Source organism: Bos indicus, chromosome 3 (assembly GCF_029378745.1).
Source record: "Bos indicus isolate NIAB-ARS_2022 breed Sahiwal x Tharparkar chromosome 3, NIAB-ARS_B.indTharparkar_mat_pri_1.0, whole genome shotgun sequence".
NCBI lineage: Eukaryota > Metazoa > Chordata > Mammalia > Artiodactyla > Bovidae > Bos > Bos indicus.
The window spans coordinates 32,220,978-32,364,034 of record NC_091762.1 but is presented as its reverse complement, the minus strand read 5'-3'; the positions used below and the strand labels follow the sequence as shown (position 1 = coordinate 32,364,034).

At 42.4% G+C, this 143,057-nt stretch overlaps 5 protein-coding genes and 1 pseudogene across 10 annotated transcripts; 3 read left to right on the top strand and 3 right to left on the bottom strand.

Annotated features, from left to right (window-relative positions):
• Window positions 1-14,979: 14,979 nt before the first annotated feature.
• LOC109555939 (ciliary microtubule-associated protein 3) lies at window positions 14,980-20,651 on the top strand. 2 transcript variants are annotated; one of them, XM_019956846.2, is made up of 6 exons: window positions 14,980-15,034; window positions 15,267-15,409; window positions 16,035-16,133; window positions 16,878-17,008; window positions 18,924-19,041; window positions 20,419-20,651. In XM_019956846.2, exons 1-6 carry the CDS (start codon window positions 15,016-15,018, stop codon window positions 20,485-20,487), a joined length of 579 nt encoding a protein of 192 aa, XP_019812405.2. In that variant the 5' UTR covers window positions 14,980-15,015; the 3' UTR covers window positions 20,488-20,651. The 2 variants fall into 2 exon arrangements, with proteins under 2 accessions (XP_019812405.2, XP_019812408.2); XM_019956849.2 differs by lacking the exon at window positions 16,035-16,133.
• Window positions 20,652-49,014: 28,363 nt separating this feature from the next.
• Window positions 49,015-59,654, bottom strand: LOC109556780 (pepsin B-like; annotated as a pseudogene).
• An 11,293-nt stretch (window positions 59,655-70,947) lies between these two features.
• On the bottom strand, window positions 70,948-83,961 carry LOC109555935 (oviduct-specific glycoprotein). The gene is made up of 11 exons (XM_019956843.2): window positions 83,871-83,961; window positions 83,121-83,150; window positions 82,536-82,740; window positions 81,334-81,390; window positions 80,357-80,522; window positions 79,779-79,903; window positions 77,889-77,997; window positions 77,604-77,789; window positions 75,943-76,059; window positions 72,781-72,916; window positions 70,948-71,802 (listed from the first exon to the last, which is right to left on the bottom strand). The coding sequence occupies exons 1-11, from the start codon at window positions 83,893-83,895 to the stop codon at window positions 71,336-71,338; spliced, it is 1,623 nt and encodes a 540-aa protein (XP_019812402.2). The 5' UTR covers window positions 83,896-83,961; the 3' UTR covers window positions 70,948-71,335.
• On the bottom strand, window positions 82,535-109,509 carry WDR77 (WD repeat domain 77). Of its 2 annotated transcripts, none has more exons than XM_019956844.2 (13): window positions 109,198-109,509; window positions 108,762-108,947; window positions 106,565-106,706; window positions 105,998-106,047; window positions 103,723-103,793; window positions 103,540-103,594; window positions 103,011-103,082; window positions 102,330-102,438; window positions 101,718-101,786; window positions 96,547-101,166; window positions 92,909-93,032; window positions 83,121-83,150; window positions 82,535-82,740 (listed from the first exon to the last, which is right to left on the bottom strand). In XM_019956844.2, exons 1-10 carry the CDS (start codon window positions 109,310-109,312, stop codon window positions 101,007-101,009), a joined length of 1,029 nt encoding a protein of 342 aa, XP_019812403.1. In that variant the 5' UTR covers window positions 109,313-109,509; the 3' UTR covers window positions 82,535-82,740; window positions 83,121-83,150; window positions 92,909-93,032; window positions 96,547-101,006. The 2 variants fall into 2 exon arrangements, with proteins under 2 accessions (XP_019812403.1, XP_070642032.1); XM_070785931.1 differs by having other exon boundaries at window positions 100,988-101,166.
• Window positions 109,510-109,548: 39 nt separating this feature from the next.
• On the top strand, window positions 109,549-126,525 carry ATP5PB (ATP synthase peripheral stalk-membrane subunit b). The gene is made up of 7 exons (XM_019956845.2): window positions 109,549-109,703; window positions 109,883-109,919; window positions 116,477-116,622; window positions 119,457-119,620; window positions 119,965-120,090; window positions 123,493-123,672; window positions 126,103-126,525. The coding sequence occupies exons 1-7, from the start codon at window positions 109,664-109,666 to the stop codon at window positions 126,178-126,180; spliced, it is 771 nt and encodes a 256-aa protein (XP_019812404.2). The 5' UTR covers window positions 109,549-109,663; the 3' UTR covers window positions 126,181-126,525.
• Window positions 126,526-126,667: 142 nt separating this feature from the next.
• Window positions 126,668-139,782, top strand: C3H1orf162 (chromosome 3 C1orf162 homolog). Of its 4 annotated transcripts, none has more exons than XM_070785935.1 (6): window positions 126,668-134,308; window positions 136,399-136,446; window positions 137,538-137,607; window positions 138,062-138,156; window positions 138,392-138,488; window positions 138,684-139,782. In XM_070785935.1, the coding sequence occupies exons 2-6, from the start codon at window positions 136,410-136,412 to the stop codon at window positions 138,721-138,723; spliced, it is 339 nt and encodes a 112-aa protein (XP_070642036.1). In that variant the 5' UTR covers window positions 126,668-134,308; window positions 136,399-136,409; the 3' UTR covers window positions 138,724-139,782. The 4 variants fall into 4 exon arrangements, with proteins under 4 accessions (XP_070642036.1, XP_019812400.2, XP_070642034.1 ...); XM_019956841.2 differs by having other exon boundaries at window positions 133,685-134,308; window positions 138,436-138,488; XM_070785933.1 differs by lacking the exon at window positions 126,668-134,308 and adding an exon at window positions 134,339-134,504 and having other exon boundaries at window positions 138,436-138,488.
• Window positions 139,783-143,057: the final 3,275 nt, after the last annotated feature.

The following is a 143,057-nucleotide window of genomic DNA, read 5'->3' as shown; positions in this document are numbered from 1 at the left end:
TAGTGGTTAGGAAAATTGTGTAATGTAAAGCTAAAAATTCCCAACTATGGACTCAGGAAGGGCAAAGTTTGAATCCCAGTGTCAAAAATTAGTTTTAGCATCTGGAGCCAGTTACTTAGCTCTTTGAGCTTTAGTTTCTACACTTGTAAAATGGAGATAACACTTGAACTTACCTCATAGCATTTTATACTGATTAAAGACATAGCATGTGAAAAACTTAGTTCAGTGCTTTGAACTGTGGTGCTGGAGAAGACTCTTGAGAGTCCCTTGGGCTGCAAGGAGACCAAACCAGTCAATCCTAAAGGAAATCAACCCTGAATATTCACTGGAAGGACTGATGCTGAAGCTGAAGCTCCAATACTTTTGCCACCTGATGCAAAGATCCTACTCATTGGAAAAGACCCTAATGCTGGGAAAGTTGAGGGCAGGAGGAGAAGAGGGTGAAAGAAGATGAGATGGTTGGATGGTATCACCTACTCAATGGACATAAGTTTGAGCAAACTCCGGGACATAGTGAAGGACAGGGAAGCTTGGTGTCCTGCAGTCCATGGGGTCACAAAGAGTCAGACACAACAGAGCAACTGAACAACAACAAGGGCTCAGTGAAAGATAGCAGTTATTAGAGAAGAGACAAGAGTTTGCCCCCAGATCAGGGTTCTCAAACTCAAGTGCTGACAGGCAGGTAATGTAAATTGGTGAAGTGGACACAATAGAATAGCTCACACTCCAATTGATTAGAAGAATAACAGTGCTCCTACTGTATAGCACAGGGAACTCTGCTCAATGTTTTGTGACAGCCTAGACAGGAAGGGCATTTAGGGGACAGTGGATACATGATATGTATGGCTGAGTCCCTTTACTATGCACCTGAAACTATCACAACATTGTTAATCAGCTATACTCCAGTATAAAATGAAAAGTTTACAAAAAAGAATAACAATGCAAGCCCAGTGATACACTTCAGGTAACATGAAGTCTCTCAGCTGGGAGACATCAAAGATCAGTATTAACAGGGACAGCACTCTGAGTGCCAAACATTAGTGCCACTAATGTTTGCCTTGCAGTGAAATAGAACCAATACTTTGGAGGATTCTTCAGTTTCTCAAGAGAAGACAAAAATCTGAATTTTTGAATGAGTCAATAATGTTTGAGCCAATATATGAGCCAATGGTGACACTGTCATGAGAGGTATCATAAACCTAAGAAATATAATGAATGCAGTTCTGGACACCTAATTGTCAATTTTTTTAAAACACAATAATAATATGAAGGATAAATAAAATAAGTATATAAGCAAATGTTTGCATGATCCACCAGTTTTCTTTTCTGCTACCAAGGTTCTCAAACCTTGAGTAGGTCCCATATTTCAGAGTGTGACCCTCCATCATAGGGACAGAAATTTTGTTATCAGTGTATCCAATACACCTGTCTTCTTAGAGATTCAGACTGCTCACTTAATCCACACACAATGGAGGGACTAATCAGATGTCAATAAAATAAATGCCACTGGGAAATAACAATGACTAGTGGTTTAATCTGCTTCATTTCTAGTATGAACACCAGGAAAGTGTAACTTGTATCAGTAAGTTGTTTGGTATCATGGAACAAAAACAATAAGTGGTATAGAATGTTTAGAGTAAAAATATTTCACTGAAACCTGGGAAAGCCTGAGGGAATACTCTACCCAGCAGAGGCTGTGTCTCCATTTGTTCATCCCTCTTTGTCTTCCTTTTTGTATTCAATGAATATTTCATTGAGCATAGGCCAGGCCCTGACGGGCTTCCCACAGAGTGCAAGTCATAAAGAATCCATCTGCCAATTCAGGAGATGAAAGAGATGAGGGTTTGATCCCTGGATCAGGAAGATCCCCTGGAGAAAGAAATGGCAACCCACTCCAGTATTTCTTGCCTGGAGAATCCCATGGGCAGAGGAACCTGGAGGGCTACAGTCCATGGGTCACAAAGAGTCAGACATGACTAAGCACATGCAAACAGGCCCTGATAGACACCAGTTTCTGCTCAAGGAACCTCTAGTATAGTGAACACATGGATCACATCTCCCAGAGTTAAAGCATGTCTCTATCTTAGTCTCTTGGATTAAGTGCAGTGGGAGATACATGAGTTTTGTTTCCAAAAAACCTTGAGATCCAATACCTGCTCTGTAGTATCATTAGGTCCAACTGCATGCTCAATGCCACCTTCCATACCTTGGGTTAATGTGAACCTGAATCAAGAGATTCCTGAATGCAACACTGGATCATGTTTGGCAACAACTCACACCATTGGTTAGATCACCCCTAGTGTGGTTTCTAACTCTAATGACCAATCTCTTATTTGCTTCCCAGTTCCTAGCCCTTGTGCCCTAAGTCTTGTTTCTAGGTCTCTGCTTTGATTTCTCTTCCTGGTTTATAAACTGTAGGTACCACACTTGGTTTCTGGGGCCTGGATCCTGACTCATTCTTGCCAAGCTCCTGGGGCGTAACTGCCTGCCTTTTAAGACCTCCCTGATGTGAGTGCTTGCCTCTCTCTGCTTCTGAGCCTTCTCTCACCCCACCTCCTGCCACCCAGACTCTGCATCACTGAGATTTCCCACAAGGTTTGTTCTCTTCCACCCAAGGTTTGTTCTCTTCTCCTGCCAAGGGGGCTGGTTGTTAATGCTGTGCCCATCACAGAGACAAATCTGTTGGCCAGCTGAACCTCCTTCATCTGTACCTGGGTCAGTGCTCTGGACTCCTATCCCAGACCTGCCTGTCCCATACCTTCAAAAGTGACTGATGATACTGAGAAGAATGGCAAGATATAACAATGGATGACCAGGAGTGACCCTTGCTTCATTCAGGGGTGACTGTGCCAAAGAGTGGGCAACTAAAGCTCTGTGTGTAGCAGATGATGAACAGCGAAACACTGGGCTATGTTGAAAACCAGTGTGCCATGTCGCTCCGGTCACTCCCAATCCTCCTCCTTGAGTTCTTGCTGTCAAAAGACAACCACTGCTTTGTATTTTTACACACCCATCAGATACTTAGAAAACACTCCTTCCTAATGCTTAGCCTGTTCTCATAAAATGAGAAAAGACACGTACAAATGTCTTTTAGTTGACCTGCTGAAGAAATTCCACAGCAAACAGCCCCTCCCATATTCTATAGCACTCCACTAAATGAGGGCAAGATCACAGAGGCAAAAGGCTTTGCGTTTAACAAAGCATTTGACCAAATTTTTCACGATTCTCATGTGGAAGAAATGGAGAAGTTTGATTTGAACAAAAGCAACTGGTTGACTAACATAAGAACACAAAAAGAATTGACTACAGATCAGTATAAACTTGGAGAGGTTTACCATGTCTCTAAAATGAAGGAGATAGACTAGAGTGTTGTTTCCCAGTATTTAATATAAAAGATGATTTTTGGCTGTGTATTATGATTTTTTATTTTCACATTTATGCATTTATTTTAATGTGTATTAAAAAATGTATACTACCCCCAAATCCCATGATTTCATATATTAAAGTGTAAAAATTGAGGCAACTCAAAAAGAAATATTTTAATAAAGTAGTAAAGGTGAAAATTATTCAATCTCCTCAGAAGTCATTTTGAGAACACCACAATCCTATTACCCAGCAACTTCCCCTTAAGAAATTTGCCATGCAGAGATATCTGCCCAATTATACAAAGAAAGTATGTTCACTGCAGGTTTATTTGCAACAACAATAGCAACAAAAAACAACAGGCAAATCTCAGCTAACTAAATGACCATTATTGAGAGATATATAAACATGTTATTACACATTGTTATCCATTGAATGGCCTCTTTCTTTACCTTTTAAGCAAGCGACTCTCAACTGGGCAATACTCTGCCCCCCATCGGACATATGGCAATGTCTGGAGACATTTTTCATTGTCACAGTGGAGGCAGGGGTGGTACTAGTACAAGACGGATAAAAGCCAGGGATGCTGCTAAACATCCTACATTGCACAAGACAGCCCCTCATAACAAAGAATTACCCAGTATTGATAATGAATAATCAAAAAGGTGAAATATCTTGGTTAAACTTGAGTTGTTTTCATTGTTGTTCTTTTAATTCTATCACAAACCTGAGATCGTATATATACTTACCTCTTATTACCTTAGATTTTTAATTAAACAACTGTTTCTTTTTTAATTTATTTTAATTGGATGCTAATTACTTTACAATATTGTAGTGCTTTTTGCCATACACTGACATGAATCGGCCATGGGTGTACATGTGTTCCCCATCCTGAGCCCCCCCTCCCACCTCCCTCCCTATCCCATCCCTCTGGATCATCCCAGTGCACCAGCCTTGAGCACCCTGTCTCATGCATCGAACCTGGACTGGCGATATGTTTCACATATGAGAATATACATGTTTCAGTGCTCAGATCATCCCACCCTTGCCTTCTCCCACAGAGTCCAAAAGACTGTTCTATATCTGTGTGTGTGTGTGTGTATGTGTGTGTTTGGTGCTCATTTCTTTTTTATTATTATTATTTTTTAAATTTATTTATTTATTTATTTTACTTTACAATATTGTATTGGTTTGTGATACATTGACTTGAATCTGCCATGGGTGTACATGTGTTCCCCATCCTGAACCCCCTCCCACCTCCCTCCCCATCCCATCCCTCTGGGTCATCCCAGTGCACCAGCCCCGAGCACCTTGTATCATGCATTGAACCTGGACTGGCGATTCATTTCACATATGATAATTTACATGTTTCAATGCCATTCTCCCATATCATCATGCCCTTGCCCTCTCCCACAGAGTTCAAAAGACTGTTCAATACATCTGTGTTTCTTTTGCTGTCTTGGTAACAGGGTTATTGTTACCATCTTTCTAAATTCCATATATATGCATTAGTATACTGTATTGGTGTTTTTCTTTCTGGCTTACTTCACTCATATAATAGGCTCCAGTTTCATCCACCTCATTCCAACCGATTCAAATATATTCTTTTTAATGTCAAATAGGTTCCAAATAGGAAAGGGGGTATATCAAGGCTGTATATTGTCACCCTGTTTATTTAACTTCTATGCAGAGTGCATCATGAGACACGCTGGGCTGAAAGAAGCACAAGCTGGCATCAAGACTGCTGGGAGAAATATCAATAACCTCAGATATGCAGATGACACAACCCTTATGGCAGAAAGTGAAGAGGAACTAAAGAGCCTCTTGATGAAAGTGAAAGAGGAGAGTGAAAAAGTTGGCTTAAAGCTCAACATTCAGAAAATGAAGATCATGGCATCTGGTCCCATCACTTCATGGGAAATAGATGGGGAAACAGTGGAAACAGTGTCAGACTTTATTTTTGGGGGTTCCAAAATCACTGCATATGGTGACTGCAGCCATGAAATTAAAAGATGCTTACTCCTTGGAAGGAAAGTTATGACCAACCTAGATAGCATATTGAAAAGCAGAGATATTACCTTGCCAACAAAGGTCCATCTAGTCAAGGCTATGGTTCTTCCAGTGGTCATGTATGGATGTGAGAGTTGGACTGTGAAGAAAGCTGAGCGCCGAAGAATTGATGCTTTTGAATTGTGGTGTTGGAGAAGACTCTTGAGAGTCCCTTGGACTGCAAGGAGATCCAACCAGTCCATCCTAAAGGAGATCAGTCCTGGGTGTTCATTGGAAGGACTGATGCTGAAGCTGAAATTCCAATACTTTGGCCACCTCATGCGAAGAGCTGACTCATTGGAAAAGACCCTGATGCTGGGAGGGATTGGGGGCAGGAGGAATAGGGGACGACAGGGGATGAGATGGCTGGATGGCATCACCGCCTTGATGGACATGAGTTTGAGTGAACTCCGGGAGTTGGTGCTGGACAGGGAGGCCTGGCATGCTGCAATTCATGGGGTCGCAAAGAGTCGGACACAACTGAACAACTGAACTGAACTGAACTGAATATTCCCATCATTATGTTTCATATATTCACATATACATCATTCTGTATATGTACCACAGCTTTCCTATCCATTCGTCTGCTGATGGACATCTAGATTGCTTCCTTGTTCTGGCTATTATAAACAGTGCTGCAATGAACACTGGGGTACACGTGTCTCTTTCAATTCTGGTTTCCTTGGTGTGTATGCCCAGCAGTGGGATTGCTGGGTCATATGGCAGGTCTGTTTCCAGTTTTTTAAGGAATCTCCACACTGTTCTCCATAGTGGCTGTACTAGTTTGCATTCCCACCAACAGTGTAAGAGGGTTCCCTTTTCTCCACACCCTCTCCAGCATTTATTGCTTGTAGACTTTTGGATAGCAGCTATTCTGACCAGCATAAGATGATACCTCATTGTGGTTTTGATTTGCATTTCACTGGCGTGCTGTGATTCATGGGGTCACAAGGAGTCGGATACGACTGAGCGACTGAACTGAACTGATAATGAGTGGTGTTCAGCATCTTTTCATGTGTTTGTTAACCATCTGTATGTCTTCTTTGGGGAAGTTCTTTGGCCCATTTTTTGATTGGGTCGTTTATTTTCCTGGAATTGAGCTGCAGGAGTTGCTTGTAAATTTTGGAGATTAATTCTTTGCCAGTTGCTTCATTTGCTATTATTTTCTCCCATTCTGAAGGCTGTCTTTTCACCTTGCTTATAGTTTCCTTCGTTGTGCAAAAGCTTTTAAGTTTAATTAAGTTCCATTTGTTTATTTTTTGCTTTTATTTCCATTACTCTGGGAGGTGGGTCATAGAGGATCCTGCTGTGATTTATGTTGGAGAGTGTTTTGCCTATATTTTCCTCTAGGAGTTTTATAGTTTCTGGTCTTACATTTAGATCTTTAATCCATTTTGAGTTTATTTTTGTGTATGGTGTTAGAAAGTGTTCTAGTTTCATTCTTTTTTTTAATTTTATTTTTAAACTTTACAATATTGTATTAGTTTTGCCAAATATTGAAATGAATCCGCCACAGGTATACCCGCGTTCCCCATCCTGAACCCTCCACCCTCCTCCCTCCCCTCCCCTCCTTCTGGGTCGTCCCAGTGCACCAGCCCCAAGCATCCAGTACCGTGCATCAAACCTGGACTGGCGACTCGTTTCATACATGATATTATACATGTTTCAATATTATTCTCCCAAATCTCCCCACCCTCTCTCTCTCCCACAGAGTCCATAAGACTGATCTATACATCGGTGTCTCTTTTGCTGTCTCGTACACAGGGTTATTGTTACCATCTTTCTAAATTCCATATATATGCATTAGTATACTGTTCTTTTACAAGTGGTTGACCAGTGTTCCCAGCACCACTTGTTAAAGAGACTGTCTTCTCCATTGTATATTCTTGCCTCCTTTGTCAAAGATAAGGTGTCCATAGGTTTGTGAATTTATCTCTGGGCTTTCTATTTTATTCCATTGATCTATATCTCTGTCTTTGTGCTAGTACCATACTGTCTTGTTGACCAGTTGCTTTGTAGTATAGCCTGAAGTCAGGCAGTTCCTCCTGTTCCTCCAGTTCCATTCTTCTTTCTCAAGATTGCTTTGGATATTCTAGGTTTTTTTGTATTTCCATACAAATTGTGAAATTATTTGTTCTAGTTCTGTGAAAAATACCATTGGTAGTTGATAGGGATTGCATTGAATCTATAGATTGCTTTGGGTAGTATACTCATATTCACTATATTGATTCTTCTGATGCATGAACATGATATATTTCTCCATCTATTTGTGTCCTCTTTGATTTCTTTCATGAGTGTTTTATAGTTTTCTATATATAGGTCTTTGGTTTCTTTAGGTAGATTTATTCCTAAGTATTTTATTCTTTTCGTTGTAATGGTGGATGGAATTGTTTCCTTAATTTCTCTTTCTGTTTTCTCATTGTTAGTGTACAGGAATGCAAGGTATTTCTGTGTTAATTTTATATCCTGCAACTTTACTATATTCATTGATAAGCTCTAGTAATTTTCTGGTGGAGTCTTTAGGATTTTCTATGTAGAGGATCGTGTCATCTGCAAACAGGGAGAGTTTTACTTCTTCATTTCCAGTCTGGATTCCTTCTATTTCTTTTTCTGCTCTGATTTCTGTGGCCAAAACTTCCAAAACTATGTTGAATAGTAGTAGTGAGAGTGGGCACCCTTGCCTTGCTCCTGACTTTAGGGGAAATGCTTTCAATTTTTCACCATTGAGGATAATGTTTGCTGTGGGTTTGTCATATATCGCTTTTATTATGTTGAGGTATGTTCCTTCTATCCCTGCTTTCTGGAGGGTTTTTATCATAAATGATGTTGAATTTTGTCTAAGGCTTTCTCTGCATCTATTGAGATAATCAAATGATTTTTATATTTCAATAATAATGTTAATGTTTTAATGTTTTATGTGGTGTTTAATGTTTAATGTTAATGTGGTGTATTACATGATTCATTTGTGGATATTGAAGAATCCTTGCATCCCTGGGATAAAGCCCACTTGATCATGATCTTTTTAATATGTTGTTGGATTCTGTTTGCTAGAATTTTGTTAAGGATTTTTGCATCTATGTTCATCAGTGATATTGCCTTGTAGTTTTCCTTTTTTGTGGCATCTTTGTCTGGTTTTGGTATTAGGATAATGGTGGCCTCATAGAATGAGTTTGGAAGTTTACCTTCCTCTGCAATTTTCTGGAAGAGTTTGAGCAGGATAGGTGTTAGCTCTTCTCTAAATTTTTGGTAGAACTCAGCTGTGAAGCCGTCGGGTTCTGGACTTTTGTTTGCTGGAAGATTTCTGCTTGTGATGGGTCTGTTAAGATTTTCTATTTCTTCCTGGTTCAGTTTTGGAAAGTTATACTTTTCTAAGAATTTGTCCATTTCTTCCAAGTTGTCCATTTTATTGGCATATAGTTGCTGGTAGTAGTCTCTTATGATCCTTTGTATTTCTGTGTTGTCTGTTGTGATTTCTCCATTTTCATTTCAAATTTTGTTGGTTTGATTCTTCTCCCTTTGTTTCTTGATGAGTCTGGCTAATGGTTTGTCAATTTTATTTATCTTCTCAAAGAACCAGCTTTTAGCTTTGTTGATTTTTACTATGGTCTCTTTTGTTTCTCTGCATTTATTTCTGGCCTAATTTTTATGATTTCTTTCCTTCTACTACCCCTGGGGGTACTTCATTTCTTCCTTTTCTAGTTGATTTAGGTGTAGAGTTAGGTTATTTATTTGACTTTTTTATTGTTTCTTGAGGTAAGCCTGTATTGCTATGAACGTTCCCCTTAGCACTGCTTTTACTGAATCTAATAGGTTTTGGGTTGCTGTGTTTTCATTTTCATTCATTTCTATGCATATTTTTATTTCTTTTTTGATTTATTCTGTGATTTGTTGCTTATTCAGAAGCATGTTGTTCAGCCTCCATATGTTGGAATTTTTTATAGTTTTTCTCCTGTAATTGAGATCTAATCTTACTGCATTGTGGTCAGAAAAGATGCTTGGAATGATGTCAGTTTTTTTTAATTTACCAAGGCTAAATTTATGGCCCAGGATGTGATCTATCCTGGAGAAGGTTCCATGTGCGCTTGAGAAAAAGGTGGAATTCATTGTTTTGAGATGAAATGTCCTATAGATATCAATTAGGTTTAACTGGTCCATTGTATCATTTAAAGTTTGTGTTTCCTTGTTAATTTTCTGTTTAGTTGATCTATCCATAGATGTGAGTATTAAAGTCTATTGTGTTATTGTTAATTTCCCCTATCATACTTGTTAGCATTTGCCTTACATACTGTGGTGCTCCCATGTTGGGTGCATATATATTTATAATTGTTATATCTTCTTCTTGGCTTGATCCTTTGATCATTATGTAGTGTCCTTCTTGGTCTCTTTTCACAGCCTTTATTTTAAAGTCTATTTTATCTGATATGAGTATTGCTACACCTGCTTTCTATTGCTCTCTTTGTGTGGAATATTTTTTTTCCAGCCCTTCGTTTTCAGTCTGTATGTGTCCCTTGTTTTGAGGTGGGTCTCTTGTAGACAACATACATAGGGGTCTTATTTTTGTATCCATTCAGCCAGTCTTTGTCTTTTGGTTGGGGCATTCAACCCATTTACATTGAAGGTGATTATTGATAGAAAGCACCACTATGAACAAAGTTAGTGGAGGTGATGGAATTCCAGTGGAGCTATTTCAAATCCTGAAAGATGATGCTGTGAAAGTGCTGCACTCAATATGCCAGCAAATTTGGAAAACTCAGCAGTGGCCACAGGACTGGAAAAGGTCAGTTTTCATTCCAATCCCAAAGAAAGGCGATGCCAAAGAATGCTCAAACTACTGCACAATTTCACTCATCTCAGACGCTAGTAAAGTAATGCTCAAAATTCTCCAAGCCAGGCTTCAGCAATACGTGAACTGTGAACTTCCAGATGTTCAAGCTGGTTTTAGAAAAGGCAGAGGAACCAGAGACCAAATTGCCAACATCCACTGGATCATCGAAAAAGCAAGAGAGTTCCAGAAAAGCATCTATTTCTGCTTTATTGACTATGCCAAAGCCTTTGACTGTGTGGATCACAATCAACTGTGGAAAATTCTGAAAGAGATGGGAATACCAGACCACCTGACCTGCCTCTTGAGAAACGTGTATGCAGGTCAGGAAGCAACAGTTAGAACTGGACATGGAACAACAGACTGGTTCCAAATAGGAAAAGGAGTACGTCAAGGCTGTATATTGTCACCCTGCTTATTTAACTTCTATGCAGATTACATCATGAGAAACACTGGGCTGGAAGAAGCACAAGCTGGTATCAAGATTTCCAGGAGAAATATCAATAACCTCAGATATGAAGATGACACCACCCTTATGGCAGAAAGTGAAAAGGAACTAAAAGCCTCTTGATGAAAGTGAAAGAGGAGAGTGAAAGAGTGGGCTTAAAGCTCAACATTCAGAAAACGAAGATCATGGCATCCAGTCCCACCACTTCATGGCAAATAGATGGAGAAACAGTGGAAACAGTGTCAGACTTTATCTTTTGGGGCTTCAAAATCACTGCAGATAGTGATTGCAGCCATGAAATTAAAAGACGCTTACTCCTTGGAAGGAATGTTATGACCAACCTAGATAGCATATTCAAAAGCAGAGACTTTACTTTGCCAACAAAGGTTCGTCTAGTCAAGTCTATGGTTTTTCCTGTGGTCATGTATGGATGTGAAAGTTGGACTGCGAAGAAGGCTGAGCGCCGAAAAATTGATGCTTTTGAACTGTGGTGTTGGAGAAGACTCTTGAGAGTCCCTTGGACTGCAAGGAGATCCAACCAGTCCATCTAAAGGAGATCAGCCCTAAGATTTCTTTGGAAGGAATGATGCTAAAGCTGAAACTCCAGTACTTTGGCCACCTCACGCGAAGAGTTGACTCATTGGAAAAGACTCTGATGCTGGGAGGGATTGGGGGCAAGAGGAGAAGGGGACGACAGAGGATGAGATGGTTGGATGGCATCACTGACTCAATGGACTTGAGTCTCAGTGAACTCCAGGAGTTGGTGATGGACAGGGAGGCCTGGCGTGCTGCAGTTCATGGGGTCATGAAGAGTCGGACACGACTGAGCGACTGATCTGATCTGATCTGATCTCTTTCTCTCTAAACTAAGCTGCTGGAGACTGGGCTGACCACATCTGTCTTGCTCACTACCACACATCACAATCCTCAAAAGCTCCTGACACATCAGAGTGGCTCACTTGTGAATGGCTGGACACTTCCCTGCCTGCTTCCTGAGCCAGTTAGAATTCTCAAAGGATAATCAAAGTCAGTGCTTCTCAACTTTCAACAGGCACTAGTCACCGGGAAAGTATAAATTATGATTTAAGAGATCTGAACATTCTGCCCTTCTCACAAGTTCCAGGTGATACCAGTGCTGCTGGTCCCACACTTTGAGGAGCAAACCCTAACCTTATAAAATCAAATGACAATCCAGTCACATAGGACAAACACAGTGTGATTCTACTCATATGAGGTACCTAGAACAGTCAAACCCACAAACCTGAAAGTACAAGGTTGGTTGCCAAGATCTTGGAGGAAAGAGTTGTTGTTTAATGATTACAGAGTTCCAATTTGGGATGATGGATGGTGCTGATGTTGTACAATAATGTTAAAGTACTTAATGCCACCTAATCGCCAACTTAAAAATGATTAAAATGGTAATTTGTATATTACATCTTACTATAATTTATAAAAATAACTACACAAATGAAACCCAAATTGGTCTTGCTATGAGGAATCTACTGGGCCCAGGGATGGTGCTGGGCAGAGTCTGCATCTCAGGTGCCAAGGTCAAAGGTAGAATTAATGCTAACTCTGCCAGGCAAGTTGACATTGAATAATGGTCACAGGCCTGTACATCAGGCAGTTTCTGACCTAATCAGAGGGCTTTTTGTGAGACACAAATTGCTTGTTAAAGATTGGGCTCTGTGGGAGAGGGAGGGGGGGGATGATTTGGGAGCATGGCATTGAAACATGTATAATATCATATAAGAAATGAATCGCCAGTCCAGGTTTGATGCAGGATACAGGAAGCTTGGGGCTGGTGCACTGGGATGACCCAGAGGGATGGTATGCGGAGGGAGGTGGGAGGGGAGTTCAGGATTGGGAACACCTGTACACCCGTGGCGGATTCATGTTGACGTATGGCAAAACCAATACAATATTGTAAAGTAATTAGCCTCTAATTAAAATAAATAAAATTAAATTTAAAAAATTTTTAATAAAAATTAAAAAAAAAAAATCTGGCAGAACCTGAAGCTGATTTGCTTGTACATGTAAAGCACATTTTCTGATCTAAACAAGTTTCATTTTTTCAGCCAAGATCCCAGATAAAAGTTACTATTGGAGTGGAAAATTTTATCTTGAAACTGAAGTTCCTAATGCATATAACATGGTGCCTCCCAAAGTAAAATGCTTTACTAGAATCTGACCCTCAACATTATGGTGATATTGAAATATGACTCTATTTACTGAAGGAACTTGCAACAAGTGGCACTGGCTGGGCTCCCACCAGAAAGTTAAAAGGTTGGTGTAAACTCTATCTACTCTTCCTTTCATTTATTCTTTATTGGAGTATAGTTGCTTTACCATGTTGTGTTAGTTTCTGCTGTACAACAAAGTGATCAGCTATGTGTTGTGTTGTACTAAGTCGCTTCAGTCATGTCTGACTCTGCATGACCCTATGGACTGTAGCCTGCCAGGCTCCTCTGTATATCCCCTCCCTCTTGGACTTTTCTTCCACCCCTCCCATGCCACCCATCTAGGTCATCACAGAGCACCAAGCTGAGCTCCCTCTACTATATAGCAGATTCCCACTAGCTATCTATTTTACACATGGTAGAGTATATATGTCAATCCCAATCTCCCATTAAAAAGAATGAAATTGCATCACTTGTAGATACGTGAATGGGCCTAGAAACTGTCACTCTTTTACTGTTAGAATGAAGTAAGTTAGAAACAGAAAAAAACAAATATTGTATATTAACACATATTTGCAGAGCAGGAATAGAGATCAGATGATCTTTTGGATTTTGATGATATATTATATATTGAAACTATGGCATATCACATACAAGATGAGGAAATTTTCCACAATAAGTTGAGGAGGGTATTAAACCTTACACAAGATGACAAAAGATTTTAGGATCATGGATTATGTGTCATATGCCTCTGTAACTTAAAATAAGTTAAATTTCTCTCCCCATCTCTGTGCCTGCTTGAGTCTTTCTGGATTGAACGAGTCTTGTGACCATATAATGAAGATGAAAAATTCCATAGATGCCCATTTTTGATGGAGAACACAACAAAACAATGTGTTTTGGGTCCAAGACTGTTCTGCTTATTTTGTTTTCCCAAAATTGGTCTATATAGGTTGCTGATGCTCTAGGGAAACTTTAACTCAAAATTGAGACTAGAGCTTGCTTACCCTTTATCCAAACAAAACCAGTTTCTGCACAAGTGGCTCTAATAATGTTCAGTGTGACCCAGAGACTAACCCTAAGAAACTCCCTGCAAAGGGTGATTGGATATAAATTCACTCAGCTTCTTCCATGTTTGTTGGCTCTCCTTAGATGCTCTAAAGCTTCCTCAGAATGCATAGAAGCACTAAGTGTGTGACTTACTGAAAGAAAGGTTTATGTAAATATAACAATTTTGAACAAACCTCATACTTGCAAAACTTGCTGACGAGTGGTATGTTCTCATCCAGCTCCCACAATTCAACAGCACCTGTTGGTGGTAGGGAGGAGGCTGAGTGAAACAAGCTTGGTTTATACCAAGACAGCAATTCACTTCTAGGATCCAAGTAGTCTATTGTCACTAAACTAACAAAATTATTTCTGTAAAAGGAAAGTCCACATCTTTAGAGGGTTTAACTAACAGGCCATTTAGCTTTATTCTGGCATTATTGTTGTCCTACTAACAGTCCAGAAAACTAGGTGGGGAAAGCTTCCAGAAAAAGACAGGGGGAGTTGGGCTGGCTGGTAAAATCCATCATTCTGCTTCCAGTGAGAAAACATTGGAAATTAAGTTCTTAGGAGACAAAGATGAATCTCCAAAACGATCTAAGTAGCACATGGTCCAGTATGGTTAAATTTTTACCATTATTTGGACACTAATAAATATTTGTTGAATAACTTGAATAAATGTCTTACACAGTCATAAAAAAATACGTTGAATAATAATTCAGTGTCTTTTCAGTGACTGGCTAAGTAGGAAAAAAACCTCTAAATAACTTTCCCAACAACGTATCTTTCTTATCTCATTCAAGATCCAATCTAGGAACATATGTCACATTAGATTTTCATGCTTCATCAATATGCCTAAATGTGAAGTAACTCCTCAGCCTTCTTATGTCCCTCATTTCTTTGGTACACATACACTTATTTTGTTTTTGTTAGTTCACACCCTCCTGGGCTCCTGGCCCTAGCGATGCAGGTTCCCACCCAACGTGGCCCGAAGTGGCTCCATGGCAGGCCCCCTTGCCACGCAGGCGCACCAGAGCTGGGGTTATCTGCCAGCCTGTTCCCTAGGCAACGCGGTTCAAAACGCTCGCCCTAGAGGCACTGGCGCGATGTGCTTCAGCCAAGCAGGTGAGGAGGGCTGAGGTGATAGAGGCAGAAGGAAGATGGGGAGACTGGGAAAGACCAAGGGGGAAAGGAGGGAAATGTGGCTTGCCTGTCTCCTTGGATTGGTCACGGTTTCGTTAAGAGTGCAGTCTGCTCAGGTCTCGGCCACCCTTCCCCACACCGCCCCTGCCCCCACCCTCATTTGGACCACAGGGACTTCCTTCATGTGGAGTTTCTCCTCTTTCTCGTTCTCCAGAGACGCTGGTTAACTACTCCTTTGGAACATGTCAACATAGGAAGATCTTTCCCCACTTCTTTCCCTCAGACTTGCTGGGGAACAAGTTTCTCCCTATTAGGGGAGTGCCCCACAGAGGGCCTGGATGTTATATAGCAGAAGAAGTGAGTATTCACTTTACCTCAGGTGGGTGTCAGTTCCCAGACTATCCAAGGATACCTAAGTTTCCTGGAAGAAAAGCCCTGGGCGATTTGTGACCTTCCGGGTCCCAGCATGAGAAAGTGCTCTCTGGTCCTCCGTCTGCAACCAGCTGTCAGGGCCAATATCAGAAAGTAAAGGGCCATTACTCACCTTTGCCATCCCCACTAAATGCAAGTCTTGGCCTCATGCGATCCCCAGTAAGTGTTCCCTCATCATTCATACCTACAAAGGCTGGTGACTAAATATTTCCTCTTAGTCCAAACCTACTGTGTCTGTGCTGGTAGGTAGTTTATGAAATCATAATCAGATTCAGTTGAAACCATATAAAGCTGATTCAGCTCTGTGGGGCTCAGAATAGTGGATTCACTGGATTCGAATGTCATTCACTCTACCTATCCAGCCACATTTCTTTGTAGAGAAGCCTATGTTACATATGTAACTGTTTGGTCTTGATTCAGAGGAATCAAGAAAGAAAGGGCAACTTGAGCAGAGAAGATTCAGGGATACTCTGAGACCACTCTGTTTTAATAACTATAATGTTCTCTATGCATGTTTTGTCTTTGTTTGTTTTCTACATAACACATGAAGAGTAAAGACTTGGCATACAGCCTCGCTAAGATCCCAACCAGTATAAAAGGATATGGTTTTGGAGCCAGAACAGCTGTGAGGTTTAAGCCAAAGAACAAGGTTAGAAATGGCTGAACGTGCTTAGATTTCAGTGTGATCCATGTTGCTGCATGTATTTTCATTGAGGAGCACAGTTGGAGGTTACCTAAAGTATGTCCTGAAATTCAAGATGAAAGTCATCTGGACAAAAGCTACTAAGGAGTCTACATGAAAACTTGGGTGTTAATGTGGGAAATGTGTGTGTGAGTGTCCTGGGAGAATGGAAAATAATTCTCAGAAGAAATGGTACCAAGGCAGAGCTTCAGTCCTGAGACACCTGCTGATAAAATACTGGAAGCTTTGTTTATATGCATCATATAATTATATGTAATATATAGTATAATATCAGTTAAAAAAATCAGTTCTAACTTCTTAACCTTTTTGTGTGATTGGATTTCAAGTCTTCAGTATAGGTTCCTAATCTCTTGTTGGACATTTTCTTGATACTTAAGCTCAGGGAGAGGGATACTGGCTCCAAAAGAAAATCTGAGTGGGATGGTGGGATGGTGGGATGGTGGGGATAGTAGCTACAATAGGTTACCTTGACTCTCTGCCCCCATAGGTTTATTTCTATAGCCAAAACATTAGGTACCTTTAGGTAGCTGAACAATACTCTTATCTTGGTTTTCAACCTACTGTGGGCCTAATTCTATAAACCATAGCTGACACATGAAGAGGGGGAGGATGACTTTGTTTTTTCTACTTAGAAATCTTTACATATATATACATCACCCTCTGACATATTGATCTTTCTCTTGGAAACAGGATGTGACACCTTACCCAGGCATGTACCAGACAGTCAATCTTCAGGAGCAAACACACAAACCAAATTTTGCTCCATTTAATACCTTGTCACCTCGCTTTCGGACATACTCAAAGGACCCTTGTTATCCTGGGTATGTGCCCCTTCTTCTGGTGCACTTCAACAAAGAGCAATAGGAAAGGAAGTACAAAAAGGGGTTACATCCCAACCACGCCCTCTAAATAAGAAACCATCTATCTTTAAAGATTCAACCTCTTGCCTTCCAGGTCTCTAGAATTATAAAATTGTAGACTGTGGTGATTCATTCAATAAATATTTATAAAAAGCCAAGAAGTTGTGTAGGTTCCAAAGATTTTGCATTACACCCATCATCATTTCTTGGAGCTTACATTCTAGAGTCCAGACAGATGAGAAGCAAATAAACAAGAAAATAATCAGTGGTAATAATGACCATATAATTTATTAGTCAGCATGTGACACTTCTTAGACTTTAAAGGGGGTCTCATTAATAATTATACCAAGACAGTAGCCATGAGCTGGAGCTACCACAGGCACACCAGGAAGTATGGGGACCTGGTGGAGTGCTGAATAACACCAAACAAGATGATATAATAGACGGGGGGCTTCCCTGGTGACTTAGTGGTAAAGAATCTGCCTGGAAATGCAGGAGAAACGGGTTGGATCCCTGATCTGGAAAGATCTGGCATGCCTTGGAGCAACTAAGCCCATGCACCACAACTACTGAGCCTGTGCTCTAGAGCCTGGGAGCCACAACTAGTGAAGCCGGCACTCCCTAGAGCCCATGCTTCACAGCAAGAGGTGCTGCCGCTATGAGAAGCCCACATACTGCAACTGGAGAGTAGCCCCTGCTCATTGCATCTAGAGAGAGAGCTTGTGAACCAACAAAGACCCAGTACAGCCTAAAATAAATAAGTAAATAAAAATAGTAATATTTTTTACAAAGATGATGTGGTATGGAGTGATGGCTGGAATCTACTTTGGCAAGGATTGGTCTTTCTGGGAAATGAAAGCACAGTGACTTCATCTGAAAGCACAATGACAAGATTGAACTGACCCTGTGAAGATCTAGGCCGAGAGCTTCCCAGGCAGAAGGAACTGCAAGTACAAAGGCTGTAGTTGGGAGGTGTGTGGAAAAAAGAAAGAAGGCTAGTGTGGCTACAGTGTAGTGGGCAAGGAGAAAATGAGAACAGAGGAGGAATAAGGGCTAGAGTCCATAAACCTCATAGACCAAGGGAGGTGGTCTCAGTGCTTTAGGAAGCCATTGAAAATTATAGGGCATGGTCAAGGTGTTTCTTTTACTAGTGAGAATTCCAAGGATGAGAGAGGAAATGTAACTTTCTTAAGGTTCTAGTAAAGAAGTGGAGGTGATGAAGCTTGTTTCCCATGTCCACTCTACATCTTATTTCCACAGTTAAGTGTCTACACCAAAAGACAAAATGATATGAACAAAGGCAAGACAAAATACCCTATTGTTGAGAAATTTCACATCATGTGTACTAATTAGCATCACTGTGGCAAATCTCTATTATCATCCACCACTTCTGGGATCTCTTGGTTTCTCGGTTAAGAAGAGTGAGGTTACAGAAATAGCTTAAACTAGAGCTGATTTTTACCTTCACTGAAATGTCAGGACTACAAATCTTGAACACTAACACCTATTTAGAAACACATTAGCAGGCAAAGGAACCCTATGCTTACCTGACATTAAGATCTAATCAGTCTGTTGCCTTTTCCAAAAGAGTTAGGACTAGTTCAGGTACACAGGTAGTACTGATGAAGTTTATGGTCACTACAACCCACTCCAGTATTCCTGCCTGGAGAATCCCATGGACAGAAGAATCTGACAGGCTGCAGTCCATGAGGTCACAGAGAGTCAGACACTAATGAAGTGGTTAAAACTTTCACATCCAACTCTTTGCGACCCCATGGACTGTAGCCTGCCAGGCTCCTCTGTCTGTGGGATTTCTCCAAACTAGAATTGTGGTGGTCACTAACTCTTCAACATAAGGTTTTATATTTTTTTCTAGCCCTGGCACATATAAACTAGAGAAAAAGGAACCTCAGAAAGTCACCTGGCCAATGAAATTTGGATCTCCAGACTGGTCTCAGGTTCCATGTCTACAGAAAAGAACCCTGAAAACTGAGGTAATATGATTGGACTTCTGTGGAGCCTTTACCTAATACTTCCACATGTATCAGTGATTCTTAACCAGGGGTCTGGGAATAAACTTCAAGAAATCCTTGATCCCCTGAAAGTACTTGCACAATTTTGTGTAATATATACTTATGGGAAATTTTGAAGAGTTACACAATTTCACTAGATTTCTAGAGATGTATGTGACTGACAAAAGTCACAATTTCTTATTTAGTCCTCAAATAACCTTTGTGGTAGTCTTAGATAATTATCCTCTATGATTGAGAAGGAAACTGAGGATTGTGCTGTGCTGTGCTTAGTCACTCAATTGCATCCAACTCTTTTGGAGAAGGGAATGGCAACCCACTCCAGTATTCTCACCTGGAGAATCCCATGGACAGAGGAACCTGGCAGGCTACAGACCATGGGGTCGCAAAGAGACACGACTGAAGTGACTAACACTTTCACATCTGACTCTGCAACCCCATGGACTGCAGCCTGCCAGGTTCCTCTGTCTGTGGGAATTCTCCAGACTAGAATATTGGAGTGGGTTGCCATGCACTCCTCCAGGGGCTCTTCTCAACCCAAGGATCGAACCCAGGTCTCCCACATTGCAGGCGGATTCTTGACCAGCTGTGCTACCAGGGAAGTCCAAACTGAGGCTTCGATTAAATGGCTTGTTGAAGTTGCTCAGCTAGAATATAGATTGTGTGACTTCTAAGCCAGTGCTCTTCCCATCACATCACCTAGTATTAGATCATCAAGGTGCAGTGGATCATTCTGGCAAGAACATGGATTTTAGGAAGAGACTGCCTGGGTTCAAACACTAGTTCCATATTTGTTTGCTATGTATCCTCTAACTTTTCTAAGCCTCAATTTGCTTATCTTTAAAATAGATATAAACTAGACTTGATCTGATGAAGTTGTAAAGATTGAGATATTATAACACCAGACCTGTAGCATAATAAATGGTCAGCCCGTGTCACTTGTAATAATTCCAGAGGTGTCCTTTTCCCCCCTGGTGGAACTTTGGATTAATTCTGCAAGTGTTTATTAAATGCCAAATGTACTAACATCATTGTGCTAGGGCCTACAGGTAACATTCAAGAATTAAACATATAATCTTTGTTTTCAAGACATTTACCAGCTATACTTGATGATTTGCCAAGTAGAAAATAATTCCTAGCATGATATATTCCAGAAAAAGATGACAAAGAGTAGATATACAGAGCAATGTTGAGAGATTCACTAGGTTAGGTTACTGTATGGTTGGGGCTCAGGTAGGCTAAAACAGCTCCAACAATACGGGTCTATTTCACACATCCAGGAAGACCAGAGGCAGGGAGTTCTCATGTGAATATTGACTTTGACAGTATTTTTCTTTGCAGCTGTCCACAGACAAGGACTTTAGAAAGCATCGGAACCGTTTGGCCTACCTAAGCTTGTACTACAACTGAAAAGCTGTGACTACCTTCACATGCTCCTCCTGACCACAGACTCTTCAGGACTGAGGACAGAGCTGCTCTTGTCCTTCTGCATTGTCTGACCCTCCTGTCTGCCATCATGGGGCGCAGGGAGGGGCAAAGGGCTCATAATTACTATATGACTGCATAAAGACTCAGTGTACAGAAGGTGCTCTCTCCTCGTGCTGGTTTGTTCTGTAAAAATGTAGAAGGGTCCGAGGGTTTCCTAACTGAGTGCTCAGTAGAGTGGCTTCACTTTACTGAAATATTATACTTGTGCATCCCCGCCCTCTAGCTATAAGTCCCAGGAATGAGTTTTATGTTTTCCACTGCCAGTCCTGGTGATAGGATATTGTTGGTCTATACATATCAAGGATTTGGATGGCTTGCTTGACTTTGTATTTGGGATTGCTAGATGTAGAGGATACTTAAGGCAGAGTAAATGTTTTAGGGGCTCTTACAATTCCTAGACAAGGTGGCAGAGTAGAAAAAACTTCGTGAGCTCACCTCTTCTCACAAGCACACCAAAATCACAACTCACTGCTAAACAACTATTTGTTAAAAAAGATTGGAACCTGCCAAAAAATATCCTGCATCCAAAGACATAAAGAAGTAACCACAATGAGACACTAGGAGGGGTGCACTTGTGATATGATCAGATCTCACAAACTGAAGAATAATACGACAGAAGTTCTTCCACAGGTGTGAAAGTTCTGAGCTCCATGTCAGCCTCATATTTGACATCGAGAAGAACAGTCTCCAGAGCCTTTGACTTTGAAGGCCAGTGGGGCTTAATGGCAGGAGCTTCACAGAACTTGGGGAAATAGAGACTCCACTCTTAAAAGCTACACACAAAATTTCATGCACACCAACACTCAGGGCAAAAGCAGTAACTTCATAGAAGCCTGAGAAAGGCCTATCTGTTGGGGTTTTGACGGTCTCCTCGGAAGGTGAGGAGAGTGGTGGCTCATCCTGGGGACAAAGATATTGGTGGTAAAAATATTGGGGGGAGGGTCATCTGCATGAACTCTGACTGGAGGTAGACATCTTGCTTGGGTCATTAGCAGCAAGACCTGGCCCCATCCAACAGACTCTAGGCTCCAGAGCTGGGGTATCTCAGGCCAAACAACAAACTGAGTGGGGATGCAGCCCCATCCATCACCAGACAGCCTGTTAAAAGAGTTCCTGAGCCCACAGCCACCTTTAAACATGTCCCTTGACATGGCCCTGCCTGCTGGAGGACCAAGACCTCCAGCTCCACTCACCACTGGGCAAACACTGGCCTCTCCAGGGGCCAGACAAACCAAGAAGCCTGACAAATCTCTAGTCTAGCCTCACCCACCAGAGGGCAAGCATCATAAGGCAGAAAACTATAATCCTACAGCCTGAGGAACTGAGTCTGTAAACAGGTAAGAACTTACCCTGAGACCACTCGTCCCTAGTCCTTGGGAGATGAATGGGGAGTGTACTCCTAGGTTACATAAAACATACCCTACAGAGAGCCACTTCTCCAAGGCTGAGAAATATAACTAATAACTAACATTCCACCTACATAAAAATACAAATAGTTTAGACAAAATGAGATGGCAGAGAAATATGCTTCTCTTGAAATAAGATAAAACCCCAGAACAACTAAACGAAGTAGAAAGAGCCAGTGTACCTGAGAAAGAGTTCAAAGTGATGATTATAAAAAAGATCCAAGAACTTGGGAAAAGAATGGATGCACAGAATGAGAAGTAACAAGAAGTTTTTTAACAAAGAGAAAATATAGAGAACAGAGTTGAAGAATACAATACCTGAAAAGGAGCTCTTCCAAGCGTCCGAGTTCCTTGGTGTGGAGTGGGAATGTCCCAATTTGATAGCCTGTCCTAGATTCATGTAAAAACGAGTCAACCCCCCCCCCTCCCATTACATCATCTATTTAGTCTGTCAGTCATCATCATGCTGAGTTCCTACCATGCAAATCATGCAGAGTGGCAAGCACTGGGGTCACAAAAGGAATTAAACTCATCTACTGACTCCTTGGGCCTGGACTGAAGTACGAGAAGCACTCCCCAGGGAAGTTAATGGATTGGCTACCCTCCTCCCCCCATTTTAGTGATGTCCTGGAGTCTCACTAGTTACTCTAGATGTGCCAAGGTCAGACCTCATAGAAGCTGCATTCAAAGTACTTATCTAGACACTGCCTGGTGTGTACCCCACTCTGTGAATATTTAAAACTTTCAAACCATAGATCTTGGTGAAATGGGCTCCTGATAAGCTTAGGATTCAAAGCTAGAATTGTATTTTTTTTACATTGTTCATAACACATCTACAGCTTTTAATATTGTCACAACCAAACCACTCAGTGTTTTTATAAGCATATAGGACTTTTTGGTCTTCAATTGTGGCTTTACTTAGGAATGTACAGCTCTATGGAGGAATGAGGAAGGCAACACTGAACATGTCAGATTATGTCATGTGTTGGAGGAGAAAGGACTTTAACTGGAAGAAAAATAGTAAGAAATGGGAAGGGGATGGAAAAGGGGACATTGTGAAATATCTACATTAATTTCACATATGTATCTCAAAAGTGATTTTGTTTCATAAAATGAACACAAATCTTTATGAAAACAGGCAGCAAGCGAGTGAAATTTTAATTCTGTTCATAGGAGAGATTGAGAAATGGTAAGCATGACCATATGTGCTGAGATCATTCTTCCACAAACACTTGAGTAACGAACACTGCTAATCATTCTGTGTATTTTCAGCATAAATTTTGAGTAAATTCATTCAATTCAGGTTGGTGGAGAAATCAAAGTATTTGCCCTCTCCAGGCTAGTCTGTTGAAATCCTTCTCCACCTATTTACATGGATGTAACGACTGAAGTGACTTAGCAGCAGCAGCAGCAGCAAAGAAATTCAGTATAGCTTTGGGCTGTGGGAAAGATGGTACCATACACTTCAAAACCCCAAAAGACAATTCAGATAGTTTTTTTAAGTGAAAAGTATTCCACAGCCATCAACCTTCCTTTCCACAGACCTGTGAAAGCCAGGGTATAAAATCTCAAGAATATAAGAATAGCAAGATGACTTGGAGGGCTGAATTTTCCCCAGGGCATTTTAGCCTGAATTAGCCATGGTGGTTACCTCATAGTAAGCCCAGAAGCCAGCATCACGTGTGTAAGGACCAGATGACCCTGTTCCAGAGACTGGGGCACAGACTGAGGTGTCAGAAGTGCTGAGCCGGAAGGTCCTCCCATAGGTGGGGAACCCCATGATGAGTTTCTCTGAAGGGATGCCGTTGTCTCTCCAGTACTTCACAGCATATCCCTGCAGAAGCAACACAGACCTTATTCTTCACCATTGTTTGTCCCACATTATTAACAAAGTCTAGCTAATTGTCCCCCAAAGAGAAAGCCTGTTTTCCCACAACCAAGGCTCCAAATCCCTTCCCCATCTTCCTTCTGCATATTTGAGTCTTCTCTTTCTTACACAGTTGGAATAACCCATGTCACATCAATCCTTGGTTCCTACATACAGGAGACTATTGTGCCTGTACATGTGTCCCAGCTACCATGGAAGTCATAGGTCATTGTGCTTATGAAATCAAGGAGCCTGGAATAAGAGATTTGAGCCATCAAGATCCTGGGAGCTTTTTCTTGTAGACAATTTAAGAGCAAGAAAATATAGCAGTGAAAATTCATGATGTCAGGTAGATATCCATATGGGCCCACTAACGTGGCTTCCTGAGTGCCTTCCTGTTATCTTCTGTGACTCCCATGGGCCTAGACAGAAAGTCTCCTTTACTTCCTTAAAAGATTAAAGGCAAACCCAAAAAGAAGTCAAGCAAATATTGTTAAAAGGGTATGTGTTTCAGAAACACTCACCTCCAGGATCATGGGAATCATAAGTGAGTAGCTTTGTCAATAATAGTTTTCCATATTTCACACCTTTTCCAAAACAAACTTCTAATAAGGATTTCTATTATATATATATATATATATCAATTTGGCAAGGTCTTGAACCTTATTCCTCTTTTCCCCAAGATCCATCATAGTGACAATTTAAACAAGTCAGCACTTTATTCCAGAGCCACTCATTACCCAAATACCTTTGGCAATGAAGGTATCAACTTTTTAAACATTACATAACTACTTGGGGTTCTCACCACCAAAAAGTTTAGGAATCTCTGCTCTAGGATTTGGGGGGCCTGGGAGGCTCATCACACTCACTTCCCAGTCACTGCAATTTATATCCTGTGTCAGTGGTCCCTTGCCAGAAGAATAAGCTGCTGTGATCAGCAGCCTGGGATATCCTGTTTCTTTACCTTCTTCTTTCAAGTGAAAGTGAAAGTCACTCAGTTGTGTCTGACTCTTTGCGACCCCATGGACTATACAGTCCATGGAATTCTCCAGGCCAGAATACTGGAATGGGTAGCCTATCCCTTCTCAATACCCAGGTATCAAACCAGGGTGTCCTGCATTGCTTGGGGCTACTTTCCAACTTATAGCAATTCCCTTATTTCTGGAAATAGCTCCTGAAATACAGGGATAGGTCCTGGTAAGGTGTAACCTTGACCAAAGAGATACAGGACAATAATATTCCTTGAATCTAAGTCATATTTAATGACAGTTCTGAAGAAAAAGCCCAGGAACTCCTGGTAGAGGGTCTGGGAGCTTACTGTGACTTCACTCTCCCTTTTAAAGCTCTCAGCTCAGTTCAGTTCAGTTGCTCAGTCGTGTCCGACTCTTTGCAACCCCATGAATCGCAGCACGCCAGGCCTTCCTGTCCATCACCAACTCCCAGAGTTCACTCAGACTCACGTCCATCGAGTCAGTGATGCCATCCAGCCATCTCATCCTCTGTCGTCCCCTTCTCCTGCCCTCAATCCCTCCCAGCATCAGAGTCTTTTCCAATGAGTCAACTCTTCACATGAGGTGGCCAAAGTACTGGAGTTTCAGCTTTAGCATCATTCCTTCCAAAGAAATCTCAGGGCTGATCTCCTTCAGAATGGACTGGTTGGATCTCCTTGCACTCCAAGGGACTCTCAAGAGTCTTCTCCAACACCAAAGTTCAAAAGCATCAATTCTTCGGTGCCAACTCTCACATTCATACATGACCACAGGGAAAACCATAGCCTTGACTAGACGAACCTTTGTGGGCAAAGTAATGTCTCTGCTTTTGAATATGCTATCTAGGTTGGTCATAACTTTCCTTCCAAGGAGTAAGCATCTTTTAATTTCATGGCTGCAGTCACCATCTGCAGTGATTTTGGAGCCCAGAAAAATAAAGTCAGCCACTATTTCCACTGTTTCCCCATCTATCTCCCATGAAGTGATGGGACCAGACGCCATGATCTTCGTTTTCTGAATGTTGAGCTTTAAGCCAACTTTTTCACTCTCCACTTTCACTTTCATCAGAGGCTTTTGAGTTCCTCTTCACTTTCTGCCATAAGGGTGGTGTCATCTGCATATCTGAGGTTATTGATATTTCTCCTGGCAATCTTGATTCCAGCTTGTGCTTCTTCCAGCCCAGCATTTCTCATGATGTACTCTGCATGTAAGTTAAATAAGCAGGGTGACAACATACAGCCTTGATGTACTCCTTTTCCTATTTGGAACCAGTCTGTTGTTCCATGTCCAGTTCTAACTGTTGCTTCCTGACCTGCATACACGTTTCTCAAGAGGCAGGTCAGGTGGTCTGGTACTCCCATGTCTTTCAGAATTTTCCACAGTTTATTGTGATCCACACAGTCAAAGGCTTTGGCATAGTCAGTAAAGCAGAAATAGACGTTTTTCTGGAACTCTCTTGCTTTTTCCATGATCCAGTGGATGTTGGCAATTTGATCTCTGGTTCCTCTGCCTTTTCTAAATCCAGCTTGAACATCAGGAAGTTCATGGTTCACATATTGCTGAAGCCTGGCTTGGAGAATTTTGAGCATTACTTTACTAGCATATGAGATGAGTGCAATTGTGCAGTAGTTTGAGCAGTCTTTGGCATTGCCTTTCTTTGGGACTGGAATGAAAACTGACCTTTTCCAGTCCTGTGGCCACTGCTGAGTTTTCCAAATTTGCTGGCATATTGAGTGCAGCACTTTCACAGCATCATCTTTCAGGATTTGAAATAGCTTAACTGGAATTCCATCACCTCTACTAGCTTTGTTCGTAGTGATGCTTTCTAAGGCCCACTTGACTTCACATTCCAGGATGTCTGGCTCTAGATGAGTGATCACACCATCGTGATTATCTGGGTCGTGAAAATCTTTTTTGTACAGTTCTTCTGTGTATTCTTGCCACCTCTTCTTAATATCTTCTGCTTCTGTTAGGTCCATACCATTTCTGTCCTTTATCGATTTTTTATTTAAAGCTCTAATGTCTCATTTTATAAAAACAGCTACACTAAACTACTCCAGTCAATAAACTCTGCTTTATTGACTATGCCAAAGCCTTTGACTGTGTGGATCACAATAAACTGTGGAAAATTCTGAAAGAGATGGCAATACCTGACCACCTGACCTGCCTCTTGAGAAATCTGTATGCAGGTCAGGAAGCAACAGTTAGAACTGGACATGGAACAACAGACCGCTTTCAGATAGGAAAAGAAGTACATCAGGGCTGTATATTGTCACACTGCTTATTAAACTTATATACAGAGTACATCATGAGAAATGCTGGGCTGGAGGAAGCACAAGCTGGAATCAATATTGCTGGGAGAAATATCAATAACCTCAGATATGCAGATGACACCATGCTTATGGCAGAAAGTGAAGAAGAACTAAAGAGCCCCTTGATGAAAGTGAAAGAGGAGAATGAAAAAGTTGGCTTAAAGCTCTACATTCAGAAAACTAAGATCATGGCATCCAGTTCCCATCACTTCATGGCAAATAGTTGGGGAAACAGTGGAAACAGTGGCTGACTTTATTTTGGGGGGCTCCAAAATCACTGTAGATGGTGATTGCCACCATGAAATTAAAAGATGCTTACTCCTTGGAAGGAAAGTTATGACCAACCTAGACAGCATATTAAAAAGCAGAGACATTACTTTGCTAACAAAGGTCTGTCTAGTCAAGGCTATGGTTTTTCCAGTGGTCATGTATGGATGTGAGAGCTGGACTATAAAGAAAGCTGAGCACCAAAGAATTGATGCTTTTAAACTTTGGTGTTGGAGAAGACTCTTGAGAGTCCCTTGGACTGCAAGGAGATCCAACAGTCCATCCTAAGGGAGATCAGTCCTGGGAGTTCATTGGAAGGACTGATGTTAAAGCTGAAACTCCAACACTTTGGCCACCTGATGTGAAGAGCTGACCCATTTGAAAAGACCCTAATGCTGGGAAAGATTGAGGGAGGGAGGAAAAGGGGATGACAGAGGATGAGATAGTTGGATGGCATCACTGACTAAATGGAGATGAGTTTGAGTAGACTCCAGGAGTTGGTGATGGACAGGGAGGCCTGGTGTGCTGTGGTCCATCGGGTTGCCAAGAGTTGGACACAACTGAGCAACTGAACTGAACTAAACTGAAACTCTTCTTGGTAAAGAATCTGCCTGCAATGCAGGAGCTGCTGCTGCTGCTGCTAAGTCGCCTCAGTCGTGTCTGACTCTGTGCGACCCCAGAGATGGCCACCCACCAGGCTCCCCCGTCCCTGGGATTCTCCAGGCAAGAACACTGGAGTGGGTTGCCATTTCCTTCTCCAATGCATGAAAGTGAAAAGTGAAAGTGAAGTTGCTCAGTCGTGTCCGACTCCTAGTGACCCCATGGTCTGCAGCCCACCAGGCTCCTCTGTCCATGGGATTTTCCAGGCAAGAGTACTGGAGTGGGGTGCCATTGCCTTCACCTGGGTTCAATTCCTGCATCAGGAAGATGCCCTGATGAAGGGAATGGCAACCCACTAGAGTATTCTTGCCTGGAGAATGCCATGGACAGAGGAGCCTGGTGGGCTGCAGTCCACGGGGTCTCAAAGAGTCAGACGTGACTGAGTGACTTTCACTTTCACTTTCAAACTCTTTCTTGCCTTCAATCCTTTGCTAATGCTGTTACCACTTCTTTAGAAAATCATTCTTCCTAACTTTTGCTTGCCTGGCTCCTTTCAACTCTTCATTGTTGTTGTTATTGCTCAGTTACTAAGTCCTGTCCAACTCTTTGTGACCCCATGGACTGCAGCATGCCAGGTTTCCCTGTCCTTCACTTACTTCCAGGGTTTGCTCAGATTCATGTCCATTGAGTCAGTGATGCTATCCAACCATGTCATCCTCTGTTGCCCCCTTCTCCTTCTTCCCTCAATCTTTCTGTGCATCAGGGTCTTTTCCATTAAGTCGGCTCTTCACATCAGGTGGTCAAAGTACTGAAGCTTCAACATCAGTCTTTCCAATGAATATTCAGGGTTGATTTCCTTTAGGATTGACTTGTTTGATCTCCTTGCAGTCCAAGGAACTCTCCAGAATCTTCTCCAGCACCACAGTTCAAAAGCATCAATTCTTTGGGGCTCAGCCTTCTTCATGGTCCAACTCTCACATCCATACATGACTACTGGAAAAACCATAGCTTTGACCATATGGACATTATTTTAAAAGTGATGTCTTTGCTTTTTAATATACTGACTAGGTTGGTCATGGGCTTCCCTTGTGGCTCAGATGGTAAAAGAATCTGCCTGCAATGCAGGAGAACTGGGTTCAATCCCTGGGTCAGGAAGATTCCATGGAGGAGGGCATGGAAACCCACTCCAGTATTCTTGGAGAATCCCCATGGATAGAGGAGCCTGGCAGGCTGCAGTCTATGGGGTCACAAAGAGTTGGACATGACTAAGCGACTAAGCACAGGTTTGTCATAGCTTTCCTTCCAAAAAGCAAGTGTCTTTTAATTTCTTGGCTGCAGTGACTGCCTGCAGTGATTTTGGAGCCCAAGAAAATAACATGTCACTGCTTCCACTTTTTCCCCATCTATCTGCCATGAAGTCATAGGACCAGATGCCATGATCTTAGTGTTTTGAATGCTGAGTTTTAAGCCACATTCTCTTTTACCTTCATCAAGATGCTCTTTAATTCCTCTTCATTTTTTGCCATTAGAATGATATCATTTGCATATCTGAGGTTGTTAACATTTCTCCTGGCAATCTTGATTCCAGCTTGGGATTCATTCAGCCTGCCATTTTGCATTATGTACTCTGCATATAAGTTAAATAAGCAGGTGACAATATACAGCCTTGATGTACTCCTTTCCCAATTTTGAGTCAGTCCATTGTTTCATGTCTGGTTCTAACTGTTGCTTCTTGACCTGTATACAGGTTTCTCAGAAGGCAGGTAAGGTGGTCTGGTATTCCCATCTCTTGAAGAATTTTCCACAGTTGGTTGTGATCCACACAGTCAAAGGCTTTAGTGCAGTCAATGAAGCAGAAGTAGATGTTGTTCTGGAATTCCTTGCTTTCTCTCTGATCCAATGGACATTGGCAATTTGCTCTCCGGTTCCTCTGCTTTTTCTAAATCCAGTTTGTACATCTGGAAGTTCTCCGGTTCCTCTGCTTTTTCTAAATCCAGTTTGTACATCTGGAAGTTCTTGGTTCACATACTTCAGAATCCTAGCTTGAAGGATTCTGAACCTTACCTTGCTAGCATGTGAGATGAGTGCAATTGTGTGGTAGTTTGAACATTCTTTGGCATTGCCTTTCTTTGGGATTGGAATGAAAACTGACCTTTTCCAATCCTGTGGCCACTGCTGAGTTTTCCAAATTTGCTAACATACTGAATGAAACACTTTAACAGCATCATCTTTTAGGATTTAAAATAGCTTAGCTGAAATTCCATCACTTCCTCTGGTTTTGTTTGTAGTAATGCTTCCTAAGGCCCACTTGACTTCACACTCCAGGATGTCTGGCTCTAGGTGAGTGACCACACCATAGTGCTTATCTGGGTCATTAAGACCTCTTTTGTATGGTTCTTTTGTGTATTCTTGCCACCTCTTTTTAATCTCTTCTGCTTTTGTTAGGTCCTTACTGTTTCTATCCTATATTGTGCCTGTTCTTACATGAAATATTCCCATGACATCTCCAATTTTCTTGAAGAGATCGCTGCTAAGTCGCTTCAGTCGTGTCTGACTCTGTGCAACCCCATAGATGGCAGCCCACCAGGCTCTGCCATCCCTGGGATTCTCCAGGCAAGAACACTGAAGTGTGTTGCCATTTCCTTCTCCAGAAGAGATCTCTAGTCTTCCCCATTCTATTGCTTTGTTCTATTTCTTTGCATTGTTCATTTAAGAAGAAATTCTTATCTCTCCTTGCTCTTCTCTGGAACTCTGCAATCAGTTGGGTATATCTTTCCCTTTCTCCCTTGCTTTTTGCATCTCTTCTCTCCTCAGCTAAGTTAAAAGTCTCCTCAGACAACCACTTTGTCTTCTTGCATATCTTTTTCTTTGGGATGATTTTGGTCATTGACTCCTGTACAATGTCACAAACCTCTTTCCATAGTTCTTCAGACACTCTGTCTACAAGATCTAATCGCTTGAATCTATTTGTTACCTCCACTGTATAATCATAGGGAATTTGATTTAGGTCATACGTGAATGGTCTCGTGGTTTTCTCTACTTTCTTCAATTTAAGCCTGAATTTTGCAATATGGAGCTGATGATATGAGCCACAGTCAGCTCCAGGTCTAGTTTTGGCCCACTGTATAGAGCTTCTCCATCTTTGACTGCAAAGAATATAATCAATTTGATTCTGGTATTGACTATCTGGTGACGTCCATGTGTGGAATTGTTTCTTGTGTTCTTGGAAATATGTGTTTGCTATAACCAATGTGTTCTCTTGGCAAAACTCTGTTAGCCTTTGCCCTCCTTCATTTTGTACTCTAAGGCCAAATTTGCCTGTTACTCCAGGTATCTCTTGACTTTCTACTTTTGCATTCCAGTCCCCTGTGATGAAAAGAACATCATTTTTTTGGTGTTAGTTCTAGAAGGTTTGTAGGTCTTCAATTTCATAGAACCATTCAACTTCAGCTTCTTTGGCATCAGTGGTTGGGGCATAGAGTTGGATTACTGTGATGTTGAATGGTTTACCGTGGAAATGAAATGAGACCATCATGTCATTTTTGAGACTGCATCCAAGTACTGTGTTTCAGACTCTTCTGTTGACTATAAGGGCTTCATTTCTTCTAAGTGATTCCTGCCCTCAGTAGTAGATATAATTCAAATATAATTCAACTGAATTAAATTTGCCCATTCTTGTTCATTTTAGTTCACTGATTCCTAAAATGTTGATGTGCCAGGAGCCATCTCCTGGCATATTGCATATTGAGTGCAGCACTTTCACAGCATAATCTTTCAGGATCTGGAATAGCTCAACTGGAAGTCTATCACTGCCAGGAGCCAGCATGAGGAACTCCGCCTGTGGCAAAGGTCATGAGGAAGGAGGGTCGGCATACGCAAAGGCAGGATCGAGCCTCAGGAGTCCCCCTGGAAATTCTCGAGCATCTACCCCCAAAACCAGAGTCTGCCTACTTTCTGCTTTGTGCTCTCACCTACACCTCTGACTTTACGGGGCGGGGCGGGGCGGGGGGGCTGTCCCCCACTACCTCTCTCTGAAAAAAGAGTTAACTTATAGCTCCAGTTAATAAAGTTCCTGGGTGTGACAGTGTTTCAACCTACAAACTCCTTTGGAAATCTTCTAGCCTGCCTGAATAGGTTTTTCCGGCCACATGTGATTGTTCAGAGCCTCCCAACTGTGAGAGGCAGGAGATGTTCTAAACTGTCTAAACACAGATTCCTTTGAGTAGTTAAAAGATTGATTAGAAATTGTATTGGTGAAGGGTTTTTCACTTGTTGGGCCAATGTTTGCTGCTAAGTCTCCATATCCCTTACCTACTGTGTCCTTGGCAGTGTATTGATTGATATAATGGGTGTATAGAAATGTAAGTAGTAGCCTCAATGTTTGTAACCTTGGACCCTTGAGTTAATTCTTTTCTTGATTGAGCCCACCTCACCTTTGCCCTATAGGAATGCAGCTTTGTCCAATGCTTTTTTGGAGGCTGGCGCCTGACTTTGGAATAATCACCTTTAGAGAAAAATAAGTTTCTTAAAATGTTAACAGGCCTCCTGGCCAGAAGATGATGTAAATCACCTAAACTTTTGCATATGATAAGTTTGCAGGAAGAAAGCCTAGCTCACTGCATGACTCTACCCCTTCCCCCATTATCCCCTATGCATAATTTAAGGTATAAAAACTACTTTGGAAAATAAAGTGCGGGCCTTGTTCACCAAAACTTGGTCTCCCCAAGTCATTCTTTCTCTCACCTTCTGGCTGAATTATTCAGCCTCTTTTCTCCACTGAATTTCCTCACTGAGCTATCCTTATTCTATTACTCTTTATATCCTTAATTAACGTTTAATTAAGCAGTTGTTTCCTGATCCTTGCTGACGCTGTCCCCACTTTGAATTCCCTGGATCCACCGGGGCTGGACCCTGGCATTGATGTTCACTCTTGCCGTCTCCTGCTTGACCATGTCTAATTTATTTTGATTCATGGACGTAACATTCCAGGTTCCTATGCAATACTGTTTTTTATAGCATCGAGCTTTACTTTCACCACCAGACACATTCAGACACATTCACAACTGAGCTTCATTTCTGCTTTGGCGCAGCTGCTTCATTCTTTCTGGAGCTGTTAGTAATTGCCCCCACTCTTCCCTGGTAGTATATTGGATGCCTTCCAACCTGGGGGCCTCATCTTCTGGTGTCATATCTTTTTGACTTTTCATACTGTGTCTGATGTTCTCCTGACTCAAGTGGTTTGCCATTCCCTCCTCCAGTGAATTGCATTTTTTCAGAACTCTCCACAATGACGCATCCATCATGGGTGGCCCTGCACAGCATGGCTCATAGCTTCATTGAGTTTTGCAAGCCCCTTTGCCATGACAGGGCTGTGATCTATGAAGGCATGTGATCCATGTCCTTTGTGTTTTTGCTTCCTGTTGTTGTTTAGCAACTAAATCATGTTCAACTCTTTTGTGACCCCGTGGACTGTAGTCCACCAGGATCCTCTGTCCATGGGATTTCCCAGGCAAGAATACTAGAGTAGGTTGCCATTTCCTTCTGCAAGCGATCTTCCCCACCCAGAGATTGAACCCAAGTCTCCTGCTTTGGCAGGTGAACTCTTTCCCACTGAGCCACCAGGGAGTTTGCTTCCTACACTTGGGCTATGAGCTCCATGAGAGCAGAAACTGCCTTACCTAATTATATTGCTAGTGTCCAGCACACTGCCTGACATATACCAGTGCCCTGTAAGTTGTCTTAGACATAGTTATTAAACAGAAGTAGCTTGAGTATTACATTGAGCTTACAAAAGAGTTGCTATTTCCATGAAAGCTGTTTTATTCTAAAAATAAAGAAGCAGCGATTTAAAAACTTTGTGTTTTTACTTGGATTTAAACTCTTACTATTAAAAGGGCTTCCTTGGTGGCTCAGATGATAAAGCATCTGTTTGCAGTGTGAGAGACTCAGGTTCGATCCCTGGGTTGGGAAGATCCCCTGGAGAAGGAAATGGCAGCCCACTCCAGTACGCTTGCCTGAAAAATCCCATGGACGAAGGAGTCTGGTAGTCTACAGTCCACGGGGTCACAAAGAGTCGGACATGACTGAGTGACTTCACTTCACTTCACTTCACCTCTCATATAAGTCAAACTATGTTATACATATTAGAGCAAGACTTCTTCAATTCCCAAGATGATTTATCCCTTCCTGGGGAATGTTTCTATCTCCACTTGGCGAGATAGAGGGAAACATGGGCAATGACACAAGAGTTATCTTATAACTAAAAAGAACCCAAAGATTATCTAACCCCATTCCCCAACTGACCAGAATTTCCACTGCAGCCTCTCCTGAAGGGAGTTACCTCATGGTAGACCTGAAGTCAGCCTCCTGGTTGTGGGTCCAAATAGACCCTGTTCTAAGGTGGGTGCTGCCACAGACACATCTGAAGAAGTGAGGTGCTTGGTCTGTCCATATGTGGGGAACCCCATGATGAGCTTCTCATCAGGAACCCCATCATCTCACTGATATTTTTATGGCAAGTTCCTGGAGAAACATTCAACTTAAGGCTCAAAGCCAGTTTCTCTCCACTTTCCTCCCCATTTCTGCTTCCCAGGCCTAACCAATGGTTCCTACCTCACAGTGTTGAAGTAAACAAACTCTCCATGATCAGTGGGACCCTGGTGCAGGTGGCTGTTGTGTCCTTTACTGGTGTGCCAACCTCTAAGTATATTGTAGGTCAGCACATGATGAAGCCCAGGAGCCTAGGAGGGAAGAGGCACAGGATGGGCAAACAGCAGCTGAAGCTGTCATCGCCATAATGGGGAGACTGAGGCCATGGCCATGGCTATGCTGCAACTGAGACATTTCTTAGGGACCCAAGGAATTATCTGGCACTGAGTTTTTTCTTTTGTTTTTCAGTGATGATCCACCGAATCCTAGAAATCTGGATATAGATAGATGAAATAGAACTTTCTCTAACTTTCATTTTCTGTTCACTAGTGGCATGCCTTCAGTGGGGTGACAAGCCTTCCTCTCCCTGGATTGATATAGTAGGTGGGTCAAGTGCATTTTTGCAAGCCCACTGGAGAACCTCACGCCACTTAGAATAGGTGGAACACTCTCTAGGCCCTAAGGAGGAGGCAAAAGTGTTTAGCATACAGTAGTAGCTTCCAGGCAAGAGCCTTGAGGAAGAGAAAGTGGAGGGGAACTCCAAAAACTCCATGAAGATGTACTATGTTGAGTTTATGTTAAGACTTTGTTAATTAGTTTGACTATAGCTCCATGGGTCTCTTAGGTTTAAGTTTCGCCTTGGAATGAGACATGCTATTCAGGCCTTTGGGTATTGCTGCCTGACTCACACTCCAGTTCTGGCCATTTCATAATCCAAAACAACAGTTCCTTTGCCTGCAGACATGGGTCCCAAGATCGGTAGACAGGGATGGCCTGTGGCTTGGGACTCAGCTTAAAAATCTGCTAATATTTTTTGTTGGAAAAGATAGGATAGTATTGGTGATTATGGTAATTTAGGGAAAATACATGACTCATATGTGATCCAGATTTTAAGTATATGAAAATTTATATTTATGGAAAAGGTCAGTTTTCATTCCAATCTCAAAGAAAGGCAATGCCAAAGAATGCTCAAACTACCGCACAATTGCACTCATCTCACACGCTAGTAAAGTAATGCTCAAAATTCTCCAAGCCAGGCTTCAGCAATATGTGAACCGTGAACTTCCTGATGTTCAAGTTGGATTTAGAAAAGGCAGAGGCACCAGAGATCAAATTGCCAACATCTACTGGATCATGGAAAAAGCAAGAGAGTTCCAGAAAAACATCTACTTATGCTTTATTGACTGTGCCAAAGCCTTTGACTGTGCAGATCACAATAAACTGTGGAAAATTCTGAAAGAGATGGGAATACCAGACCACCTGATCTGCTTCTTGAGAAATTTGTATGCAGGTCAGGAAGCAACAGTTAGAACTGGACATGGAGCAACAGACTGGTTCCAATTAGGAAAAGGAGTACTCCAAGGCTGTATATTGTCACCCTGTTTACTTAACCTATATGCAGAGTACATCATGAGAAATGCTGGACTGGAAGAAACACAAGCTGGAATCAAGATTGCTGGGAGAAATATCAATAACCTCAGATATGCAGATGCCACCCTTATGGCAGAAAGTAAAAAGGAACTAAAAAGCCTCTTAATGAAAGTGAAAGAGGAGAGTGAAAAAGTTGGCTTAAAGCTCAACATTCAGAAAACGAAGATCATGGCATCCGGTCCCATCACTGCATGGGAAATAGATGGGGAAACAGTGGAAACAGTGTCAGACTTTATTTTTCTGGGCTCCAAAATCACTGCAGATGGTGACTTCAGCCATGAAATTAAAAGACGCTTACTCCTTGGAAGGAAAGTTATGATCAACCTAGATAGCATATTCAAAAGCAGAGACATTACTTTGCCCACAAAGGTTCGTCTAGTCAAGGCTATGGTTTTTCCTGTGGTCATGTATGGATGTGAGAGTTGGACTGTGAAGAAGGCTGAGCGCCAAAGAATTGATGCTTTTGAACTGTGGTGTTGGAGAAGACTCTTGAGAGTCCCTTGGACTGCAAGGAGATCCAATCAGTCCATTCTGAAGGAGATCAGCCCTGGGATTTCTTTGGAAGGGATGATGCTAAAGCTGAAACTCCAGTACTTTGGCCACCTCATGCGAAGAGTTGACTCATTGGAAAAGTTGACTCTGATGCTGGGAGGGATTGGGGGCAAGAGGAGAAGGGGACGACAGAGGATGAGATGGCTGGATGGCATCACTGACTCGATGGACGTGAGTCTGGGTGAACTCCGGGAGTTGGTGATGGACAGGGAGGCCTGGCGTGCTGCGATTCATGGGGTCACAAAAAGTCGGACACGACTGAATGACTGATCTGATATGATCTGATATATAAATTTATATAAATAAAAATAACTAAATATAAATATATAAATGTTTATGTAAAATAAAATTATGTTTATATAAAAATATAGCCATATTTTGTGGGAAGAAAATATCCTGTGTAGACTGAAATGTATGTGTTTACCAGGTGTGTGTGTGTGTGTGTACATGTATGTGTGGATGTAAGTGAGCTAAGGCTTGACACCAAAGTGTCTGGAATATTTTCCCCTGCCCTAGGGCCCCAGGTACTCAAAGTCAAGGTCAATGCCATCAAACATACAGCCAGATATATGTGATCAGTCGGTCAGTGAATACCATGCAATTGCCAGCCTTGGTTACCATGGAGGTAAACTTGGAAAAGGCATGATCCTGAGTGACACTGGCCCAAGCTCCAAGAAATATCAGAGGAAGCAGCACCAGCCCATGTAACCCTGTCCTTAGTAATCCACCTCCATCTCCAGCATTGGCTCCTGGTGGTCTGATATCATAAAAATCCTCCCATAGAGACTTTAAGGCAGTCAATATAGCTAGACCAGCCTTTTGGTGTTGGCAGATGAACAAGCCCTTAGTTATTTCAGGGTCTTCTTGAAGCCACTTACCAGTCACACTCCATGTCTTCTCATTAATTCTGCGATCCCTTCAGGAAGGGCATCATAATATAGAAACAGGGAAAGAAAATGACATAAGTCATCACAAACATTTATCTTCATTCACCACCCTCCGCCCTTTCTCTTTTCCTCTCTTTAGGATGTGGTTTTATAGCTACTTGACTATTCAGAGTTCACTCAAACACTCCTTTATACTCTCACACTTCCATGCCTTTGCTCATGGAGTTCCCTTCTCTTATAATACAGGGCCTTTCCCATTCTCGGACTCTGACAAACTTCTACTTATCATTCGCTGCCCTTGTCAAATGTTACCTACCCTTAAGTCCTTCACCCAAGCAGAATTTACCATCGCTTTATCATCACTTTTTATGATATTGTGCATATTCCATCATGGTGCAGTTTTCATATTTCATCATTGCAGTTTTCAGGTGGATATGTACTTGTTTGTTTCTCCATTAGACGAAAAGCTTCTTAAGACTCTTTCTTTCATCTTTTCTCTCCTACAGTGCCTTGAAAGGCTCCAGCTCTATGCTAATTAAAAAATATCTAGTATCCTTGGGGCTTCCCTGGTGGCTCAGATGATAAAGAATCTGCCTGCCACCCAGGTTCAATCCCTGTGTTGGGAAGATTCCCTGGAGAAGGGAATAGCAACTCACTCCAGTATTCTTGCCTGGGGAATTCCATGAACAGAGGAGCCTGGTGGGCTACAGTCTGTGGGGTCTCAAAGAGTCAGACATGACAGCAAATCTCTGTCTGTCTGTCTGGGGTATCCCAACAATGTTGAATATCCTTCATGAATTCCCCAGATTGGCAATATTTATTTTCTTTGTTCTAGTTGAGATGGTAGGAGACATTGTGTTAAGATCTCTTGTCTTATAGTGTAACCAATCAGGACCCTGTGGCTTCTCCTGTCAAGTTTATGATTAACCTCATCTGAATCTTTTTTTTTTTATTTAAATTTATTTATTTTAATTGGGGGCTAATTACTTTACAATATTGTATTGGTTTTGCCATACATCATCAGGAATCCGCCACGGGTGTACACGTGTTCCCCATCCTGAACCCCCCTCCCACCTCCCCCCCACCACACCCGGTACTGAATCTTTATTCCTTTTCTTGTTCAAAACTTGTTCTCCTCAAGATTGAGGATTATCAAAGAAAACGGAATTGTAACTGATCAGAACTCTATGGGGCCTTCCTGGGACAGGCCCTCCTCCCTATCCTCTGCTTTAGCTCCTCTCTGAAGTACCTAGATAACAGTATCTGATGCACATTTCCTGAGTCGTTTTGCAAATGTAAAAAACCCCAGTGAAAGTGAAAGTCACTCCGTCCTGTCCAACTCTTTGTGACCCCATGGACCATATAGTCCACGGAATTCTCCAGGCCAAAATACTGGAGTGGGTAGCCTTTCCCTTCTCTAGGGGATCTTCCCAACCCAGGGATCTAACCCAGGTGTCCTGCAGGCAATTCTTTACCAGCTGAGCCACAAGGGAAGCCCATTAAAAAAAAAAAAGAAAAAAAAAACTCTCCAACAAAAGGAAGATGTTAACTACTTGTGACCATAAGCCTGTAGCCTCAGGCCTCCTGGAGCCTAAGGACCGATAATGTTAACCTTTGTAACACCACCCTGCTACCTCACCATCAGCCAAACAGAGAATTGTGCACAAGCTGATCACATACACTGGGACCCCACCTCCCTCACCTGGCTTTGCCTGAACCCTCAGAGAGCTAGGGGCCTTTTTGGGTTTGAGCCACCCTGTTCTTGCATGCTTATTGCATGCCTCCTGCAATAAATGTTCCTCTGCTCCAAACTCTGAAGTTTCAGTTTGTTTGGCCTCACTGTGCATGAGGCACACAAACTTGTATTAACAACAGTCCCTTCTTCCTTGACTATCTAGCATCTTATCCTTAGTACCTACCATGATGATTTAGCACATAATTGCCAACAAAGGTCCATCTAGTCAAGGCTATGGTTTTTCCAGCGGTCATGTATGGATGTGAGAGTTGGACTGTGAAGAAAGCTGAGCGCCGAAGAATTGATGCTTTTGAACTGTGGTGTTGGAGAAGACTCTTGAGAGTCCCTTGGACTGCAAGGAGATCCAACCAGTCCATTCTGAAGGAGATCAGTCCTGGGTGTTCTTTGGAAGGAATGATGCTAAAGCTGAAACTCCAGTACTTTGGCCACCTCATGCAAAGAGTGGACTCATTGGAAAAGACTCTGATGCTGGGAGGGATTGGGGGCAGGAGGAGAAGGGGATGACAGAGGATGAGATGGCTGGCTGGCATCACCGACTCGATGGACATGAGTAAACTCTGGGAGTTGGTGATGGACAGGGAGGCCTGGCGTGCTGCAATTCATGGGGTCGCAAAGAGTCAGACACGACTGAGCAACTGAACTGACTGAACTGACTGACAGACTCAATAAATACTTCTTGAAATAAATAGAAAGTGAAAGAAAGTGTTAGTCACTCAGTTGTGTCTGACTCTTTGCGACCCCATGGATTGTAGCCCACCAGGCTTCTCTGTCCATGAAATTCTCCAGTTAAGAATACTCGAGTGGGTTGCCATTCCCTTCTCCAGAGGATCTTCCCAACCTAGGGACTGAAACCAGGTCTCTTGCATTGCAGGCAGATTCTTTAACATCTGAGCCACCAGGGAAGCCAAGGAAATAAACGGAAGCACAACAAATAAACTTTAGCATATACTATATGTAGGTCATATGCTACATGTGACCAGAGTGGGTTGCCATTCCCTTCTCCAGGGGATCTTCCTGACCCAAGGATCAAACCTGGGTCTTCTGCATTGGTAGGCAGATTCTTTACCGTAACTGGCAAAAGCCAAAGAAAATCCAGCAAACAAGGGAAAGGAACATTATTTTATAGAGTAAAAAGGAGGAAGTTGGGAGGGGTTGTTTTTGAATGAAAGGAGGAAAGCGAGAATTTGGGGTGATGATGGTTTGTCATAGGCCTAGTAGCTTAGGGAGTTGGTTTCCTGTAGGAGATACAAGTATATCTTTCATGGTGAACCCTGTAATTGACTATTGTTTCCTGATGATGATCCTTCCTGTCGGGGTCTGTAATGGACTGTCCTTCCTGTTACTGACCTTGATGATGCTATGTGAGAGCTTCCCCTTCTAGCATCTCAATTCCATTTTAAATGAGATTTCCCTGTATTAATTTTCACAGAAATAAAGGTAAGGAAAGGGAAAAAAAAGATTAGAGCAATGAAGATAGTCACTGTGACAAGTAAACTCACTGCTGAGGAAAGAGAAGTCATTTTGATTTGTGTCAGGGTGCCTTTTCACTTTCATTCCTCTCTCCTCCAGAGTCATCCAGTCATCCATGTACTTTAGGCCTGAGTGGGGAGATGGCCTCCCCAAACTAGCTTTGAGCTTCAAGTCCATCCAGAGCATGTGTCCATGACTTTCTCAGATATACTAGGATAGTGTACTGACTGCTGCTTGAGGGCCTGAAACCCAGAGTAGATGACATCATCATGTAGGGCACCATCATGATTTTGACCATTCTTGGGGAGGTTCAGTTCAGTTCAGTTCAGTCACTCAGTCGTGTCCAACTCTTTGAGACCCCATAAACTGCAGCACACCAGGCTTCCCTGTCCATCACCAACTCCTGGAGCTTGCTCAAACGCATGTTCACTGAGTCAGTGATGCCAACCAACCATCTCGAGAGGTGGTCCTAAGATAGTGGAGGAATAGTTTGGGGAGACCACTTTCTCCCCCACAAATTCATCGAAATAACATTTCAACGCCGAGCAAATTCCACAGAACTTCTGAATGCTGGCAGAGGACATCAGGCACCCAGAAAGGCAGCCCATTGTCTTCAAAAAGAGGTAGGACAAAATATAAAAGATAAAAAGAGAGACAAAAGAGGTAGGGATGGAGATCTGTCCTCAGAAGGGAGTCTTAAAAAAGAGAAATTTCCAAACACCAGGAAACACTCTCTCCAGCAGGTCTGTGGTGAGCCTTGGAATCTCAGAGGGCAAAATAAACAGGAGGAAAAATAAATAAATAATTAAACCCCACAGATTACATGCCATCCAACCATCTCATCCTCTGTGGTCTCCTTCTCCTCCTGCCTTCAATCTTTCCCAGCATCAGGGTCTTTTCAAATGACTTAGATCTTAACATCAGGTGGCCAAAGTACTGGAGTTTCAGCTTCAACATCAGTCCTTCCAATGAATATTCAGGACTGATTTCCTTTAGGAAGGTCTGGTTGGATCTCCTTGCTGTCCAAGGGACTTTCAAGAGTCTTCTCCAACACCACAGCTCAAAAGCATCAATTCTTCAGTGCTCAGCTTTCTTTGTAGTCCAACTCTCACATCCATACATGACTACTGGAAAAACCATAGCTTTGACTAGACAGACCTTTATTGGCAAAGAAATGTCTCTACTTTTTAATATGCTGTCTAGGTTGACCATAACTTTTCTTCCAAGGAGCAAGCATCTTTTAATTTCATGGCTGCAATCACCATCTGCAGTGATTTTGGAGCCCCAAAAAATAAAATCTCACTGTTTCCATTGTTTCCCCATCTATTTGCCATGAAGTGATGGGGTCAGATGCCATGAATCTTAGCTTTCTGAATGTTGAGTTTTAAGCCAGCTTTTTCACTCTCCACTTTCACTTTCATCAAGAGGGCCTTTAGTTCTTCTTCACTTTCTGCCATAAGTGTGGTGTCATCTACGTATCAGATGTTGATATTTCTCCCAGCAATCTTGATTCCAGCTTGTGCTTCATTCAGTCCAGCATTTCTTATGAATTCTTTTGGCTGACCTAATAATTAAATTGACACAATGCAGATTAACAGAAGGAAAAAAATTAATCCATAAACTTGGAAATTTCATAAAGATTGGACCTCAGAATTGAGCATAGCAGAAAATTTGTATATCATTTTTAGATAAAGAAACAATTATTTGTAAAGATTTAACAAAACAAAGGGGCTGGCACTTGGGGTAGCAGAGTAATGAAGAGGTAACATGGTTTGTTTCTACAAACTTCTTGGCCCTGAGTTCCCTGTCTCTGGGGACAAAGGTGACCTTCTACCTCCAGATATGGGGGGTGGGGGGCACACCTTTCACGTGCAAGATTTATTTCCTGCCTCCTGGGAGACAGGAAGGGGAATCCAAGTGTTCTTCTCACATGAGCCATTTCTTAAGTCATTTTATTTAAAAATAGTCCATTATCCCTTGAAGGTATATTTCAGGGTGGCCTGCCCTGAATCCAAACACCATAGTGGTGAAGACATAGATGAGCTGTGTACACTAGGGATGTGAGGAGGGCATCAGAAAGGCTTAGATTGCTTAGGTAAGGCTAAAAGCTAAACTTCCCTCTCAAGGACCTGGGAGTGGAGTCAGAGGAGGTATAGGATAAAAGTGGACCATTTCCCACCAAAGATTTCTAATTTCTATGGAATTAATGGCTGATCCTCTCTAAACTAATACATTCAAGTGCTGTCTTCTTTACTTTGGTAAGGGTTGTCATTATCCTTAGCAAGCTCATTCTCATTTCTACTCCAAAGGAATGTGGATACAGTGGTACGGGAGGTGAGGTTAAAGAAGCTCTCTTTCACATTTCCTTTCTTTTCACCTTTCTGCCTTCCTTCCCTCATACCTTCCTTTCTCTTTTTCCCTCTTTCTTGTAACAATTTTGACTGTGCTATAGGAGGTGGAGACTCTGGCTGTCTTAGATTTTCAAAGGATTCCTCATGATGCTTAGCAAGCTGCAACTGCTGTAACACAGCCAGACCTGTAACAAGGCAAGAAACAAAGCCATGACTCAGCTGAGGGCTTCCCTGTGAAGCTACAGACCTGTTCCACTGCTGCGTACCTAACGATGAAGAGTCAGCTCCTAGTAAGTCCTGTGGTGAGTGCTGCACAGGTCTTCCTCTTCACTGCTGTGCCAAAGCCACCCTGGAGAGGAGGGGGCCCTCGAGCTGGGTTCCCACCACCTAGTGAGTGGTGAGTAGGAGCAGCATGGGCTCTGAGCAGACACTGTTGTGCTTGAAGATAAGCTCTTCTCCTTCCAGCTTCAAGATCCTTGAATACCTTGTCACATGACTCGTAACCTCAATTTGCTTCCTGACAAGTGGGAAGAGTAAAACCTACTTTAAATTTTTGTTGTAAGTATTAGATGGGATAATTGAAGTGACATTACCTAATATATGTGTGTGCATGCGTGCTCAGTTGCTCAGTTATGTCTGACTCTTTGTGATCCCATGGACAGTAGCCTGCCAGACTTCTCTTTCCATGGGATTCTCCAGGGAAGAGTACTGGAGTGGGCTGCCATTTCCTTCTCCAGGGGATTTTCCTGACCCAGGGATCGAATCTGCATGTTTTGCACCTCCACATTGCCAGGCAGATTCTTTACCATTGTGCCACTTGGGAAGCCCCACCTAATTAATGTACAGTCAGAATCAAATAAATGCATGTTAATTAAACCATTGGCCCATCTACCTGTTGCAGCCATCAAGGCTCCAATGGACTGGATTCTCACCTCTCAATAATTACCTCAAGCCAGGGTCCAGTTTATCTGGTCTTGCCTTAACTTGGCTGCATGTTCAGCGAGGGCAACATCTGAACAGCTCCGTATTCTTGCTGAGGCCCAGGATGCCCCAGAGCCTCTTGTATGAACTCCCATGGGTGATGTTCAGCATCCGCAGGTGCTCATGGACCACAGACTTCCAAGGCTCTTTAGGAGTAGGGTGGTGCCAGGTTTCAGAGCTGAGCACTGAGTGTTAGTTCTTCATTACAAAGTGTGGCACTGGGAAAGTTATGAGTGGTAAGAAAGGTGATGGATGAAGGAGTAGAATCATTGTAAAAGTCATTCTATTAAGTGGAATATTGCAGAAAGAGACAGTGAGATTTGGATTGGAAACTACATACGTAGCGTTTGGGGTTAGATGAATTCAGAGAATGCCTGACTCGCTAGGACACACCTCTAAGCCCTTGAAATGCTGAGCTGAGAAGGACCTCGTTATTTCCATGGCAGGAGAAGAGCTGCACAGGGCATTGTACCGGAATCCAGCTGCAGGGCCTGCATCCAGCTCCATGCTTGCCACATTCCCCAGGGTCTTGGGCAGCCCACTTGGGTAGGTGTTGTCAGACCTCTCACATGCTGTGGCCAAGTTCAGAGAACTCATTACACGTCAAATCTTCTCAAGATAAAAATCCCTTTGCCATGTCTTTGACCACGACAGGAAAAGGGAAGGAGGCCTTGTCAAAATGTTCCACCAGAACTGTGGGGAGTTCTTTTTGTGGTTCCTGTGACTTTGGGGTAGTAAAAAGGTGAGTCAGAGTGGAACTAAGATAGAGGGATGTGAGTGCTCCCTGTTTCAGGTTGGCTGTAAATTCTAGGTTTGGGGTCCTTCACTTCTGTTTCGGGTTCTCAGTCATGGTCTCTCCTGGCTAGGAAAGTGGCCAGGGTCCTAGAGCGGAAGCTCTACCAGGAGTGAAGCATATGCAGCTATCTGGAGCTGTGTCTCCCACAGGAGTAGAAACCCAGGGAATCCCGACAAGCTGTGGAGCAGATGGGGCTCTGCCAGCAGGCCTCTCCACCTAAAACAAAGATCTGATCATGTCTCTCTCTTCCTCTAAACCCACGGTGGTTCCCACTGATTGGATAATAAACTCCAAACTTTATCAAGGCTCATCTGATCCAATCCACCTGGCAGCCTTGTTCCCTGCCATCATTTCCAGGTACTGGGTGTTGCAGTCAGTTCAGATTCCTTGCTGGTCTACAATGGCACAAACTCTTCTGAGTCTCTGGACTGTTCTTTGCTTTTTTTTTGCTGCATGAGATGCCTTTAACTTTTCCTACCTGATCAATTCCTACTAACAAATATATTCAAACTATCGGCTAGGGTCCCATATGGACACTGTCTGCATGAATTCAGTTTTAAAAGCACATTACAGCTGCCAATGATAATTAAAGAGGATTCCAATCTTATATCACTTGAAGATTGATAAAAATTAGAATTTGTAAGCATAATCGTTTCTCAAAATCTCCATCATACATCCCCCTTCAGAGATGTTGCTCTGCAACATTTTCCCCAACAGATTCCAGATCTCTATCTTCTCCTCCACCTTCCACAATTACCACCATTCTCACTTCCACATTCTCTGTCAGCTCTTTCGACTAAATATTTTCCTCTATCTTCCTACTTCTCTAGACAAATTCTCTCTCTCCTTTCACTTCTCTAATTCTCTATAGCAGAAAATATGATAATTGGTCAGTCAAGATCTTATTTAGCATGGTGGAGACAAAGAGGTGCTAGTGAAATATGAAGGAATAGTCTCATATTAGTAAATCGAGTCCACGTCCCACAGCGATAGTCAAGGCAGAACAGAGCTTAACCTGTGGGGCAGTTTCTGTTGGGTGTTATTTTCTAGAATCCAGAAGCAAATAGAATTCTCTAGCTCTGGCTTTACCAGAACTATCCGATGTTGTCCCAGCAGGTTTGTGCTTGCTGATGAATTTCAGGTGACTCATGATAGCTTGCATCTGGTTGTATCTAGGTATTGAGAAATTCCCAGAAATTACATCTCTAACTCAAGATCTTTGTTCTATGTAGTTGATCCCAGAGGCCAGAGCATGAATAAAGGAGAAACTGAGGCAGGGACAGTGGCTGACAGGCCAGGGGATGAGGATGGAGGTGAACTGGGGCTAACATGCAGCTCCCTTCCCTTTGACACAAAGACTCTCTTTCATCAGAGAAATGCAACAGAAAAGAAATAAGGTAGACACAACTCAGTTCAATAAAATCAATGCATTATGTGTTATGTAGCCTGCCAGACTCCTCTGTCCATAACACTCTCCAGGCGAGAATACTGGAGTTCCTATCCCTTCTCCAGGGGATCTTCCCAACCCAGGAATCAAACCAGGGTCTTCTGCATTGCAGGAAGATTCTTTACCAGCTGAGCTACCAGGGAAGCCCCTAGAAAAATACATACCTACATCCACCATCAACAACTTACATATATCTGGATTGATAATACTTTACATCTTCCTTTCCAGATATGTCCTAATTACATTGGTTGAAGTAGTTTTGAGGTCCCAGAGCAATAACGGTTTTTAATTTCCTGGAGGCAGCATTTCTGCATGAGAAGAACCGCTCCAGATGATCACTGATAATGAGATAATGCAAATTCAGCTAGTGAGCTTACTTCAAACAGAAAAAGTGCCCCAAAAGTAAAATGTCCTATCAAGGGGAGTGGCCAAGATGGCAGAGTAGGAAGACCCTCAGCTCACTTCATCCTATGGACACACCAAAATTACAGTTATTTACAGAGTAACTATTGATGAGAATGACCTGAAAACTAGTTGAAAAGATTTCCCACATTTAACAATATAAAGAAGGAATCACAATGAGATGGGTAGGAAAAACAGAGATGTGGTATAGTCTAGACTCACACACCCAGGTAAGTGGCCCACAAACAGGAAGATCATCACAAATGCAGAAATTCTCCCCCAAAAGTGAGGTATTCAAGCTCCACATTGAACTCCCCAGCCTGGGGATCCTGTAACTAGGATGACAAGAATGTCTGACTTTAAAGGTGAGTGGGACTTGCCTACAGGAGAACCAAAGGGCTGTAGGAAGCAGAGACTCTACTCCTAAAAGACACGTGCAAAATCTCACCCACTCTGAGACCCAGTGCAGAGGCAATAATTTGAAGGGATTCCAGTCTGACTCACTTGCTGATCTTGGAGACCTCTTGTAGAGGCAGGAGGGAACTGGGACATTCCCTGTGGACACAGACACTGGCAGTAGCCATCAGGGGAACTCCTTCCAGCATGAGAACTCTAGTACTGGAAAGTGACCCTTGGGAATCCTTACTCAAGTCTACTAGAGCTGGCAGCCTCCCTGCCCATCAGCCACTCACGTCAAACCACTATGTTGTGTACCAGGAACTGATGCAGTGTTGTAGGTCCATTATACTTCAAAAACAAATGAACAGACCAAAAAACTCATCAGGAAAAGAGGCCAGATTTGTGGTTACCAGAGACAAAGTGTGGAGGGATGGGGGAATTGGATGAAGGTGGTCAAAAGATACACTTTTAGTTGTAAGTAAGTACTAGGGATGTAATGTACAACATGATAAATATGATTAACACTGCTTTATGTTCTATAGTTGTGTTGCGAAGAGTTGGACATGACTGAGCAACTAAATAACTGTATATGAAAGTTGTTAAGGAAATAAATCCTAAGAGTTCTCATCACAAGGAAAAAATTTTTTTTTCTTTTTCTTTTGTATCTATATGAGATGACTGGATGTTCACTAAACTTATTGTGGTAATCATTTCGTGATGTATGTAAGTCAAATCATTATGAAAGTGTTAGTTGCTAAGTTGTATCCACCTCTTCACGACCCTGTGGACTGCAGCTCATCAGACTCCTTCTGTCCATGAAATTCTCCAAGCAAGAATACTGGAGTGGGGTGCCATTCCCTTCTCAAGGGGATCTTCCTGACCCAGGGATCGAATCCAGGTCTCTTGCATTGTAGGCATATTCTTTACCATCTGAGCCACCAGGGAAGCCCTTAATCTTAGACAATGCTGTATGTCAATCATATCTCAATAAAACTGGAAGAAAAAAATAAACAACTTAAAATTTTTTAAATACAAAATTAAAATTAAAAAAAAAAAAAGAAAACAAGCAATACACTCCACTTGATTGAAAATCCCTAGAGGGCCAGAGCCAAGCCTCACCTATTTTTACACACCCCGGTAACTTGCACACAACCAGCTTCATTACATAGCAATATGATAAATATGTCTGGATCTGATTTTAACACTAACTACGTAATTGTCATTCGATGCCTCAGTTCTTTCCACTGTAAAATAAGATTGGGGTGTTAAACTCAAACACTTTCGGGCCCAGGCAGGTAACGTGAATCTGTTAGGCAGCCTGAGAATGCATGTAGGGTATAAAGGCAAAAAAGTCAGAGAGTATTCAGATTCATTAAAACTGTACTGCTCTTCTCAATAACAAACACACACAAAAACTGTTTTCTGGTCATATTTGGCCATCAGAGCACCTGTTTAAAAAGCTATCTTAGGTTTCTGTTTACTTAAAAATTCTTGAGTCATCAATTGCTCTGGTTCACTTTCTTTTTTTAAGAATGGAGGGAAATAGTGATGGAGAAGAGAGTGCTAGGAGTGGTGAAAACCTCTAACCAGGGACCCTCCTGCAGAAACCACCATGTCCTTGACGCCCATGCTACATGCATGTTCTCGTCCATCAATTAACAGATCCCCCAACAGCTGTTGCTAACTTTCAAATTAGAATTAAATACTAAGTTGTTTATTGGAAGGAACCTCAAAGATGTTTGAAGATTTTTGAGTTTATTAGTTTCATGAAGAAAGGTTCTTGTGAGCTGAAGGAATCAGGATTGTTTGAAGCGTTGCCCTCACCCCAGAGGCATCAGGGCAACCGCAGAGTCCTCAGGGAGAGTGGAGATGGCTGCCTCACACTCCTCTAGGTGGAGAGGGCAAAGCCCACCTAGTTGTGGGTCATGTCAAAGACAGTAAAACTCCTTGAGGAAGACATCACCCAGAATCCACAGGGGCTCCCTGCTGGAGGAGGACAGGAAAGTGGCCTCAATCCCCAGCGTGCAGTAGTCATCGTTCTGAAGAGACAGTGGACAGGCCATCACCAGGGGCATTGCAGAGGCCTTGCCCCATGGAAATGTCCCCCACTCCATGTCCCACGACACCTGGGGGTCCCTGACTTCTTGTTCACCCTCAGTCCTGCCCCTGGGAATCGCCCATAGGTGCCCAGATGCGAGCTGGGACACAGAACAGCCTCTGGGCCCATCCGGGCACACATGCAGGAACCCTGGGGTGAATATGTACATTGAAGACATAGACGGAGGGTGGCAGTGGGAGCTGGGGCCTGCCGATGGTGAAGGTGATGGTAGGCAGGCTCTCCACAGAGTCACAGCTTACCACAAACTGAGAGAGAAGAGACAACGCTGCAGAATGCCTGGGGCTGTGGGCCCACAAAAGGGCCCAAGGCCCCCTTTTCCTGTGGGATTCTCTTCCCCATCGTCTAGCAGAGACTGTTGCAGAAACTGGAAGACCAGGCCTGACTCCCATGCGCAACACAGACCAACCCTCTGGCTTCTTGACTCCTCCTTTAAACACATCTCAGCTCTTAGATTTTGGGAGTACAGATATGGTCATAAGGAGTTAGGCTTTTCCAGGACCAAATTCTAACCTCAAATCATAGAGAAAAGGCATGGGCACACATTTGTACAAGTACAGTCACACCCTCTCATGTCCAAGTGTGTATGCACCAGTCCATGTATTCATCTCTCTCTCTCTCTCTCTCTCTCTCTCTCTCTCTCTCTCTCTCTCTCTCACACATATTTGCATGCAAGGAAAAGCAAACCAGATATGGGCACCAAGGGGAGCAGACATGGGGACAGAAGGCTATTTAGAGTAAAGCCCAAAGGTACATTCTTAGTGAAGGAAGAAAACCAAGTGGAATGGAGAAGTACATTGTGCCCTGACTCTATTTCATGCAAATGACAGCAGCCAGACTGAGCTGAAATGTGCCCCTAGAACCCACAGTGGACAAGCAGCACCTCCTGACAACCACTCAGTGCAACCTCACAGTCTGGATGGAGTTAGTATTACTCCCTCCCCTTTCCCTTTTTTGCATTGGAGGTTCAAGATTTGTTTCCACCGGTTCTGTCCTGCCAGGGGTTTGGGTCCCCTGCAATGCTTCCTCCTCCCTCTCATGAACTCATGCTGTCGGGCTCCTGTCCTGAGGCTACCTGGATGTGCAGAGAAACCATTGGTTTCTAGTTATTCACATCACCATCCTCATTATCCTGGGCTCCCATTGCCTGCAGGAAGGAGGTCATAAACTGATGGGGAGCAGCCAGCAGGAAAGTCCCTGTATCCACAATGGCCTGGCAGCCTTCGGAACAACAACCAGTGGCCTAGTCACAATTGCAAACCTGACAGAGACACCAATACGAAGAAAAAGTCAGGTGCCTCTTCTGCAAACATGAGCCTTGCCCTCCTCTTATCACCCACTAGTTCAGGAGCTCTAACATTCTGCATCTTCCAGGAAGCAGGGCCACTCTATGACACATCTGCCCACGTGATGCTACTGGGCCTTTGTAATTACTGGAATAATAGCCTCAGTCTTGGACTGGTGACCTCTCCAGTCCTTGGAAAGCAAAAACTGTGCATGTCTTCTTTAATCTCCTTGTGCCAGGTTTTTCCAGTGCTTACCCAGCGATTAGGACATACAACCTGCGATACGAGCACAAGTAAATACTATTAGATTCAAAGAGAGATCACCATAGACTGGGCCTCCAGGAGAGGGATTCAAAGAGAGATCACCATTGACTGGGCCTCTAGGAGAGGGATTCAAAGAGAGATCACCATAGACTGGGCCTCCAGGAGAGGTTTTGGAGGAGATAGGAATTAATCCAGCCTCTGAAGTTTGCCGAAAGTTCAAATAAGCACAGAGGAGAAGAGGGGTACACCAGGTGATACAAACAAAAGAAGCCAGAAAGTTATGACAAGGAGCAAGGACTTGATGACATCTATGCTTCAGATCAGGAAGTAGTGGGAAGGCTGTATTGATAGGTAAGGCCTAGGTTTTGTATGGTCTTGAGTACAAGGCCAAGGCATTTTGTCTTTAAATTTGCATGTGATGGAAAATACTTGGTGGCTTTAAGTGTAGAAGTAACAGACTCACGATCATGAATTGGAGATCTGATAAGCTTGTGCTCAAATTTTAAAATTCTTGAAATGTGTGACTTTGGTTAACTTACTAACCTCCCAGCCTTGATTTCTTTTTATCTATAGAAAGCAATATGATGCTGACATCCTTATAGTGTGGTATATTCTTATATGCAATAGTATAGTAAAATATTTAGCCTATCTGGAATGTGGAAAACACCAGTGACCACATTCAATTCAGTTTGGTTCAGTCTCTCAGTCATGTCTGACTCTTTGCAACCCCATTGACCACAGCACACCAGGCTTCCCTGTCCAACTCCCAGAGCTTATTCAAACTCATGTCCATCGAGTCGGTGATTCCATACAACCACCTCATCTTCTGTTGTCCCCTTCTCCTCCCGCCTTCAATCTTTCCCAGCATCAGAGTCTTTTCCAAAAAGTCAGTTCTTCACATCAGGTGGCCAAAGTATTGGAGTTTCAGCTTCAGCATCAGTCCTTCCAATAAATATTCAGGACTGATTTCCTTTAGGATGGACTGGTTGGATCTCCTTGCAGTCCAAGAAACTCTCAAGAGTCTTCTCCAATGCCACAGTTCAAAAGCCAAATGGTCAATACCAAAATCAGACTAGAGAAGCTCTATACAGTCAGCAAAACAAGACTGGGAGCTGACTGTGGCTCAGATCATGAACCCCTTATTGCAAAATTCAGACTTAAATTGAAGAAAGTAGGGAAAACCACCAAACCATTCAGGTACGACCAAATCAAATCCCTTACATTATACAGTAGAAGTGACAAAACTGATTCAAGGAATTAGATCTGATTGACAGAGTGCCTGAAGAACTATGGACGGAGGTTCGTGACATTGTACAAGAGGCGGTGATCAAGACCATCCCCAAGAAAAAGTGACAGCATTACTCTTACTGATGATGGAAGTGGGTAGAGATTATGCTGATGGTATAATGAAGTTTTAAGAACAAAGCTGTGAATTCACAGGGCCTAGGAATGACCAACCTGCTGGCATGGCAAAGCTCAGTGGCCAGTTCTAAACGTTCAGTCAAGAGCTAGACACAAGCATCTACTGGGCTCTAGGACAACCTCAGCCAGGGGTTTGGTGATTCTTTAAGAAATTCATGTCTTGAGAGGAACAGGCAACACTGTCATGCTGGCGGACTATGGGAGTGCCCATAATCCCTAGAAACTGTCCACTCTACTTACTCCTGGATGACAATCTGCCAGTACAGCTCCCAGGTGACAGGGGTTCTGACGATCTCACCAGAATAGAGCTGAGTGTCCTCGTCTCCCAGGATAAGCTCTCCACCATACTGATAAGTCAGCTGTCTGGGGAGAAAGGCCAAGTGCATGAGTCCTGCAGCACAGATGGGTCAAGCAGTTCCTCTCTCTCTCCTCCCCCCTTTCCTCTCTCCTTCAGACACAGAGGAACTGCAGAACAAGGGTGTGCTGTCCTCTCAGCTGCTCCTCAGACTCCACCTTGCTCAAGGTACAATCGAGAGAATTCCCAGAGAAACACCCAAAACGTCAGAGACTTGGAAACACAGACTGCATCATAAAGGAGTGGACAGGCACCTGAAAACAGACTATAAGCGTATCCCAGAGAGGCCTTCCCCAGACAGGGAGAGGATAAGAAGAAACCCCACTGAGAGTGCCTGGGATGGGGCCTGACAGAGACCCCAAGCTGGCCATGATGGAGATGCTCCTATCAGGGTCAATTAGATAACTAGATAATCTGAAGAGGTTCTAGGTCTCCTGTGTTTACTACCTTGGCCTGCCAGTCATCAGAGTAAGCCATTTGGATCAGATACCCTGAGGACCATGTGTTTAGGAATAAAGGATCAGGGAATAAAGTTTGCCATGAAGTTTGAGTCCAGATGAAAGGTACTGGATTTCTGATCAAGATTTTTGAACTGGAGTCTTGGCTTCATGCCTACCAGAGACTGAACTTGTTTAACATTCACAACATGTTTAAGCCTCCATTTCCTCACTGGCAAAATGGGGCTAATATGATTTTTCAGATGTCATTTGAAGTTATTGCTACAAGAATATTTTATAAAGCCAGTTCAGTTCAGTCGCTCAGTTGTGTCCGACTCTTGTGCATCAAGCCGGTGATGCAATCCAGCCATCTCATCTTCTGTCGTCCCCTTCTCCTCCTGCCCCGCATCCCTCCCAGCATCAGGGTCTTTTCCAATAAGTCAACTCTTCGCATGAGGTGGCCAAAGTATTGGAGTTCCAGCTTCAGCATCAGTCTTTCCAATGAACACCCAGGACTGAGCTCCTTTAGGATGGACTAGTGGAGGTGATGGAATTCCAGTTGAGCTATTTCAAATCCTGAAAGATGATGCTGTGAAAGTGCTGCACTCAATATAAAGCTGGAGTTGTTATTATAGTTATCACTTCACTTCTGTTCTCTTTATAGTAAATGCTCATGGAGCTTATTCAATCACTCTACAGCTGTGCAAATCTAACACAGCAGTCTCTGGATTTACTGAACAAACGTTGAAGGAGCATTGTCCATTTTTAAGAAGAGAGTCATCATATGGCTAGTACGGCCATTGTTAAAAATTCTTCCAGTGCATTTAAAATAAAATTCCCCCCAAAATGTAATTACAAATTTTCAGAAATATATGTGGTGTTGTATATAGCACATTATACTCATTGTATCAGGAAACTTTTTTTACCTAGGCTCTGTCTGATGTTGAGTTGTCCAAAGCCCCCAGAGAGCCGCATTTGATGGGTCCTTCCCTGGACAAGGGTTCTTACCAAGAGAAGTAGAAGCTGAAGAAGGGTTGGGTCAGCTTGTCCTGCTGCAGCATGTTCTGCATGACTGCTGGGGTCCCCCTGACTGCCAAGCTGGGGTAGGCCATTTCCATAATCCCATCAAAGTTTGAACAGTAGAAAGGGTCACTGGGCTCATTCTCAGGCCAAATTCATGGTTATCAGTGACAATGTTCTGAACCTGGAGTGAGCAGACAGAGAGCTTCACAGTTCAGGTGGGTAAATTCTTCCAGACTTAGGTACCCAGGGTCTGGGATGTAGAACCCCTCCCAGGAGAGGAAGTTGGCTTTTTTCATGCTGAGCTCAAACATGAGGGCAAGGGTGGAAGGGGAAAGGGCAACAGTATCACTCAACCATGTGTATCCCAGAAAAAAATAGCTAGGTGTTGGGGAAGCAGAGGCAATCATTTTCTGGAGTTATAGTTTCCACATCCATTTACAGTGAAAGAATAGTTTTTTTCTATTCTCCTATTTATTTTTCTATTTATAAAACCATAAAACTGGTTTTATGCTCAACAATCCATGTGCAAGAACAACAGAGAACTTTGAGAATGAGGAAATAAGAAAATAGTGAAAGGACAAGTCATCAAATATCCATAGTGAAAGGGTGTGGAGGAGAGAGAGGATTTATTCTAGGTGGTTCCAAGGGGTAGAGTTAAGACTAGGAAACAAAGTCACAAGACACAGCAACCTTAGCATCGCATAAAGAGCTTTCTGCAGTCAGGACTGCTGTGGAAGCCTGTCTTGGGAGGAAGATTGAATTACATGGCCTTTGACATCCTTTCCAACTCTTAGCTTCTGGGGAGGTTGTACTAAATTGGTAATTATGGATTTTTCTGGAAGCTTGAGGCTCTAGAAACTAGGAGGCAAACCACAGAGCCTCCACAACTATGAGAATATCACTCACAGTCACAGTGTCATATCCCAGGACCATACTCAGGCTTCCACTCCCATAGGACAGCGTATAGGTTAGTCCATTGAGACTGAAGGTGGAGGACTGGCTGCGGTTGAACCTATTGTGAGTGGCTATAGGAAGATGAAATACTAGTGTCAATCATTAATTCCCAAAATACTTGGAGACAACTTACCCTTGACAACCTGGGGTCATCAGACCATGGATGTGATAGGGCCTCAGCCTCAGCAATTTTGTGCTGTAGACACACTATGTTGGCCACAGCAAAGCCTGTCCCCTTGGGTAACATACATTGCCAAAATTCTCTCCACCCCACCATCCCTGAGGGATGGATCTCTTCAAAAATGCCAGGAATTCCAGCCCATGGGAGAGAGCTGAGGGAAAGAACAAAGTAGAAAGGAATGGAAGCCTCAGTCTGTGTCTGCAGTCTCTCCCCAGAACTGTCAGCACTTCTGAAACGTAGACCAAAGGCAAGACATCCAGATGTTCCCAACTTTAGCAGGAAGAGATAATGTTTATGCAGCCAGAACTCTGGACTTAGCAGTATAAGCCTGTGCTCAATTTGGACGCTGCCCCTCCCACTCAGGGGTGGTAGTGATGCTGGTGTACTCACAGCAGGCCTCGGTCTGGCAGTAGGTGGACAGCACCCACAGGTTGGAGGAGCCTGTGTCAAAGAGGACCAGAAATTTTGGGGTGGTGTCCCAGTGCTGATCTCCCCAAAGTAGAAAGACTGCAAAGAAAGGTTTGTCACCCTCATAAGTAGCCAAGCCTTGTCCAAAGGATGGGGAAGAATTTGGCCCACTTGAAGTCACATTTTGCCCAAATGATTTCCTTGGGGAATAAGAGGCTTCTGCCTCCAATTCTCCTTTCCTCCTGGAGTCAAATGTTCTCAGTATTCCACTTTTTTATCCCTAATTGCAAACCTTTGACCAGCTAAGACCTGGTCTGGAAAGACAATATCCTCTTCCAAAAGTGTTTTCTGGTTTGTAATATCAGACTACCCAAAGAAGGAGAAGAATCACTTTTTTCTCTTTTCCCAGTGTCTATCCACTGTCCAGCTTTACAGACACACGCCTACATTCACACATGCACACATACACACTAGTCTCCCCTTCTCTTCCGGTGTTAGATACTTCCACCACCATTCTCCTCCTTCCTGGTCACATACTTGCAAAGGGAGCTAGAGAGTCTAGAGTGAAAGGTAGCATGGAGAGAAAAGAATTTTATTATGAGATAGTTTTAGTGCTAGGTGAATTGGGGTCCATTGTGTCATTTACCTGCCTCTAGCTCCTCTATCTGTAAAATGTGGGATTTTAAATAGGAGATCCATTAAAGTACCTTCCAGCTCTGAGACACTATGTATGTTAAGATGCCTATGCCGATATTGTAGCCTCAAGAACATTCAAACAATTGCTCTAGGTTCCTGTGAATCTTTTCAGAAAAGGGAGATTGTATACAGTGTGTGGAGCCACTGGATATTTTGGCTGGTGGACTTGCATGTGTTTTCCTTCTTTCCCTGCAGCTCATTGTTAGGATGTTCTTTCAGTCTCTCAATTGACTTGAACACTCCCACTATGAATCACTTTACTACATAGACAAGGCTGTAGAGAGATGAGCCAGTAATAAGAGAAAGGGAGGGAGGAAAGGAGGAAGAAAGAAGAGAGGAAAGAAAGAAAAGGAGCTACTATACTATTAGCAGCCCTGCGTGCGAGCTCAATTGCTTCTGACTCTTTGAGACCCCATGGACTGTAGCCCATCAGCTCCTCTGTCCATGGGATTTTCCAGGCAAGAATATTGGAGTGGGTTGCCATTTCATTTTCTAGGGGCTCTTCCTGACCCAGGGATCAAACCTGTGTCTCCTGCAGTTCCCGCACTGGCAGGCAGATTCTTTACCACTGAGCCACCTGAGAAGCCCGTACTATTAGCACCAACTTGTAACTTTCAGATACTTTCCACAGGAACGTGAAACTTAGGTTCAATAACTAGTACAAAATTAAAGTTAACGAGAGGCACAAATAAGTATTTAACAATGGTTATTAGCTGAGGGTCATGAACACCACATCCCACTTCACTTACATCCAGGTAGTTTGTGGAGGGCTTGTAAGCAAGTAAGGGCTTGTAATACCAAAATGATACTTAGCAACCGGACCAACATTTGGGAGGTTCTTTAGGAATTTCTCCAGTATACCCTACTCCTCCTTTGCCTCTCAGATAGACTTGCCTTTCCTCAGGATGATTCTGCAGAACATAGGGTAAACCAAACGAATGAGCTTCACACATCCCATCACAGCAGTCCCTTCAAGCACCTAACCTAGGTCCTCCAAACTTCTTCAGTACTCTACCCAAAAAGCCTCTTTTAGGAAGTGCTCCCAGAGCAATTTCTGACCACCACAGTCACTCAAGCATTTCCAGCATGGAAATACACTACACCATATATTTGGTTTTGTACTTAAAAATTGTTTCCAGAGAAGAAATGTCTGTTTCTCCCCAGTCCCTCCTGTAAGCTGAGGCAGGGATCATGCATCCTTTCTTCTTAAGCAACAAAACACCCAACACACAATCTCTCTGTCTCTCTCTCTCTCTTTCTCACACACACACACACACACACACACACACACACACATACCATTCATTTAAGTCTTGACCCACAGCAGTGGCCCAACACCAGTTGATGATATCAAGGAACAATCTGACTGCTTTTCCAAGAGACTTGTGGGAGAAGTCCTTTGCTGTTCCCTAGATTGTCATGCTCATTCACACAAATTCATGATGAAACGAAATCCCAATACACACCTTACCATGCCCTCTGAGAACTGTAGACAAACCAAGACCAAGACCAGGATCTTCACGGCGCTGATTTCCACTGTCTACCAGCACACAGAACACAGTGGCAGACCCAAGGGTTGGGATGCACAGAAAGAAGTTGGGTCTCTCTCTTATGCCCTGATTTACCTTGTTCTTTTCATTTCTGGGCACGTGGGCTTTCCTATCTTTGTACCAACCTGTGCCCCTGCACATTCATGGATCCTGTTTGTTTTTCCCTCTGGCAAGTATCAAGGACTTTAATATCCACTTTGTAGCCAACTTAAAAAGCAACTAATGGCTTTGCTGAGGGAATCCAAAACCAATACAATATTGTAAAATTAAAAAATAAAATTTAAAAAATTAACTTAAAAAAAATAAATAAAATGCATGGTGAACAAAGGATCCTGGTACTCTCGTCCACTGGGAAATGGCTGCTGCCAACTTCAGTTGGAACAATGGAACAGTTTGCTCTTTGGCTACAAGTGACGTGCTTTTTTGAGATTTACAGCCTACTCTCTACTTCTGCTCCTTTTCCTTCCTCTTCCCTTGATCAGTCTCATCTATAGCCTTCCATATAAGATTCTAATAGTCCATGACACAACATGCTCTTTATCTTTTTAGTTCACGAATTTACTAAATGCCTACTCTTGTCACTTCTCACTGAGCTCTGGGAGTACAAAGATAATTAAGAAACTGTCATTGTATGTAAACATCCACATTCCTGCTGGAATGACTGACACACATTCAAATCATGAAGCTATGTGGCTTGAATGTTATCACTCCAGGCATTCAAATGGATGTTGAATGAATGAGAATGAAAATAACAGTATTCATAAAACAAGCAGAGAGGAAGTGATAAATCTTGGTAGGATTAAAAGGCTTCACAGAAGAGGTAACATTTGAGTAACAATTTTACAGGAAGCTAGACGAAGAAGTAAGGGAAGTGGAAACGCCATTGGAGGCAGAAGAAAAACTTGAGCAATAGCAAAGAAGAGTGAAGTTGTGCGAGGAGTTCAAAGAACATTAGGATGAATGAATGTAGCCAAGAAGGGCAATTCCTAATATGGTTCCTCACCAGCCAAGACACATCTAAAGGACCTGCACTGGATCTGCACGATTCTCATCATGCTAATTGTAGCTCAGAAAATTATTTTCTACTCAAGAACCCATTTTTGAAATGAAAAGGACTATAAAGGTAAAATAGGAATAGTCTCCAGTCTATAATTATATTAAAGTAGTACCTTCAGTATTTTAACTATTATCCTATCAAATTATTTATGGTATGCCTCTGATTACACCACACCAGAGTACCATGAGTGGAACTACTAGACTACAGTACTTGATACCAGTATAAGCATGATTGTAAGACATGTTGATGCATATTCATTTAAAGCATTATGTTATTGCCTCAGCTGTTAATAAATGACTATCTGGAGGACAGCTAAAATACTTATTTTCAGAATTCTAAGGGTATTTTTTCTACATATTCTACATATTTTTATGTACAATTGGATCGACTATGTTAATTTTCTTTATAGACCAGCATGATTGTATAACCTATAGCCTTTGTAAAGTATTTTTATAATTCATATCTTTTTCATATATTGAGTGTAGTTTAAAAGTATTTAATTGATTGCTCTCCATAATTCTTTACTTTTTAAATTTTTAAAATATTTTTAAATTGTTTATACAATTAATACTGGCTGTATTTCCCATGTTATACAAATACATCCTCAAGCCAATAGTTTGTATCTCTACTCTCCCACCCCTAAATTGCCCCTCACCCCCAACTGGTAACCACTGGTTTGTTCTCTAAAACTGTGAATCTGCTTCACTTTTGTTATATTATTATATTTTATTCTTTTAGATTCCACATATAAGTGATATCTTACTTACCTCCACACCCATCTATATTGCTATAGATGGCAACATTTTATTCTTTTTTATGGCTGAGTAGTATTCCACTGTGTGGGTTTCTGTATGTGTTGCGTGTATACATACATATATATAGCACATCTTCTTTATCCATTAATCTGTTGATGGACATTTAGATTGTTTTCATATCTAGGCAATTGTAAATGCTGCTATGAACATTGGGATACATGTTTATAATTCTTTTCAAATTAGTGGGGTTTTTTCCAGATAAATACCCAGGAGTGGAATTGATGGGTCATATGGTAGTTCTATTTTAGTTTTTTGAGAAATCTCCATTCTGTTTTCCAGAGTGGCTATGCAAATTTACATTCTCCTCAACAGTGTATAACGGGTCCCTTTTCTCCATATCTTCTTGCCTACATTTGTTATTTGGGTTCTTTTTGATGGTAGCCATTCTGAGAGATGTTCGGTAATATTTCATTGAGGTCTTGGTTTGCATTTCCCTGATGATTAGCAATGTCGAGCATCTTTTCCTGTGCCTGTTGGCTATCTGCATTTACTCTTTGAAAAAATGTCTATTTAGTTCTTCTGTCCATTTAAAAAATTTTTTTTTTATGTTGAGTTGTATGAGCTGTTTGAATAGTTTGGATATTAATCCCTTATCTGTCCATCATTTGCAAATATTTTCTCCCATTCAGTAGGTTGTCTTTCCGTTTTGTCAATGGTTTACTTTGTTGTGCAAAAGCTTTTAAGTGTAACTAGTTCCCACTTGCTTATCTTTGTTTTGTATTTCCTTTATTTAGGAGACAGATCCAGAAACTATTTCTATGATTTGTGTCAAAGAATGTTCTGTTTTTCTATGTTTTCTTCTATTCAGTATAGTATAGTATCCAGTCATACATTTAAGTCTTCGATCCATTTTTAGTTTATTTTTATATATGGTATTAGAAAAGTTCTAATTTCATTCTTTTACATGAAGCTATCCAGTTTTCCCCAGCACCATATATTAAAGAAATTGTCTTTTCTCCACTGCATAGTCTTGCCTCCTTTGTCATAGGTTAACTGACCGTAGGTGAATGGGTTTATTTCTGGGCTCTGTCCTGTTCCATAGATCTATGTGTCTATTTTTGTGCCAGAACCATCCTGTTTTGATTACTGTAGCTTTGTAGATAGTCTGAAGTCAGGGAGTCCGATTCTTCCAGCTCTGTTCTTTTTTCTCAAGATCACTCTGACTATTTGGGGTCTTTTGTGTTTCCATACAAATTTTTAAATTATTTGTTCTAGTTTTGAGAAAAACACCATTGGTATTTTCATAGTGAATGCATTGAATCCTTAGATAGCCTTGTTGCAGGAAGGCGGACCCCCTTCCAGGGCCCAAAACTGGGCTCTTGTCCAACACTCGGAAATGAATTGTCCTAGGAGACACGTGTGCTGACAAAGCAAGAGATTTTATTGGGAAAGGGCACCTGGGTGGAGAGCAGTAGGGTAAGGGAACCCAGGAGAACTGCTCCACCGCGTGGCTCACAGTCTTGGGTTTTATGGTGATGGAATTAGTTTCCTGGTGGTCTTTGGCCAATCATTCTAATTCAGAGTCTTTCCTGGTGGCGCACACATTGCTCAGCCAAGATGGATGCTAGCAAGAGGGATTTTGGGAAGTGGACGGGCAGGCGGTGTCTCCTTTTGACCTTTCCCAAACTCTTCCGGTTGGTGGTGGCTTATTAGTTTCCTATTCCTTATCAGGATCACCTGTCATAAAACAACTCATGCAAATGGTTACTATGGTGCCTGGCCAGGGTGGGTGGTTTCAATCAGTATGCTTCCCCTAACAGCCTTGGATGTTATGGTCATTTTAACAATACTGATTCTTCCAATCCAAGAACATGGTATATCTTTGTATCTGTGTAATCTTCGATTTCTTCATCAGCATCTTCTATTTTTCAGAATACATGTCTTTAGTCTCCTTAGGTAAATTTATTCCTAGGTGTTTTATTCTTTTTATTGAAATGGTAAATAAGATTTCTTGCTTAATTTTTCTTTCTGATCTTTCATTGTTAATGTATAGAAATGCAACAGATTTTGGGGTGTTAATTTTGTATCTGCAACTTAACCAAGTTCATTGATGAGCTCTAGCAGTTTTCTGGTAGCATCTTAAGGATTTTCTATGTGCAGTATCAGGCCATCTGCAAACAGTGACAGTTTTACTTCTGCTTTTCCACTTTGGATTACTTTTCTTTTTCTTCTCTGACTGCTGTGCCTAGAGGGCTTCCAAAAGTATGTTGAATAAAACTGGCGAGAGAGGGCATTCTTATCTTGTTCCTGATCTTAGAGGAAATGCTTTCAGTTTTCACTACTGAATATGATATTAGCTATGGGTTTTTCATAGATGGCCTTTATTACATTGAGGTCATCCCTCTATGCCTACTCTCTGGAGAGTCTTTATCAAAAAATGTATGTTGAATTTTGTCAAAAGCTTTTTCTATATCTTTTGAGATGATCATATGATTTTTTATTCTTCAATTTGTTAATATGATGTATCACATTGATTGGTTTGCAGATAATGAAAAATCCTTATATCCTTGGGATAAATCCTTCTTGATCATGGTATCTGATCCTTTTAAAGTATTACTGGATTTGGTTTACTAGTACTTTGTTGAGAATCTTTGTGTTTGTGTTCATCAGTGATATTGACCTGTAATTTTCTTTTTTTATAGTATCTTTGTCTGGCTTTGGTATCAGTGTAACACTAGCCTCATAGAATGAGTTTGGAAGCATTCTTCGCTCTCAATTTTTTGAAATAGTTTGAACAGGATAGGCATTAACTCTTCTCTAAATATTTGGTAGAGTCACCTATGAAGCCAACTGGTCCTGGGCTTTTTTTGTTGGGTGTTTTTTCTTATGGATTCAATTTCATTACTGTTAATTGATTTATTCATAGTTTCTGTTTATTTCCAGTTCAGTCTTGGGAGATTGCACTTTTCTAAAAATTTGTCCATTTCTTCCAGGTTGTCCATTGTATTGGCATATAATTGTTCATGGTCGTCTTTTATGAGCCTTTGTATTTCTGTGGTGTTGGTTGTAACATCTTTTTCATTTCTGTTTCTATTGGTTTGGGGCTTCTCCATTCTTTTCTTGATGAGCCAAGCTAAAGGTTTAACCATTTTCCTTATCTTTTCAAAGAATCAGTTTTTAGTTTCATCTATCTTTTCTATTGTTATTTTAAATTATAGTTGATTTCTAGTCCAAAGTTATTTACTTTTTTAAAAGTATGTGAAATTTTAATGAATTGACTCAATTCAGTTCAGTTCAGTCACTCAGTTGTGTCCAACTCTTTGTGACACCATGGACCACAGCACGCCAGGCTTCCCTGTCCATCACCAACTCCCAGAGCCTACTCAAACTCATGTTCAGCACGTCGGTGATGCCATCCAACCATCTCATCCTCTGTCGTCCCCTTCTTACACCTTCAGTCTTTCCTAGCATCATGGTCTTTTCCAATGAGTTGGTTCTTCGAATCAGGTGGCCAAAGTATTGGAGTTTCAGCTTCAACATCAGTCCTTCCAATGAATATTCAGGACTGATTTCCTATAGGATTGACTGGTTGGATCTCTTTGCAGTCCAAGGGACTCTCAAGAGTCTTCTCCAACACCACAGTTCAAAAGCATCAATTCTTTAGTGCTCATCTTTCTTTATAGTCCAACTCTCACATCCATACATGACTGCTGGAAAAACCATAGCTTTGACTAGATGGGCCTTTGTTGGCAAAGTAATGTCTCTGCTTTTTAATATGCTATCTAGGTTGGTCATAGCTTTTCTTCCAAGGAGCAAGCGTCTTTTAATTTCATGGCTGTTGTCACCATCTGCAGTGATTTTGGAGCCCAAAAAAATAAAGTATCTCACTGTTTCCATTGTTTCCCCATCTATTTACCATGAAGTGATGGGACTAGATGCCATGATCTTAGTTTTCTAAATGTTGAGCTTTAAGCCAACTTTTTCACGCTCCTCTTTCACTTTCATCATGAAGCTCTTTAATTCTTCTTCGCTTTCTGCTATAAGGGTGGTGTCATCTGCATGTCTGAGGTTATTGATATTTTTCCTGGAAATCTTGATTCCAGCTTGTGCTTCATCCAGCCTGGAATTTTGCATGATGTACTCTGCATATAAGTTAAATAAGCAGGGTGACAATATACAGTCTTGACATACTCCTTTCCTGATTTGGAACCAGTCTGTTTTTCCATGTCCAGTTCTAACTGTTGCTTCTTGACCTGAATTGACCAAACAATAATATATCAAGTGTATTATAACTGGAAAATGTAAATATATACATTATTCACCATGCATTTTTGCTACAAACATTTTTTTTGTCTTCACATACCTTGTTTCTGAGTTTGAAATATCATTTTTTTTTAAATGCCTTTATGCCACGTGAAACAGTACTGACTTTATTCTGCACATGGGAAGAGGACATTAAAGTTTTATTAATCTAGAGTATAATACATGTAATACCTTCTATATGTCACTTATGCATACTTTTTTGTTTTTATTTTTTAAATGTATTTTTATTTATTTTCTTCTTAATTTATCTATTTGGCTGTGTCAGGTCTTAGTTGTAACATGCAGGATTTTTGTTGCAGCGAGCAGGCTTCTCTCTAGTTGTGGCATGTGGGTTCAGTAGTTGTAGCATATGGGTTTAGTTGCTCTGAAGCATGTGGGATCTTAGTTCCCCAAACAAGGATGAAACCCTCGTCCCCTACATTAAGAGGCAGATTCTTAAACACCAGACCACCAAGGAAGTCCCTATAAAGTCCCTATAGTTTTTTTAGATTGTAGCCTTTTAGTGAAAGAGGCCAGTTACTAAAATGATTCTCTAGTGAAGTTGCAGTTGGCAGAGGGAAGTTGCTGGAACTTTGTCATGCTTCCACCCTAAAGCTCTTTACCTATGCATAAACCCAAAGAAGTTTCCAATTTCACTTGTATGATTTAATGTTTCTTTATAGAAATAAATTCTTAAAGAAAAACTCAAGAGCTATAGAAGTTATACTTATAGTAATAACTCTCACTGAACATTAACTTTATACCAAGCACATATTTCCTCTAACCATTGTAACAAATTTATGAGGTTAATTTAGTTTCCCCACGATCATATAGTCAATAAAAGGCAAAGCTAGGATTTCAACCAACAAAGGTCCGTCTAGTCAAAGCTATGGTTTTTCCAGTAGTCATGTATGGATGTGAGAGTTGGACTATAAAGAAAGCTGAGCACCAAAGAATTGATGCTTTTGAACTGTGGTGCTGGAGAACTCTTGAGAGTCCCTTGGACTGCAAGGAGATCCAACCAGTCAATCCTAAAGGAAATCAGTCCTGAATATTCATTGGAAGACTGATGCTGAAGCTGAAACTCCAATACTTTGGCCACCTGATGCAAAGAACCAACTCATTGGAAAAGACCCTGATGCTGGAAAAGATTGAAGGCAGGAGGAGAAGGGGACGACAAAGGATGAAATGATTGGATGGCATCACTGACGTGCTGGACATGAGTTTGAGTAGGCTCTGGGAGTTAGTGATGGACAGGGAAGCCTGGCGTGCTGCAGTCCATGGGGTCGCAAAGAGTCAGACATGACTGAGCGACTGAACTGAACTGAGGATTTCAAGTCTGGTTTGTCTGAACTCAACTTTTGTCTAACCATGACTTCCTTTCATAGGGCCTCTGTGTGCAGTCTCTTTGCTTCAGTGTGCATGTAAGCATCAACTTGAATGATAATAACAAAGATATTTATATTTGATTTAATCATCTAATTCTTTTCTCATAGTCTCCTAGTTTTCTTCTTGCCTCCATTTAAAAAAGATAAAATGCAATCATGGACTGCAAGGAGATCCAACCAGTCCATTCTAAAGGAGATCAGTCCTGGGTGTTCTTTGGAAGGAATGATGCTAAAGCTGAAACTCCAGTACTTTGACCACCTCATGTGAAGAGTTGCCTCATTGGAAAAGACTCTGATGCTGGGAGGGATTGAGGGCAGGAGGAGAAGGGGACGACGGAGGATGAGATGGCTGGGTGGCATCACTGACTCGATGGACGTGAGGTGAACTCCGGGAGTTGGTGATGGACGGGGAGGCCTGGCATGCTGCAATTCATGGGGTCACAAAGAGTCGGACACGACTGAGCGACTGAACTGAACTGATGCTGCTGCCACCTAGTGGCAATATTTCTAACTAAGAAAAATTTTTAGAAATCTTGAAAGGAGGCTTTTATGTGACTTCAAAATTCAAATTAGAAAGTGAGCAAAGTACATAGCATCCACAGGTCACTTTCCTAGGTAGATACAACTGGTATCTGGTTATTAGTCATGCCCCTGTTAGCCTGCACGCTGCCCCCTTCCTACCCACGTTAGACAGACCAACTATCTGCTTGCCAGCAGTTCCTAAGACTTCTCCCACGACACATCTATGTCTCTGGCTTCTTGTCAACCCACACACTCCAGGCTCTATTCAGTTCAGTCAGTTCGGTCGCTCAGTCATGTCCGACTCTTTGCGACCCCATGAATCGCAGCACGCCAGGCCTCCCTGTCCAGGCTCTATTACTGCACTTCAAAAATCTTTGCTGAATGATATTAGTACCTAAGCTGTCTGCTTTCTCACACAAGTAAAACAATGTCTGCAAAGCACAGTGTGATCTCTTGAGTTCTCTCAGATAATCATTTGAATGATTGACTTGTCTCTCACTAGCGTTAAAGTCTTGTAGGGACTTGATTCCTGACATACCACCTACTGCCCATAGCACAGTGGCTTCCACTCAGAAAAATCACTCAGAATTTTCCACCACAGAGGGGAACGTTACACAGGCTTCTGTTCCATGTTAGGCAAAAGTTGCACATCACCTTCTCTTCATGGCAATGGGTCTGCTAGGAGACAAGCACTAACATTGCTCCTTGACAACTGCAGATCTTTCAGACTTAAGTTAAGTTTGTATGATGAGCCACATCCCTGTGGGAACTGATCACAGTGTCTAAAAAGACCATGGGCATGGCCAGTTGTTCTTGTCACAATAAGTAGGAAGAGTTTGAGGAGTCAGGTGGGGATTATTCAGCAGGTGCTATAATTCTTATGAAGCATCATTCAAGAACTGAAAAATTCCTCCATTTCTTAGCTCAGGTTTATCCAGTCTGAGTGACAGCACCCATCTGGAAAAGTGCAAAGAAGACAAGGAATTAGAGGGAGGTGTTGGGTTCTAGGGCTCCCTGACCTTTAGGGAATCATTAGGGGAAAGCTTGCAATTAGGCATTGGAGGCTTTGATGTATTGCTTATCTAAGTATTTGTTACCACTGAGTCCTTTGGTTATTATATGGTGTCATTTTTGAGGGCTTGCAAACTGAGATGTGTGAGGAAGATGCAAGGGTGAGGCTTTTATTTTGCCAGCAATGAACTGACTGTACGATCATGAAATCATGAAATTTAGCCCATTCAGAGTGGACATTTCAAGACTGACTCTAGGACTTCGTATACAACATAACTCTTCAGTTGTTAATTCATAATCATGTACAATTAGTAGGGTGCAATTATAAGTATTTAAGTCAATGAAGTACTTACAAACCACGGATACTGGGCAGGGGGAAGTAAGGTCTGGAAAGGCTATAACTTTAGAACTCACTGTTATTCTGCCCTCTTTTGATGTATTGTATCATCCTACATGCAGAGATCAATACAATCCCTTCTCCAAAGTCACAATCTTCACTCTCCAGAGATTATAGTTTTCTTTCTAAAGACATTAATGAAAAAATTAGAAGTAGGTCGAAGCTATACTGCAGTGAAAAATTAAGGGTGAGCATCAAAAAAATCAACAGAAAATAGTCCCTTATTCCCACAAAGGAGGTCCCCAATTGATGGTAGTTAAGACTAGGGACATGAGTATGTCACCTGCAGACATTTCCAATAAACTCCCAGCTAATTTTTGGAGTAAAATTCCCCCAACTTGAAGACCTGCTCTAAATTCAGGAGCCAAACTTACTGAATTTGAATTGCTGCTTGCTGCATCCCAAAGAAAGCTCTTCTCATGGTCCATGTTGTGCTAGGCACTGAGCCAGATCCAGGGAAGGCATGGGGCAGCACGGTACCCTGGAGGACAGCATGCTCCATCGACGCTAGAGACAGGGCTACTTCCCTGGTAGTCCAGTGGCTAAGATTTCCTGCTCCTGATGCAGGGGGCCCAGGTTAAATCCTTGGTCAGAGAACTGGATCCCACACCCCACAACCAAGTTCACATGCCACAGCTAAAGATTCCGCCTGCTGTAACTGAGACCCGACATGGCCAAATAAATATTTTTTTAAATAAAAGACTTTAGAGATGGGGGTCTAAGTTCAGCTCCAACATTCTAAGTATTCCTTCTCACTGTTAACTTAGCCTCTATCCTCAAGAAATGTCAAAAAATAAATCCATACCTCCAGCTGTTAAGTCAGAGAGTGCAAAATACCAGGTGCTTTGCACACGGTAGTTCAACAAGCCTGCATGATAATACCATGAGTTATATTAGATTTTGTCAGCTCCGGAAGCCTTTCTTAGGAATTCACACTTCTCTTACTTCCATTTCCTTCTAGAGAGGCACACTGTGTGTTCCCTCCCCCACTTCTGGTTTCAGTGTGGGCACATTACTTAGACCTAGTTTTGGAGCCTCATTTCCCAGAAACAGTGTCTGATACCAGGATTGGCACCTGACCCTCATGAGGCCACCAGAGTGTTTCTTGAGATTGACGTGGAGTTACCGTATGAAAGAAGTATTCTTTACACTGGGAAGATATTGTTTTGAGAATTGCATCAGCAATTGAGTTGATCAGATGAAGAAGACTATTTGCAAAATTAAAGCAAATAAAAGCAAGCAGAGATTGAGTGTGTGTGAGTGTGTATGTGTGTGTATGTCTGTGTGTGTAAAAGAGAGAGAGATCCAACTCTACTGACTACCCCAAGGCAGGTACAGTGGAGTAAAACAGAAAATGAACATTATTTCCTCAGGCTCTGACTTCTCAGTCTGATAATTATAAGCATCTTACTTTAAATTTTGATTCTTTCATACATTTCTATCCCTGCCATGCAATTCCCCAAGGACTGTGTACCACCCCAAAACCCTTTGAGGTGGATGTAGTAACAGTAAGGACTTTGGAGACATTTTCCAGGAAGATAATATGTGGTTTCTAAACATAAAAGAAGCGTTTGCACAGATATGTGAATGGCCCAAAGGGCCAATGTATGGCAAAGACAGCTATTTACCCCCAATACCTGTCCTTACTATTATGTATTTCATAAGTATAAAAATCCTAATAGTTACCTCAGATAAAACCAGTATTTCTCAGGTTTCATGTCAGAGTGAGTTCACTTTCAGAATAAATTCACAATAGAACATGTAACTTCAAGCCTGAACTCTCCTCTGCCCTTTTACCGGTAACCAGTACAGGTAAGCCTTGACTGTCCACTGATCTGTGTTGTGAGACAGATGATGAAGCTGGAAGTCCCAACCAATTTATAGCTAAAAGATAAGTACCAGGAAGCTTATAAGTTAGAATTCTTTTAAACACATAGATAAGTATAAACTTCCAGGCACATTTTCGTTGAATAAGGCACATGTAGAAAAGGGGACAGAAAAAAATCACAAAGACTCATCAGAAATATTTGTTGTACATATAGGAGCTAGTGGGAAAATCTTCACCTCTCTCTTTTCTACTGTAAGAATCTCCAATTAAATATATAATCCCTAACCTTTAAGGAGATGAGGGTAGGGTTTATACAACAAGTAGGAGAAAAACTCTGACAATTCAGTGTCCAGAATGGAATGTAATCCATCTCTATTCCATCAGACCTTACTGCAAACATGGAACCCTTTCATCCAACTGCCCTATCAAAGCACACGCATGCATGCACGCACACACATACACACAAACACAAACACCTAATTTTGTATGTTTTAGCTTTTCTTAAACAAAGTAATATTGAATTTGTTATTGCAGTAATATCCTCCAATTTATTTATGCCTCCATGTATCCACTTGGATAATTTCCTACCATTCTACCTCTGGGCTTGGGCATTTGACTTGCTTTGGCCAATGGAACAATAGTAAATACGCTTCATGAAGAGAGTTAAAAATTAATTGCCTGTTGGAGCTTTCTCTGTTGCTTTCTAGTAACAATGAGACCACAATCTTATAAACTAGCCAGATGAAGAATGGGAGGTCTCGTAAAAAGAGACCTCAGTCAGCCTAGCTGAGGCCATGATAAACCAGCCTAGCCCACCCCAACCCACTAGCTAACTGTAGATGCCTGAGCCATTCCAACCAGGACCAGCTAAGACAAGTTCAGAACATACAAACCACCCAGCTCTTCAATTTTTTTAAAAAATGAATTCTTAAAAAAAAAAAAACACACACCTAAACACAGCCTAAATTACTAACCTCTAGAATTATGAGCTAAATAAATATAATAGCTGCTTTGTAAGATACTAAGTTTTGCAGTTGGTTTGTTTCACAGCTTAACTGATTTGTGATATATGCTGTGGCAATGTGGTCCTAGGGCCAGGTGTCCATACATGTGTGGACATATTTTCATGAGACCTTTAAAGTCTAGGAGGTGCACTGGTGCACTTCCAAAATAAAAGATAACACCGATGGCAGATCTGACACTCACTAGCATCATTGTTTCCCAGAAGGGGAGGGCAAGAAATTGATCCTGTGTCTATACTGACTTATGAGGGTCAATCATTTCCAGAAAAATACTCCATAGGTGGATAACAGTGTGGAGTACAGGAACTGGGGTTTGTGGGGGAGACCCAGGAGGAGTATGCAGGCAACTTAAAATATACTGATTGCGTCTTTCCCTCCACCACCTCTTTTCTTTTCTTTGGCCTTGCATGTGGGATCTTAGTTTCCCAACCAGGGATCAAACCTATGTCTCCTGCACTGGAAGGCAGACCCTTAACCACTGGACCACAAGGGAAGTCCCCCCTCCACTACTTCTTATGCAGAGAATAGGTGAAGGTGTTTTATCAGAGATAACTAAGACTTCCAAAGTAGGGAATATAACGGGAAGATACAACTCCCTCCTCCTTTTCTCAGCACCCTTCAGCAATAGGGAAAACTCTAGAGGAGATTTTGGCTCTGATCATCAGTGAAGTCAGCAGTGTTCACTGCAGAGACTGAAGCACATAATCAACACTGGAAAATATCAGGGTGGGACAAACACAAATTCCCTCCTTCCAAAAATTACAGGAGGGGAAAATGACCTTGAAAGAAAGAAACTGACAATTCACAACCATGGGTCAGTTCAAGAAAAGAACTTCAGAGAACTCAGTTGGCTTCTTATGCTTTCAGTTTATTCAAGAGAGAAGAGATTAACTCATTATGACCTGGGGCCTGTTTGCCCCAAGAATGATGCATGAATGGCTGGGCACAGGCAGCTTCTGTCAGGGAACCAAGAAGAAAAGATAAGGGCTTCCCCCAGCTTCTGCCAAGAACAGACTTGGGATCCTTTATTCACAGCAGAGTTTTCCAAGTTTGTTAACAGAGAGGACTCATTGGAAGGGTTATCAAGTCGTCCAAAAAATAAGTCCATCAGTGGGAACAAAGGGGTTGTCAAAAGCAGGAGGAGTGTATCCTGGGGCCAGAGAGCAGCATCCACTTTTCAGCTTCTGTCTCAAGACCAAAGTAACCCACCAGGGGGTCAGGGTCCCCCTCAGAGGTCAAAGTCTCCTCTCCAGAGTCTCAGCCCTCCCATCAGGGGTGACTGTCATCTTTCCGGAGGGGGTGGTCACCTTCTCAGGGACTCCAGCCTTCCTTCCTGGGGGCGTGACCTTCTGTCCAGTCTGAAGGTGCACGGGACCCACAGCTATCCCTCCAGGGCTCACCGCCAGATGGCCCACAGTGGTGAGGGGCTTCTCTCCAGGGCTCTCAGTCTTTCCTTCTGGAGCAGCAGTGTGCCTTCCAAAGGATAGAGGGGTCCTTGTAGGGGTTGCAATCTCACCTTTGGGGGTTATGGTCATAGTTTCAGACTTTCTATGAGTCTCAGTGGCCACAGCCTCTCCTCCTGGGGGCAAAATGCCCAAACCAGTGGTCAAATCCCTGGTCATAGTTGGCATTTCAGGGCCAATTCTTGAAGAATTCACAGCAGTTGAGAACCAAAATTTTGGTGAAGGAGTTGAGCTGAACTCTAGAAGAAATCAACAGAAAAGTGTGAGACTCCTACCTCTTCCTTTCCATCCTGTCACTGGCAGAACTAGAGCTGCTCCAGGGATCAAGTACCAGCTCCCAAGCCAGAATAGGAGGATTTACAAACACATTCACTTGTGGATACAGATAAAGTCTCCGCACACAGAAGCCTGGCTCCCCTACTTCAATATGTCAACATGATCCCAGGCACCCATGGACACTCAGTGGGGTTTGCCACATTTCTGTTGAGGGACCCCAAGCAGAAGTCTGCCAGTTCTCTAAGCTTAAGCCCTTGCTTTGACCTTTGCACCTTGAGCAAGACCTTACCCCGAAGCCTATTCCTAACCTGTGGAATCCACAGGAAGAATCCTTTTGTGTCCCCTTTTTGGGAAGCACAAAGTCCAGGCTGAGGGCAAGGAGGTTGCCCTAGAAAGCATGTTGTAAAGAATTAAGTTGGAGTCTCATTTCCACTTCTGACTAGCTGCATTATCTTTCTGAGCCACAAAATGAGGGTTATAGACTGTCTCCAAGGATGCTGCAGCTCTAGCATGTTAGGTTCCATCTCCGAACTGCCCGGGAAGTCTCTACTATCAAAGAAATATCAAAAAGAAACTTAATTTCTTTTTCTGGTGTTTGTTGCATGAAAGCAAGGAAAAGAAATACAGAAACAAACTGATATGTATTGAGTGTTCACCGTGAGCCAGCATGCTTTCATTTCACATCTCATTTAGTTTGTATAATACTGACATGAGTATAAGGATTATTCCCATTTTGTAGATGGGAAAACAAAGCTCAGAGAGATCAAATGGAGCATGCATCCAAACCAAGATTAGAAAGCAGACTGGCCTGGCCATCAAAGCTTATTCTCTTCCTTCACTGTCGTTCTGCCACAACAAAGCCTTTATATCTTATAGAAGGGACCCATTCAGCGGCTGCTTGTGCAACTGCCAACCCCAGCTTCCAAGTCATAGCTACTCACCATCATTCACCAGGAGATTATTCAACGTATGGACAAGGGGGAAAGGGCCAGTGCCGCAGAAATAGCCCCTGAAGTCATCCAGGTCCAATGTCCACACCATGGCCCCCCCAAAATGCTCTCTCTTTATGAAAAATGCCTGAAAAAAAGGAGTGGTCAGTCAACCTGCTGTTCTAACCATCCTCCAGACTGAGTACAATGGCAAAATCAGATGGACTCTCAGAAGGCAGTATAGCAGGATGGTTAGCCACATAGCCTGTCTTTGAATCTAGCCTCTATTGCTTATTAGCTATGGCATCTTGAAAAAAAGTTACATAAACTTTATGTGTCTTAGTTGCCTCCTGTGTAAAAAAAAAAAAAATGTATAATAATACTTCCAACATTTTTAGGATCCAAAGAATTCCTACATGCACATGTTACAACATGGATGGAAGTGGAAGACATCATGCTAAGTGAAATAAGCCAGTTACAAAAGAACAAATACTAAGATTCCACTCATAGAGGGTCTTAGAGTAGTCAGATTCATACAGACGGAAGGTAAAGTGGAGATTAAGAGGAGGTGTGTGAGGGAAGAGTGAGGAGCTATTCAATGTGTGTGGAGTTTCTATTTGGGAAGACAAGAAAGTTCTGGAGAGGGATAAGTGTGATAGTTACACAACAGCGTCAATGTACTTAATGCTATTGAACTGTAACAAAAAGTAAGTAAAATGGTGAATTTTATGTTATGTATATTTTCCCACAACTTGAAAAAAAAATTTTTTTAATTCCCACATGTTAAATATTTGGAGCAATACTTTGCACATAGTAAATGTTCATAAATGTTAAGTACTGTCTGACTTCCCAAACTGCTAATTACCATTATCATCATAAACAGTAGATATTGCTTTATATTTTTAAAAAATCACCTCAACATACCTCATGCCAAAATGATGCTATAAAGGAGGAATAGAACAGATAGTATCATATTCTTTTCACAGATAAGTAACACAGTCTTTTGTCCAGGAGTTTTTAAATCACAGATATAACTAAAAGGCAGAGTTTAGACCCCAAACCAGGTTTTATTATTACTTTGCCAGCACTCTCTGTGCTAGCGGAAAAGGCAGACTCATATGCAAACATCTGCATGACTTGGTAATCCTTGGTCAAATTGGTTGGCTCCTTTCTGAGGTTTAATTTCCCCAAATGTAAAGACAGCAAAGCTTAATTATTAAGTTGAAACTGTGAGGATTCTGAGATTTTATCCTACTTCTAAGCTAAACTGGGCTTCCAAAGTGCCACTAGTGGTAAAGACCCCTCCTGCCAATGCAGGAGACGTAAGAGACTTGGGTTTGATCCCTGGGTCGGGAAGATCCCCTGGAGGAGGAAATGGCAACCCATTCCAGTATTCTCACCTGGAGAATCCCATGGATAGAGGAGTCTGGCAGGCTACAGTTCATAGGTTCACAAAGAATCAGACATGACTGAAGCAACTTAGCATGCACGCATAGGCTAAATTAACCTGTTTTATATGTACATACACACACACACCCCAGATCTCCTGATCAAAAAAGTGACCATTTCTACTCACAGTAAAAAGTCAGATTAGCACCTGGAGTTTGCTCTCCATTCCCCAATTATCCAAAGAGTGATGTGAAGGCAACCAGACATTCACCTGCACGTGCAGCAGAGTCTGCCCCACAGGAGAAGAATCCCAGTTATGGCTCTCAAGCTGACACAGGAAGCAGGCACATCTTGCCCTTTTCCCCTCTAGAGAGACCGAGAGCTTGGCTCTGGACAATAAATAAGGCCTCTCCGGGAAGGAGATTTTACAATCCATGCAGGTAAGGAGAGGACTCTGGGGGAGAGGGGAGGGGAAACTTTCTGTTTAATTACAGCTGGTCTGTTTGCTTTACTCAGAATGCCTGGACAGTGCTGGAACACTGAGAGATCCAGGGATTACTGCCTCCCAGTGATTACCTGCTACGTTTCTTTCAGCTGAGATTCTGTGATGAGAGCTCTTAATTATGCTCACACTGGGCTCACACCCACCTCTAGCTTGGTAAGGCTCTGTAACCGCCCCTCAAAGCAAGGCCACCCTGCACTGCTGGCTTCTGGCTTTCCCCAGCAATGGGGTCCACCACCCTCTCCTGTGTCCTATGGATCATATATTTAATTCCACCCAACTGGATAATTCCAGAGTCACTGACCTTTTTTGTGTCTTCTGTTTCCAAACCCACAGAGTTAGATCCTAGAAGCTGAAAGTCATGCTCTCTACCTCTCTCCCCACAGCAGGTCTCACCCAGGATTAGAGGAAGTCATAGTGTCTCTTCATGATAACTGCCATATTATCTCTGCTTTCTACCGCAAATGTTCCCCAAAGAACAACCAACACCAGTCACTTCCACATCACTTATGAGAGGAGACACTGTGACATCCCTCTACTTATAAGCCCCGACATCCAGGCAGTGACAGACTTCTGACAACTGCTCACTCATCAATGGCCTCTCCTCCCAAACTCCCTAGTCCAGACCCTTATCATCTCACACGTGCACACCTGCAGTGCCACACAGATTACAGTAGGATCACAAGGGGATACACTGCAAACAGTTTCCAGGTTATTTCTAGGACCTGATGAATATTCAGGGTTGGAACTAAGAATTTCTACATCTATTAAATCTACATCTAATCTAGGTGATTCCAAGCAGAGGCAGGTTAGGGAAACACTGGAACATGTCTTTTCTGTTTTAATTCACTATTTAAAAAAAAAAAAAAACTTGCCAGGTTCAACATCATAGACCACTGTTGATACAGGGTGCAGTGGTGGTCACAATTACTAAAGTCTAAAGATTTCAAACTCACAAATCATATACCTGGCTCAGAAACCTGATTTTGCTTGAAAATGCATACAGGATGAAGGCCAAACACCTTCATCAGCATTCAAGTATCTCCATAAATTCTCATTTTTAAAATAAGATGATTGGGGCAGGTTTGATTAGGAAGCTCCAGTTAGATCTGGTATGCCTAAAACTCATCTAAGATAGTCATTCTCACCTTCATTCTCCATGCAGTACACACACACCCATACACACACACACACACACACACACACACACACACAGTACAGACAAGGGCCTCACGGAAGCCAGAGGAAAACTGTGCTGGAGCAAGAAAGGACCAAGGTCTTACCTTGTAACCGAAGCTGATGGCATCATCATAGCCAACCCACTCCTTCCCCTTGAAGGCATATGGGACATACTGATCATTAATCCAGCGCTTCTTCGCTCTCCGGACAAAGCAGCAAATCTGCCAGGAAGATCACCAGGGTAGTTTTGTGAAGTGCCATGGAGCGAAGCAACAGCAAGGAAAAAGAACCCAGGAATCCCTCACCAGGGGGTGACAGGAAGGCAGACCAAACAGGGGGTGTGGAAGCCACTCACAAAGGACCTCCTGTCTATTCCAAAAAATCCCTACTACTGCACATTCCTTCCATCACATCTGTGATATACACAAAAAGAACACTAAGGAGTGGGGGGTAGCCTTAAGAAAACAAACCAGGGTTAGGTAAAATCGATACCAAACTACTACAGGAACAAACTGTCCTTTGACCAAACCTGTTCCTTTCTCAAAGACTTTTTATGAATAAGTATCTCCTCTGTTCACTAAAACCAACATAAACTGCCCCATCTAGGCAGTTATCGAACTAACTTTAGAATCTATAATAACTGTAAAGGCTTAGAATGCAGGGAAAACTAGGTTATTATAATCAAGAAAGCATTGAGTGTGGTTTGGGTACCCAGCCCTGAGCTGGAGACCATATGCTACAAAGCTGTAGACATGTTCAACTTGGGCTGTCAAAGTTAAGGTGTGAAAGTTTTTCCTTTGGGGGTGGGGGTGGTCATTAAAAGTTTATCAAAATCTCTTTCACATAATGTCCTTCAAGAACACTCCCTCATCACTCATAACTATGCTTCACTGGATTAGCAGGGAAACATCTTCAGGAGCCAGGACAGAGCAGAAACTGGAGAGACACCAGCATCTCCACTACCACCACAAGCCAAGATACAGCTCGCCCTCTGGCGTCTGCTGTCCTCTGCCTAGAAGGTCCTTCCCACCCATCAGCATTCCGATTGTCCATCACGGCTCTGCACAGAATTCACCTAATCTAGATCCTACGGCCATGCAATCCATGCCTCTTACTATCTTCCCTCGTGTTTCACATTGCCCTGGGTCCATGGCTCTTTCCTCCACTAGAGCAAGCTTTGTTGAGATTAGGGGGTGGAACTGAGGTAGAGGAGAAAGAATCTGTCATGGGGGATGTCTTTGAATCATTTCAGAATAATCTACTAGTGAGAAGGAAGGAATCAGGGAGAAGAAACAATATTGAGAAAAAACAAGACTGGCCAAGAGTGGTTAATGACTGAAGCTGGGTGAAGGACATTTGGAAATCGGGGAATGAGAGGATGTTATACTATTCTTTTACTTTTGAAAATATTTGAACTTTTGGGGGAAAAAAAAATATATATATCTTGCAAATATTAATTATGTTTATTTAGGCCATATAGTAATTCAGGATTGACTTAAATATTATTTAAGAATCTTCTAAGGAGTGAAATATCTGTCCCCCTCCATTCAGACTTCACCCAGTCCCTCACCTCTTACAAAGGACTCAAATAACTTTCCCAAAAGAAAAGGGAGCATCCCAGAGACTGGATGTCCCTTACCACAGCAAACCACCTCCTTGTCCTATGTCTAACCCTCAGTCTTGCCTTGGTCCCTTGTCCCTGATTTGGCCCTGGGCTCGGGTGGGGGAGCCCTAACTCACAGGCAGAGGTTCCCGTTCCCGTCACCTCATAATAAGCCAAGAAGCCAGCTTGCTTGGTGTACTTCCCTGGAGATGCTGGTCCCACAGCTTGTGCCCTCAGCTCATTCTGTGAGGCTTTGAGGAGGTGAAAAGTACGTCCATAGGTGGGGAGCCCCATGAGGAGCTTCTCAGGGGGGACCCCAAGCTGTCGCCAGTAATTCATGGCATATGCCTGCAGGGAGGAAGAACACAACCCCTCCTTGTTACCAAGAGCCACTGGCCTGGCTCAGGGGTGCATGTCTGGGCTGCCTGACAGCTTTCCTTTTCTTACCGAAGATTTGGGGTCTCCAGGCAGAGAGAACAGAGGGCTATTGTGTCCTGTGACCTTTTCCCAGCTTCCATGTAAGTCATAAGACAAGACACTGATGAAATCCAGGAGTCTGTAAGGGGCAAGAGGAGGTATGAAGATCATGCTAGCTAGACTTTCAGAGCACCAACTAGCTAACTAGCTGAATGTCGGCCACCCAACACCACTGCCGTCTCTGCCCACGGGGACTGCCCAAGCTGTGCCCTGCATGTGAGAGGCTGCCCTAGAACACACAGCCAGTGAGGGACAGCAGTGTGTCAGGACCTATGCCCTCCGGACAGTATGCAAGGGGTCAGACCAGGAAACAAAGGTGTCCTGGCTGATACAAGTGCAGCAGAGGTCTGTGTAAATAACACGTGTAATCAGACAGCATAAAAGTGCATCCATCTTTCTACCATTCCAGGAGCCACTGGAACCCACCTCTTCCAGAAAGCTTTCCAGATGGCGAGGTGCAGTTGAGCTTTATCAGGGCACAGTGTGGAGGTTAGCATGGATCATCTAATTTAATTTTAATTTAGCCAATGCCCTAAGTACCACAATTGTCTCTATTTTAAAATGAAGAAATTGAAGGACTTCCCTGGTGGTCAAGTGGTTAAGAATCTTCCTGCCAATGCAGGAGACATGGATTCAATCCCTGGTCTGGGAAGATTCCACGTGCCACAAGCCCATGCGCCACAACTACTGAAGTCCAAGCACCTAGGGCCCGTGTTTTGCAACAAGAGACACCCACTACAATGAGAAGCCTGTGCACTGAAATTAAGGTGTAGCCCCAGTCACCACAACTAGAGAAAAACCTGCACACAGCAACAAAGACCCAGTGCAGCCACAAATAAACACATAAAATAAAGAAGTTAAAACTCAGACAGTTACCTAATTTGTCTAAGGTGACCCAGCTTGGTGAAGATGAACTCCCTCAATCCCACATGGCTCTACGACCAACACGAGGCAATTCACTCCACTGGGGTCCACCTTTCCTGCCTAACTGCTCTCCATTGAAACCATGCTCCCTAAATAAAATCACATTCAGAAACACCCCGCTTCACCTCTTGTGTTCTGCATCTAACTCAGATTTCTTATCTGTAAATACCTGATTCTTGAGCTTTGAGAAAATTAGTATAGAACTGGCATTTCCAGAAAGTTATGTGCTTTCTTGGGGCTTCCCAAGTGGTGTCAGTGGTAAAGAAACTGCCTGCCAGTGCAGGAGACATAAAAGACATGGGTTCGATCCCTGGGTCAGGAAGATCCCCTGGAGGAGAGTATGGCAACCCACTCCAGTATTATTGTCTGGAGAATCCTATGGACAGAGGAGCCTGAAAGGCTATATAGTCCATAGGGTTGCAACGAGATGGACACGACTGAAGCGACTTAGCACGCATGAGAGTTCCTTGACTGATTTTGTGATTTTGGCATAAAGATCTCTGCTCTGAAAACAGGCCCTGACTTGGCATTCCTGTTTTTGTTTCAGAGGCAGTAGTTGGTAATTCACAAATGTCTCTGATGCCAGCCATCTGGCACTTGGTGTACATCCACAGGGGACTCCAGGAAAACAGAGGCCAGGCCCCTGGATTCACTCCTTGAGGCCCAGCTATGGGTAATGCAGATCTCTACCCAAGAGGATGCTGTGGTGTGGCCTGATGCTCCATCACTTCCCTCTGATCTCCTCAGGAAAGCCTGGGCTTCAGGGAATAATCCTTGTTCCCACCTACCCTCCTGCTAGGCCCACCTCCCACAGGTGTTCTCACAGCAAGGCAGGAAATCGAAGCTCCAGGACAGTGCTGGGCACCTCTGGGTTCTGAGCCCAAGATGCCTCCTTCCCTCCAATGCCCTCCCCTCAACAAAAGAGGACCCACTCACCTGCCCAGAAGGCGTGCTTCATACGCTTTCTGGACGACATGGGGGTCCCCAGAGACGGCAGCAGACAGCAGCAGCCTTGGACGCATGGTGAGCTGGGCCTCATTCTTGAAGGCCTGCAGGAGCTCCTGGGAAGAGAGAGGCAGATGAGAGAAATGGACAAAGCAGAGTCGAGTTGGGGAAAGCAAGAGTCATCCAGGAAACAATCTTCCGCAATAACAGAGCCCCTGGAGCCAGAAGAGTCAGACACAGGCCCTGCCCACAGGTTCCCAAGAAAGGGGGACGTGAGCCAGGGTGGTAAGTCGCTGAGCAGAGGGCTGGCTGCAGGCCCAGGAGCAGAGTTCAGACAGCCTGCCTGAGGGAGTCCAGTAGATGCATGGAGAAAGTGTCACTCAGGCTGGAGGGCTGGGGCCAGACCAGTGGTGATGGAGGGAAAGACCTCCACAGGGCCCCTGCTCAGCAGCCTCTGTCCACACCACTTTCCTGTCCACCCCTGGTCTTAGGCTCCTCCTGTGCCCGGGGCCCAGACATGGTCAAAACAGAATCACTTCTGGATTCAGGATCTGCCAAGCCAACCTTACTTCAAGTAAGAAGACAAAGGTCCAGCGGTCACGCGCAGGGCTGCCTCTGAGTCCAGGGTACAAGAAGAAGAGGTCCAGACCATCAAAGCCATGTGTCCTCAGGAGGGCGATCACTGAACTGACGAACCTTTCCCGGTTGGAAAACGTGGACAGCATCGTGGTGAACCTGCAGGGGGACCAGGGCCGAGGCCAGGAGTGCTTTCTGCATAACCGTGCTCCCCCCAACCACTCTCCTCTTTGGTTCATATGTGACTGCGGAAAGGAAGGCAGAGCTTTGAAACTCTCAAACCCTCTTAAAGCCCTACCAAGTCCTGGACTTCACGCTCCAGGGAGGATTTGCAAACCACCCCTGCCCCTGCCAGATGGAAACAACACTCAGCCCGGGGTGGAGACAGTGGTTCAGAACAGCTCTGCCTTTGAAAACCTGGTTACTCCTGCCCAAGCACTGACCCTCTGCCTAAATAGATAAAGAGGAGGGAAAATAAGCCAAGGGCAAGTATTTCCATAAAGATCTCTGAGCTAATGGGCCCATAAGGTGGCAGAGGGCCAGGCTCTGACCAGGGGTTCAAGAGTCTCTGCTCTTCTATTCACTTGCTGTTTGACTGTTTTCTATTTTTTGTAGTATTTTCTCTTCCATAATGAAGACCCTATTGGAAAATCTTTAGTATAGTAAAACCGAACTTTAAGTAATTTGGAGCTAGTCCTACATGCAATGATTAACCAGATTCAGACTTAGGCATGCCTGGTTCCATTACCTGATCATCACCCCAGCTGGTCATCTCACAGGGACACCTGGGTGAAATATGGTAAGTTCCCTAAGCTCTCACCTGTGGTTTTTTTCCTACAAATTTGGAATGCAAACAGCCACTTTAATCCTTTCCCCTATCAAGCATGAGATAATGAGTAAAGCTGGCCTGCTCCCCACCCCCATCACCATACCCCAACCCCAGAGAGAAGACCTAATAGCACAGACTCACCTCACGGTGCCAAAGTTCCACCCCCCGATGGACAGCAGCGTTTTCAGCCCTCTGTTCCTGTGAGGGGGGACAGCATCGGTGAGTGGGTTCTCATTCAGTCATTTGGGGAACAGTGGGAAGTAGTGGGGATGGGAGGAGGGGGAGGGAAAGGGGGCAGCAGGTGGAGTAACCTAAGGGAGAAAGGAGTGGAGCCCAAGATAGGGAAGAAGGATAAAAGAGACAGCAACCAGTCCACATATACATCATCACACCCAGGATCCCAGGCTGTCTAAGCCCCCCAAACGCCCCACTCCCATGACATTCCCAGAAAAAGGAAAAGAAAAAGCAGCCTAAATTTTCTCTTCACTCACTTTCTTGGTCAACAAACGTTTACTGAACAATTAATACGGGCCTCTGACTGCTTTGGGCCTCTCTGGTAGCTCAAATGGTAAACAGTCTGCCTGCAGTGTGGGAGACCCAGGTTCGATTCCTGGGTCGGGAAGATCCCCTGATGAAGGAAATGGCAACCCATTCCAGTATTCTTGCTGGGAAAATCCCATGGACAGAGGAACCTGACAGGCCTCAGTCCATGGGGTCGCAAAGAGTCAGACACAACTGAGCGACTTCACTTTCACTTTCCAACTGCTTTAGGTGCTTGAAACACAGCAGTGAACAGACGGACAAGCTCCCTGCTCTCCTCTCCAGAGGCTGTGCTCTAGTGACATGGATTTTCTCTGCCCTTCTACAACCAAGCACACAGCGACAGACTCCTGGGGAGAGAACACTGAGCACCAGCTCTCTGCTGGGCGCTGACCCAGCCACTGGTGTACAAAGACCATAGACACCAGCCCTTCCCTTGGGGTTCATTTGCAGGTGACAAATGATAATGAAACACTAGCACTTGTGAAGCTTTTGTGAGATGCAGCTCTCTCCAAAGCATTTGAAAATGGAATCCTGAGCACCGGGCTTGAAGGGTGAGTTGGGGTGCAAGGCAGAGAAGAGAGAGGAGCATATCCTAGGCAGGGGCACAGCAGCCACAAGGGCAGGGAGGCAGGACGAGCTCAAAGTGCTGATCAACGGGGAACTCCCAGAGCAGGGACACTACAGAGAGCCCTTGACAGAAGGAGGGACCCAAGGATCAGAGGAAAGGTGACGACTAACAGAAGAAAAGACTTACTCCTCTTTACCTATAAAATACAGCCCCACAGACACAGTGAACACACCTCTCCTTGAGCTTGTTGAACTCTGGGTAGAGGATTTTCTCATCCTGGGGATCCTTAGGAACAATCTGATTGTTGCTCATCGAGGCAAAGGCAAATACCAGGTGGGTGCAGAGAAACGGGTCCAGATCCCGAGGCAGGATTGAGGCAGGGCCGGGCCGACTGAATGCCCAGTTGGTGAAATAACACACCAGCTTGTGGGCAGCACCTGGCAGGGGACAGCAGGCATTATTGGTAGAAACCAAGTGGGGATGGAGCTCAGCATCCACAGCGGCATGGACACTTCTCTAGAGGCCAGTCCACTGTAACCCCCACCAAACACATCCCCCCAAAGCTACACTGTGGGGAGGTCCATCCCCCACTGTTGGCATCCCCCGGGGAAAGAACGCCTCATGAAACCCTGGTCAGAATGGATCCAAGAGTATGGATCCTGGCAGAGAAGACCCAACAGTGACTGAGAATTTGCTGCTGAGCTGCACTGGGTCAATGATCCCCAACGCAGAGCCAGGGTGGGCACAGAGGACACTGGACTTGGAGCAGTTCTCAGTGGACACTCTCCCTGGCTCTGGAGAGGACCAGTTTCCTCACCATCATGGTGTTTCAGCACAAGGAGCAGCCCTGCAGGAGACAAAGGAAGAAACACACGCAGATTCACGGGTACACCCAGAGTGACACACCCCAGCTCACCCTCCAGCTCCCACAAATGCAGATACACACACCCCTCCCTCTTCTCTACACTGAGTGGGTGAAGCCAGATCTATCTAAGCTCCTTTCCACTCCAATATACTCTACGTGTAGACACACAGGCTTTGCATAGGGACAACCATGACACTGAAAGTCCCAGCAAGGTTCAGACCTGTGGTTCTCAACCCTGAAAGTGTTAGTCACTCAGTCGTGTCCAAATCTTTGTGACCCCATGGACTGTAGCCCACCAGGTCCTCTGCCCATGGAATTCTTCAGGTAAGAATACTCGAGTGGGTAGCCATTCCCTTCTTCAGGGGATCTTTCTCATTCAGGGATTGACTTCAAGTCTCCTGCATTACAGGCAGATTTTTTACTGTCTGGGCCATCAGGGAAGTTCTCAACCCTGGATGCTAATTTAAAAGTAGTGATATCCTGGTTCCTCCCTCAGAGATTCTGATTAATTGGTCAAAGGTGAGAAAGGTTGAGACCCACTGTTCTGATCACTTCTCCTTTCACTGTGTCCTATCCACCTCTACCTAATCCAGGCCCCCAAGTCCCAGGATGCTCCTTGGGTACCAGTGAGACAACAAGCTTATGAAGCCCAGCACCTCCTGATCTAAGAGACACTGAGGGGCTGGGACCCACCACACTCACCAACACACAGCAGCAGCTTCCCCATCTCTGTGGTCTGACAGCTGCAGGCCTAGGGCTGGAGCCCCTTTATATGAGATTCCCCAGGTACAACCGTGGGACAGCGCTGAGACAGCCCAGCCACACACACACAAAACCAGTGATTAATAGGCAGCTGCCCAGAGTCACAGTGACCCCAGCATCTCCTGTTGTCCCGCCCAGCAGAGCCATAGTTCTCAGATCCAACAAAGGGACAACTCCCTCTGACACTGGCATAGACGGGGTGTCCACCACCAGCCCTGGTGAGGGCAGGGCAGCGCTCAGCCCCTCTTCCTGTAATTCAGCCCCACATGGACTGAGTACGAGGAAGAAACACTGAAGGGCAGCAGGAATCCTACTGTTACGAGATTAGTGATTTGGAGGGTTGCATACTGTAATGTTAAAAAGTCTCAGCTATGGACTCTGCCAGGTCAAAGTTTGAATCCCACTGTCAAAAAGCGTAAGTTCTAGCATCTTGAGCAGTTAGTCAGCTCTTTGAGCTTTAGTTTCCACACTTGTAAAATGGAGGTAACACCTGATCTCACCTCATAGGGTTTTATACGATTTAAAGAGATAAAACTGTATGAAGAACTGTGACTTCAGTGCTTTGCATATATGAGGACTCAGTGAACGGCAGCAGTTATTAGAGATGGCACAAGAGTTTGCCCCCAGAGCAGGGTTCTCAAACTCAAATGCTGACAGGCAGGTAATGTAAATCAGTGAAGTGGACACAATAGTTCACTCTCCAGTGGATTCGAAGAAAAATAGTCCAAGTCTAGTAACACACTTCAGCTAACATGAAGCCTCTCCATTGGGAAACATCAGAGATTAGCATGAACAGCCACTAACTTTTGCCTTGCAGTGAAACAGAACCAATTGGAGGATTCTTCAATTTCTAAAGAGAAGACACAAATCTGAGTTTTGTATGAGCCAGTATATGAGCCAATGATGACACTGTCATGAGAGGGGTCATGAACCTAAGGAGTAAACGGAATGCAATTCTGGACACCTAAGAGCCAATCTTTTAAAAATATTAAGGATAAATAAAATAGGTATATAAACCAATGATTTCATGATCCACCAGTTTACTTTTCTGCTAAAAAGGTTCTAACCATGAGTAGGTCCCATATTTCAGTGTCTGAACTCAATCACAAGGACCAAATATTGGATGTTCTCAGTGTATCCACTATGTTTATCCTCTCAGAGACTCAGACTACTGCTCACCTAATCACATGCCACTGAGGGATTAACTAGATGTCAATAAATAAAACACTGCAAAGTAACAATGGCTAGTGGTTGAATTCACTTCCTTTCCAGTATGAAGACCAGGGAAGTTTAATTTGTATCAGCAGGTTGCTTGGTTGCTGTTCAACTGCCCAGTCACGTCTGACTCTTTGCGATCCCATGGACTGCAGCGTGCCAGTCCTCCCTGTCCCTCACCATCTCCTGAAGTGGCCCGAGTTCATGTTCACGTCCTAGGAACTCTCAGGAGTCTTCTCCAGCACCACAGTGCAAAGGCCTCCATTTTTTGGTGCTCCAGCTCTCAAAATGGCACATGACCACTGGGAAGATCACTGCCTTGACTATATGGACCTTTGTTGGCAGAGTAATGCCTCTGCTTTTCAAAACACTGTCTAGGTTTGTCATAGCTTTCCTTTCCTGCCAAGAACCAAATGTCTTCTGATTTCATAGCTGCAGTCACCTTCTGCAGGGATTTTAGAGCCCAAGAAGAGGTAATCTGTCACTCAGGTCACTTCAGTTGCTCAGTCATATCCAACTCTTTGCGACTCCATGGACTGCAGAACACCAGGCTTCCCTGTCCTTCACTAACTCATGGAGCGTGCACAAACTCATGTCCATCAAGTTGGTGATGCCATCCAACCATCTCAGGCTCTGTCATCCCCTTCTCCTGCCTTCAATATTTTCCAGCATCAGGGTCTTTTCTAATGAGTCAGTTCTTCTCATCAGGTGGCCAAAGTATTAAAGCTGAAGCTTCAGCATCAGTCCTTCCAATGAATATTCAATCCTTTAGGATTGACTGGTTTGATCTGTCACTGCTTCCAGCTTTCCCCCCTCTATTTGCCATGAAGTAATGGGGCCAGAAATACATCTATTTCTGCTTTATTGACTATGGCAAAGCCTTTGACTATGTGGATCACAATAAACTGTGGAAAATTCTTCAAGAGATGGGAATACCAGATCACCTGACCTGCCTCTTCAGAAATCTGTATGCAGGTCAGGAAGCAACAGTTAGATCTGGACATGGAACAACAGGCTAGTTCCAAATAGGAAAAGGAGTACATCAAGGCTGTATATTGTCACCCTGCTTATTTAACTTATATGCAGAGTACATCATGAGAAGCACTGGGCTGGAGGGAGCACAAGCTGGAATCAAGATTGCCTGGAATAACATCAATAACCTCAGATATGCAGATGACACCACCCTTATGGCAGAAAGTGAAGAAGAACTAAAGAGCCTCTTGATGAAAGTGAAACAGGAGAGTGAAAAAGTTGGCTTAAAATTCAACATTCAGAAAACTAAGATCACAGCATCCAGTCCCATCACTTCATGGCAAATAGATGCGGAAACAGTGGCTGATTTTATTTTGGGGGGCTCAAAAATCACTGCAGATGGTGATTGCAGCCATGAAATTAAAAGATGATTACTTCTTGGAAGGAAAGTTATGACCAACCTAGATAGCATATTAAAAAGCAAAGACATTACTTTTCTAACAAAGGTCCATCTAGCCAATGCTATGGTTTTTCCAGCAGTCATGTATGGATGTGAGAGTTGGACTATAAAGAAAGATGGGTGCTGAAGAATTGATGCTTTTGAACTGTGGTGTTGGAGAAGACTCTTGAGAGTCCCTTGGACTGCAAGGAGATCCAACCAGTCCATCCTAAAGGAGCTCAGTCCTGGGTGTTCATTGGAAGGACTGATATTGAAGCTGAAACTCCAATACTTTGGCCACCTCACGCGAAGAGTGGACTCATTTGAAAAGACCCTACTGCTGGGAAAGATTGAAGGCAGGAGGAGAAGGGGATGTCAGAGGATGAGATGGTTGGATGGCATCACCGACTCAATGGACATGAGTTTGGGTAAACTCCGGGAGTTGGTGATGGACAGGGAGGCCTGGCGTACTGTGGTCCACGGGGTCACAAAGAGTCGGACACGACTGAGTGACTGAACTGAACTGAATAGGGCCAGATGTTATGATCTTAGTTTTTATTAATATTTAGTTTTAAGCTGGCTCTTTCACTCTCCTCCTTTACCCTCATCAAGAGGCTCTTCAGTTCCTCTTTGCTTTCTGCCATTAGAGTGGCATTATCCACACATTTGAGGTTATTGATGTTTGTCCCACCTATCTTGATTCCAGCTTGTAACTCATCCAGCCTGGCATTTCTCATGATGTGCTCAGTGTATAGATTAAACAAACACAGTGACAACAGACAGCTCTGTTGTGCTCCTTTCTCAATCTTGAACCAATCAGTTTTTCCGTACAGGGTTCTGACTGTTGCTTCTTGACCTGCATACAGGTTTCTCAGGAGACAGGTAAGATGGTCTGGTATTCCCATGTCTTTAAGAGCTTTCCACAGTTTATTATGATCCACACAAAGACTTTGGCTTTGAAACAGAGATAGATGTTTTTCTGGAATTTCCTAGCTTTCTCTGTGATCCAACAGATGTTGGCAATTTGATCTCTGGTTCCTCTTTCCTTTTCTAAATCCAGTTTGGACATCTAGAAGTTCTTGGTTCGCATAAGGCTAAAGCCTAGCATGAAGGATTTTAATCATGACCTTACTAGCATGGCAGATGAGTACAACTGTCCGATGGTTAGCACATTCTTTAGTATTACCTTTCCTGGGAACTGGGATGAGGCTTGACCTTTTTCAATCCAGTGGCCACAGCTAGGTCTTCCAGATTTGCTGACATATTGAATGCAACACCTTAATGACATCATCCTTTAGGACTGTGAATAGTTCTAGTGGAATTCCATCACATCCACCAGCTTTACTAACAGCAGCGCTTCCTAAGGCCCACTTGACTTTGTTGTCTCAAATATTTGGCTCTGGGTGGCTGACCACACCATCGTAGCAATCCAGTTCATTTGGATCTTTTTTTGTACAGTTCTTTTGTGTATTGGCCCCATCTCTTCTTGATCTCTTCAGCATCCTAGGTCTCTACTGTTTATGTCCTTTATTGTACTCATCTTTGGACAAAATGTTCCCTTGATAGCTCCAATTTTCCTGAAGAGATCTCTAGTCTTTCCCCTTCTGTTGTTTTCTTCTAGTTTTATCCACTGTTCACCGAAGAAGGCCTTCTTGTCTCTCTGTGCTGTTCTTTGGAAATCTGTGTTTAGCTGAATATACTTTTCCCTTTCTCCCTCACTTTTTGCTTCTCTTCTTTTTTAAGCTATTTGTAAGGCCTCCTAAGATAACCACTTTTCCTTCTTGCTTTTCTTTTTCTTTGTGATGGTTTTGTTTGCCACCTCCTTTGTATTGCCACAATATTATGGACTTCCATCCATAGTTCAGTGACTCTGTCTACCAGATATAATCCATTGAATCTATTTATTACCTCCACTGCATACTAATAGGGGATTTGATTTAAGTTGTATCTGGCTGGCCTAGCAGTTTTCCCTGTTTTCTTTAGTTTAAGCCTGAATTTTGCTATGAGAAGCTGATGATCTGAGCTACAGTCAGCTCCAGGTCTTGTTTTTGCTGACAATATACAGCTTATCCACCTTTGGTTAAAAAAATATAATCAACTTGATTTCAATATTAATTGTTTGGTGATGTCCATGTGTAAAGGTTGCTTGGTATCATGGAATAAAAACAGTAAGTGGTGTAGAATGTTTAGGGTGAGGATATTTCACTGAAACTTGGGAAAGCCTGAGGGAATATTCCACCCAACAGAAGCTGTGTCTCCATTTTTTCATCCCTCTTTGCCTGCCTTTATGTAGTCAATCAATATTTGTTGAGAAGAGGCCAGGTCCTGATAGACACCCTAGGTACATGCTGATCAAGACAGTTTCTGATCAAGAAGCTTCCAGTCTAGTAACTACATGGATCACCTCTCCCAGAGCCTGTGTTTTCTCTCTTGTTTCTCTTGGAAAAGTGCAATGGGAGACATACAAGTTTTGCTTCAAAACAACCTTGCAATCAGGTTCCTGCTCACAGTATTGTTAGGTCCCCCCTGCATGTTCAATGCTGAACTCCAAACCTCGATCTCATATTAACCTGAATCAGGAGATAATTAAGCCTCCTGAATGCAATACTGGATCAGGTAGAGCAACAGCCTTCACGATTGGTTGGATTACCCCTGATGTAGCTCCTAACTCTAGTGACCAAGCTACTGTTTCCTAATTCCTAGCCCTTGTACCCTAAATCTTATTTCTAGGTCTCCCCTTGGGTTTTTCTTCCTGGTTTATAAACTGCAGGCACCACAGTTGGTTTCTAGGGCCTGGATCCTGACTCACTCTTGCCAGGCTCCTGGGGCCTTACTGCTGGCCTTTAAGACCTCCCTGATGTGAATGTTTGCCTCTTTCTGCTTCTGAGCCTCCTCTCAACCTACCTCCTGCCACCCAGATTCTACATCACTGAGATTTCCCATGAGGTTTGTGCTCTTCCACCCAGACTCCTGCCAGGGGGGCTGGCTGTTAATCCTGCCCACCATGAAGCCGAATCTGCCTGCCAGCTGAAGCTCCTTCATCTGTACCTGGGCCAGTATTCTGGGAGCCTGTTCTGCTGCAGTGGGCAAGACTGGATCCCAGACCTGCCTGTCCCATATCCTCAAAAGTGACTGATGATGCTGAGAAGAATGGCAAGATATAACAATGGACACCCAGGAGTGACCCTTGCTTCATTCAGGGGTGACTGTGCCAAAGAGTGGGCAGCTAAAGCTCTGTGTGTAGCAGATGATGAACAGTGAAATGCTGGGCTGTGTTGAAAACCAGTGTGCCATGTCGCTCCGGTCACTCCCGATCCTCCTCCTTGAGTTCTTGCTGTCAAAAGACAACCACTGCTTTGTATTTTTACACACCCACCCAGATACTTAGAAAACACTCCTTCCCAATGCTTAGCCTGTTCTCATGAAATGAGAAAAGACACGTACAAATGTCTTTTAGTTGACCTGCTGAAGAAATTCAACAGTAAACAGCCCCTCCCATATTCTTCAGCACTCCACTAGATGAGGGCAAGATCACAGATGTGAAGGGCTTTGGGTTTAACAAAGCATTTGGCAACATTTTTCATGATTCTTATGTGGAAGAATTAGAGAAATATGACTTAAACAAAAGCAACTGGTTGAATAATATAAGAACACAAAGAGTGTTGACTACAGGTCAGTGTAAACTTGAAAGAGCTTTACCACATCTCTAAAATGAAGGAGATGAACTAGAGCATTGTTTCCCAATAATTTATATAAAAGATTTTTGGTTGTGCCTTGGGATTTTTTAGTTTAATATTTATGTATTTATTTTAATGTCTACTAGAAAATGTTTACTATCCCAAAGTCCCATGATTTCATAGATATTGTTTAAGTGTAAAAATTGAAGCAATTCAAAAAGGAATATTTTAATAAAGTAGTAAAGGTAAAACCTATTCAATCTCCTTAGAAGTCATTTTGAGAACACCATAATTCGAAACACATCCTATAGCCCAGCAACTTCATTTCTAGAAATTTGCCATATACATATATCTGCCCCCAAGTAGACAAAGAAAGTATGTTCACTGCAGGTTTATTAATAACAACAAAGAAAAAACAAAACAAAATGACCATTATTTGGAGCACATCCATGTTTCTACACATCCATGCAATAGCCTCTTTCTTTGCCTTTTAAGCCAGTGTTCTCAACTGGGCAATAATTTGGTCCCCATAGGACATATGGCAATGTCTGGAGACAATTTTTGGTTGTCACAGTGGAGGCAGGAGTGCTACCAGGACCAGGTGGGTAAAGCCAGGGATGCAGCTAGTCATCCTACAATGCACAAGACAGACCCCCACAGCAAAGAATTATCCAATATTGATAATTAATAATCACAAGGATGAAACATCCTGGTTAAAGTACAATTGCTTTCATTCCTGTTCCTGTTCTTATTCTTTTAATTCCATTACAAACCAGAGATTAGGTATCTACTAATCCCTTATTCAGAGAAGGCAATGGCACCCCACTCCAATACTCTTGCCTGGAAAATCCCATGGATGGAGGAGCCTGGTAGGCTGCAGTCCATGGGGCTGCGAAGCATCAGACACGACTGAGAGACTTCACTTTCACTTTTCACTTTCATGCATTGGAGAAGGAAATGGCAACTCACTCCAGTGTTCTTGCCTGGAGAATCCCAGGGACGGGGGAGCCTGGTGGGCTGCCGTCTATGGAGTCGCACAGAGTCGGACACGATTGAAGTGACTTAGCAGCAGCAGCAGCAGCATCCCTTATTACCTTATATTTAAACAACAGTTTCATCTGTTGCAAAGTGAGCTCTTTTAGTGAGGATACATGGTCAATTTAACTTTGTAGCCCCAGAACCAACAATGAAGTGGTCTGCCTTTGGAATGAATGAACTAAGAAAAGGCACAGCCAAGGAGCCAAGGAGCATACTCTGGCTTAGAAAGAGGTAACTGGCATTGTTACAGAAGCAGGGGTTGTAACAGGTATATTTTACATTACTTGTTTTTATCTCCCCATTTCCCTCCGGCTACTTTATCTGAGGACACTAATGACGGCTTTAGGTTTAAGGTGAAAGTATGGACAAATGAACACTGTCCCATGATGATAAATAGTTGAGGGAACTTCGGGCATCTCCTGTGTTGAGGACATGAAATTTTACCTGCATCTCAGACAAGAAAGGACACTAGGGGCAAACAGGGTGGAACGTAAGGTATTTCCTGATCATCCCTCTACCCCCCCATCCCTCTCCACCTTGCTCTCCGACCCTGGAAGTCAGTCTCTTTGGACTACATCCGATTAGCTCAGTAGGCTCTACTTGACTGGGGGGTAGAGTGAGGAGGAGAGTGAGGTCAGGGTGTTTACTCCCTGATCTTTCCCTGTAAAGTCCCATCAAGGTGACTATATCCCTCCATCGAGGGTCACTGCTCCTCTCGAGGAAGACTGCTCTATGTGACTCTCTCTTCTTCCAGCGTCAGATAACCTCTTCCTGGAACAGCTCCACTGTTCTAGCCCTGGCTTCCTACACTAGCTCTGTGGTTCCCCTATGTGTGTGCGTGCAAGTTCAGTCTTAGTCGTGACCGACTCTTTGCGACCCCATGGACTGTAGCCAGCCAGGCTCCTCTGTTCGTGTAATTTCCCAGATAAGAATATTGGAGTGGGTTGCCACGCCCTGCTCCAGGGGATCTTTTCAACTCAGGAATCGAACCCATGTCTCCTGCGTCCTCTACATTGGCAGGCAGGTTCTTTACCACTGTGCCACTTGGGAAGCCTGTGGCTCCCCTACACCACTCCCAAAACTCTGTAATTAGTCTCTTTGTAAATAAACCCTCCTCAAATTACCTTAATTTGAATGTACATCTGTTTTCCTTAGGATACCACCTGATATACCATATAACTTTGATCATGTTGCTTATTATTTATGAGCCTGTTTTTTCTATAACATTAAAATAATAACTATCTTTCAGAGTATTGAGATTATTAAAATTCTTACTTTAAATAGAGTGTTTAAAGGACACATACACAAAAATATGGAGCTTCCCCAGAGCTCAGTAGTAAAGAATCTGCCTGAAATGCAAGAGACACAGGAGACACGGGTTTGATCCTTAGGTCAGGAAGATCCTCTCGAGAAGGAAATGGCAACCCACTCCAGTATTCTTGCCTGGAAAATCCCATAGACAGAGAGGCCTGGTGGGCTACAGTCCACAGGGTCGTAAAGAGTCAGACACAAGTGAAGTGACTGAGCGTGCACACACATACTCAAAAATATAATGCAACATTCACTATTTACATTTGTTAGGTGCAACAAAAACTTTACTAGATGCATTCAAACAAAATGAAAACTTATTAACTCACGTTAACAGAAACCCAGAAGAGGTGGATTAATCAGCACTGCTTAATTCAGTTGTTCAGCAGCATCATCCAAGACCCAAATTCTTCTCTAATGTGTTTCTTCTCTATAGGACAGGGCCACCTGCGTCTGGACAAGATCAAAGTTCTGTTAGTAAAGATGGAAGGAGGGAAAATAGATGTTAGACAGCCAAATGCACCTGCTACACTATTAGTAAAGTCCACAGTAATAAGCAGCCTCTCTGACAGCACACAAGAATGGAAGGGGACCAGAACGGCTCTCGGGGAAGGGGAGGTGGAATCAGCAGAGCACAATCGGAACGAGAAAAAAAATACCCTTCACAGAAACCAACAAAGAGAGGCTGTTATTCCTGATGACAGTGATGAGCTCGCAGAACAACTCCATAACTCTTGACAACAGCTACTTCACTTCCAACCTCACAGAAAATGCACAAGCTGTTCTTCATGTGGGCCAGTTGTTCCCCACTGACCAAGACAGTAGTTGTCACGGGGCGGTGGAGTTGCAAACAACAGACAGCAACTCTGGCTAAATCATTGCAAACAGGAATTCAGAGGGAAGCCTGTTGGAATCAATGGGCATGTTGTACAACCAGTCTTTTTTTTTTTTTTTTTAAGATATAGATGATTTATAATATTAGTTTCAGTGGTTCAGTATTTTTACAGGTTAAAGTCCATTTAAAGTTATTACAAAAGAATGGCTCTATGTCCCTGTGCTAATATGTCCCTGTTGATTATTGATTTTATACATAGTATTTTGTGTCTGTTAATCCCATACCCCTATCTTGCCCCTCCCTCTTCCTCCTCTCCATGTAGCCACCAGTTTGTTCTTTATATCTGCAAGTCTGTCTGTTTTGATATTCATGTTTTATTTTTTAGATTACACCTGTAAGTGATAACAAAAGAGTATTTGTTTTTATCCATCTAACATTTCACCAATCACTATTCTCTCTAGGTCCATCACATTGTTGTAAATGACAGAATTTCATTTTATGACTGAGTAAAATTCCATTGTATGTAAATATATCACAGTTTCTTTATCTATTCGGGTTTTTCTGATAGCTCAGACTATAAAGAATCTGCATGCATTGCAGGAGACGAGAGTTCAATCCCTGGATCAGGAAGATCCTGTGGAGAAGGAAACAGCAACTCACTCCAGTATTCTTGCCTGGGAAATTCCATGGACAAATTCACTTGTTGATGGACATTTAGATTGTTTCCATACTTTGGCTATTGTAAATAATGCTACTATGATCACTAAGGTGCAAGATTCTTTTCAAATTAGTGCTTTTGTTTTCTTTGGATACATACCCAGGAGTGGAATTCCTGGATCCTATTGTAGTTCTATTTTTAGTTTTTTGAGAAACTTGCATACTATCTTCCATAACAGCTACATCAATTCACAATCCCACCAACACTGTACCAAGATTTCCTTTCTTCCATATCCTCACCAACATTTGTTATTTGTAGACTTTTTGGGGATAACCATTCTGACAGGAGTGAGGTGGCATCTCAGTGTGGTTTTTATTTGCATTTCTCTGATAATTAGTGATGTTGAGCTGTTTTTCATGTGCCTGTTGGCCATCTAAATGTTAGGTAGGTAGAATAGGGAAAAGGAGTCCAAAATGGCAGTGGCTAAAAGACAAGGAAGGGAAAACCCCGTGAAAATAGAACAAAAGAAGGTCCGAGGACCGGAGTGAGGACCTCAGGTAAAACAAAAAACACTCCTGGCTGGCCCAATTTACATAGGACAGGCCCAGGGAGAGATAAACATATAAATAGAGGAGCCAAAGCTAGCGCGCTCTCTCTATCTCCCGCGCGCTGGGGTGCTCTTCTCCTCGTGTCTTTGGATTGACGTGCCCTCATGCCTCAAAGATGGATTTTCCTGCTATCTTCTAAATAAAATAGAGCTGTAACACTGAGCTGTAACACTGATTTGTCTAAGAGCTATAACATGGTCCATTAGAGACCTGAGAGCTATAACACGGTCTATCCAAGACCTGAGAGTTGTGACACGCCAAGGGCGCTTTAATGTCCGTCACTCCAAATCTGTGTTGTGACGAGACAAAGAACCGAGGAACATACACTCGCGTGACATAAGTATCTTTATGTAAAAATGCCTTTTCAGGTCTTCTGCCCACTTTTAATTGGGTTCTTTGTTTGTAATAATGAAAATTATCAAAGTAAAGAAAAATTAAGGAGAAACAATTCCATTTACAATCACATCAAAAATAATTAAGTATTAATAACTAGGAATAAACTTAACCAGGGACGTGAAAGACATATATTCTGAAAACTATAGAACACTGATGAAGGAATCTGAAAACAACACAAAGAAATGGAAAGATACCCCATGTTCTTGGACTAGAAGAATTAATATATTAAGACGTCCACATTACCGAAGGAAATCTAAAGAAGTAATGCAATACCTATCAAAATACCAATGACATTTTTCACAGAACTAAGAACAAGTAACCACAAATGACCCAAGTTGCCAAAGCAATCTTGAGAAAAAATAACTAGGCTGGAGGTATCATACTCCATGACGTCAGACCATACTACAAAGCTACATTAATCAAAGTAGTATAGTTCTGGCACAAACATAGACACATAGATCAATGCAACAGGATAGACAGCCCAGAAATAAATGCACACACTTTGTCAATCTACAACAAAGGAGTCAAGAATATACAATGGAGAAAAGATAGTCACTTTAATAAATGGTGCTGAGAAAACTGGACAGCTACATGTAAAAGAATGAAATTAGAACTTTCTCAAACACAATATACAAACATAACTTCAAAATGGATTAAAGACCTAAATGTGAGACCTGAGACCACAGAACTCCTAGAAGAGAAATAGACAGAATACTCTTTGACATAAACGGCAATATTTTTTTAGATCTGTCTCTTAAGGCAAAAGAAATAAAAGCAAAAATAAATAGGACCTAATCAAAAGCTTTTGCACAACAAAGGAAATCAACAAAATGAAACAAAAACCTACTGAAGGAGAGAAAATATTTGCAAATGAATATGGAGTTAATTTCCAAAATTTATAAAAAGTTCATACGGCTCAATATCAAGAATCCATCTTAAAACATAGTCAGGATCCAAGAAAGAATATTTATTAAAAACAACAACAACAATTTGGCAGAAAACAACAAAATTCTGTAAAGCAATTATCCTTCAACTTAAAAAAAAACACACACACACAAACATTGCCAGAGTCCTGCCATGGGAAGTCTGGTTAGGAATTCTACTGCTGGCTTTGATGCTGCTGCTACTGAGCTGTCCTCGTCATTGTCAGATAACCATTCTTTAAATCTTTGCAGCTCTGCCTCCAGATTTAAGTCCCAGATGGGAATAGCCAAATGGCCAAGTCTAGTTCAGCTGCCTACACCCTAGTGGCTGAGATCAGAGGGAAAAAATACATAAAAACCTCGTCACCTTTAAGCTTCCATAGTCTCCCCTCCACAAAGCACAGCAATCGAATCCATTTCAAAAGCACTTCCACCGTGTTACTGCTTTGAGATCCTCAGCATGGCTCACAGCACCCACCATCCAGTGGCAACTAGCCTCATCTTTTATCCTGCACCCTCCACCTCCATTTAACCCTAGTTGCAATACCTCCTTCTCTAGGGAACTCCAAGCTCCTTCCACAGCAAGACTCACATATCCGGAACTCTTCCCCAGCCCCAAGCAACAGCAACTCCACATTCAACCTTTAGGACTCAATCCAAATGTCACTTCATCTGGGAAGATTTACTTCTTCATGACTGGCTACAATCTCTGTTTTCCAGCAGTCTTCATTTTTTTTTTTTTTTTTTTTGGCTAACACTAAAACACTAATTCCATCATGTCTCTTTCTCTCTAGACTTAGCTGCTGGAGGCTGGGCTGACCATGTCTGTCTTGCTCACTATCACGCATCACAATGCCCAAAAGCTTGACACACCAAACTGTTCTCTCATGTATCGCTGGTGACTTCCCTGCCTGGTTCCTGACCATCTAAAATTCTCAGTGGATCATAATCAAAGTTGGTCCTTCTCCAACTTTAACATGCAGGAGTCACTGGGGAAGTTGTGAAAATATAAATTCTGATTTCGGTGGTCTGAATGTTTGGTCCTTCTAACAAGTTTCTGATGATGCCAACAGAAACTTGGTCCACGGACATTTTGAGGAGCAAGGCAACACCTTAGCAAATCAAATGATAAGACACATAGGAAAAACACTGTGTAATTCCACTTATATGAAGTACCTAGAACAGTCAAATTCATGGATAGGAAAGTAGAAGCGTGGTTGCCAAGGTCTGGGAGAAGAGTTGTTTAATGGATACAAAGTTTTAATTTGGGATGAGGGATGGTGGTTGCACAACATAAATGAACTTAATGCCAATGAATTATATACTTAGTTTAAAAAACTGAGAGAAAACAAAAAGGCACACATTTATCTTGCCAAGTGGAGTCTGAAACAGGGGCCCAGGGTTGGCACTGGGCACAAGAGATTGCGTCTCTAGATGCCAAAGTCAAGGGTGGCATTAATGCAAACTCTGCCAAGCAACTGACATTAGATAATGGTCAGGGGACTAAACATCAGGCAGTTTCTGACCTAATCAGAGGGCTTCTGAGAGACACAGTTGCTTATTAAAAATCTGCAGAGCTTAAAGCAGATTTAGCTTGTACACGTAAAGCACGTTTTCTGATTCTAACAAGCTTCACTCCTTTCACCTAAGATCCCAAATAAGGGTTACTATTGGAATGGAAAATTTTACCTTGAAACTGAAGCTCTTAATGCAGATAATGTGTGGTTCATCCCAAAGTGAAGCATACCAGCATCTGATACCCAACATTACAGTGATAATGATACGTCTACATTCACTGAAGGAACTCTCACCCAGCAGTGCCAGCTGAGCTCGCACCAGAAAGTTAAAAGGATGTTTGGAGGTGAAGCCCTTTATTACTGACCTTTCAAATTTTGATGATCTATTATATACTGAAGCAGCAGAACATCATTTACAAGACAAGCAGAGTTTTCAGAATACGTTGAGGACTACAGTAAACCTTACTCCAGATGATACAGATTTTAGGATCACCAATTGTACCTTAAATGCCTCTGTAACTTAAAATGAGTTAACATTACCTGTCCTTATCTTTGCACCTCCTTCACTCTCTGGATAGTACAAGTCCTATAACCACATAATGAAGATGAAAAATTCCGCAGCTATGTGATAGAGAACTCAGTAAGGAAACGTTGGGGTTCAAAACTGGTCTGCTTACTCTTCGAAAATCAAACTATATAGACTGCTGATGCTCGTCAGAAACTTTACTCACCTCAAAAATCAGATTAGAGCTTCCTTACCCTTTTGGGGAACAAAATCAGTTCCCTGCACAAGTGGTTCTAAAGTTCAGTGTGACCCAGATGTATAAACAGCAATTTGATGTGAATTCTTTCAGCTTTTCACACTATGTTGGCTCTCCTTAGATGCCCTAAAACTTCCCTAGACTGAGTACAAATATTTGGTGTATATCTTACTGAAAGAAATGCTTACATAAGAGTTTGGAATGAGCTTTTCTTTTTCTTTTCCTATTCTTTTAGTTTGTAGATGCAAGTCAAGCAACCACAGAAATACTGTTTATGCTGTCCAAATGCCACAAATCTGCCTTTTAAAAACTCAGAACCCATTTTTAGGCCTAGATGTGGCAAGGAAGTTTTGAAGCCCTCTGTAACTGAGTGAGTGGAAAATAACTATATACACCTTCCCACTCTCGCTCTCCCAATCTTGTGCCCTACCACACTGTCCAGAGGACATATGACTGGAAGCCCAGTCAGAGCCTGGGTGATTCTGCTGCCTCAGTGAGACTGTGAACCAGCAGGTAATGCCTACAGAGCTAATAATTAAAGACAAGCCTCCCACTGTCTTGTGGGGCAGGACAGATCCTGGAGAATGAACCTGATGTCTGGAGCTACCTGAAACAGTACTTGAACTAACCTGTGTCTGTTGTTCTGAGCACTAGAAATCAGCAGTGGTATACGGTCAGCCAGGTTAGTGGACTTGAGTGAGGACAATGAAAACGGAGACAGATTTACTGCAGGTGTTCAGACATGTGAACCAGTGAAATTAAACACAAAATAGATGCTTGTATGGTTTTACACAAAACAAAATGAGCCTATTTCCACCTGTTATCAGCAAACCTGTGCTCCTGCTACTGAAACTATTCTCAAGTAAAAGACTAGTGAATAACCCCACATGTGATAGTACATTTCTGATTATTCTGAGGTCACCTTCTATCTTGAACAATCTTTTTTCTCACCATAGTAGACACAGTCAACCAAAACTGTGATGATCATTTCTAACATGACTTTGATTACATTTGCAAATGTCTTGGTGATGATCGTGGATGGAATTATTCTCATCAGCACAGGTTTATCTGAATCCTAATATTTTTTACATGAAGTAAAGTGGTTCTTCAAACTCTAGGTTTTCTCCTTTGGTGTCATTTTAACCATCTTGACACAATACATTCATTTCCCTGGATTATCTCTTTCACTGAGTTTTCTCTCCACTATTTGAAGTCCATGAGGAACAGGCCTATGCAAATTTAATTCCTACCTACCTCATTCTCTCTAAGAGATAACAAATTTTAAGCTTTTATCTCCAGGAAGAACTTAAAGAGTTTCTATCAACACACCCTATTACCTCTCTAAAGTCACACGGAAGAACAGTGAAGGCTTCATTCTCACCTCTCCCCAAACCCAATAGGTAGACCATCTAATAACAAAGTCCCATGTTTTTACTTGAGGGTAATTGTGAGACCAGAGCTCACGCTTAGCAAGGGTGAAACACAGCAGCTTTACTTACAAATACTTCGCCCATGAAACTACCCCAGTTTCATGAGATTTTAGCTAAACAAAACTTGCAAAGCACAAAAGTACATAATTGATTTAATTTAGTTTCAATACAATCAGTAATTGATCCATAACTTTTAAGTGGCAGCAGCCATCAATCCAGTAAACAAATATTTACCTTAAGTTTCAACTAGCTACTCTGGGGGGCTGGGGAAGCACACGAAAAAGTAACAGGCTCTAAGATAGATACCTTGATGACTCACGTAAGTGACATGTCTAACTGCACATAACACACATGCTTCAAAAGACAAGCCAACGATGAATCAACTTTTTATTTCACTGACCGGTACTTCTCTCTCTGATGCTGTATTTAAACTCTTCAGAGTCCCCCAAAATAGCATCAGGTTTCCTATGTCCAGAGATAGGGACCCAGAGGCAAAAGAGGTCAGGGCCCAGGCTGTTTTCAGGTGGGAAGGCGGCAAACATTCCTATGTAGGTCTATGTCAGTTTTTAACTGAAATGTTTTTAAGCTCTCCATCCTGAACCTCTTCTATGGCATCTATGACAGAAATACATCCATCCTCATCAACACAACTCCACAGGGGTGGCGGTAGTGAGGGGCCATTACATAGGTACCAGCCAAACTTCTCATTCAGCCAGAAACTGGACTTCTGGCTCGGTTTAATAACAAAGAGATGCATAAAACTGCAGTGAGTGTCCTGGCTCTTCCTTAAAGTGGGCTGGACTGGATGTAAATGGAAGTACTGCTCATGATAAAGCTGAATTAAGCTCTATAAAAAAATAAAGTTGCTCCTATCTCTATGAGCAGTTTCCAAGAATCCAGGAATGCCCACATCCTGTACCTCAGACATGGCCAATTCCTAATGCACAGCTACAGTGGGAAGCATAAAAATTCCTTGCTAATTTTTAGGGCATGGGGAGGATTGGGCTCTGGGAAAGACACAGGATGGATATTTTTCTCCCTCCCCCCACCTACAAAGACTACGTATCTACACACACACTCAGACACACACACACATCCATGTTCAAGGGAATTTTTCTTCCCTGACTACAGGACCCCAGGATCCAGCCTCCCCCAGGCTGAGACACAGCGCCTTTTAACTGCACAGATGTCGTGTACCAACATACTGCATAAGGCTCCTCTGTTGTCTCATAAATTGAGAGGGCAGGGGCAAAGGGCGTGGATACTCATAGGGGATTCACTTCTTGTCTGAAATCCAATCTACTCGGCAGCACTCTTAGGTCCAGGCTCTGGGAGAGGTTCTGTGGGCAGGATATGGTGGATGACCTGATGGTCCCAGCCCACTGTGGTAAGAAGGGAGTGATTGAGTGGAGACCAAGTAGCATCTCTCACAAAGTCTCTGTGGGCTCGGCTTCTAAACCTACAAGAGAACAAAGAAAAGTGGGGGCTTGGTAAGAGACAGAAGAAAAAAAAACGGAAAGACACTCCACTTCACCATATATGACCTAGTCATCAGGCTAGCAGTGTAGCCACACAAAGAAGACTCCATCATCCAACCCAATCCTATTTTCATAGAAGAAATGACAGCTAGAGCAAGGGTATGATGTGAGTCAGGGTCAGACAGCATCTTGTGGCAAAGAAGGCAGTACCCTCAGATCTTGGGTCTGGGGTCATTTATCCTATAGCAGGCTGCATTCCTACACGTGGTACTTTGTGCAAAAAGCACACAGTGTTCCTTTCTGAGAGATCACTGGAATGCCAGGCTCAGGAATCCCACCTAACACCACATTCCTCTACCAGGCACAGAGCTTGGGAGTCAGTCCCTGGAACAGGGAGACAGTCAACAGCTAGCCTGCTTCCATCACCAAGTCTCCCTGAAAAGAGACAACGTGCTTTTCCAAAGGGTAAAAAGACCCAGCCATCTGCTGGTCCCTCCATGACTCCTGATCATAGGGTCCGTGTCACACTTACACCTCGGAAAGGCCTGAGTCCAGCACAGCAAGTGAGCAGTCCTCACTGACAGAGGCCAGGAAGGGAGCACTAGGAGAGAAGGAGAAGGTTGTGAAAGATCAGTCCATAAGTATCAGGACAAAATTTGACTGGGCAGTCCCCAAACCCCTCTCTAAAGTGACCAGAGAAGGTAGCTTGATCCCCACTTTGGTTTAAAGCCTGACTACCACTCAAGTCTACAGTACAAGTTCCAAGGGAAGATGAGGAAGATGGAGCAAAGCTAGGGCAGAGAGCCGTCCCTGCAACTAACCATCCCATCTGGTCCCTCCCTGTAGCTTCAGCAATAACCCAGAAACACAGGCTTTCCAACCACACAGCCCAAGAAGCCCATAGTATAAGTCATTTGGGGTGTTGAGCAGGAGCAAGACCATGTTTTAGCCATTTGCAGTCAGAGATCATACAACCCAAAAAACGGACTACAGTCTTAAGAGATCTTTTACTAATTAAGGTCTTTAGCTAAAACAGTGTCTGTTTTAAGGAACCACCCAATCAGCTAATGCTATGCCAACACAAGTATTCTCCCGCACTCTTCCCTTTCCTATCTCCCAGGCCCTTGATGAAAAAGAGTAGTACCTGTGTGGGGAGAACACCAGCCCAGTGACACACTGCGAGTGCACAACAGAGCTGAGGGCACAGCCTGCACTCTTGGTGTCCACAAGGGAGACAGTCCCATTCTCATCACCTGAAGGAAGAAGAGGGAGTATGTCAAGGGGGTTAAGAGAATGGGCTTTGAACTCAGCCAGATCTATATTTGAATGCTGGTTCTTCAATCTTGAAAAAGTTAACTGTTCTGAGCATTCATTTCCTCCTTGGTAAAGTAGGAATAATTAGTCATTTGAGGGTTGTGGAAATTAAAACTATTGGATGAGATAACTGTTGTGTTAACCACAAACTACATCACAGTATACACAGCCAGATCACCAAGTTAGCACAACTATTGCCTACTATGCAATAGGATTCCCTATGTAACAATCCTCCTGCTTTGTGGCCCACTGACTTCTAGCCATGAATATAAGAGCCACACCAAACAATCAGGAATCAAATCTTCTAGAATAAAAATTATCGTGTTCTTTAAAGCTAAACTAAAACTAGTTTTGGATCATCCTACTTTCGCACACCCCCATTAGCATAATTCACTGAGTGCTCAAGTGTGCTGACAGACTGAGCAGCCAGAGCCTCGTGTACTATGGAGTGAGCTTTCTTGCTTATTCTCCCCTTCCCAGAGTCAACACACAGTTGGACATGCTGCCTTACCAAAGACAAAGACTTCACTCTGCTGAGGATGCCAAGTCAGGGAGGTAGGAAGGTAGCCAGAGGCACTGCAGCCTGTGAAGGAGAGAAGAAGGGTCTGGAACAAAACTCTGACCTCAGCTTTGAGAAGAAGCTTCGGTGGCGAAGTCACTCTAAATCCCAGGAGCACCTTTATTCAGTTTCCCAAGTTCTGCTAAGGCAGTCCCATCCTCACTCTTGATCCTCACAACCTATCAGCCTCCTGATCTTTCCAGACCTGAGTCACAGGCAAGTTTCAACATAAAGCATGAAGTTGAAAACTCTGGCCCCTTTATTTGCCCATCCAGGAAATATCAATTACCCCCACCCTCAGGAATTAGCCCCTCCTCTTGGGACCCACTGCACAACATGAACCTCAGTGGGAAAGAAAGCACTTAGATCATTCATGTCAGTGACTGGACATCTGGTAGCTTTGCCTTTGACTCTGGCCAAGGAAAGTCTCTTCCAGATGGGTTCCTAGTACCATCATCCCACCACCAGCTCTCAGACTCACCCATCTGTGATGCTGGCTTTGGACAGCGGGTATCCCACAGTAAAATTCTATTGTCCTAGAAGAAGGAATAGAAAAAGGGCTTCACAATCCAAAAACAGCTGCTGGCCAGAAGCCGTCCGTGCTAGACTTAGGACTAAAGGGTTTGGGTGTGGTCAAGGGTGGGGAAAAGCAGCTATATCTTACCTCACCGCATGAAAGAAACACAGAATCCTTGTGGGGAGAGGCAGCAACACAGGTGACCTGCCCAGAGTGAGCTGTAGAGGAGAGGGAACAAGAAGTATGACAGAGGAAATGAAAGCAATCTTATCACGAAGCCCAGATACTATGAAGGGGTAGGAGGGAGGCTGTAAGAACTAGTCCTAGCTAGTCTTATGACGCAAATGAACAAATTCCGTGAGAGTCTGGATGAGACAAAACCTAAGAGGAAATGTTGATAGCATTATAAAACCTCAGTAGACTTGCAGGAAAATGAACGGCTACAGACATGAGTTTGAGTAAGCTCCAGGAGTTCATGATAGACAGGGGAGCCTGACTATCATGGGGTCATAGCGTCGGACATGACTGAGCGACTGAACGGAACGGAACTGAAAGACATGAATGATAAAGGCTGAGTCCGATCGGTGGAGGGATTTACAATAAAGACAGCCTAAACAGCACAAGCACACATGCCTCCAGGTAGCATACAAAGACTTCCAAGGGAGTCCTGGACACTCGGGAGTTTTAAGGGCATTTCTCCAGTGTTTTCTCTCCACACCAAACTAAGAAGCTGCCTGTGGTCTGCCAGCACTGCAGACCTCTACTCTCACAGTCATCCTTCTCCCATGTGTAGAAGAAACACACACCTCTCCTCCACCCCAAACTTTACCATGGTGTGATGTTCAGAGCATAAAAACCTACATAAAACAAAAGAGGGTTTTTGTAAGAGCCAAAGAACAAAAGAAAGAGCATCTGGGTAAAATTCTGTGAAGGAGGCTGACCTTTCTTGGCCACACCACGAACACAAGTATTTAGGTACTAATTTAAAAACATGTGAAAGGGTACAGTTTTTCACAATTCTTTTAGGGCTGCACGCTAAAAATGTTAAAGGTCACTCTAAATGTTAATTACAGGCTGTGGAAACCACCTTCTCCAAAGTGATTTAACCATACTCTAAGATAGATGTGGCTCTGCCTTGAGATAGAAAGGTGGGTTCAAGCCACCTTCCATAGAATCCACGGAAAGCCAACATTATGAACAAGAACATACTGCTCACTTGAAAGAAAGCTTTGGGGCAGCACCATGGTGGAGGATGAAAGATGAAAAACTACGTGAGGCCTCTGCCTTTAGGGAATTTGAAATCAGTGGGGGGAATACGAATAAACACAAAGAACTGTCACAACACTGTAAACCAACTATACTTCAATTTTTTTAAATTTAAATTAAAAAAAAAAAAAAAAGAACTAATGAAAAAGGCTGAAAGGGGCAAGTGTTTATTTAGCATTAGCCAGAAAAACATATCATATGTCTAGGAAACAAAAGGCTAATATAGTAGACTTTGAACACTGGCATTTTAACATTATTGTCTAACTATCTGAAACTCCAGGAGACGTGTGAGTCTGTGGTTTTGCTTTGCACATATCTGAATCATACACTTTGCAGTTAGAATTGGCAGAGATAGGCAGTGAGGGAACCAGTTATCACCTATATCTACGTCTTTCAGTCACACATACATTAATGCCCTATACGTTATCTTCATTAAGATCTGGTATCTTCATGAAGAATGGCTCCCCAAACAAAGTTAACTGCTAGTGCTGTTAATGAAAGTGAGCAAAAAGGGGAAAGTTAATAGAAAATGATGGCTCTCATCTTCTAAAAATGAGATTTTTATGGAGGGGAATAATCAAAAAGTTCAAGATTCATGAGTATCAGAGTTTATACTTGAAGAATGCCTGAGATGTACTGTTTAGATAGCACGATATGCTTGAAGGAGGAATGACAGTAAAAAGGCTTGAATGCCATGACGTGAACCTGAGGTATTAACCTGCAAGCCACAAGAAACCAATGAAAGACCAAAGATGATGGGTCAAGAGATGAAATGAGTGCCACGGTCTAGGTGAGCTAAAGACTGAATGTAAATGGGAGCATAAGAAATGAAAAGGAAGGTCACTGACCAAACGGAAAAAAATTCCAAAGAACTTGGGGACCAACTGATAGATGGAAAAAGGAGGAGTGGAAGAGGACTGGGAGTTTGAGCCTCAGGTGATCAAGAAGGTGATGAGCCTGTCAATTAAAAAGATATAGGGAGATTAAGAGCTAGAGTCAACACTGGGACTTGACCATAGTTTTGGAAGAAAACTACCAGGCAGGAGAGCAAAGAATTGGTGTCACTGACATCCAAGGAAAGCTCAAAGAGCACAAAGGAGAGAATAAAAACAAAATAGCTACAACAGGAACTAAAAAGGAAAGAAGATGCACTCACCTCGGTATGAATTCAGAACCATCTGCTGAGCAAGGTCCCAAACCTTGATGCTAAGAAGCAAAGGAAACAGAGACTTAATTTGACCTACACTATATATATAAAAACATGTATTCAAATGTATATTCCTACATCTTTGTCATCTACTGGACTTCTGGTACAGTCTACTTTTACAATGGACTGCAAAATCTCTAAGAAAACCTTGTAAGAAACCTTATGAAAGTGAAAGTGAAGTTGCTCAGTCATGTCCGACTCTTTGAGACCCCATGGACTGTAGCCCACCACACTCCTCCGTCCATGGGATTTTCCAGGCAAGAGTACTGGAGTGGGGTGTCATTTCCTTCTCCAGAGGATCTTCCCGACCCAGGGATTGAACCCAGGTCTCCCACATTGTAAACAAGATGCTTTACCATCTGAGCCACCAGGGAAGTCCAAGAAACCTTATAGGTATGCCGTAATTAGTCACTGGGTTCTTATAATGAGCCCAAAACATTACTTAATGAGGCTAATGTGACATCTAAGACACCCAAAGAAGGCCCAGAAACAGGAGCAATGAGAGCGGGGACCCACCAGAAGTCTTTGCTACCACTGACAGCATGTGTGCCAGAGCTCAGGACACTGACTGTAGACACGATGTCATCATGCTCATACTTGCAGAACTTGCTGACAATAAGCGTCTCATTCTCATCCAGCTCCCACAATTCAACAGCACCTATTGAGGGTGGGGAAGACGGTGAAGGAAACAAGCTGGGGTTACATCAAGACAGCATTTCACTTCTAGGATGCTAAGTTCTCGAAAGACAAGGATGACATCTCCATAATGATATGGATAGCAGACAGTTTAGTATGATTAAATAGTCCCAGTTATTTGGACATTAATTGTCCCACCTTTATCCTTCCATGCAATACCTGCCAACACCTCTATTCTTTTTTTTTAAAACATGAAACCCTCCACTGGTTTGTCCACTAAGTCTGACATTCAAAACAAAGAAAGCAGAATAAAGACATGTAAGAAACTGGGAAGAGATGGAAAGAGCATAGATTGGTTTCAGCATCATCTTTAAGATCAACATCATTCTTGATCTTGGGTGGATACAGAGAAAAACAGTTTCATTCATGTCTTAATTTTGTTATGAATTTTGCTAAAATGTCCACCAATTTAGAATCTTGGGACAGGTATATCCTACCCACACAGTTATTCTCCTTTGGGACCAAAACCTTCAAGCTCCCCCAAGCACGAAGTATGTTGTTGCTACCGTTCAGTCTCTAAGTCACATCGAACTCTCTGTGACCCCAAGGGCTACAGCATACCAGGCTTCCCTGTCCTTCACTAACTCCTTGAGTTTGTTCAAACTCATGTCCATTGATGAGTAAGTGATGCCATCCAACCATCTAATCTTCTGTTGTCCCCTTTTCCTCCTGCCTTCAGTTTTTCCCAGCATCTGGGTCTTTTCGAATGAGTTGGCTCTTTGCATCAGTTGGCCAATGTACTGGAGCTTCAGCTTCAGCATTAGCACTTCCAAAGAACATTCAGGGTTGATTTCCTTTTGCATTAACTGGTTTGATCTCTCAAAAGTCTTCTCCAGCACTGCAGTTACTAAAGATTAATTCTTTGGTGCTCAGCCTGCTTTACGGTTCAACCCTCACATCCACACATGACTAGAAAAAAACGTCGTTTTGACTATATTGGACCTTTGTGGGCAAAGTGATATCTCTGCTTTTTAATACTCTGTCTAGGTTTATTGTAGCTTTTCTTCCAAGGAGCAAGCGTCTTTTAATTTCATGGCTGCAGGCACCATCCACAGTGATTTTGGAGCCCAAGAAAATAAAGTCTGCCACTGTTTTCACTGTTTCCCCATCTATTTGCCATGAAGTGATGGGACCGGATGCCATGATCTTCGTTTTCTGAATGTTGAATTTTAAGCCAGCTTTTTTACTCTCCTCTTTCACCTTCATCAAGAGGCTCTTTAGTTACTCTTCACTTTCTGCCATAAGAGTGGTGTCATCTGTGTATCTGAGGTTATTGATATCTCTCCTGGCAATCCTGATTCCAGTTTGTGCTTCATCCAGCCTGGTATTTCCCATGATGTACTCTGCATATAAGTTAAATAAGCAGGGTAACAATAAACAGCCTTGACATACTCCTTTCCCAATTTGGAACCTGTCCAGTTCTAATTTTCCACATCCAGTTCTAACTGTCGCTTCTTGATCTGTATACAGGTTTATCAGGTAAAATGGTCTGGTATTCCCGTCTCTTTAGAATTTTCCACAGTTTACTGTGATCCACATAGTCAAAGGCATTAGCATAGTCAATGAAGCAGTAGATGTTCTTCTGAAATTCTCTAGCTTTTTCTATGATCCAGCAGATGTTGACAATTTGATCTCTGGTTCCTCTGTCTTTTCTAGATCCAGCTTGAACGTCTGGAAGTTCTCAGTTCACATACTGTTGAAGCCTAGCTTGAAGGATTTTGAGCATTACCTTGCCAGCATGTGAAATGAGTGCAATCGTGTGAATCTGAACATTCTTTGGCATTGCCCTTCTTTGGGACTGGAATGAAAATTGACCTTTTCAGTCCTGTGGCCACTGCTGAGTTTTCCAAATTTGCCAGCATATTGAGTGCAGCACTTTAACTACATCATCTTTTAGGATCTGAAGCAGCTCATCTGGAATTCCTCCACCGAGTATGGGACATTAAAAGTTGAGCCCAGCCCGACCTATACCCCAAGCCTCCATTCCACCTGTACAGCTGAGGAGCAAGTGACTCACCTGAATCAGAAGCCACTAGGATACCTCGGTCCCCTACCCAAGTGAGGTCAGCCACTCCGGCCTCCGTCTGGACTCCAGCAGAGCAGAAACCTTCGTTGGGGGCGGCACAAGGGTCCTTGAAAAGCCAGAGAGAGCCAGCCCAGCAGCGGCCACTCAGGCTAGAAGCCCCGAGCAGGAGCGCGCCATCTAAAGGAGATACCAGATGTCAGCATGAGGAGTGGAGAGGCTCGTTTCCCTGGTAACAGCCCAGCAGCCCGCTAACTGGATCTGGACCCGAGCCCGGGAACGCGGGGCACGGTTGGGGTGAGCTCAGCGAAGCGAAGCAGGGGTCAGGTTGGCAAGCGGGGAATCGAGATGCGGGCTGGAAGATTTATTCCCGGGAAGGGGCACTTCGGGGCGGGGTAAGGAAACTCCCCGGCCTAGGACCCAGGCTCACCAGACCGGTACCGCGCAGCCTCCAATTGCCGCTCCATACAGGCGGGAGCATTAGGGGGAAGGTTCCACTCCCGGGCTGCCGGGGGCACTAGGGGAGGCGGTGTTTCCTTCCGCATCTCCACGGTTCCAACTTCAATCTAGACCCAAATTGGATGCCCGCCTGAGATTCAGCTCCAGGAGTCCCCACGTGGTTCCTCTCGGGCCTCCGCCCCTCTAGACAAGCTACAGCCTCCCTACATCTCGCGAGATCTGCTTCTAAGAGCCCAGCCGGCTTTCCCGCCAGCACCCTCCCGCAACCGGCTCTCTGCTTCTTATCGCGAGGGGGAGAAAAGACCGGAAGTTGACGGAAAGGGCACGAAGTTCTCTTCTCGCGAGACTTCTGAGCGTCCATCTTGCTTCTGTCCCTGACAGATTCTTCTGTCGGGGTCACTGGGGCGGGAAGATTGCTGTGTGAACGCTACCTGACAATGCTGTCCCGGGTGGTACTTTCTGCCGCCGCCGCAGCAGGTGAGAGGTACACACCCTGGTCCTGGATAGCAGAGTGATCGTAAAACGAGGCGTCTGTGGTTGCTTGGAGCGGGTGGGAGGAAAGGGCGTGAAGAAAAGCGCAGTGAGACTTGGGGCCGAGGAAGAGACAAACCAGATTTCATCGTGACCTTGCTAACCTACGCTTTGTAATTTTGTAGCCCCCTCTCTGAAGAACGCAGCCCTCCTCGGTCCAGGGTAAGTGTGAGGGATGTAATATCTCCTTTGGTCCTTGCTTTATCACCTCATTTCACTTCTGGGTTAATCTGCCTTTAGCTTTAGGCCAGTAATTACCTTTGTTTTGGTTATATTGGAACGCTTAACGTCTCGTTTACGTGTGATCCTGTAACTGCCTGAAACACCATTGTATCATCTAATAGTAGAGGTTAAGAGAAAAAGTAATGTGTTCTAACTAAACTGTTTAGAAACTGCTTTTGGTGTCTCCTAAGCCCCGCCCCTCTCCCTTGTGACCTTCAGCTTGACAGAGCTGCCGCAGCCTGTATCGGGGTTACTAGATTGCATACCCAAGGGCAAGTTTTGTTAAATAAAAAAATGAAACGTGTAGTTTTTAATCTGTCTCCCAGATTCCAAATTTTACTGTCATATCAGAGAAATTATTCAGTGTTTCAGCAAATATTTATCTTGCACCTCCATAACCAAAGATAAATAAATGAGTATGGATAAGTACCTACCTTCACATAGCAGAGGAGATAACTATGGAGTAGTTTACAATGAGGACTCCGAAGCTGAGAGTAAACTTGGCTCCTCTACTTAACAAGCTGTGGGACCTTAATTTCTCCATAGGCAAAATAGATATAATAGTACGTTATGGATTATGAGAATTAAGGGACGTTCCTGGGAACTCTAAAAACAGTGCTTGGTACATAATATGTGCTTATTATGTGCTTAATGTTAGAACCTGTTACTAATATTATGTCATAAAACGTGTCAGTTTTCTTTGTAATTTCTTTTTACTTCCGGACTTCATCCTAAATCTTGCAAAATTTGATAACAGTCCTGTGTCTTGAAAAGGTGGTTTAGGTTTATCTGTAGTTAAATAAAGTAAGACTCATTGGTTGCTTCCAACATTTCAAAGAAGAAAGATTCCATACAGACAAACAACTCTTTGTAGCATAGGTAATAAATACATGTATAAGATGTGAGGAACATCCTTTTTTTCTCATTCACATTTCTCTAATGCATTCATAAGGCACTTCTTCTTATATCCAGACTCTGACCATTCTTTCACTACCACTACTACTGGAGTGTGAACCACCATTACATTTCACCTAAGCTATTTCAGTTGTCTCCTATCTAGTCTCCTTGAATTTATATTCTTTTCCCATTACAGGCCATTCTCACAGGAGTCACAGGGATTATGTCCTTTCCCCACCCTTCCCTTGCAAGACCCTCCAGAGCTGCCTGTCCCACTTGAAATAAAATCCAAACTTAAAATAACCCAAGGTTCAACATGAGTTGACCCCATCCTACCTCTTGATTTGTCTTCTTACCTTCTGTTTTTAGCTCATTCTCAGCCATACTGATGTTCTTGCCATTCTTCCAAAAACTGCCAAGCTTATTGTTGCCTCAGGATCTTTATACTTGCTGATCTCTCTTTTCCCGGTCATTAGCTCAGATGTCACCTAATCTCTCCCAAAAAAGCCTCTCTCCCCACGACCCATTGCTCCTTAGCCCTTTCCCTTCCTAATTTACATGGAATTTACAGTTGTCTGAAATTGTGTGTGTGTGTGTATATACATTCTCACACTCCAAACCCCCACTAGAATGTCTAAGGCTGAGACTTTGCTTATTGTTATACTGTTGGTGCCTAACATAAGTAGAGAGTCTGTAAGTGTTTTGTTGAATGAATAAATGTTGGCCCACAGTTGGAGAAGCCTTTGTAAAGGATATATTTGAGATATTCTAAAGGCTGGTGGGTCTTGGCAATCCTTAAGGGAAAGGCATACCAAGTAGAAGCAGCATCAGGCAGTCTTTTTTATTTTGAAAACTGTGCACGTTAAGTCTCTTCAGTCGTGTCTGACTCTGCAACCCCATGGACTGTAGCACACCAGGCTCTGTCCGTGGGATTGTCCAGGCAAGAATACTGGAGTCGGTTGCTGTTCCCTCCTTCAGGGGACCTTCCTGACCCAGGGATCACACCTAGGTCTCCTGCACTGCAGGCAGATTCATTACCATCTGAGCCACCAAAGAAAGCTGTCGGTTCAGTTCAGTTGCTCAGTCATGTCCGACTCTTTGCCATGGACTGCAGCACGCCAGGACTCCCTGTCCATCACCAACTCCCAGAGTTTACTCAAACTCATGTCTCGAGTCGGTGGTGCCATCCAACCATCTTGTTCTCTGTCATTCCCTTCTGCCCTCAATCTTTCCCAGCATCATGGTCTTTAAATGAGTCAGTTCTTTGCATCAGGTGGCCAAAGTATAGGAGTTTCAGCTTCAACATCAATCCTTCCATTGAATATTCAGGACTGATTTCCTTTAGGATGGAGTGGTTGGATCTCCATGCAGTCCAAGGGACTCTCAAGAGTCTTCTCCAACACCACAGTTTAAAAGCATCAATTCTTTGGCGCTCAGCTTTCTTTATAGTCCAACTCTCACATCCCTACATGACCACTGGAAAAACCATAACCTTGACTAGATGGACCTTTGTTGGCAAAGTAATGTCTCTGCTTTTTAATATGCTGTCTAGGTTGATCATAACTTTTCTTCCAAGGAGCAAGCATCTTTTAATTTCATGGCTACAATCACCATCTGCGTGATTTTGGAGCCCAGAAAAATAAAGTCAGCCAATGTTTCCCCATCTATTTGCTGTGAAGTGATGGGACCAGATGTCATGATCTCAGCCTTCTGAATGTTGAGCTTTAAGCCAACTTTTTCACTCTCCTCTTTCACTTTCATCAAGAGGCTCGTTAGTTCTTCTTCACTTTCTGCCATAAATGTGGTGTCATCTGCATATCTGAGGTTATTGGTATTTCTCCTGGCAATCTTGAGTCCAGCTTGTGCTTTATCCAGCCCAGTGTTTCAAATAATGTACTCTGCATAGAAGTTAAGTAAGCAGGGTGACAATATACAGCCTTGACTTACTCCTTTTCCTATTTGGAACCAGTCTGTTGTTCCATGTCCAGTTCTAACTGTTGCTTCCTGACCTGCATACAAATTTCTCAAGAGGCAGATCAGGTGATCTGGTATTCCCATCTCCTTCAAAATTTTCCACAGTTTGTGGTGATCCACACAGTCAAAGGCTTTGGCATAGTCAATAAAACAGAAATAGATGTTTTTCTGGAACTCTCTTGCTTTTTCAACGATCCAGCAGATGTTGGCAGTTTGATCTTTGTTCCTTTTCTAAAACCAGGTTGAACATGTGGGAAAGCTGTAAGTAGTTGCATATGGCTGGAAAGTAGGAGAATGAAGGAAGAGGAGGCTATAAAACTTAACAGGTGCTGAATCATGTATACTGTATTAAGTACTTTGTTTACTATGGCCAGAAGAGAGCCTGTTGGAGAGTTTTAAAGTCACGTTTGTATTTTAAAAACTTTAAAAGCAGCAGTGAGGGACTGGGTTGAAGGGGTATTTGAAGAGAAGCCAAGAGACCAGGTTTTGATTGTTAGCTTTCTTAGGCAAGAGTAGCTGAGGGCTTGAACTAAGGCAGCCAGTTAGGGAGAGGATTTGTGTCCAACTATTGTGAAGTCAAGTGGGCCTTAGGAAGCATCACTATGAACAAAGCTACTGGAGATGATGGAATTCCAGTTGAGCTATTTCCAATCCTGAAAGATGACGCTGTGAAAGTGCTGCACTCAATATGCCAGCAAATTTGGAATACTCAGCAGTGGCCACAGGACTGGAAAAGGTCAGTTTTCATTCCAGTCCCAAAGAAAGGCAATGCCAAAGACACTCAAACTACCACACAATTGCACTCATCTCACATGCTAGTAAAGTAATGCTCAAAATTCTCCAAGCCGGGCTTTAACAATACATGAACCATGAACTTCCAGATGTTCAAGCTGGATTTAGAAAAGGCAGAGGAACCAGAGATCAAATTGCCAACATTGGTGGATCATCAAAAAAGCAAGAGAGTTCCAGAAAAACATCTGTTTCTGCTTTATTGACTAAAGCCTTTGACTGTGTGGATCACAATAAACTGTGGAAAATTCTGAAAGAGATGGGCATACCAGACCACCTGACCTGCCTCTTGAGAAACCTGTATGCAGGTCAGGAAGCAACAGTTAGAACTGGACATGGAACAACAGACTGGTTCCAAATAGGAAAAGGAGTACGTCAAGGTGGTATATTGTCACCCTGCTTATTTAACTTCTATGCAGAGTACATCATGAGAAACGCTGGGCTGGAAGAAGCACAAGCTGGAATCAAGATTGCCAGGAGAAATATCAATAACCTCAGATATGCAGATGACACCACCCTTATGGCAGAAAGTGAAGAAGAACTAACGAGCCTCTTGATGAAAGTGAAAGAGGACAGTGAAAAAGTTGGCTTAAAGCTCAACATTCAGAAAACGAAGATCATGGCATCTGGTCCCATCACTTCATGGGAGATAGATGGGGAAACTGTGGAAACAGTGTCAGACTTTATTTTTTGGGGCTCCAAAATCACTGCAGATGGTGACTGCAGCCATGAAATTAAAAGACGCTTACTCCTTGGAAGAAAAGTTATAACTAACCTAGACAGCATATTAAAAAGCAGAGACATTCCTTTGCCAACAAAGGTCTGTCTAGTCAAGGCTATGGTTTTTCCAGTGGTCATGTATGGATGTGAGAGTTGAACTATAAAGAAAGCTGAGCACCGAAGAATTGATGCTTTTGAACTGTGGTGATGGAGAAGACTCTTGAGAGTCCCTTGGACTGCAAGGAGATCCAACCAGTCCATCCTAAAAGAGATCAGTCCTGGGTGTTCAATGGAAGGACTAATGTTGAAGTTGAAGCTCCGGTACTCTGGCCATCTGATGCAAAGAGCTGACTCATTTGAAAAGACCCTGATGCTGGGAATGATTGAGAGCAGGAGGAGAAGGGGACGACAGAGGATGAGATGTTTGGATGGCATAACCGACTCGATGGACATGGGTTTGGATAGACTCCAGGAGCTGGTGATGGACAGGGAGACCTGATGTTTTGTGGTTCATGGGGTCGCAAAGAGTCGGACATGACTGAGCAACTGAACTGAACTGAATTGAAAGCAAGTTCTTTTTTAAAAAAATTATTTATTTTTAAATGAAACAAAAGATGAATATTTTAATGATAAAAGGTAAAATTCACAATAAAGCAAGTTCTTTAGTGCTGTGATTTAAATCTGTCCTCAGCCGGGGGCAGTTTTGTTCTCCAGGGGACTTGTGACAGTGTCTAGGGATGTGTTTGGTTGTCAGCACTGGGTAGGAGGAAGGATGCTACTGGCACCTGGCATATAAAGGATGCTGCTAATTACAGTGCACAGAACAGCTCTCCACGCAAAGAATTGTCAGTTGTCCAAAATGTTGATAATGCTGAGGTTGAGAAACCCTGATTTTCCTAAGAATCTTGAGCATGACTCTAGGATTCCAAAAGTCAGTATGGTAGCTCATAATACATTAGGAAGCAGCAATAATATTTGGAAGACAAGCAATGAACCATAGTCAGTGAAATAATATAAACTCTTACATTGCAAGGAGTCAAGAGATAGAATGGGGAGGTGAGGAACAAAATCATACTGATAATCTGAAAGAGACTAAACTTGACAGCAGATATGAAAAGACTGGAGGATATTATTTCATCAGAATCTTAATAAGACACCAGTATGCTATAACTGTTAATCTTAAGTTACTTTAAGACCGGAATAGTTGGCAAATTCATGATAACAGTACAGTAGTTAAAACCCAATAATAGCAATAGCAAGTTCTCAGTATGTGTTTGTAGAATGAATGGATTGGTCAAGCTGTACTTAGAGTATCATGTTCAGTTCTGTATACTTCCTTTTTTTAAACAAAATCAGATTGCTGCTTGTAATGGACAATCAGGTTTGTGAAGGAACTGAGATGTTTATTTAACCCAGATACATGGGTGTTATCTTACAAAATAAATGAATAAAATTAGAACTAATCAATAGAAGTTTTAAGGATGTACGTAGCAGTTCAAAGGATGAACATAGAGATATCCAACACTGCAAAAGCCTGTTTCACTTAGTGGTTGTTTAGCACCCCGTCACAGAATATTCAGAATGGTCAAAGTTCTTGCCATCAGGGAGCTCACAACACGGTAGCTATGTAATAACTAACCATTTACATAAAACAACATATGCTGAGCACCATTCAATATACTTTACTTTTTTAACTCAGTTAATCCTCATAACAACCTTCTAAGGTCATATTCTTTGTTTTACTTTACTTAGAGAAATCACAGATTACAAAAGTGTAAATTAGAATTTGAACCCAAATAGCCTGGCTGCAGAGTCTGTGTTCTTACATATTTTAGTGCTGGTAATAGATGTGTAAGGTGCTAGACAGATTATCTATGAGATTTAACAGAGGAATTCTAGTATTAGGTAGAAGATTACATAAAGCTTTAAGTAAGTTGTTTCCCCTTGTCACAGCTAATTATTGGACCCTGGCCTTCCTGTTCTTGGTTTGTTCTCTCTCCATCAGGACAGGGGGAAACTACCTTAATCCTCATCCCTATCCATTCTTTCTACAATTGTTCATATGTTGTGTTCTCTTTAAAGAATAAGCTTTAAATTTGTATAATTCCTACCTATAGGGTATTGCAGGCAACGAGGATCTTTCACACAGGGCAGCCAAGTCTTGCCCCTGTACCACCTCTTCCTGAACATGGAGGAAAAGTTCGCTTTGGGCTGATCCCTGAGGAATTCTTCCAGTTCCTTTATCCTAAAACTGGTGTAACAGGTGAGCATTTGCCCAGTGTTTGATAGTATGTTTGGATGCTCTGGTTTATGTTAATCTAGAATTTTAGTGGCTTCTTACCTTTTCCACATACACCAGAAAAATCAAGTCAGCTGTTTTCAAAAGTAGAGTGTGGGAGTGATTCAGTGTAACAATTGATTTGATTGCTTTAACTTGTCTTTGGAGTAATTTTGTTGGGGATTTTAACTTGATTTTATAGCATTGTCTCTATTTGTTGATACACCAAATTTATTGAATGCCTGCCCTATCCTAGGCACTGTTCTAGGCATACAGTGGTGAACTAAAGTGCCTGCCATCATGGAACATTCTTTTGTAGGATAGACAATAAAGAAATGAGAGTAACTGGGGAATTTTTGGCAATCCGGTGGTTAGAACTCGTGCTTTCACAGCAGGGGCCCAGTTTCAATCCCTGATTGGACAACTGAGATCCCTCAAGCCATGTGGAGTGCCCCCCCCCCCCCAAAAAAAAAGAATAACCATAAAATATACATTTCAGATGGAAAGAACTATGGATAAAAATAAAGCCAGGTAAGGCAATAGAGACTATGTACTGTATGTATAATTGTGTGTGTGATTATGAAAAAAGAACTGGACCGGACTTACCAGTTTTTTCCTTTTAAAAAGGTCTAAACTGTCCTGAAATCTTTCATTTTTGTAACGCCATATGCTTTCACTTTATTTAATCCGTAAAACAGTTCTATGAAGACATTTTTATTACCCAGAAGAACTAGAAGACAACTTGCTGAGGTTTATTCTCTCTTTAGTGACTGAGTAGTACTTAAACATGGGTCCTCCAGTTCAGTTTAGTGTACTTTTATTATACACGCTGCTTCTCTTGCTGTATCCAAATATAGCTATGACTGTGAAACACTGGATATCAAAGATTTTTTTTTTAATCTCTCCAAGGAATGACCTAAAATAGCTTTTCCATAATTAAAATTGTGAGAAACATCAGATCTCCATAGGTGATAAAAATGCTACATGTGATGGGCCTTTTTTTTTTTTTTAATAAATTCACATTTAAAATGTATACACTGAAGACAGGTGTTTTTTTTAAGTGAACTGTGTAAACTTTGTGTGGGAAACTGGGTAAAACACATTTGAGAATGTAACCCTTTTATTCTTATAGTATGTCCTAACATCCTTTGGTACTTGTATTGCATAGAAACACTGTAAACTGCTTCCCCTAAAGACCTGTCTTAAATCCTGCATAGCATCTTGTGAGTCACAGAGGAAAATCCTAAAAGGTACATGATGGTTTGTATCCTTTCAGAATTCATGACCTGGTTAAAGAAAAAGATGGCCATAATAGAAGCCTTATAATAAGGTACTACAGGAAGTGAAAGTCCTGTTACTTAGGTCTTTTACTTATATGTTGCTTTATAATTGTGTCTCTTTTGTTTTAATTGTTTATTACCAGTGTCAGATTCACATTGAGTAAATCGGCAAGAGTGGATAAATTTTATTCTGACCAGTGTCCCCCACTTAATAAATAGTGTATTTTGCTACACAAATTATTCTCAAAGTAACTTGACATTTTTATAAACTACTTCCCGTTTGTTAAGCAGTTGTACTAGACACTATATACATTGTTTTTCAGTTACATCAATTCTGTGAAGAAGGTACTATTCCCACTTGACAGTTCAGGAAACTAAGCTCAGAGATCTTCTGTATTGTCCAGCGTTGCTAAATTGCAAAGTCAGATTTCCCTAAGTCCAGATTATCGTCCTTTCAGTTGTACCTTACTGGTTCTCATATAGGCTTTGATCTTTGAATCTGATTATTTCAAATCATTATTAACTTTGCTTAACTGGATACATGTATATATATGGCCTATTCCCTTCTCTGTTCACTTGAAACTATTACACTGTTGTAAATTGACAATCAGTTCAGTTCAGTCTCTCAGTCGTGTCCAACTCTTTGCGACCCCATGAATCGCAGCACGCAAGGCCTCCCTGTCTATCACCAGCTCCTGGAGTTCACTCAAACTCATGTCCATTGAGTCAGTGATGCCATCCAGCCATCTCATCCTCTGTCGTCCCCTTCTCCTCCTGCCCCCAATCCCTCCCAGCATCAGAGTCTTTTCCAGTGAGACAACTCTTCGCATGAGGTGGCCAAAGTACTGGAGTTTCAGCTTTAGCATCAGGCCTTCCAATGAACACCCAGGACTGATCTCCTTTAGAATGGACTGGTTGGATCTCCTTGCAGTCCAAGGGACTCTCAAGAGTCTTCTCCAGCACCACAGTTCAAAAGCATCAATTCTTCGGCACTCAGTTTTCTTCACAGTCCAACTCTCATCCATACATGACCACTGGAAAAACCATAGCCTTGACTAGATGGACCTTTGTTGGCAAAGTAATATCTCTGCTTTTCAATATGCTATCTAGGTTGGTCATAACTTTTCTTCCAAGGAGTAAGCGTCTTTTAATTTCATGGCTTCAGTCACCATCTGCAGTGATTTTGGAGCCCAAAAAAATAAAGTCTGACACTGTTTCCACTGTTTCCCCATCCATTTCCCATGAAGTGATGGGACCAGATGCCATGATCTTAGTTTTCTGAATGTTGAGCTAAGTTTAAGCCAACTTTTTCACTCTCCTTTCACTTTCATCAAGAGGCTTTTTAGTTCCTCTTCACTTTCTGCCATAAGGATGGTGTTATCTGCATATCTGAGGGTATTGATATTTCTCCCAGCAATCTTGATTCCAGCTTGTGCTTCTTCCTATACCCCAATACAAAATAAAAAGTTTTAAAAAAGAATAAAATAGGAAAAAAAATTATAGCATATCTATCATAAAATAACTTTTTCTTCCTTTTAGGACCCTATGTGCTTGGAACTGGGCTTATCTTATATTTACTCTCCAAAGAAATATACGTGATAACTCCAGAGACCTTCTCTGCCATATCAACAATAGGGTTCCTTGTCTATATAGTTAAAAAATATGGTGCTTCTGTTGGGGAATTTGCTGATAAACTCAATGAGGTAAGACCCATAAATCTTATTTCCTGTTTTAGACAGTACTAGAAACATCAAAGATATCAAGTGATAGGAACAAAGGATATAAAAATGAATCTAATTATAATGATTTCAATATAAATGTTAATTACTAATTTGAGATAAATTTTTTAAAACTACCAGACTTTCTCCAGCTTTTCCGTTGTTTTGTTCTTTCAGCAAGATACTGCATAGCTACTGTGAGCAACTCTTGTTAAGTATTTGTGCAGTTCTTGTGTGTGGGTATTTTCACATGTGAAGAAGTATAAAGTGAATCTTTTTATTACCCTGGATACCTTCACTGATCTTTGTTGTAAATATCATAATTGCAGCAAAAAATTGCCCAACTGGAAGAGGTGAAACAGGCGTCCATCAAACAAATCCAGGATGCTATTGATATGGAGAAGTCACAGCAGGCACTGGTTCAAAAGCGCCATTACCTTTTTGATGTTCAAAGGGTAGGTTTCAGAACTTTCTCAGAGGAGTGAAATTACTCATTTGTGTATATTTAAAACAAAAATTTACAATCATATGAAGGTTGTATAGTTTGAGCATATTTTACTTGGAAAAAGGAGTATTTGGGTGGGGATTGACTGTTAAAGCTATTTAGATATCTACGACTCCTCAAGTGGATAAATAATTAGAATTATTACTCTAAAACTAGAGAGAATAAAAAGTATAAAAGAACATATTTTTAAATCCACACAGAAAGCCAGTTTAAAAATGACATTCACTGTAAAATACAGTAGGTAAAATACATGCTATGCATTTCAAACATGCATGTTATAAGAAAGTCTTAAAATAGGATCCCTAAAGATACTTGGCACATTATGTTTGAAATCCTCAGAAATCTATTCATGCATAGGTTACAGCCGGAGAATTCTTCCTGCATCATAACTAATATGTCACACAAAACCTGGCTTTTGAACATGTAGCTTTTTGTAAGAATCAAATGATAGTGATTAAAATTTTTATTTATTCATGAAATACTTAATAGATATATTTTAAGTGTGGACACTGGTCAAGGCAGGGTGCTAGGATTACAGCAGAGAACAAAACCAAGTCTGCTTTCTTGGTGCCTATTTAGCCAAGGGTTGAGAGAAGGAAAAGAAAAAAATAGTAATAAGCAGATATGAATGTCAACTTGTGTGAAGTACCTGTAGAATAATGAACTTATGTTAAAGGAAAAGAAATTTTAGAAGGAGGGAGTTAACTGTTTTGTTCAGCAGTTTAGAAAAGCTTCTGATGTGATATTTGAACCTGATGTCTGAGGAAATAGTATTGCAGACAGAGGGAAGAACAATCACAAGGGCCCTAACCCTGGAAGCTTACTTGATATAGACAAAGGAAAGTAAGAAGGCCAACGTAGCTGAAGTAGAATGGGTGAGGATGAAGGTAAGAGGAAGCAAGGCAGAGAGTGGCCAAGGGCTGGATCATATGAAGTCTCATAGGCTTCTGTGAGAACTTTGACTTGTACTTAGGATGAGAGAAAGTCATTGAATCTTTTAGGCAGAGGAGTGATATGATCTCACTGATGTTTTAAAGAGTCACTCTGATGGCCTTGTTGTAAATAGCCTTCAGTCTTGCGTGTGTTGGTTTGAAATGCCTGTGAATTAGCCAAATAAGAGTTATTAGATACAAGAGTCTGGAATCACCGGGGAGAATTTGGAAATCATGAGCTTACAAGTGGCACTTAACAGCTGTAAGACCAGAACAAGAAGGAAAATAACTGGTGGAAACAAGGATTAATTTGTAGTTGCCCTGCTTAATGGTCAAGTAATAAAGGGCCTAAGAATTTGGCATCGGATTTAGCAGTATGAAGGTTGGAGACCTTGGTTAAGGGCTGTTTTAGTGAAGTGGTTGGAATAAATTAAAGGAAAAAAATGGAAGAGGAGAATTGGAGTCTGGGTGTAAATCACTGTCAGAATTGTGAAGGAGTTAGAATATTGTTGGGCAAAGAAATTAGTAGCTCGGAGGAGAGGATTTAGTAACCAAAAGATTTTTTAAACGATAGAAAGTATAATTACATGTTAGGATCTGATAGAAATTAGTAGAGAGAAAATTTGATGCAAGAAAGGGGTATGCATAGGGAGGAATTTGCTAGAGCAGTGTCCTTCGGTAGGGCTAGAGGGCTTGGCGTACGCAGGTGGAAGGGTTGGCTTCAGGAGCATCAGCAGTTCCATAGTTAAAGGAAGGCAAAGTATGTATGGGTTGAGGTAGATTAGCTGATAGAGTGGTACAAGTTTGTGAAGTTCTTTGTTTCCTTTTTCTCAGTGAAATAGGAAGTTAGGTCATTTGCTGAACAGGAAAGTAGTCAAGGCAGTATTTGAGATTTGAGGAGAAAGAAGATAGGGCCTACTTGAGCTTAATATCTCAAACCTTTATACTTAACAGGGAGATGTATAAAGATTCTCATTACAGGCTAGAAAATGACAATATCCCTGTTGCTTTATTGATTATTATTCTGGATACAGTAGCTAATATTAGAGAAGAAAAAGAAATAAGAGGTATAAAAACTAGAAATGAAACCTTAAGAAAAAGACAACATGAAAAACAATACAATACCTTTGGAAAGACAAGATGTTTCCAATAAGACAACAAAATCCAGAAACTTGGGTAGTGATGGATGTTAACTAAACTCATTCTGGTGATCCTTTCACAATATATACAAATACCAAATCATTGTGTTTGTGTACCTGAAATTAATATAATATTGTATATCAATTATACCTCAGTTTTCAAAAACCCAGGAAACTATAGGAGGAAAAATTGTTAAGTTAATCTCATTTTTAAAAATTTAAATTTTGCATGTAGAAATTACCATAAACCAAAGTTAGAGATAAAAGGACACTTGCATTCCATGTGATACAAAAGGGTAGTTACCTTAGGATAGACCAACATTCCAGTAGAAAACTAGGCATAGGACATGAACAATTTATAAAGATATAAGTAAATGTAAATGACTTATAAGTATATAAATTTTCTCCTTATATAACAACAATTAAAATTGATCATTTTTTTCTGCCTATCAGAATAGCAGAAAGTAAAGGTTTTATAAACACTGTTGATCAGGCTGTTTGTGTTGCTGATGAAAGAATGGAGCAGTACAACTTTTCTGTAGAATTTGACAATGTTAATCACAATTTAAAATGGATCTTTAAGAGCATGGGTTTTGTAGCCTGACCCCTCATATTCAGGCCTTGGCTTCATAATTCAATGACCCTGTAACGTTAGACAGATTCCTTGGTTTCTGCCTCAGTTTTCCTCACTGTAAAATGAATATAGTAACTATCCTATGGTGTGATTTTAAGATTTAATTGAATTGACACAGTGTTTAGAAGATAGTAGATACTCAACAGATGTTAGCTATTATTTAACCCAGCAGATATTCAGACATAAATGCAAAGATGTAAACTGCAATATGTAGTTGAAAGAATTAGAAGCAACCTGTTTATAGAGCTTAGTTAAATAAATTATGTGTTGTGAGACACAAAAATAGTAGAATCCAATATAAGTTTTAAAACTGAGATGGGTCTATATGTCATAACCAGTAAAAGTGATGTTTATGTGTGTACAATATGTATGTTTGTTGGGAGAAAATACAAGAAATATAGGAAGATGATAGCCTATGAGGGGGCTGGAGAGGGCTTAATTTTTTACTGTATATACTTTTAAATATATTTTTACTATATGCTGTTAGATTTTCTTTTAACCCAATAGATGTATTACCTGTTCATATTAAACAAATGAACTTTGCATAAAATACAGTTAAGTGGTAGCTGTTCTAAGAGGCAGAATCCTCAGAATGGAAGTAATCCTTTGTGCAAGCAATTTTTCATCACTTCTTAATTTTGCTTCAGAATAACATTGCTATGGCCTTGGAGGTTACTTACCGGGAACGGCTGCATAGAGTATACAGGGAGGTAAAGAATCGCCTGGACTATCACATCTCTGTGCAGAATATGATGCGTCAGAAGGAACAAGAGCACATGATAAACTGGGTGGAGAAGCGTGTGGTGCAGAGCATCTCTGCACAGCAGGTACATGATGTTTCAAAGCTTCTGGAGTTGTATTGATAACTCTGATAGTATAGGGATAGCTGGCAGGGAGTCTTTAGCCTAGCAATAATGGGATAGCCCTGGTTCGTTTTTCTGGTTAGTGGTAACCTAGAAAGTGCTGCACAACTGCCATGGTAGGTTTCCTCCTTCCTCAGAGTTTGGTTACCAAAGAATTCTCACTCATAGTGGAAAGATCATTGAGAACACTTGTTATGGCCCACTTATGTTCAGGTTCCATCATCTGGGAAACATTAACCAACATCAGTTCAGTTCAATCGCTCAGTCATGTCCGACTCTTTGCGACCCCATGAATCACAGCACGCCAGGCCTCCCTGTCCGTCACCAACTCCCGGAGTTCACTCAGACTCACATCCATCGAGTCGGTGATACCATCCAGCCATCTCATCCTCTGTCGTCCCTTTCTCCTCCTGCCCCCAATCCCTCCCAGCATCAGAGTCTTTTCCAGTGAGATGGCCAAAGTACTGGAGCTTCAGCTTTAGCATCAGGCCTTCCAATCAACACCCAGGACTGATCTCCTTTAGGATGGACTGGTTGAATCTCCTTGCAGTCCAAGGGACTCTCAAGAGTCTTCTCCAGCACCACAGTTCAAAAGCATCAATTTTTCGGCACTCAGCTTTCTTCACAGTCCAACTCTCAACATCCATACATGAGCACTGGAAAAACCATAGCCTTGACTAGATGGACCTTTGTTGGCAAAGTAATATCTCTGCTTTTCAATATGCTATCTAGGTTGGTCTTAACTTTTCTTCCAAGGAGCAAGCATCTTTTAATTTCATGGCTTCAGTCACCATCTGCAGTGATTTTGGAGCCCAAAAAAATAAAGTCAGCCAATGTTTCCACTGTCTCCCCATCCATTTCCCATGAAGTGATGGGACCAAATGCCATGGTCTTAGTTTTCTGAATGTTGAGCTTTAAGCCAACTTTTTCATTCTCCTCTTTGACTTTCATCAAGAGGCTTTTTAGTTCTTCTTCACTTTCTGCCATAAGGGTGGTGTCATCTGCATATCTGACCAACATACTTCTCTGTGAAACAAAAACTGGGCAAGTCTATTTCTGAGCCTCTTCCATTTTCTAATTCTGTGATGTCCGTTCCATTTCCTCTCCTCAGCTGCTAAATTCATTGAACTTTAACAGAATGTTTTCTATTTTCATCTATTTATTTATTTTTATTTACTTGTTTATCACTTGATTTCTTCTTTCCCAAATAAAGAGTATACTTAGGCATTTCTGGTCACTTTCAGCATAACCATGCAGGGCTGGAGAAAAACAGGGTCTATCAATATTTGATGAATTGGTTTTTTAAATTACATGTTTTTATATAGAAGTGATATACTTGTTTAAGAAATTTGGAAAGTACAAAAGAGACAAGAATTATTTTTATTCTTAACATTGTTTATTACTAATGTTTGTTAGGTTGGTCCTTTTCAAGCAACTATTAGCTGTAAAATATAACATCAGTGGCACATGATTACAGGATTATCTAGCTTCAACCTCTAGACAGGTTTCACTCATAAAAGCTATGAGCCAGGGCACTTTACTCCCTGGTTTTGCTTTATTAAATAATTGATTATCCCCTTTGTAAAGCTGGAATCAAGATTGTTGGGCGAAATATCAGTAACTTCAGATATACAGATGACACCACCCTTATGGCAGAAAACAAGGAACTAAAGAGCCTCTTGATGAAAGTGAAAGAGGAGAGTGAAAAAGTTGGCTTAAAACTCAACATTCATAAAACGAAGATCATGGCATCCGGTCCCATCACTTCATGGCAAATAGACAGGGAAGCAATGAAAACAGTGACAGACTTTATTTTCCTGGGCTCCAAAATCACCTCAGATGGTGACTATAGCCATGAAATTAAAAGACGTTTGCTCCTTGAAAGAAAAGCAATGACAAACCTAGACAGCATATTAAAAAACAAAGACATTACTTTGCCAACAAAGGTCCGTATAGTCAAAGCTATTGTTTTTCCAGTAGTTATGTATGGATGTGAGAGTTGGACTATAAAAGAAGCTGAGCGCCGAAGAATTGATGATTTTGAACTGTGATGTTGGAGAATCCAACTCTTGAGAGTCCCTTGGACTGCAAAGAGACCAAACCAGTCAATCCTAAAGGAAATCTGTCCTGATTATTCCTTGTAAGGACTGAAGCTGAAGCCCCAGTATTTTGGCCACCTGATGCAAAGACCTGATTCATTAGAAAAGACCCTGATGTTGGGAAAGATTGAAGGCAGGAGGTGAAGGGGACGACAGAGGATGATCTTTAAGCCAGTAATTCATCTTGAGATTCTTTAGTAACCTTAGTATCTTATAGGAGGTATCTTTTAGAATGACTGTTATTAGACAAGGTGATTAGACAAGGTCTAACCAGCTTTCTCTTGCCTTATCACAGGAGAAGGAAACAATCGCCAAGTGCATTGCAGATCTAAAGCTGCTCTCAAAGAAGGCTCAAGCTCAGCCAGTTATGTAAACACATCTATCCCTATTAAGACAGCTAGAAACAGTTGACTGACTAAATGGAAACCGGTCAATGTGATAAAATCTTTCTGTATTGCTATCTACTGAAGTTACAGTTTACCTTTCCTATAAATGAAAAGTTTTGAGTCTGATACAAGGAAAGAATTGAAACAATCTGTTGGCCAGTAAGATCTTTCTCTAATTCATCTTGCTGTACATTTTGAGTTGTCCTGTGACCACTTTTAAATAAGCATTTTCTTTGAATAAAATTTGGTACCTGGCTAAAAATTGTCAAAGTTATAGTTTAAATTTGTAATTAATTCAGCCATCTTAACAATAAAGTGACAATTGAAACAAAGTTTTTCAAGATGCATAATTTTCTGAAATACTATTTCAACATTTATTGGTAAAAATTAAAGATGTCACTGAACTGATAATCTTATTTATATAATTATTAATGGTAAGCTATTTCTTGCTGCTAGGTTATGGGGAATCTAAAGCTTTTCAATATTCTTAAAATGGCTAAAGGAAATCATATATCATTGACTTTATTTTTGCTTTAGTAGTATTTCTGTAGAAAATACTATGGGCTCAAATGTGTCATAAAATTACTCTCAAGAATCCAACAGATAGAAAATTCTGCCTTTCCATAGCTTTGTCTGCATTTAATTCTCATACTTTTATAAGGATTTACTTGTGAACAAATGGATAAAACAATCATTTAGGTCAGTATTGATGACTAATATATTCATCTTCTATAGAAATCAGATTGACATCATTATTAAGATGTTGCGTAAAGGAGAGTTTACTAGGGTCAGTAGGTATTCCAAATTATTCATTAAACGAAAAATTGCTAAGCACTATCCTACAATGGTCACACAGAGATAAAAAGTTCCTACCGCAAGGTATTAATCTGCTGGACAGGCAGAATATATGATACGGTACAGATTTTAGTACAAAATGTTTTGAGCGTCCCATTTCAGGTAGTCTAAATAGCCTCATCGCTTCACTTGTGTATAACTATCAGTCAGAAGCACAGCTACTAGGACATGTGTTTATATTTAAGAGATTTGACTTTATGCTCTCGTGGGAGCTGGTTAAGCAGTCTCTGTAAGCTCTTAATCTTTGTTTCTAATGAAGGAGCTTGACATGCATGGAGCGGGCATTTAAGAAGGGAAGATAGATGTGAAGTGGGAGAGGGTAGGAACAAGTGGAAACTACAAGCACAGACTGAAACCCTTGTCCATTTTTATTACCTCTGATCTTCATGGTATGATGGTCCTGCAAAACCCGAGGCCCTTCCTAATCCTGGTTCAAAGGTTAGAGAAGCTTAAAGATGACCCAAGGAGAGAAGTTGGGAAGTTAGAGCCCTGCCTGCTAATACTGCTGGATCAACAGATCAGCAGCAACGTGGATAAGCCACAAAGTAGTTCCTGCTTGGCACCTGCAAAGGCAGCCAGGCATGAGGCAGTCAGCCCTCAAGCCAGTCACTTCAGACAAAAGAGCTTCACCTGGGACTCCTTAGAAGGCCATTGGATCCGAGTAGAGACTGACAGTGTGCCCCATAGTTTCCAGAACCAGGCAGTGACATCCTGTATTCACACAGCACTGCAACATGCTGTGGGTAAGCAACACGATGTTCTGCCACCTGGACATTATTATAGTGGCCAGCTGTAGAGCACATGCTGCTCCTTTTGGACAAGAATGTGCTAGAAGAGTTTGTTTATCTATGTGCAAGGACTGGGGTGTCACAACCCAAAGTGAAGCCAGTCAGGAGTGAGATGGAGGTAATAAGCTGAGCAGGGATTTTTAGAGGCAAAACACCAAAGTATAGTACCAAATCTCTACCTTCTGAATATCAGTTTATATATACACTGTGCATAGCTCAGTCAGTAAAGAATCTGCCTGCAATGCAGGAGACCCAAGTTCGATTCCTGGGTCGGGAAGATCCCCTGGAGAAGGAAATGGCAACCCACTCCAGTACTCTTGCCTAGAGAATCCCATGGCCGGAGGAGCCTGGCAGGCTACAGTCCCATGGGGTCGCAAGAGTCAAACACAACTTAGCGACTACACCACCACCACCATGTGTATAATGGGAAGTTGCTGTATAACAGGGAGCTCAGGCCAGTGCTCAGTGACAACATAGAAGGGCGGTGGGGAGGGGTCAGGAGGGTAGTTCCAGAGACGGGGGTATATGTATACTTACAGCTGATTCATGTTGTACGGCAGAAACCAACACAATATTGTAAAGCACTTATCCTCCAGTTAATTTTTTTTTTATTTCTTTGTGATGGTTGTGGTTTAGTACATACAAATTGGTTGTGTGGTAATTGGTTGTGTAACCTCAAATTAAACATTGGAAAACCAATTATTTTTTAAATATTTGATATGAAAAGGTCAAATTGATTTGAAATATGTTTGTGTTAGCAAAAGATTGCATGTCAGTGAAAAAAGGGAAATGTTAGATTCTTTTGTTGTAAGTTTTATAATGACCATAAGAATAATTTATAATCAATGATAATACAAATCAAGATCTTTCTAATCAAGTGGCCAGTGACCTAGTTCACTGGTTATTCTTAGTATCACTCTGGTGGGATAACCAGATAAGTTTCCTGATTTGCTGAAATATGAAGTAGACAATATCACTTGTGGTATAATCTATCCAGAAATATTTCACCCGAGTCTATCAAGACTTAAGATGTAAATTCTAGTTTCCAGGAAATGCAGGAGGTAGAGGAACAAGATGAACAAGAGTCCCTTGGACTGCAAGGAGATCAAACCAATCAATCCTAAAGAAAATCAATCCTGAATGTTCACTGGAAGGGCTGATGCTAAAACTGAAGCTCCAATATTTTGGCCACCCGATGCAAAAATCCAGCTCATTGGAAAAGACCCTGATGCTGGAAAAGATTGAAGGCAGGAGAAGAAGGGGACAACAGAGGATAAGATGGTTGGATGGCATCACTGACTCAATGGACATGAGTTTGAGCAAACTCCGGGAGATGGTGAAGGACAGGGAAGCCTGGTGTGCTGCAATCCATCTGGTCACAAAGAGTCAGACATGACTGAGCAATTGAACCACAGCAGCCTCTAACCCACAGAAACTGAAGGAAGAAATGTGTACTGTTTTAAGCTTCTATATTTGTGATATTTGTTATACTGCAATAGAAAACTGATAGATTAAGGATCCCTACCACTTCAATCTGGTTTGCTTTTTTCTGATTCACTCACTGTGAGTTCCCTTTCAGGGGGCCTGATCCAATTTCCTACCTTGATGCAGGCTTTAGGTTTCCTGACCTCATACAAGGCCTGTAGACCCAATCTTCAGGTCACCAAAAGTTGGCTCTTCCTATAAACAGCAGCTCCAGGTCTCAACTCTCTGATTTTTGAGGATTTCCAACATCTAGTTCAGCCATGCATTTAAAAATATATATATATATTTTTTAATTGGAGGATAACTGCTTTATAATATTGTACTGGTTTCTGCCATATGTCAACATGAATCAGCCACATGTATACGTAAGTTCCTTCCTTCTTGAACCTCACTACCATGTTCCACCCCTTCCCACCCCTCTAGATTGTCACAGAGCACTGGATTGAGCTCCCTGTGTCACACAGTAAATTCCCACTGGCTATCTATTTTACTTATCAGTCATGCATTTTTAAATTGTGTGCTTTAAGTCACTTCAATATTGTGCAACCTTCTGGACTGTAGCCTGCCAGCTTCCTATGTCTATGAGATTCTCCAGGCAAGAATACTTGGGTGGGTTGTCATGCCCTCCTCCAGAGCATCTTCCCAACCCAGAGATTGAACCCATGTCTCTTATGTCTCCTGTATTGGCAGGTGGGTTCTTTACCAGCTGAGCTACCAGGGGAGCCCTTTTTATCACTAGCACCACCTTAAACTATGGTGTTTCAAATGTTTTATCCAGCCTTTGTTGGTGTTCTTTAACAAGAGGATCTCTTTAAAGATCTAATCTGCTGTACTTCTAGGGATTTCCATTTACTCTTTAACTCACTGAAGTCTTACTCTCCATCACTGTCATACCCCAAGCTGCTTTAGCAAAGAGATCAGGATCTCTTCATTTCTAAATCCGATCAACTCTTTCCAGTCCTCATCTTAATCAACCTCTCTCTCTGCAGCATCTGGCACTCTTCAGTTGAGTTCAGTCTCAGTCGTGTCCGACTCTTTGCAACCCCATGGACTGTAGCACGCCAGGCCTCCCTGTCCATCACCAACTCCAGGAGCTTACTGAAACTCGTATCAGTAGAGTCGGTGATGCCATACAACTATCTCATCCTCTGTCGTTCCCTTCTGCCTTCAGTCATTCCCAGCATCAAGGTCTTTTTAAATGAGTCAGTTCTTAGCATTAGGTGGCCAAAGTATTGGAGTTTTAGCGTCAGTCCTTCCAGTGAATATTCAGTACTGATATCCTTTAGATGGACTGGTTGGATCTCCTTGCAGTCCAAGGGACTCTCAAGGGTCTCCTCCAACACCACAGTTCAAAAGCATCAATTCTTCGGTGCTCACAGCTTTTCCTTCTTTTCCTCCCTGGTCCCTACATTTGCTATTACTGCTGTCACTGTGTCCTCTCAATTTCCGTAACTGACTCCAGGTTTTTTTTTCTTAAAAGATTTTTTTTGTTAATTTACTTTTACATTTTTGGCTATGCTGGGTCTTTGTTGCTGTGCTGGCTTTTCTCTAGTTTCAGGGAGTGGGGGCTACTCTCTAGTTGTGCTCGGGTTTCTCATTTCGGTGGCTTCTGTTGTGGAGCAGGGGCGCTCGCGAGTGTGGGCTTCAGCAGTTGCAGCACGTGGGCTCTAGTGCACAGACTTAATAGTAGTGGCATACGGGCTTAGTTGCTCCACAGCACGTGGGATCCTCCCAAATCAGGGATTGAACCTGTGTCTCCTGCATTGGCAGGTAGACTCTTTACCAGCAAGTCACTAAGGAAGCCCCTCCACTTTTTCTGACTCCCTCTTAAGTGGTGGTGTTCCTCAGAGTTCTTGGAATGTTTTATTCTCATTCTACAAACTGTTCCTGGATAATCTTATCCACCCCCGTGGCTTCTACTGTCACGTGTATGCTGATGGCTTCCTAATCTATATCCCAAGTTGTATTAGCCAGGATAAGTCAACTGAGGTAAGAAACTGCCCCAAAATCTCAGTAGTGTAATGTGGAAAAGTTTACTTCTTGCTCACACAGAATCCACTCTAGGTCCAGGTGACCCACCGGAGAAACTATCCTCCTTATAGTGACTCGGTGATCCACTTTAGAGCTTTCAACCTTATCTTCTCATCACAAAATCTCTGTGATCACCCTGAAGGGGAAGGGATCAGAGGAGGTCTTCCTTCAGTAATTAAACGCTTCAACTAAAAGGGAACTACGTCACTTTCATCAGTCCATTGCAATTGCAATTGCGTTGCAGTTTCATTGGTCCAAATGCAAGTGAAATACTTGCATTTCGCTGAACATCACAAACATGATAAAGCATGTCTTTGCTCACATGGTCCCTCTGCCTGGAATACACTTCTTTCCTCTGTCTGCCTAGAAAATGTGATTCATCTTCCAAGAAGCAACTCAAACATCATCTCCTCTATGATGCTTTTCTTGACACCCACTTCCCCTCCTTATTGCGTGACCAGAGCTTATCACATGGTACTACTAAACCATAAGAGGGTCTGTGCCAGGAGAGATCTGGTTTGGGGTGAGAACTAACACTCTCTACCACACAGCTCTGGATCTTTTGTGAGCCCCTGACCTGTGCATCCAACTACCCTCTTGACATGGCTCAGTAGTACAATCCACAAGCACCCTAGCTCAATGTGTTCAAAGGTAAGCTCATTGTATATGTCCAGTCCTACACTCACCTTCTATATTCTCACCATTAATTGGTGATTCAAGACAGAAACCTGGAAGTTATCTTGAGCTCTCTCCCCCTTACCTTTCTCTCACAACTAGAAAAAGATTAGATTCATCACCTTTCTGCCCTGCCTCCTCTTCCCCAAGGCCAGTGTCTCCGATTAGATCATCCTTGTTTCTCACCTGGAACTCTGCCATACTAAAGGACTCCCTGCCCCCTGTCTGGCCCGCACAAGTCCCTCCTACACTCTATTGCCCAAACCAGAATGTGATCATGTTTCATCCTTCAGCAGTCTCTCCATTGTCTCCAAGGAAAATCTGTTTAAGACCCTCTATCATGGGGCCTTGCGCTTCCTCTACAGTCTTTCTTTTAACATTCCCCCACTGGAAAAAGATTCCACCCACTCTCAATCTCTGTAACATCAGCAATGATGAAATACTTGCATTTTGCGGAACATCACAAACATGACAAAGCATGTCTTTGCTCACATGTTCCCTCTGCCTGGAATACGCTTCCTTCCTCTGTCTGCCTAGAAAATGTGATTCATCTTTCAAGAAGCAACTCAAACATCATCTCTATGATGCTTTTCTTGACACCCACTTCCCCTCCTTATTGTGTGAACTGAGCCTTTTCTCTTGAGTCCCACTCCATCCTGTATGTCTGACACAGCTTATTTCCTTGTCTCTTTCTTTACCCACAGTTTATTTAATGTGATACAATCTTCCTTATAGGTCATGTTTGGAATTCACACAAGAATTCCAAAATCTTTAGTTATTCTTTATTAATACTTAAAATATACTTTTTGCTTGGATTTAAAGACCTCCACAGTATATCTCAAGTCTATCTACACAACTATTTTCTGTCTCTCCTCTCTCTTAAACCTTGCTGATGGCCCAGAAATTCATCACTCAAAGCCCAGCAAGCAGTCCTTGGGTTGGGAACTTCCTCACACCGTCCATTTCTTCTCCCCCAATCATGTTCCAGATCTCCCTGCTCGCAGCCTTGCCTGATCCCGCCTGCCCTGCCAGCTCTTCCCTTCTCCCACGCCTGCGAGTTACTCAGCCCTCTCCTGGAACTGTCTTCCCCAGGCTCTCTGCCCAACCAGCTCGTTCCCATCCTCTGGTTCTCAGGGTAAATATCACTCCTTGGACAGGAATTCCTGGGTCATCCATTTTATCCAAAGACATCCTCCCATCACTGACTCCCCAGCATGGCACTCTGTTTGTTTCCCTCATGTCCCTGAACACAATCCGTAATCAATCTGTTATTTCCTTTTCTATTGTTACTCTTCTCAGTTAGACAGTAGGCCTCATGAGCTTTCCTGCCTTCTCTCTAAAACACCCAGAGCACATGGCCCATTGTGTCTATTTAACGTGTATACTTATTATTTTATGGGTAAATGTTTACAAGTAAATGATCCACCTTCCCTTTGAAGCAATCTCCATGCCATATAAATAAATACATAAATTTTACTTATTTATTTATTTTGGCCTGTACTGGATTTTCACTGTTGCACACAGTTGTGTTGAGCAGGGGCTACACTTCCTTGTGGTGTGTGTACTTCTCATTGTGGTGGCTTCTCTTGTTACAGAGCGTGAGGCTCTAGTTTGTGTGAGCTTCAGTAGTTGTAGCACCTGGGCTCAGTAGTTGCAGTTCCCAGGCTCTAGAGTGCAGGCTCAGGAGTTGCGATCCACAAGCTTAGTTGCCACGCAGCATGTGGGATTTTCCCAACCCAAGGATTGAACCCATGTCTCCTGTTTTGGCTGGCAGATTCTTTGTCACTAAGCCACTGGGGAAGCTGGTGATTTCCATGGTTTCAAAACACTTAAAAATCTGTCTAGTCTGCACTTCACACCATTTGCTTTTCATTTTTCTCTATCAACCTTACTTCCTTGGCTGGAATAAACGAGATTATGACATGCTTGATGACAATTGTAATGTCACACCACTGTGATCCCCACAACATCTGACGTGGTAGTTCCATATTCAATTAATACTTAATTAGAAATAAACTTGTCTTATCCCCCCAATGCTCTGGCATTCATGTGTCAAAAGATATAAAATTCTCTGCTTGTGGAATGAAAAAAAATACAGTTTGCCACAAACAGGAAGTTGGCCCTTGAGTATAGACAAGATCTTTGCGACACACAGCTTGATGGTAGCAGTGGCAGTAATCACTGTTTCATCATTCTGAGAAATAGGAATGATAACAGAAGCAGCAAGTGAAAAGCTCCGTCTTAGACAATGACATCTTACAACTGGACTTTGTCTTAAAAGGTAAACGCATTTACCCCATCTTTTAATATAGATGAAATAATCACCAAAACAAAATGTTAATCTAATTTTTACTGGTTTCAGTTACTTTTTTTAACCTTATCTGGTCGGGGAAATGTTGTACGTGAATGGCTGCATTTAGTTGGTGGATTTTATGGTAATCAGTAAGATTCTCCAATGCTGGACAAAACATGAAAAAGTATGTATATAGAGTACTGTTTCTATTTTAATTTATGTTTCTGTCAAATGTTTGGAGTGTTGTTTTCAAAGGGTATATGCTTCCTGTTTTTTTCAGCATGGATTCATAACTAGCGTGGATTCATTAACTATTTCCCTGTGGCAACGTGTGAAGCTTTGTCTTTCAGGATGGGGGGACCCAGCTTTTGTTTTAGGTGACTGTGCTAACATTTCTTTGGGGTGGTTGTAAATTCAGAACCAGTCGTGGGAAGGTTAAGATTTTATGTAAACCTATGATCCTCCCCAGTTATACGGTCTAGTACAAATTCATAGGATAAATTCATACTATGATTAGTGCAAACACATATTTCAATATTTAAAAAACACTACATAAATTTTACAGTACTCTACAAAGAATACTGTTGACTTTTTGTTTATTTTCATTATGTTTAATTATGTTGCCTTTTATTTTTTATTGGAATATAATTGCTTTACAATATTGTGATGGTTTCTGCTGTACAACATGGTGAATCGGCAATATGTACACATACATCCCCTCCTTCTTGGTAACTGACTTTTAAATTAGAAAAGGAGCAAAAAGTGCTGGAAAATTTGTTACCCCTATGGATTCTGCTATGGATGATGGTCTTTCTATCCCTATGGCTCAGAATTCTCACCAAATTTCCCTATGGCATCTTTCTTGTTATCCTAGATTACATGATCTTTAAAAGTTTGTTTGATTGTAAGGCATTTGATTATTTTGCTGTTGTAACTGGTACATAGCAATGAGGTGTCCTTCTCCCAGTCTTTCCCTATATCCAAGGACTCAGAAATTAATTTACTTTTGACAGCTGAATAATTAAGTACAAATAATTGATGTCATTTATTATCTAAATAAATAACCTTAAAATACAGTAGTTATAGCAGAATTAAAAATCCTTCTCATGGGTTTGTCTAAGTATGTAGTAAAATTGTGGCCTCCTAAAATTGTTTGTTATTTTATTTTGTTTAAAGTAGAAATAATTTTTATCAACAGGCAGGAAACTAGAAAAGCAAGCTATAGTACATAGTTACAACAGAAAGACCTATCACCACTCAGAGGCTTATAGAAATTTTCCGTGAAATAGGAAAATGTTTATGATGAAACACTTAGTTAGAAAAGAAAAAGAGATATGAAGAAGTATCTCAACTAGCTTTTAAAAGATGCATGGAAGTACAACAAAAAGGAAATACACTAAAATATTAACAATGGATAGTGGAAGTTTGAGTGATTTTACTTTTCTGCTTTTAGGTACTCTATACTTTTTTGTACAAATAAATAAAAGAGGGGAAATACAGAAAGTTTAACATGAAAGAACCATAGCTTATATAAAGACGTTGTCACGCTTGAAAAGATAATATATGAACAAAATAGAAGCGTCTGATGCAGGACCTCCAAGAGCAAGTTAGTTTGCCCAGCACTGCTAGGGAAGACCGAAGCCAATGCATCAGACCTACGTGACACTCAAAATCATCGATTCTGCTTCTTTCATACTTCAATTTGATGTTTATCAATAAAAATTATGGTTTTAATTGGCTTTCTCATACATTTTGATGAAATGCACTAGCTATACAAACATGTTTCTTATGTTATTCTAGTTCATACATTAGTCTCCTATGAGCTGGTTGGTATGAGTCTGTTCTGGAACATTCAGTCAATTCTTGATGCCCTGATGAGATCAAATGTATGGACCTACAGAGCTGAGGCCTGCCTGCTGAACTGCTGTCCTCACACTGTGAAGTTTGGGATCACTGACCTCACAAGAACACCCTCCGACCATTTGCCTCTTTGATTAAGATCACAATCTCAGAATTGGCCCCTCTGCCTCCTCTCTTTTCCAAGCTTTCTAAGACCTACCTTTTTTTTTAATTCTCAGGGGAAGGCAACATGGGAACTCAAATGTCCAAACCTGAACCAAACGATAGTAAGTCTGCAACAGAACCCATTACTTGCCTCGATGCTGAGTTCAGATGGACTGGAATCACGGACACTGTGCTGAAGGGTTGTCAGGGGATGGTATTTCTGAAGTTGGAAGAATCAGATGCAGGCTCTAATGCCAAGAAGAGTGGAAATGGGAACCAGGGAGAACTATCTGATCCTCCAAATATGAGTAAAGGGAGTCTCTGTGCTCAACATTAGACCATCTTGGTAGTTTGAGAGCCTGGCTCACTTCCCTTGAGTGTGAGCATGCTCAGTCATTCAGTAATGTCTGACTCTTTGCAACCCCATGGACTGTAGCCCGCCAGGCTCCTCTGTCCATGGGATTCTCCAGGCAAGAATTCTGGAGTGGGGTGCCATTTCTTCCTCCAGGGGAATCTTCCTGACCTAGGGACTGAAGCAGTGTCTCCTGCTTTGGCAGTAAAATTCTTTAGCATTGAGCCACCAGAAAAGTTCCTTCACCAAGGCTGCCTTTGGCTGCTGCTGCAGCTGCTGCTAAGTCGCTTCAGTCATGTCCAACTCTATGCGACCCCATAGACGGCAGCCCACCAGGCTCCCCCATCCCTGGGATTCTCCAGGCAAGAACACTGGAGTGGGTTGCCATTTCCTTCCCCTAGTCACTGTTAATAGCTGCCCTAAAAAACAAATGAACCAAAAAAAGGCAGCGATTTCTAAGGTCATATGCCCTAGGACTTCAGGAAATGCTAGTTCTAGGTATCACTTTTGGTCTTTAACCCCTGGCCTTGAGATTCTCTGCTTAAGTCCCAGGGAGCATATGTCTCTAGGTCTCATTAAAATCTTTGAGAGAGAGCCCTGAAATGTTATTACAGGGACATATGGGAACTGCAGAAACACTAGGCTCTCCTTTCACTTGTGTATCTGATTATTGTTTAAGCTCCTGATCTAGTTTTCATGTTAAAAAATACAGGCTCTAAGAAACAATGTTCCCTTCTCTTACAGAGCTGTAGCCCCCATGGTTAAACTCCACTGGTTGCTTGGATAAGGGGGAGCACGTGGGGACCCTTGGGCTGGAGAAGATGTGGCCAATGCAGTAATCCCCTTTGTATTCTTTCACAGAGGGATCAGGCACCCACCCCAGCACAGCCTCGGCAGTGACCTCCGCACCTTGCCTCTCTGGCCACCCCAGGTAAGCAAGAAATGCCTCCCATTTCATCTCATACCACATGGCATTTGATTCTGAGTTGACCACTTTGCCTTATGGACTTGGAGAGGGAGGTCTGGGGAGCAGGGACCAGCAACAGCAGTAGTAGTAAATCAGTATTTTACCTTCAGAGTGTGGCTCTTAATCTAGGGTCCCCCATGCCTCAAGAGACTCATGAAGCCCCTAAACTTATAAAATTTGCTATGTGCAGTCCTATGAACATTTTTAAGGGGGAACAGAGCCCGCAGCTTTTACTGACACCTCAAATGGATCTAGAACCTGAAAGCCAAAAGTTGAAAACTGGGGGTGGAGATTGCAAGATGACTAACCAGTGTGAAAGCTATTCCAGAGGTTTACCCCTAGGTGGAAAGGGTCACCCTCTTGTCGTAAGGCCTTCAAAAAGTCCCTTGGGTCATGTTCCCTTTCTTCTCCACAACAGCAAAGAACATTTGGTCTTAGCCTTTTTTGCTGGGGTTATACTGACACTGCTGCTGATGGCCTTTGTCTTCCTCATCATAAAGAGCTGCAGAAAATGTAAGTCTCCAAGAGCTGAGACAGCCCTTCTTTCTCTGCCATCGAGAACAGTAATAGAGAATAGCTTTGAGGGGAGTAAATCAGACAGAGCCCATGCTATCCACAGATCAAGGACTTGAACCCCTTCACTTCTCTCCCGGCCCTCTTCATCCTCCACCCTTCCCACCTCCAGCACCTCCCCCCCTACCCTGTCCCTTCACCCAAGATTAAAGAAAGAAGCTTCTAATTCCTCCAGGCCCCATGGGTGAGACTTGTTCCTCTTCTTCCTGGCACTTGCAGCAGGTCATTCCAGTCCCCAGACCCTGGATCCTCCTTCAGATCATCCAGCCAAGGTAAGACAGCCACTCTGTTTCCTGGATATGGAGGCCTGATGCCACTGGGCACCTGATTCTTTGAAGGGTCTTCTGATTTCTTTGGGTCTTCTCTCACCCAAGCTTTCAAGTTGCTTTTAAATGTCACTTGCTAATAAGAGACACCTTCCTCCAAATCGAACTGACTCATTCCTCCTCTTCCTTCCTCCTCTGCAGCTTTCATCCTCAGAGGAGGTACATACCTATGCCAGCATGATTTTCAAAGCCCCCGAAGAAAACAGCGATCACCTGACCAAGAGTGTACAGAATGCTGTACACTTGGATCCTGTTGTCTATGTTCAGGTTAAAGTGACAAACTCACCTTGCCTCTCCAGTGAGGCTTGAGTCCAGTTCCTTTTGTCTCACCTCCATCTTCATCCATCACTTTCCATTTTAACAAATTTTGGACTACGACCAGACGAAACCACAGCTGGAGCTGTCTGGGTGTGCTCGGACAATGCTAGTCCCCAGTTTAAAGACCAAGGGTTAATCTTTTCCTGACCTGAGAAAAGATCTATGGCCCTCCCACTTGGACCAACAGCCTGTTAGACTGTTGAGAGCTGAGCCTACCTCCCCTGTCACCTTCTGAAAAGTGTGATACAGAGCTCACAGCACCAAGAGTGTTCCCTTGGCATCATCGATCTACTTGGGAAGAGTCAACCAAATGAACAATCCAGGTTGGATTACAAATAAAAGCAAACTCTGCAACGCTGACTCCTTCTCCATCATTGCTGTGTCTTTCCCCATCCCCTCTAGAGGTGCAGAGCTCATCCACAGCCAGAAAAGCCGAATGAAATCGGAACTCAGGATCGATTGGGGTCCAAGTCGCAAATCTACCACTAACTAACGTCCTTCAGTCATTGGCGCAAGTATGCTAAACTTTTGAAGCTTCAATTTCCTCATCTTGAAAACAGAACTAATAACACATCTCCTAGTGTAAAAATCAATGAGATATCGTTAAGAACTCTGTACATCCCAGAGCACTACACAAAATAAGGTCCCTGTTGGATAAAGCACTATTCAAATGAGGATGTCCATCTCCTTGCTATAGCATAAGAGATATGCATAACAACAGTATAGGGGAACTAAAAATTGATCTAAATTAGCCCTCTCCCCTGCCAAATTCCAATGGATAACCCCATAGGTGGTCCTAGTAAAAATATCAATAAAATTACTTTTTACTAGGTAAGATTATTCTAAATTTCCTTCGTAAGCCATAAACAAGAAAGATCATTCATAAAAGTAAGCAAATAAAAGATGGGAAGGCTGACCTGAACAGCTGAGAGTACTGTTTTATTAAGAATGGCTAATTAAAACATGTTAATGGTTTATGAGTGAAAAAATAAAGGGATAAAATATAAAGACCAGAAATAGACCAAAAATCCCACAAGAGGAAATTTAGAGTATGATGAAGTTGGTATATCAAATCATTTGGGGAAAATTATTCATAAATGGTGTTGAGAAAATTAGGTAGTCATGAAGGTGAAAATAAGATCAGATCTGTATCTTACTCCTTTTTTCAAAATTCCAGATATGTCAAAAATTTTACTAAAAAAATCATAAAAGTACTAGAAGTAAATATGGGAGAACTTTGGAAAACAACACAGTGAAGTATGCCTCTGAATACATGACGCATGGTCAATAAAACAGAAAGGACTGGTTAACCTGACTTACAAAGTACCGTTCAAAAGACAAATGGCAAGCTGGAAAAATACTTGCAGAGCATCTCATAGACAAAGGGCTGATTTTCTCAACAAATATAAGTTCCTATAAATCAATAAGGAAAAAAATCAACAGCTCAATAGAAAAGTAAAAGAATGGATAAGGTTAGGCTATTAGCAGAAAAGGAAATATAAATGACTTCAAACATACGAAGAGATACTCAACTTTACTCTTTAAGATAAATCATAATTAGAACTATAATTAGATAATAAGTTCCATCAGTAAGATCTGCAAAATTCAAAAAGTTTGCTAACAAACTGGACAAGATTGTGGGGAACTAAAACACACATATACTACTGGTGGGAGAGTGAGTTGATACAACTACTACGAAAGGCATTTTGGCAACAGCTAACATATTAAATTCTATTTCAAAGAATGTGTCCTACTTAAACATGTGGAAGTCACCTATGTCATTTGAATTGCACCATTCATCAAATAGACTAAAACTAAATTGAGGCTTGTTACTCTAAACACTATTCTGAGTGCTTGGCATGTGTTCATGGAACCCCCACAAAACACCAGGAGGTTGCAGCAGTTATTATTCTCATTTTTGGTACAGAAATGGAGGCACAAGAAGGTCAAACAACTTGCCTGAGCTCACAGTCACACACGAATACTGAATTCATACCTGTATTTACATATGTTTAGTCTCTCTCTGGAAGAAACATCATTAATGGTTTTAGTAATTGCTATTTTCTGGGGAGTCCCTCTGATAACTGAGGGACTGAGGGGCAGAGATGGGAGGAAGTATGATTTCCTTTAAAAACCTTTTTTTTTTTTTTTTTTTTTTTATAACTTTTGAAGTCCTTAATTTACCTTGTTGAGGATTTTCAACGAGCCTGATACCTAGTGTTCCCATTCCCCACCTGAATTCTAGACCAAGTGAGAAATAAGAGGACTCGGCAGATAGAAATCAAAGCAGCATCTTTATTACAAACATAGGAAAATATAAGCATAAACCCATAGCTGCAGAACCCTGAATTTCGTGCACTAAGGCAAGTCCCTGCCCCTCCCCACACCCCAAACGGCAGCTCAGCTGCCCTTAGGGTTGCGAAAGACACCGTGTGCTCTTGAAATCTGCACCCAAGGAATTAAAAAAAGGAAGGGGAAGGGCAGCGCAGTCACTTCTGGTTCCTACCCCCAGACTCACTCATTAGACAAATCACTCCACCTCAGCCAGGGCGTCCCTCACTAAGGAGTGCCCACCAACGGAGCTCAGTCCACGGGGAGGAAAGCTTTTTTTTACAAATCTCTCTTAAAAATACATTAAGTAATATTTTTGAGAATCAAGGTAAGAAAATTAAGGTTCAAAGAGATGAGATAATTTACCCAGTGTCTCCCAGCTAGTAAGCGGCAGAACAAAATTTAAGTCCTCTGACTTCAAATTCCTTGCATCTGGCCTCCACCGCAAGCTGTCCCAGAGCCCATACAGTGGCAGAGAAACTAGAAAGGTCAAGTTAGATGATCTATTCGAGAGAGTATGTTCGCTCTGAGATGGAGCAGCTGCTCTTGACAGCTGGATTTTGAGGGGAATACAGAGGAAGTGAGAGTTGATAAAGGAAGGGCTCCCTCTGTGGAGACCCGGTTTGGGGAAGTAGTCTTGGGACGAGATGGCAGTGCCACAGCGCGGTCGGCCGCTCGAGGGCAGCAGAGCGCCAGGAATGCCCTCCCCCGTGCTGGCTGTGGGATGTGTTGGTAGAGGAGGACTCAGTTTTAGCTGAAACTCTGCTGCTGCTGCTGCTGCTGCTGCTTCTGCTTCTGCTAAGTCGCTTCAGTCGTGTCCGACTCTGTGCGACGAGCAGACTTCAAACAATTCTACCAACTCTGAAGTTAGAAGCCATATCAGCTTTCCAGTTTAGAGCCAGTACCTTATGAACAGCTTGCAAGAAGATGTATAACCATCGTCCTATGGCCACCCAATACATGAAACATCAGGTTAATTCCTCTTCCCTGTTTTATTGAAACTTCCTAATTTTAACAGCACAACCCTGCATTTTCAAAGTCTTGATTTTTTTGTCTCCCTATCATGAAAAGTGGCACACAACTAGCCTTGCTGAAAGACAAAATGAATATATAATGGACCACAGATTCAGCAAGTCTTTGGTATAGGATTCCCAAAGGAAATAGTTTTCCAGATAGGTAAGTGTGCATCTTCCAAGATGTCTATGGATGTCTTCATCTGTCGTGGAAAATTGATGTCTGCTCTCTTGACTTATGTAGTAGGATATCCTAACCCACCCAGCCAAGGATGGATTAAAATGAGAGTGAAAGTGAAGTCACTCAGTCGTGTCCGACTCTTTGCGACCCCATGGACAGTAGCTTGCACCAGGCTCCTCCGTCCATGGGATTTTCTAGGCAAGAGTACTGGAGTGGGTTGCCATTTCCTTCTACAGGGAGTCTTCCCGACCCAGGGATCGAACCCAGGTCTCCCGCATTGTAGACAGACTCTTTACCATCTGAGCCACGAGGAAAGTCCCAAGGATGGATTGCTGTTTGCAAAACCGGTGGACTAGTGGCTTCTTTGTGCAAATTCAACACATGGCCACAGGAGAAGGATTAGGATTGTTTAGTGGCTGAGGGAAAACACAGCACTTTTGATGTTGTTTGATCTGGGACTGGGGAGGGAAGGGACCGGCTGAGTGGGCATACAGAGGATGGCAGGAATGGGGTCCCCCTCCCTGCTCTTCCCATCAGCCTGCTTGTTGAGTAGCTTTGGGTTCCCTACCTATGCAGAGAGGGCTTAGGGCTGAAGGAACTGTGTTCTTAAAAGACTGTGAGAGCCTGGACCTAAACGTGCAGGTATATATAGAACCCTGTCCCAGGCCTGCC

What these genes read in the sequence shown, in the direction of transcription:
- LOC109555939 (XM_019956846.2), top strand. An exon ending in AAGGACCCTTGTTATCCTGG is followed by an intron (nt 17,009 to 18,923) that starts GTATGTGCCCCT and finishes ATTTTTTTCTAG; the next exon opens with CCCTGGCACATATAAACTAG. An exon ending in AAAGAACCCTGAAAACTGAG is followed by an intron (nt 19,042 to 20,418) that starts GTAATATGATTG and finishes TTTTCTTTGCAG; the next exon opens with CTGTCCACAGACAAGGACTT.
- LOC109555935 (XM_019956843.2), bottom strand. Translation starts at nt 83,895, where the DNA reads ATGGGGAAGCTGCTGCTGTGTGTTG. An exon ending in TGTGCTGAAACACCATGATG is followed by an intron (nt 82,741 to 83,120) that starts GTGAGGAAACTG and finishes GTCCCCTGCCAG; the next exon opens with GTGCTGCCCACAAGCTGGTG. An exon ending in TTCAACAAGCTCAAGGAGAG is followed by an intron (nt 81,391 to 82,535) that starts GTGTGTTCACTG and finishes CCCCCCTCACAG; the next exon opens with GAACAGAGGGCTGAAAACGC.
- WDR77 (XM_019956844.2), bottom strand. Translation starts at nt 109,312, where the DNA reads ATGCGGAAGGAAACACCGCCTCCCCTAGTGCCCCCGGCAGCCCGGGAG. An exon ending in GGTTCTGAATTCATACCGAG is followed by an intron (nt 103,794 to 105,997) that starts GTGAGTGCATCT and finishes TCTCCTCTACAG; the next exon opens with CTCACTCTGGGCAGGTCACC. An exon ending in CTGGTGTTCTCCCCACACAG is followed by an intron (nt 101,787 to 102,329) that starts GTACTACTCTTT and finishes CTTCTCTCCTAG; the next exon opens with TGCTCCCTTCCTGGCCTCTG.
- ATP5PB (XM_019956845.2), top strand. Translation starts at nt 109,664, where the DNA reads ATGCTGTCCCGGGTGGTACTTTCTGCCGCCGCCGCAGCAG. An exon ending in TCCTAAAACTGGTGTAACAG is followed by an intron (nt 116,623 to 119,456) that starts GTGAGCATTTGC and finishes TCTTCCTTTTAG; the next exon opens with GACCCTATGTGCTTGGAACT. An exon ending in ACCTTTTTGATGTTCAAAGG is followed by an intron (nt 120,091 to 123,492) that starts GTAGGTTTCAGA and finishes ATTTTGCTTCAG; the next exon opens with AATAACATTGCTATGGCCTT.
- C3H1orf162 (XM_019956841.2), top strand. Translation starts at nt 136,410, where the DNA reads ATGGGAACTCAAATGTCCAAACCTGAACCAAACGATA. An exon ending in TGCCTCTCTGGCCACCCCAG is followed by an intron (nt 137,608 to 138,061) that starts GTAAGCAAGAAA and finishes TCTCCACAACAG; the next exon opens with CAAAGAACATTTGGTCTTAG. An exon ending in CTTCAGATCATCCAGCCAAG is followed by an intron (nt 138,489 to 138,683) that starts GTAAGACAGCCA and finishes CCTCCTCTGCAG; the next exon opens with CTTTCATCCTCAGAGGAGGT.